The sequence below is a fragment of the Heterodontus francisci genome, chromosome 10, assembly GCF_036365525.1.
Source record: "Heterodontus francisci isolate sHetFra1 chromosome 10, sHetFra1.hap1, whole genome shotgun sequence".
In the NCBI taxonomy this organism is placed as follows: domain Eukaryota; kingdom Metazoa; phylum Chordata; class Chondrichthyes; order Heterodontiformes; family Heterodontidae; genus Heterodontus; species Heterodontus francisci.
In genome coordinates, this window is record NC_090380.1 from 122,765,733 (window position 1) to 122,908,720 (window position 142,988).

At 51.6% G+C, this 142,988-nt stretch overlaps 1 protein-coding gene across 2 annotated transcripts; it reads right to left on the reverse strand.

Annotated features, from left to right (window-relative positions):
* Positions 1–18,100: 18,100 nt before the first annotated feature.
* On the reverse strand, positions 18,101–66,585 carry pdxka (pyridoxal (pyridoxine, vitamin B6) kinase a). 2 transcript variants are annotated; one of them, XM_068040076.1, is made up of 11 exons: positions 65,878–66,585; positions 64,497–64,551; positions 60,817–60,921; positions 59,787–59,870; positions 55,814–55,860; positions 55,647–55,732; positions 54,727–54,772; positions 40,971–41,082; positions 32,832–32,968; positions 26,544–26,610; positions 18,102–19,223 (listed from the first exon to the last, which is right to left on the reverse strand). In XM_068040076.1, the coding sequence occupies exons 1-11, from the start codon at positions 65,968–65,970 to the stop codon at positions 19,111–19,113; spliced, it is 945 nt and encodes a 314-aa protein (XP_067896177.1). In that variant the 5' UTR covers positions 65,971–66,585; the 3' UTR covers positions 18,102–19,110. The 2 variants fall into 2 exon arrangements, with proteins under 2 accessions (XP_067896178.1, XP_067896177.1); XM_068040077.1 differs by lacking the exon at positions 26,544–26,610 and having other exon boundaries at positions 18,101–19,223.
* Positions 66,586–142,988: the final 76,403 nt, after the last annotated feature.

Below are 142,988 nucleotides of genomic sequence, written 5' to 3' on the forward strand. Positions count from 1 at the left end.
TCCTAAATACTTTTTTAAGTACCCATCCACCCCCCCCACCCCAACACACTTTGTGCCTCCACTGTTTTCAAGGCTCTGAATCTGCCATAAGCCTTTTTTTCCCTTATCCAATCCTCTATATCCCTTGACATCCAGGGTTCCCTGGACTTGTTGGTCCTACCCTTCACCTTTATGGGTACATGTTGGCCCTGAATCTCACTATTTCCTTTTTGAATGACTCCCACTGAACTGATGTAGACTTTCCTACAAGTAGCTGCTCCCAGTCCACTTTGGCCAGATCCTGTTTTATCATTTTGAAATCGGCCTCCCCCCAATTCAGCACCTTTATTTCCAGTCCCTCTTTGTCCTTTTCCATAACCATCTTAAATCTTACAGAGTTATGGTCACTATCCCCGAAATGTTCTCCCACTGACACTTCTACAACTTGTCCAGCTTCATTCCCTAGGATTAGGTCCAGTACTGCCCCTTCTCTTGTAGGACTTTCTCCCTGCTGGCTCAAAAAGCTCTCTTGAATGCACTATAAGAATTCTGCCCCCTTTAAGCCTTTTGCACTAAGATTATCCCAGTTGATATTGGGGAAGTTGAAATCCCCTACTATTATTACCCTATTATTTTTACACCTCTCTGCGATTTGCCTACATATCTGCTCCCCTATCTCTCCCTGACTGTTTGGTGGCCTGTAGTACACTCCCAGCAAAGTGATTGCCCCCCTTTTTGTTTTTAAGTTCTACCCATATGGCCTCATTTGGTGACCAACCCTAATTCAATTCAACCCTAATTCTTACCGGAGAGAAGCTGTGGGGAGAACGCCGGGAGCGGAGCCGATAAATCGACCCCGAGGATCGAGGCCCAGTCTCTTACCTTCCGGGAGCGGAGAGCAGTCGAACCTCTCCCAGCGCGCCGGAGTTTTGAAAAAAAAGGCAAACAGTGACATCAGAGGAGAGCTGCATGCTGATAGGTTGGTGAGGAGTAGCTGTTAGAATATCTTAAAAAAAAGGGGAAAGTTGTTTTTTTTGTTGGTAAAAAAACCTCTGGTGTTAAGGTGAGTACGACTAAAGTGGGTAGAACAAGGCCCCTAAGTATAATTAGTATTTTTTAATTAAGGGAGTAACTAATTAATCTAAGGGTAAGTCATGACAGGAGAGCTCAGCCCCATGATATGCCCCTCCTGCACTATGTGGGAAATCAGGGACGCTTCCAGTGTTCCTGACGACCATGTGTGCAGGAAGTGTATCCATCTGCAGCTACTGGCTACCCACATTACGGAGCTGGAGCTGCGGGTGGATTCACTGTGCAGCATCCGCAATGCTGAGGATGTCGTGGATAGCAGGTTTAGTGGGGTGGTCACACCGCAGGTAATGGCTGCACAGGCAGAAAAGAGATGGGTGACCACCAGGCGGAGTAGTAGACGCAGGCAGGTAGTGCAGGATGGTATGTTGCCTCCCTGGTGCTCGGGTCAAGGATGTCTCGGAGCGGCTGCAGGACATTCTGAAAGGGGAGGGTGAGCAGTCAGAGGTCGTGGTCCATATTGGTACTAACGACATAGGCAGGAAGAGAGATGAGGTTCTGCAAAGTGAATAGAGGGAGTTAGGCAGAAGGTTAAAAAGCAGGACCTCTAGGGTTGTAATCTCAGGATTACCTCCTGTGCCACGTGCTACTGAGGGTAGGAATAAGAGGATTAGGCAAATGAATGCAGGAAGTGTACCCAGTTGCAGCTCCTCACAGACCACATGGATCGGTTGGAGCGGCAACTGGATGCACTTAGGAGCATGCAGGTGGCGGAAAGTGTCATAGACAGGAGTTTTAGAGAAGTGGTTACACCCAAGGTGCAGGCAGATAGATGGGTGACCGCTAGAAGGGGCAGGCAGTCAGTGCAGGAATCCCCTGTGGCTATCCCCCTCTCTAACAAGTATACCGTTCTGGATACTGTTGGGGGGGAATGGCCTATCAGGGGAAAACAACAGCAGCCAGAGCAGTGGCACCACGGCTGGCACTGTTGTTCAGCAGGGAGGAACAAAGCGCAGAAGAGCAATAGTTATAGGGGACTCTATAGTCAGGGGCACAGATAGGCGCTTCTGTGGACATGAAAGAGACTCCAGGATGGTATGTTGCCTCCCTGGTGCCAGGGTCAAGGATGTCTCTGAACGGGCAGGGGGCATTCTGAAGGGGGAGGGTGAACAGCCAGAGGTTGTGGTACACATCGGTACCAACGACATAGGCAGGAAGAGTGATGAGGTCCTGCAGGGGGAGTTTAGAGAGTTAGGTAGAAAGTTAAAAGACAGGACCTCTAGGGTTGTAATCTCGGGATTACTCCCTGTGCCACGTGCCAGTGAGGCTAGAAATAGGAAGATAGTGCAGCTAAACACGTGGCTGAGCAGCTGGTGTAGAAGGGAGGGTTTCAGATATCTGGACCATTGGGATCTCTTCAGGGACAGATGGGACCTGTACAAGAAGGACGGGTTGCATCTAAACTGGAAGGGCACTAATATCCTGGCTGCGAGGTTTGCTAGCGTCACTCGGGAGGGTTTAAACTAGTGTGGCAGGGGGGTGGGAACCAGAGCAGTAGGACAGCAAGTGAAATAAATGAGGGGGAGCTAGTAAATAAGGCCAGTATGACTAAGAGGAAGAGCAGGCAGGGAGATGTTGCGGAGAACAGCGGGACTGGTGGTCTGAAGTGCAGTTGTTTCAATGCGAGAAGTATAACAGGTAAGGCAGAAGAACTTAGAGCTTGGATTAATACTTGGAAATATGATGTTGTTGCTATTACAGAGACTTGGTTGAGGGAAGGACAGGATTAGCAGCTAAATGTTCCAGGATTTAGAAGCTTCAGGCGGGATAGAGGGGGATGTAAAAGAGGTGGGGGAGTTGCATTACTAGTTAAGGAGAATATCACAGCTGTACTGCGGGAGGACACCTCGGAGGGGTCATGCAGCGAGGCAATATGGGTGGAGCTCAGGAATAGGAAGGGTGCAGTCACGATGTTGGGGGTTTACTACAGGCCTCCCAACAGCCAGCGGAAGGTAGAGGAGCAGATATGTAGACAGATTTTGGAAAGATGTAAAGGTAACAGGGTTGTAGTGGTGGGTGATTTTAACTTCCCCAATATTGACTGGGACTCACTTAGTGCTAGGGGCTTCGATGGGGCAGAATTTGTAAGGAGCATCCAGGAGGGCTTCTTGAAACAATATGTAGATAGTCAGGAATGGGGCCATACTGGACCTGGTATTGGGGAATGAGCCCGGCCAGGTGGTCGAAGTTTCAGTAGGGGAGCATTTCGGGAGCAGTGACCATAATTCCGTAAGTTTTAAGGTACTTGTGGATAAGGATAAGAGTAGTCCTCGGGTGAAGGTGCTAAATTGGGGGAAGGCTAATTATAACAATATTAGGCAGGAACAACTGCAACAACTACCGTGGAATCTCCCTGCTCAGCATAGTGGGGAAAGTCTTTGCTCGAGTCGCTCTGAACAGGCTCCAGAAGCTGGCCGAGCGCGTCTACCCTGAGGCACAGTGTGGCTTTCGTGCAGAGAGATCGACTATTGACATGCTGTTCTCCCTTCGTCAGATACAGGAGAAATGCCGTGAACAACAGATGCCCCTCTACATTGCTTTCATTGATCTCACCAAAGCCTTTGACCTCGTCAGCAGACGTGGTCTCGTCAGACTACTAGAAAAGATCGGATGTCCACCAAAGCTACTAAGTATCATCACCTCATTCCATGACAATATGAAAGGCACAATTCAACATGGTGGCTCCTCATCAGAGCCCTTTCCTATCCTGAGTGGTGTGAAACAGGGCTGTGTTCTCGCACCCACACTTTTTGGGATTTTCTTCTCCCTGCTGCTTTCACATGCGTTCAAATCCTCTGAAGAAGGAATTTTCCTCCACACAAGATCAGGGGGCAGGTTGTTCAACCTTGCCCGTCTAAGAGCGAAGTCCAAAGTACGGAAAGTCCTCATCAGAGAACTCCTCTTTGCTGACGATGCTGCTTTAACATCTCACACTGAAGAGTGCCTGCAGAGTCTCATCGACAGGTTTGCGTCTGCTTGCAATGAATTTGGCCTAACCATCAGCCTCAAGAAAACGAACATCATGGGGCAGGATGTCAGAAATGCTCCATCCATCAATATTGGCGACCACGCTCTGGAAGTGGTTCAAGAGTTCACCTACCTAGGCTCAACTATCACCACTAACCTGTCTCTAGATGCAGAAATCAACAAGCGCATGGGTAAGGCTTCCACTGCTATGTCCAGACTGGCCAAGAGAGTGTGGGAAAATGGCGCACTGACACGGAACACAAAAGTCCGAGTGTATCAGGCCTGTGTCCTCAGTACCTTGCTCTACGGCAGCGAGGCCTGGACAACGTATGCCAGCCAAGAGCGACGTCTCAATTCATTCCATCTTCGCTGCCTTCGGAGAATACTTGGCATCAGGTGGCAGGACTATATCTCCAACACAGAAGTCCTTGAAGCGGCCAACACCCCCAGCTTATACACACTACTGAGTCAGCGGCGCTTGAGATGGCTTGGCCATGTGAGCCGCATGGAAGATGGCAGGATCCCCAAAGACACATTGTACAGCGAGCTCGCCACTGGTATCAGACCCACCGGCCGTCCATGTCTCCGTTATAAAGACGTCTGCAAACGCGACATGAAATCGTGTGACATTGATCACAAGTCGTGGGAGTCAGTTGCCAGCATTCGCCAGAGCTGGCGGGCAGCCATAAAGACAGGGCTAAATTGTGGCGAGTCGAAGAGACTTAGTAGTTGGCAGGAAAAAAGACAGAGGCGCAAGGGGAGAGCCAACTGTGCAACAGCCCCAACAAACAAATTTCTCTGCAGCACCTGTGGAAGAGCCTGTCACTCCAGAATTGGCCTTTATAGCCACTCCAGGCGCTGCTTCACAAACCACTGACCACCTCCAGGCGCGTATCCATTGTCTCTCGAGATAAGGAGGCCCAAAAGAAAGAAAGAAAAAAGAAGGCAGGAACTGAAGAATTTAGATTGGGGGCGGCTGTTTGAGGGTAAATCAACATCTGACATGTGGGAGTTTTTCAAACGTCAGTTGATTAGACTCCAGGACCAGCATGTTCCTGTGAGGAAGAAAGACAAGTTTGGCAAGTTTCGGGAAGCTTGGATAACACGGGATATTGTGAGCCTAGTCAAAAAGAAAAAGGAAGCATTTGTAAGGGCTGGAAGGCTAGGAACAGATGAAGCACTTGAGGAATATAAAGACAATAGGAAGGAACTTAAACAAGGAGTTAGGAGGGCTAAAAGGATTCATGAAAAGTCATTGGCAAACAGGATTAAGGAAAATCCCAAGGCTTTTTATACATATATAAAGAGCAAGAGGGTAACTAGGGAAAGGGTTGGCCCATTCAAGGACAGAGAAGGGAATCTATGTGTGGAGCCAGAGGAAATGGGCGAGGTACGAAATGAGTACTTTGCATCAGTATTCACCAAGGAGAAGGACTTGGTGGATGATGAGCCTAGGGAAGGGAGTGTAGATAGTCTCAGTCATCTCATTATCAAAAAGGAGGAGGTGTTGGGTGTCTTGCAAAGCATTAAGGTAGATAAGTCCCCAGGGCCTGATGGGATCTACCCTAGAATGCTGAGGGAGGCAAGGGAAGAAATTGCTGGGGCCTTGACAGAAATCTTTGCATCCTCATTGGCTACAGGTGAGGTCCCAGAGGACTGGAGAATAGCCAATGTTGTTCCTTTGTTTAAGAAGGGTAGCAAGGATAATCCAGGAAATTATAGGCCGGTGAACCTTACGTCAGTGGTAGGGAAATTATTAGAGAGGATTCTTCGGGACTGGATTTACTCCCATTTGGAAACAAACGAACTTATTAGCGAGAGACAGCATGGTTTTGTGAAGGGGAGGTCGTGTCTTACTAATTTGATTGAGTTTTTTGAGGAAGTGACAAAGATGATTGATGAAGGAAGGGCAGTGGATGTTGTCTATATGGACTTCAGTAAAGCCTTTGACAAGGTCCCTCATGGCAGACTGATGCAAAAGGTGAAGTAACACGGGATCAGAGGTGAGCTGGCAAGATAGATACAGAACTGGCTCTGTCAAAGAAGACAGAGGGTAGCAGTAGAAGGGTGCTTTTCTGAATGGAGGGATGTGACTAGTGGTGTTCTGCAGGGATCAGTGCTGGGACCTTTGCTGTTTGTAGTATATATAAATGATTTGGAGGAAAATGTAGCTGGTCTGATTAGTAAGTTTGCGGACGACACAAAGGTTGGTGGAGTTGCGGATAGTGATGAGGATTGTCAGAGGATACAGCAGGATATAGATCGGTTGGAAACTTGGGTGGAGAAATGGCAGATGGAGTTTAATCTGGACAAATGTGAGGTAATGCATTTTGGAAGGTCTAATGCAGGTGGGAAACATACAGTAAATGGCAGAACCCTGAGGAGTATTGACAGGCAGAGAGATCTGGGCGTACAGGTCCACAGGTCACTGAAAGTGGCAACGCATGTGGATAAGGTAGTCAAGAAGGCATACGGCATGCTTGCCTTCATCGGTCGGGGCATAGAGTATAAAAATTGGCAAGTCATGCTGCAGCTGTACAGAACTTTAGTTAGGCCACACTTAGAATATTGCGTGCAATTCTGGTCGCCACACTACCAGAAGGACGTGGAGGCTTTGGAGAGGGTACAGAAGAGGTTTACCAGGATGTTGCCTGGTCTGGAGGGCATTAGCTATGAAGAGAAGTTGGATAAACTATGATTGTTTGCACTGGAACGACGGAGGTGGAGGGGCGACATGATAGAGATTGACAAAGTTATGAGCGGCATGGACAGAGTGGATAGTCAGAAGCTTTTTCCCAGGGTGGAAGAGTCAGTTACTAGGGGACATAGGTTTAAGGTGCGAGGGGCAAAGTTTAGAGGGGATGTGTGAGGCAAGTTCTTTACACAGAGGGTGGTGAGTGCCTGGAACTTGCTGCCGGGGGAGGTGGTGGAAGCAGATACGATAATGACGTTTAAGAGGCATCTTGACGAATACATGAATAGGATGGGAATAGAGGGATACGGTCCCCGGAAGTGCAGAAGGTTTTAGTTTAGGCAGGCATCAAGATAGGCTCAGGCTTGGAGGGCCGAATGGCCTGTTCCTGTGCTGTACTGTTCTTTGTTCTTTGAATGCGTGGCTGAGGAGCTGGTGTAGGCGGGAGGGCTGCAGCTACTTGGATCATTGGGTTCTCTTCTGGTGCAGAGGTGACCTATACAAGAAGGACGGGTTGTATCTAAACAGGAGGGGGACCAACATCCTTGCGGGGAGGTTTGCTAGCACTACTCGGAGGGGGGGTTTAAACTAGTCTTGCGGGGGGTGGGACCCAAAGTAGTAGTCTCTCCGATGAGATAGTTGAAGCAAATGTAAAGGTTAAAGCAAGCAAGTCCAGTAGGCAGGCCGGGCAGGGGCAGGACGGGGAGTGTGGAAGGTCTGGTAGGCTAAACTGCATTTACTTTAATGCAAGAAGCCTTACAGGTAAGGCAGATGAACTCAGAGCATGGATCGGTACATGGGATTGTGATATTATAGCTATTACAGAAACGTGGTTGAGGGATGGGCAGGACTGGCAGCTCAATGTTCCGGGGTACCGATCCTTCCGGCGTGACAGAGGTGGAGGTAAGAGAGGAGGGGGAGTTGCACTATTGATTAGGGAGGACATCACGGCAGTACTTAGAGAGGATATCCTGGGGGGGAATGTCCAGCGAGGCCATATGGGTAGAACGTAGAAATAAGAAAGGGGTGATCACTTTGATGGGATTATACTAAAGGCCCCGCAATAGTCAGAGGGAAGTGGAGGAGCATATAGGTAGGGAAATCACAGATAGGTGTAGGAATTATAGGGTTGTAATAGTAGGTGATTTTAACTTCCCTAATATTGACTGGGACTGCCTTAGTGCTAAGGGATCAGATGGGGAAGAATTTGTTAAGTGTGTCCAGGATAGTTTTCTGAAGCAGTATGTGGATGGCCCTACTAGAGAAGGGGCTACACTCGACCTCCTCTTTGGAAATGAGGATGGGCAGGTGGTTGATGTGTCAGTGGGGGAGCACTTTGGGACCAGTGACCATAACTATCAGCTTCAAGATAGTTCTGGAAAAGGATAGGACTGGTCCTCAGGTTGAAGTCCAAATTGGGGGAAGGCTAATTTCGATGGCATCAGACAGGAACTCTCAAAAGTCGAATGGGAGAGGCTGCTTACAGGTAAAGGGACGTCTGGCAAGTGGGAGGCTTTTAAAAGTGAGATAGGAAGAGTTCAGGGCCGGCATCTTCCTGTTAGATGGAAGGGCAAGGCTGGCAAGTTTAGGGAACCTTGGTTGACGAGGGATATTGAGGGTCTGGTCAGGACAAAGAAGGAGGCATTTGTCAGGTATAGGCAGCTAGGGTTGAGCGAGTACCTCGAGGAGTATAGGGGATGTAGGAGTACACTTAAGAAGGAAATTAGGAGGGTGAAAAGGGATCATGAGATTTCCTTGGCAGATAAAATAGAGGAGAATCCTAAAAGATTCTATAAGTATATTAAGAGTAAAAGGGTAGCTAGGGAGTAGGTCCCCTTAAGGATCAGTGTGGTAATCTATGTGTGGAGCTGCGGGAAATGGGCGAGGTCTTAAATGAATATTTCTCGTCCGTATTTACTGTGGAGAAGGTCATGGAAGTTAGTGAGTTCAAGGAAGGGAACAGCGATATCCTGGAGCATATCAACATTACAAAGGAGGTGGTGTTGGAGGTTTTGAAACACATTAAGGTGGATAAATCCCCAGGGCCTGAGCAGGTGTAACCTAGGATGCTATGGGAAGCAAGGGAGGAGATTGCTGGGGCCCTGGCAGAGATTTTTGTATCATTGTTAGCCACGGGTGAGGTACCGGAAGACTGGAGGATAGCTAATGTTGTGCCTTTATTTAAGAAGGGCAGCAGGGATAAACCAGGGAACTACAGGCCGGTGAGCCTTACATCAGTGGTGGGAAAGTTATTGGAAGGGATTCTGAGAGACAGGATTTATACGCATCTGGAAAGGCATGGTCTGATTAGGGATAGTCAGCATGGCTTTGTGTGTGGGAAATCATGTCTCACGAATTTGATTGAGTTTTTCGAGGAGGTGACCAAGAGGATTGACGAGGGCAGGGCGATGGACGTTGTCTACATGGACTTTAGCAAGGCCTTTGACAAGGTCCCGCATGGTAGGCTGGTCCAGAAGCTTCGAACAGATGGAATCCAGTGTGAGCTAGCAAATTGGATACAAAATTGGCTTGGTGATAGGAGGCAGAGGGTGGTAGTGGAGGGTTGTTTTTCAGATTGGAGGCCGGTGACCAGTGGTGTGCCGCAGGGATCGGTGCTGGGCCCTCTGTTGTTTGTCATATATATTAATGACTTGGATGTGAATGTAAGGGGCATGATTAGTAAGTTTGCAGATGACACCAAAATTGGGGGTATAGTGGACAGTGAAGAAGGTTGTCTAAGGTTACAACAGAATATAGATCAACTGGGAAAGTGGACAAGGGAGTGGCAAATGGAATTTAACAGACAATTGTGAAGTGATGCATTTTGGGAAGTTAAACCAGGGCAGGACATATACAGTGAATGGCAGGGCCCTGGGGAGTAGTGTTGGGCAGAGAGACGCTGGGGTGCAAGTCCATAGTTCCCTGAAAGTGGCAACACAGGTAGACAGGGTGGTGAAGAAGGCGTATGGCATGCTTGCCTTCATTGGCCGAGGCATTGAGTACAAGAGTTTGGACGTCATGTTACAGTTGTACATGACGTTGGTTAGGCCGCATTTGGAGTAGTGTGTGCAGTTCTGGTTGCCGCACTACAGGAAAGATGTGATTAAGCTAGAGAGGGTGCAGAAAAGATTCACAAGGATGTTGCTGGTTTGGAGGGCTTGAGTTATAAAGAGAGATTGGATAGGCTGGGTCTGTTTTCCCTGGAGCGAAGGAGGCTGAGCGGGGACATGATAGAGGTATATAACATCATGAGAGGCAAAGATAGGGTAGATAGCCAGAGTCTGTTTCCCATGGTAAGGGTGACTAAAACTAGAGGGCATAGATTTAAGGTGAGAGGGAGGTGGTTTAAAGGGGATCAAAGGGGTAAATTTTTCACACAAAGAATAGTGAGTATCTGGAACGAGCTGCCAGAGGAGGTGGTGGAGGCAGGAACAGTAGCAACATTTAAGAGGCATCTGGACAGGTACTTGAATGAGCAAGGCATAGAGGGATATGGAATTAATGCAGGCAGGTGGGATTAGTATAGAAAGGCATTATGGTCGTCATGGACGCGGTGGGCCAAAAGGTCTGTTTCTATGCTGTACGACTCTCTGACTCAATGAGGAGTGTAGGAGAGCATGCCAGGAGTAGCACCGGGCATACGTAAAAGTGAGATGCTAACCTGGTGAAGCTGCAAAACAGGACTACATATATGCTGAACAGCAGAAGCAGCATGTGATAGACCAAGCTAAGTGACCCCACAACCAACGGATCAGTTCAAAGCACTGAAGACCTGTCACATCCAATTGTGAATGGTGATGGACAATTAAACAACTAACTTTTGAAGGAGGCTCCACCAACTTCCCCATCCTCAATGATCTGTGCAAAAGAAGAGGCAGATGTATTAGCTTTGATGAGGAGGAATTTCCTCCGAGGGTGAAAGTTTCTTTGGAATTCTCTGCCGCAGAGGGCTGTGGAGGTTCAGTCATTGAGTATGTTCAAGACTGAGATTGATAGATTTCTACATATTAAAAACATCAAGGGATACAAGGATAGTGCAAGAAAATGGTGTTGAACTAGATCAGCCATGATCTCATTGAATGGCAGAGCGGGCTTGAAGGGCTGAATGGCCTCCAACAGCTCCTACCTCTTGTGTTCTTATGCCCATCTTCAGCCAGAATTGCTGCGTGGATGATCCATCTCAGCCTCCTGAGGCCCCCAGCTTCACAGATGTCAGTCTTCATCTAATTCGATTCACTCCACATGATATCAAGAAACGACTGAAGGCACTGGATACTGCAAAGGCTATGGGTCCTGACAATATTCCAGCAATAGTACTGAAGACCTGTGCTCCAGAAATTGCCGAGCCCCTAGCCAAGCTGTTCCAGTACAGCTACAACACTGGCATCTACCCTGCAATGTGGACATTTAAAAAAAAAAATTATTTCTGGGATGTGAGCATCACTGGCGAGGCCAGCATTTATTGCCCATCCCGAAAACTGCCCAGGTATGTCCTGTTCACAAAATTTATTTTTTATTTATTTATTTAGAGATATAGCACTGAAACAGGCCCTTCGGCCCACCGAGTCTGTGCCGACCATCAACCACCCATTTATACTAACCCTGCACTAATCCCATATTCCTACCACATCCCCACCTGTCCCTATAATCCTTTACCACCTACCTATACTAGGGGCAATTTATAATGGCCAATTTACCTATCAACCAGCAAGTCTTTGGCTGTGGGAGGAAAACGGAGCACCCGGCAGAACCCACGCAGACACAGGGAGAACTTGCAAACTCCGCACAAGCCGTGCCCAGAACTGAACCCGGGTCGCAGGAGCTGTGAGGCTGCGGTGCTAACCACTGCGCCACCCAAATTAATTAATTGAATTTAAATTCCACCAGCTACCCTGATGGGATTTGAACCCATGTCCTCAGGGCATTAATCTGGGCCTCTGGATTACTATTTCAGTGACATTACCACTGCGCCACCATCTCTCCAGCAGGACAAATCCAATCCGGCCAATTACCGCCCCATCTGTCTACTCTCGGTCAACAGCAAAGTGAAGGAAGCGGTACTTGCTGAGCAATAACCTGCTCAGTGACGCTCAGTTTGGAATCTGCCAGGGCTACTCAGCTCCTGATCTCATTACAGCCTTGGTTCAAACATGGACAAAAGAGCTGAACTCTTGAAGAGGTGAGGTGAGAGCAACTGCCCTTGACATCAAGGCAGCATTTGACCGAGTGTGGCATCAAAGAGCCCGAGCAAAACTGAGGTCAATGGGAAAACCCTCCACTGGCTGGAGTCATACCAAGCACAAAGGAAGATGGTTGTGGTTTTTGGAGGTCAATCATCTGAGCTCCAGGACATCACTGCAGGAGTTCCCCAGGGTAGTGTCCTAGGCCCAACCATCTTCAGCTGCTTCATCAATGACCTTCCTTCAATCATAAGGTCAGAAGTGGGGATGTTCGCTGATGATTGCACAATGTTCAGCACCATTAGTGACTCCTCAGATACTGAAGCAGTCTGTGTAGAAATGTAGCAAGATCTGGACAATATCCAGGCTTGGGCTGATAAGTGGAAAGTAACATTCGCGCCACACAAGGACCATCTCCAACAAGAGAGAATCTCACCATCTCCCCTTGATGTTCAATGGCATTACCATCGCTGATTCCCCTACTATCAACATTCTGGGGGTTACCATTGTCCAGAAACTGAACTGGACCAGCCACATAAATACTGTGGCAACAAGAGCAGGTCAGAGGCTGGAGATTCTGCGGTGAGTAACTCACCTCCTGACTCCCCAAAGCCTGTCCACCATCTACAAGGCACAAGTCAGGAGTGTGATGGAATACTCTCCACTTGCCTGGATGGGTGCAGCTCCAACAACACTCAAGAAGCTCAACACCATCCAGGACAAAGCAACCCACTTGATTGACACCCTATCCACCACCCATTCACTCCCGTTCACCACTGACGCACAGTGGCAGCAGTGTGTACCATCTACAAGATGCACTGCAGCAACTCACCAAGGCTCCTTTGACAGCACCTTCCAAATCTGAGATGTCCACCACCTAGAAGGACAAATGCATGGGAACACAACCACCGACAAGTTCCCCTCCAAGCCACACACCATCCTGACTTGGAACTATATCGCCGTTCCTTCACTGTCACTGGGTCAAAATCCTGGAACTCCCTTCCTAACAGCACTGTGGGTATACCTACCCCACATGGACTGCAGTGGTTCAAGAAGGCAGCTCACCACCACCTTCTCAAGGGTAATTACGGATGGGCAATAAAGGCTGGCCTGGCCAGCGACCCCCACATCCTGGGAAATAGTACATTTTTAAAAAAGACCCACTGCTGAATTAGAGAGAGTCAAAAAAAATGCAACAGATCCAACGTCTTATTAAATAAATGATTTATTTCCAGTCAGAAAGATAAATCTTTAAAATATTTATATGTAAATTAATTTTAAAAGATTGATTTTAGTTATTTATTTTGATATATTAATACTGCACAAACTGGACGGTACAGGAACAAATGTAGCACAGAGTTTGAATGTTAGAAGCAAGACTTGACAAAATCTACCAACAAACTAGAGAAACCTTCACAGATAGTGCAAACCCGACAGGTCAGAGGTCAGTCCTCGATCAGCCACAGGTCAGAGCTTCACGCACTGACCACTGGGACTTGTGATACCCCAGTCTCTGTCGGGTTGGTAGGGGGAGACCATGTCTTCACAGGCAGTGAGGGAGCAAAACCAGGAGGGAGATGAGTCCTCATTACCACAGTTGGATTCAAACGTCCTCACTGGGGAGACAGGAAATCGGAGCCTAGCGACAGAGCAGTGAGGGGGCAGGTCAGAGCAGATCACATGGCCAGGATCTAAGAAAGCGAGACACAGACACACAGACAGACAACTACAGACTAAGTCACCTGCCCAGGATGTATATTAAAGTACAGATGCGCACACACTCACATTCACAAGGTTTAATCACGGTTTTGTTTTGCCTCTCTAGTTTCCTGAACTATTCCCAGCCAGAGGTGACCCACAGGTTGGACCAGCCCTAACAATGCTGATAACAAGAGATAGGTTTGTACAGGTAATAGCTGAGATAGGAAGGCTGGGTTCATTAAGGTGTGTTTGGGTATGAGCAGTGGGTTTACACAGTTGAGAGTTCAGCTGTTGTACACTGTGCACACAATTATTAAGCATTGTAATCTGACTGAACAAAAATCACAAACAAATTTCAATTTTCCACGAGCGCACAGTGACCCAAGAAGAGACTGCCCAACATCCAATGAGCAGCGAGCATCTCCCATCACCTGGCGATGTCCAATGAGCAGCGACGAATATGTAGTTTGTCGTCGCTAAGAGTCGAGCTTGAAGCATAAAATGACAATATAGAACGAACCAGAAGTACCAGACAGCTGATGTCTCAGAAGGCAACATAACAGAAGCTTCAAACAAATCTAGTGCTCTGAGTTACAGTTAGAGTTCCATGGTAACTGATAATTCATCTGAAAAATTAGCATATCTAAAGCTCTTGTTTCTCCCCTTAGTAAAACAGGACACCGACTCTCACTGGGGTACGGGTTCCACACACACTGACTCTCACTGGGGTACGGGTTCCACACACACTGACTCTCACTGGGGTACGGGTTCCACACACACTGACTCTCACTGGGGTACGGGTTCCACACACACTGACTCTCACTGGGGTACGGGTTCCACACACACTGACTCTCACTGGGGTACGGGTTTCACACACACTGACTCTCCCTGGGGTACGGGTCCCACACACACTGACTCTCCCTGGGGTACGGGTCCCACACACACTGACTCTCACTGGGGTACGGGTTCCACACACACTGACTCTCACTGGGGTACGGGTCCCACACACACTGACTCTCACTGGGATACGGGTTCCACACACACTGACTCTCACTGGGGTACGGGTCCCACACACACTGACTCTCACTGGGGTACGGGTTCCACACACACTGACTCTCACTGGGGACGTGTCCCACTCACACTGACTCTCACTGGGGTACGGGTCCCACACACACTGACTCTCACTGGGGTACGGGTCCCACACACACTGACTCTCACTGGGGTACGGGTTCCACACACACTGACTCTCACTGGGGTACGGGTTCCACACACACCGACTCTCACTGGGGTAGGGGTTCCTCACACACCGACTCTCACTGGGGTACGGATCCCACACACACTGACTCTCACTGGGGTACGGGTTCCACACACACTGACTCTCCCTGGGGTACGGGTTCCACACACACTGACCCTCCCTGGGGTACGGGTCCCACACACACTGACTCTCACTGGGGTACGGGTCCCACACACACTGACTCTCACTGGGATACGGGTTCCACACACACTGACTCTCACTGGGGTACGGGTCCCACACACACTGACTCTCACTGGGGTACGGGTCCCACACACACTGACTCTCACTGGGGTACGGGTTCCACACACACTGACTCTCACTGGGGACGTGTCCCACTCACACTGACTCTCACTGGGGTACGGGTCCCACACACACTGACTCTCACTGGGGTACGGGTCCCACACACACTGACTCTCACTGGGGTACGGGTTCCACACACACTGACTCTCACTGGGGTACGGGTTCCACACACACCGACTCTCACTGGGGTAGGGGTTCCACACACACCGACTCTCACTGGGGTACGGGTTCCACACACACTGACTCTCACTGGGGTACGGGTTCCACACACACCGACTCTCACTGGGGTAGGGGTTCCACACACACTGACTCTCACTGGGGTACGGGTTCCACACACACTGACCCTCCCTGGGGTACGGGTCCCACACACACTGACTCTCACTGGGGTACGGGTCCCACACACACTGACTCTCACTGGGGTACGGGTCCCACACACACTGACCCTCCCTGGGGTACGGGTCCCACACACACTGACCCTCACTGGGGTACGGGTACCACACACACTGACCCTCACTGGGGTACGGGTTCTACACACACTGACTCTCACTGGGGTACGGGTACCACACACACTGACTCTCCCTGGGGTACGGGTCCCACACACACACTGACTCTCCCTGGGGTACGGGTCCCACACACACTGACTCTCCCTGGGGTACGGGTTCCACACACACTGACTCTCACTGGGGTACGGGTTCCACACACACTGACTCTCACTGGGGTACGGGTTCCACACACACTGACTCTCACTGGGGTACGGGTTCCACACACACTGACTCTCACTGGGGTACGGGTCCCACACACACTGACTCTCACTGGGGTACGGGTCTCACATACACTGACTCTCACTGGGGTACGGGTTCCACACACACTGACTCTCACTGGGGACGATCATAATTTATGAACCCAGAGTGTGATGTCAGGATAAGAGCAGAAAATGCTGGAAATACTGAGCAGGTCCGGCAGCATCTGTGAAGAGAGAAGCAGAGTTAATATTTCAGGCTGATGACCTTTCATCAGAACTGGGAAGGGTCACTGAGCTGAAACGTTAACTCTGCTTCTCTCTCCACAGATGCTGCCAGACCTGCTGAGTATTTCCAGCTTTTATAGTATATTGCTTTTGCTGGAATATTTGACTGTGAAGGCTATCTTAACTATAATTCATCTGTCCTCCCAGTGAGAACCAGGGATACTGATTGGGGGCAGGAACCCAAGCTGTCATTTCCTCTCCTTGAACCAGGGGTACTGAGGACAATTGTATTTCCTACTGTCCCCCTGCCCGAGACAAACTGACTGACCATAGACTGGGGATAGAGGCTGCAGGCTGTGGAACGTCTTTAATCATTGGTCCTGAAAGGACAAAGGCTGATCTTTCCCCTCTCACTGCATCAGGCGATTGGGATTTCGAGTTCCATCCAGGAAAAGGAGTTGGACACCAGAGGCATATGGACTCAGAAGTGGGGGCAAGTTTGGCAACTGTTGACACAGGGCAGAGCAGCACGGGGCAAAGTGTGAGTTACAGTCCCAGCTGTACCCTATTCCCCAAGTAAGGGCAGGAAAAGGAGCACAGACACTGGGTGGGTTCCACAGCTGCTCTGTCAGAGAAAGGAAGGGTCACCTTCTTTCTCCTGTTGTCACAGTGCCCAGACACTGAAGTCCCGGTGCTGGGGTCGGAGGACTGAGGGTCTTTGGAGGGGCTACAGGGGAGGGTGTGACATTTTTATCTGTTCGCAGGTTATCAGTTTCTGCCGTCTGGGAAGTGTGAAACACCAACTCAACTCACACTGGAGCCTTCCAGCCACAGAAACAGCCTCTGTCTGATCTACCCACTGTGCACTGGCTCTCTTGGTCTGATCAATGGTGACTCAGTGAGTAAAGAGCTCATAGTAAACTGAGCAGGCCCAGCCGCCTGCCCTCAAATATACAATCCAACCTGCTTGATGCACCAAGGCCACAGGAGAGGAAGTGAAAGGGGGGGGGGTTCAGGGAGAAACAAGAGGGAAGAGGGGGTGGAGGGGGTGGAGGGGGTGGAGGGGGAGGAGGGGGAGGAGGGGGTGGAGGGGGTGGAGGGGGTGGAGGGGGTGGAGGGGGTGGAGGGGGTGGAGGGGGTGGAGGGGGTGGAGGGGGTGGAGGGGGTGAGGGGGAGGAGGGGGTGAGGGGGAAGAGGGGAGGGGAAGGGGGGTGGGGAAGGAGGGGGTGGAGGGGGAGGAGGGGGAGGAGGGGGAGGAGGGGGAGGAGGGGGTGGAGGGGGTGGAGGGGGAGGAGGGGGTGGAGGGGGAGGAGGGGGTGGAGGGGGAGGAGGGGGTGGAGGGGGTGGAGGGGGTGGAGGGGGAGGAGGGGGAGGAGGGGGAGGAGGGGGTGGAGGGGGAGGAGGGGGAGGAGGGGGTGGAGGGGGTGGAGGGGGAGGAGGGGGTGGAGGGGGTGGAGGGGGTGGAGGGGGTGGAGGGGGTGGAGGGGGTGGAGGGGGTGGAGGGGGAGGAGGGGGAGGAGGGGGTGGAGGGGGTGGAGGGGGAGGAGGGGGAGGAGGGGGTGGAGGGGGAGGAGGGGGAGGAGGGGGAGGAGGGGGTGGAGGGGGAGAGGGGGTGGAGGGGGAGGAGGGGGAGGAGGGGGAGGAGGGGGAGGAGGGGGAGGAGGGGGAGGAGGGGGTGGAGGGGGTGGAGGGGGAGGAGGGGGAGGAGGGGGTGGAGGGGGAGGAGGGGGAGGAGGGGGTGGAGGGGGAGGAGGGGGAGGAGGGGGAGGAGGGGGTGAGGGGGAGGAGGGGGTGGAGGGGGAGGAGGGGGTGAGGGGGAGGAGGGGGTGAGGGGGAGGAGGGGGTGAGGGGGAGGAGGGGGTGGAGGGGGAGGAGGGGGTGAGGGGGAGGAGGGGGAGGAGGGGGAGGAGGGGGAGGAGGGGGAGGAGGGGGAGGAGGGGGTGAGGGGGTGAGGGGGAGGAGGGGGTGAGGGGGAGGAGGGGGTGAGGGGGAGGAGGGGGTGAGGGGAAGAGGGGAGGGGAAGAGGGGTGGTGGGAGGGGGGTGGGGAAGAGGGGGGAAGAGGAATGGGTATAAGTGGACCAGAGACCATTTAAGGAGATCTGAAGGTTAGCCTGTTTTACTCTCAAAGTTACCTCAACACAAGGATGAGGATCTTTGTGAAGTTTGCTGATACAATTAAAACCAAGCACTGGCAGCACCATCCGTGTGCAAACTACCACAAACAGCCAATCAGCAACTTTGAATCATTCAACATCAAAATGAACGGGAATTACTGGACAGGACGCGGGCTGGGATCAGAGGCTGGAGGTCAGAGATTCAACACCTCCTGTCACACAGATTGGCCATCAGTGAAGTGTGGATCAGCAGCACTGAACCAGGAAAACGCACAGCCCAGGATTCATTCACTGTGATTCATTGTAAAAATATTGATCATTCATTGTTAATTGTTATGCAAAATTTAGCACAGTTATGTGCCCATCAATTGCACATCTATCCAGCACATATGCCCAACAATCTACAGCTCTCCCACATCATCAGAACACAATGTCCTCACTCCTCCAGTGCAAAGGGAGTCTCTCTCTATACAAGCTGGCACGACAGACAAACATGGGCAGATGTTTGAGATGTGGGCAGGGCTGCGATTGCACAGCATGGCTGCAAGTACACAGCACCCGCGTAGCATTCCCGCAGGGAGGGTTTGCCCCAGCTGCTGACAGGGGGCAGAGGTGGGGGGATAGTGTAGGGCAACCTCTCCCTGCCTCAGACATTCACACTGAAGAGTTTCATCCCCATACAGCGGACACAGGGAACGCTCAGTCTGCCCTGTCACACACGCTGTGGGACAAATCTCTCCAGTAATGACATGTCTTACAGCAGTTGCCTTGGACCAGGAGTGCTTACCATGGCTACACAGGTGCGGTGCCGTGCAGCCAGGATGGGTTATATGGTGGTTGCGTGGATTATTATCTCAGGGTTCTCGATCTGCTGCTTGCTCTGCACCACTCGCAGCTCCAACTGTGCTGCACTTGGCTTCTTACCCGGTCCGGCCAAAGCTGCAGAGAGAAAGGAGGCACAGAGATTAGATACAGAGTAAATCTCCCTCTACACTGTCCCATCAAACACTCCCAGGACAGGTACAGCACAGGGTTTGATACAGAGTAAAGCGCCCTCTACACTGTCCCCATCAAACACTCCCAGGACAGGTACAGCACGGGGTTAGATACAGAGTAAATCTCCCTCTACACTGTCCCATCAAACACTCCCAGGGCAGGTACAGCACGGGGTTAGATACAGAGTAAAGCTCCCTCTACACTGTCCCCATCAAACACTCCCAGGACAGGTACAGCACGGGGTTAGATACAGAGTAAAGCTCCCTCTACACTGTCCCCATCAAACACTCCCAGGACAGGTACAGCACAGGGTTAGATACAGAGTAAAGCTCCCTCTACACTGTCCCCATCAAACACTCCCAGGACAGGTACAGCACGGGGTTAGATACAGAGTAAATCTCCCTCTACACTGTCCCATCAAACACTCTCAGGACAGGTACAGCACTGGGATTGGCTGCTCTCTGATTTGGGAGCCTGAGTGCATCAACGAGGTGCAGCTGACTGTGGCTGTGTGCACAGGTTGGAGGCTGCAGGCTGTGTGACTGCTGCAAGAGGGAGAGACTGAGACTGAAAAAAGGGTTTTTCCACATTTTCAACAAAGGAAGGAAGGCAGAGAACTGGAAGAACTGGAAGCTCTTTTGTGAGTTTGTTTTGTACTGAAAGTCTTTTTCATTGATTGTTGGGGGTGGGGAAAGAAGAGACCTGAAGACCTTGGGTGGGGCTGTATTGTTCAATAGGGAGCTCCTGTGTTTAACATCTTTGGATAGGGAGCTCCCTCCCCACCCCAACTATTAAGCCTGGGACAGCTGGAGCTGCCCAGGTGAAGAGACTTATTATCTGAACATCGAAGGAGGCGTGTGCCTGGGCAGCTTACAGCTGACCCAGGTGAAGACATCACCCCACCCTCCCAACTGGAAGACCAGCTACAAGACTTGTGCAATACTAACAAAGACTGATTCCTCTTGGCCTTCCTCTCCCTCAGCCTCTTCCCCTGTGCCTCATCCTTTAAATGTTACATTTTTGATTTATTGTATTTGCTCTTTTCTTTTTTTTTCTCTCAGCAAAGTGCCTGTAACTCTTCCACCCCATGACTTCTCAGTCCTCTCCGGTGGCGGGGCCCTCCTATGCTGCAGCAGCTGAGACAGCTGCTCCTGTGGCCCCGTCACCATTTAAAATCTTAACATCAAAGCATGGGGTGAAGAGTTACACCCATCCTAATATGACTATTGAGGCTTGTGTTAAGGCAATGGCCGTGGTTGTCGGCCCCTCGGCCATTGTCGCAGCCTCAAAGATGTATGGGAAGGCTGTGTTCTTCCTGAAGACCGAGCGGGCTGTGTCCCTCGCCCTAAGTACGGGGCTCACAGTGGGTGGGATTTTCCTGCCAGTGGACCCTCTGGGGGCCACTGCACATCGGGTAACCTTGTCGAACGTCCCACCCTTCATTCCTGATGAGCTCCTCCTCCCCCATCTACACCATCTGGGGGAGGTGAGGTCAGGGATCACCCCAGTCCCGCTTGGTCTTCGGGAGCACAGCCTCCGACATGTCTACTCCTTCCGCCGCCAGCTATTCATGCAGCTGGCGCGGGAGGAGGTCTTGGAGGGCCACTTCAGTATAGAGTTTCAGGGGACGGCCTACCGCGTCTTCTGGACCTCGGATGGAGCGCGGTGCCACGTCTGCAAGGGGGTGGGGCATGTTCGTAAGAACTGCCCCAACCTCCCGGCCGCCAGCTCCACCTCGGCGGCCCAGAGTGGTTCCACAGCACCTCCTCCCACTCCCCCCGCAGATCCAACAGACACCGCTCAGTCGGTTCCGGAGGCTGTGGTTTTCACAGCCTCCGGTGGGGAGGGGAGCGTCCGTCCGAGCGGAAGGAAGACGCGGGGAAAAAAGAAACATCATGAGGCGCGTCCCCTGGACACTTTGACTCAACCCGAGCCTGAGCTCAGCCCAAAGCCCATTCCCATGGAATCCACCTGTCCCAGGGCTGGGCTCAGGCCCAGGGTGACTAAAAAGGGAAAAAAGGGTGCGGAGGCGGAGGCCTCTGATGACATGGAGGTCTCTGAGTCTCCGCGCCCAAGTGCGAGAAAGAGGAGAAGGCACCCCTCCACAGAAATAACACAGGGCCCTGAGGTGCAGGGCCCATTTGTTGGAGGGGAGCTGCCTCCTGTTTCTGGTCCTCAGGTTCCCCCTACCGCCACCACCAAGGCTGCAAAGTCCGGGCAGGAGCACACTATTCCTCAGGACGGAGGGGAGGGGATGGCCCCGGTACGTGAGGCCCCTCCTGAAGGAGTAAGTGGGGCCCTGCTTGTGGTGGGGGAGCCTGGGGAAACCACCCATTCCGCCACTGCTACTGGGTCGGGTGCCCTGAATGAAGGGGAGGGCGAGGCCCCAGAGGGTCGGGCCTCCCAGCCGGAGTCCACCACCAACCAGGAGACACCCGACCCAGTTATAACTGAGAATGCTGCCCCATCTGCTGGGCCTGTGGGTGCTGGCGGAGCGGGAGATGGCCTCCTCTCGCCGCCTCCAGTCTCGGCTCCGGCTGGTTTCCCGGAGTCCGGAACTTCTGTCTCCCCTGGACCACTCATTGGCCTGGGGATGGAGGTGGAGGGGGGTCCTGAACCGCTGGTGCCTACAGGCTCCAGTTTCACAATAGAACCCAGAGAGGACTCCTCCGCCATCGATCCTGGGGGTGGGATCGTGACGGAGGCGGGACCAGCTGGCGTGGCCGGGACGTCCGCCCCACAGTGTGTGGTGGATGTGTCGGCCGCTGGCGGTGACGACCCGGAGGAGGATGGGGATTCGGTGCGGGGCACGGAGGATGATCTTGATTCCATCGCCAGTGAGGTGGTGGAGTCCCTCGTGCCTCCCACCGAATCTCCTCTCATCCCCACGGCGGAACTCCGGGATTTCCTCGCGGCTTGCAGAGGTTGCCGCAATAAAGTTCAGCTGGCCCTCGACCGTTGGTCGAATCTGGCGCTGATCATCCAGTCCGTCCGTGCCGCCCTTAAGATAGCGGGCAAGCGCGCGGACGTGAAACTGGTTGAGAGGCGCCGTTTTAATGTGTTCCTCAATGGGTTGCTGGGGGAGTGGAGGGCCAGGTGCACTTCCACTCCCTCCTCACAGTGCGGTGTTGGTGACGGGTTTTAAGTACCCTTGACATGAAGATAACCATAGCCAGCCTCAACATCAACGGCAGCAGAGGGGCTCACCGCAGATTTCACAATCTCTCAGTCCTTAGGGAAGGGAGATACGCGGTGAGCTTTCTGCAGGAAACCCACACCGTTCCGGGAGACGAAGCCACCTGGCTCCTGGAGTGGCAGGGTGGGGTCTACATGAGTCACCTCACCCCTATTTCTAGTGGGGTGGCTATCTTGTTGGCCCCGACTTTTCAGCCGGAGATCTTGGGGGTCAAGGAGCTAGTGCCGGGCCGCTTGCTCCACCTCGCCGTTCGCCTGGGTAGCGTGCCGCTCCACTTTGTGAACGTGTACGCGCCCAGGCCCGGCGCGTTGCAAGCGCGCTTCTTTGAAGAAGTGTCCGCTCTCTTGAGCTCCATCGATAGCGGCGAGTGCATCATCCTCGGGGGGGATTTTAACTGCACCCTCGAGGTGGGGGATCGCTCCGGTCCCCAGCGCGGCCAAGCGTCGGTGGAGAAGTTGAGGGGACTGATCAGCTCCCTTAACTTGGTGGACGTCTGGCGGAATCTCCATCCCGACTCCAGCGCCTTCACGTGGAGGTCTGGAGGAGGGGGGTCGCGAATCGACCGCCTCTACATTTCGCAGGCGTACGTCCCCCGCGTTTCGGCGGCCTCCATGCGGCTGGTGCCGTGCTCGGACCACCGCCTGGTGTGGGCGGAGTTCACTCCGCTCCGCATGCGGGCGGGGTCCGCGTACTGGCACTTTAACAACCGGCTGCTGGAGGACGTGCGATTTCGGGACTCGTTCTGTCGATTCTGGGCCGACTGGAGAAGGAAGCAGGGGGGCTTCCCCTCCTTGAGGCTATGGTGGGATGTGGGCAAGATTCACATCCGCGTCTTCTGTCAGGAGTACGCGAAGGGGTCGACCAAGAGGCGGGAAGCCGAGATCGGGCGCCTTGAGAGGGAGGTGCTCGACTTGGAGTCCCGCCTCGGTCATGCCGTCGTGGACCCGGCTCTGTGGCAGGCGTACAAAGAGAAGAAGGGCGCGCTGAGGAACCTGCAGCTCATAGGGTCCCGAGGCGCGTACGTGAGGTCGCGGATCCAGATCCTGGAAGATTTGGACCGCGCCTCTCCCTTCTTCTACTCGCTGGAAAAATGGCGGGGGGTCCGTAAGCAGCTCGTCGAGCTGCTGGCCGACGACGGATCCTCCATCACGGATCCGGAGGGAATGGGCCTCCTGGTCCGGACTTATTACAGTGCGTTGTTCTCTCCGGATCCGTCCAGCGAGGATGCGCGCAGAGTTTTGTGGGAGGACCTGCCGCAGGTCAGCTCGGAGGGCGCCGAAGGATTGGAGGCTCCGCTCACGTTGGCGGAGCTGACTGGCGCCCTCCACCAGCTCTCGAGGGGCAAATCCCCAGGGCTGGACAGGTTGACCGTAGAGTTCCTCAGGGCGTTCTGGGACGTCCTGGGAGACGATTACGCGCGGGTCATGGGGGAAAGCCTGGCGACCGGGGAGATGCCCCTGTTGTGGCGCAGGGCGGTCATCGTCCTGCTGCCGAAGAGGGGCGATCTCCGCCTGCTTAAAAACTGGCGTCCGGTCTCCCTCCTCAGCACGGATTATAAGATCTTTGCCCGGGCTATGTCTACCCGCCTGGGCTCCGTGCTGGCCCACATGATCCACCCTGACCAGTCCTACACGGTCCCGGGCCGGTCCATCCAGGACAACATCCACCTGGTCCGGGACCTGATCCATCTTTCCCAGAGGACTGGTCAGTCGGTCGCCTTTCTCTCCCTCGATCAGGAGAAGGCGTTCGACAGGGTGGATCACGATTACCTTTTCGAGACTCTGCGCGCTTTCGGACTCGGGCCGCATTTTGTGGCCCGGGTCCGACTTTTATATGCCGCCGCAGTGTGTCTAGTCAAAGTTAACGGGTCCTTGACGGCGCCCCTTCGATTTGGGAGAGGAGTGCGTCAGGGGTGCCCCATGTCCGGCCAATTGTATACCATCTGCGTGGAGCCCTTCCTGTGCCTGCTTCGCAGGAGGTTGACGGGATTGGCTCTGCGCGAGCCGGCCATGCGGGTCGTCCTCTCGGCTTACGCCGACGACGTGCTCCTCGCAATCACAGATCCCGTTGACTTGCGGAGGATGCGCGACTGCCAGCAGACCTTTTCTGCCGCGTCCTCCGCGAGGATCAATTGGGAGAAATGTTCCGGACTCCTGGTTGGTCAGTGGCGGGTGGACTCCCTGCCGGAGGAGATGACACCTTTTGCGTGGAGCACCACGCACCTCCTCTATCTGGGAGTCCACCTTAGCCCCGCTGAGGAAGCCTGGCCGGCAAACTGGCAGGAGTTGGAGGCGAAAGTCACCGCTCGGCTGGGGCGCTGGACAGGACTGCTCCGAGTGCTTTCCTACAGGGGCCGAGCGTTGGTCATAAACCAACTGGTGGCCTCCATGCTGTGGTACCGGTTGGTCACTTTGGCCCCGCCCCCTGTATTTGCCACCAAGATCCAGAAGAAACTCGTCGATTTCTTCTGGGGCAAGAGGAAACACTGGGTCTCTGCCGCGGTCCTGACTCTCCCGATCGAGGAGGGCGGTCAGTCGCTGGTGTGCGTCCGCACCCAGGCTGCGACTCTCCGCCTTCGGACCCTGCAGAGATACCTGTACGTCGAGCGTCCTCCCAGATGGTGTGCGCTGGCGACGTATTTTTTCCGCCAGTGTCACTGCCTTCAAGACGACACGCAGCTCCCGGTGGAGTCCGTTAGCCGCGCCTCTCTGAGGGAGTTGCCTGTCTTTTACCGGGATCTTTTCCGAGTCTGGAACATGGTCGCCTCCAGTCAGGGCGCTCCCCCGCCGGCGGAGGAGAGCGCCTCGGCTGTCCGGGCGGCCGACTCCGGGGACGGTCCGGCGGGCGGAGGAGTAGCCGAAACCCCCGGGACGTCCCTCACTGCGGGTGGCGAGGGGGCTCGGGAGTGCGGAGCGATCCCGGCCGAGCTGACACCCGCTCGGCCGGAACTGCTCATCGGACCCAGGCCCCGAAACCCTCCTCGGGAGCCGGTCCCGCACAACCCGAGCCGCCTCTCGGAAATGCCCTCTGTGCCATTCCAATCGGCGCGGAGGGGTTTCCTGTACGGGCTGCTCCTGCACACTCTCCACTTCCTTGCCCTCGTCAGCCGGCTGGACACGCCCTGGCGGTCCGCGTTGCCATCTGGCGGCGAGGGGAAACCCCGATGGAGGTCTCTCTACGCGGGAGTCTTCCCCCTTTACATCGGGGACCTGGGGTGGAGGGTGCTGCACAGAGCTGTCCCGTGCAATAGGCTTTTAAGTAGGTTCACGGACTCCCAGGCCACCTGTACTTTCTGCGGCCTGGACGAGTCCGTGTTCCACATTTATACGGAGTGTGCGAGGTTGCAGCCCCTATTTGAGGATCTGAAGGGGCTGCTCCTCAAATTCTGGCTGCACTTCAGTCCCACGCTCCTGATCTTTGGGCACCCGGTGCGGAGGGGCTTGGGCCGGGAGGAGGATCTCCTCGTCGGTCTGCTCCTGGGCCTGGCCAAGGTGGCAATTCACAGGTCCAGGTTGCGGGCCGTCGGGGGGTCCGTCCTCCCCGATTGCCTGCCCCTCTTCCGCGGTTACGTTCGCGCCCGGGTGTCCCTGGAAAAGGAGCATGCGGTGTCCGCCGGTACGCTTGAGGCCTTCCGCGACCGGTGGGCACCGCAGGGACTGGAGTGCATCATCGACGCCGAAAATGGCATTTTAATTTGAGTTTTTTTTGTTTATTTATCTGGTTTTAATAAAGTTATTTAAAAAATATGTGTGTATATATAAAGGAAAAAAAAAAAACGGGGTTAGATACAGAGTAAAGCTCCCTCTACACTGTCCTCATCAAACACTCCCAGGACAGGTATCCCCACCTGTGAAGAACAAGGCTGCAGGCGATTCTGCTCTGAAATTGTGAAAACAAGGGGTCTGCGGAACTGCTGAATGTAAATCCCAAGGAACTGGGAAAGGTCTGGGGTTGAATAGGCACACCCTCCTCCCGCCACGTGTCACGTCTCACCCCATCCTCCCCCGAGGGAAGCTCAATGTCTCCCCAATCAGTGTGCAGCATCAGTGGGGAAAGTCTCTGGTTACCTTTGGCATTTGAGATCGTCCGAGTCACTATGTGCTGAAGGGCAGACACCGTCTTCTCACAGGCAATCTGTGTGGGCAAAATCGTCAGAGTTAAGGTCAGGGGTTGCTGCAAGGGTCAGCGGCCGAGGCAGAAGACTTCAACATATAATGCCATCCTATCCAGTATTCCCTTGCTTAAATTCCATGAACTAAACTCCAGCTGTCGATAAGAACCTGTCTTATTTCCTTCTTGAAACTTAATCAGATTTCTTATTCTGCTGGTTAAGGGTACAGGGAGTCAGTGTGGGAAGAACCCGTACCCCAGTGAGAGTCAGAGTGTGTGGAACCCGTACCCCAGTGAGAGTCAGTGTGTGTGGAACCCGTATCCCAGTGAGAGTCAGTGTGAGTGGGACCCGTACCCCAGTGAGAGTCAGTGTGTGTGGGACCCGTACCCCAGTGAGAGTCAGTGTGTGTGGGACCCGTACCCCAGTGAGAGTCAGTGTGTGTGGGACCCGTACCCCAGTGAGAGTCAGTGTGTGTGGGACCCGTACCCCAGTGAGAGTCAGTGTGTGTGGGACCCGTACCCCAGTGAGAGTCAGTGTGAGTGGGACCCATACCCCAGTGAGAGTCAGTGTGAGTGGGACCCGTACCCCAGGGAGGCGGTGACGTAGTGGTATTGTCACTGGACTAGTAACCCAGAGACACCGGGTATTTCTCTGGGGGCATGGGATCAAATCCCACCACAGCAGAAGGTGGAATTTGAATTTGATTAATAAATCTGGAATTTAAAAAAAGCTAGTCTAATGATGGTCATCAAACCATTGTCGATTGTTGTAAAAACCCATCTGGTTCACTAATGTCCTTTAGGGAAGGAAATCTGCTGTCCTTACCTGGTCTGGCCTACATGTGACTCCAGAACCACAGCAATGTGGTTAACTCTTACATGCCCTCTGAAATGGCCTAGCAAGCCATTCAGTTGTATCTAGCCGCTACAAAGTCAATAAAATGGAATGAAACCGGATGGACCACCCGGCATCGATCTAGGCAGCGGAAATGACCACGGCAAACCCAGCCCTGTCGACCCTGCAAAGTCCTCCTTACTAACATCTGGGGGCTTGTGCCAAAGTTGGGAGAGCTGTCCCACAGACTAGTCAAGCAACAGCCTGACATAGTTATACTCACGGAATCATACCTTACAGACAATGTCCCAGACACTGCCATCACTATCCCCGGGTATGTCCTGTCCCACTAGCAGGACAGACCCAGCAGAGGTGGCGCACAGTGGTATACAGTAGAGAGGGAGTTGCCCTGGGCGTCCTCAACAAGGACTCTGGACCCCATGAAGTGTCATGGCATCAGGTCGAACAAGGGCAAGGAAACCTCCTGCTGATTACCACCTACCGCCCTCCCTCAGCTGATGAGTCAGTACTCCTCCATGTTGAACACCACTTGGAGGAAGCATTGAGGGTGGCAAGGGCACAGAATGTACTCTGGGTGGGGGACTTCAATGTCCATCACCAACAGTGGCTCAGTAGCACCACTACTGACCGAGCTGGACAAGTCCTAAAGGACATATCTGCTAGACTAGGTATGCGACAGGTGTCGAGGGAAATAACAAGAGGGGAAAACATATTTGACCTCGTCCTCACCAATCTGCCTGCTGCAGATGCTTCTGTCCATGATAGCATTGGTAGGAGTGAACACCGCACAGTCGTTGTGGAGACGGATTCCGGCTTCACATTGAGGATACCAACTTTCGTGTTGTGTGACACTATCACCGTGCTAAATGGGATAGATTTCGAACAGATCTAGCAATGCAAAACTGGGCATCCAGGAGGCGCTGTGGGCCATCAGCAGCAGCAAAATTGTACTCAACCACAATCTGTAACCTTATGGCCCAGCATATCCCCCACTCTACCATTACCATCAAGCCAGGAGACCAACCCTGGTTCAATGAAGAGTGCAGGAGGTCATGCCAGGAGCAGCACCAGGCATACCTCAAAATGAGGTGTCAACCTGGTGAAGCTACAACACAGAATGCCAAATTGTGTAAGCAGCATGCGATAGACAGAGCTAAGCAATCCCATAACCAACAGATCAGATCTAAGCTCTGCAGTCCTGCCACATTCAGCCGTGAATGGTGGTGGACAATTAAACAACTAACTGGAGGAGGTGGCTCCACAAATATCCCCATCCTCAATGATGGGGGAGCCCAGCACATCAGTGCGAAAGATAAGGCTAAAGCATTTGCAACAATTTTCAGCCAGCAGTGCCGAGTTGATGATCCATCTTGGCCTCCTCCTGAAGTCCCCAGCATCACAGATGCCAGACTTCAGCCAATTCGATTCACTCCACGTAATATCAAGAAACGACTGAAGGCACTGGATACTGCAATGTCTATGGGCCCTGACAATATTCCGGCAATAGTACTGAAGACCTGTGCTCCAGAACTTGCTGCGCCCCTAGCCAAGCTGTTCCAGTACAGCTGCAACACTGGCATCCACCCGGCAACGTGGAAAATTGCCCAGGTATGTCCTGTACACAAAAAGCAGGACAAGTCCAAACCAGCCAATTACCGCCCCATCAGCCTACTCTCAATCATCAGTAAAGCGATGGAAGGTGTCATCAACAGTGCCATCAAGCAGCACTTGCTTAGCAATAACCTGCTCAGCGGCGCTCAGTTTGGGTTCCGCCAAGTCCACTCAGCTCCTGACCTCATTACAGCCTTGGTTCAAACACGGACAAAAGAGATGAACTCCAGAGGTGAGGTGAGAGTGACTGCCCATGACATCAATGCTGCCCTGGCAGCATTTGACCGAGTATGGCATCAAGGAGCCCTCGCAAAACTGAGGTCAATGGGAATCAGGGGTAAACCCTCCACTGGCTGGAGTCATACCTAGCGCAAAGGAAGATGGTTGTGGTTGTTGGAGGTCAATCATCTGAGCTCCAGGACATCACTGCAGGAGTTCCTCAGGGTAGTGTCCTCGGCCCAACCATCTTCAGCTGCTTCATCAATGACCTTCCTTCAATCATAAGGTCAGAAGTGGGGATGTTCGCTGATGATTGCACAATGTTCAGCACCATTCGTGACTCCTCAGATACTGAAGCAGTCCATGTAGAAATGCAGCAAGACTTGGACAATATCCAGGCTTGGGTTGATAAGTGGCAAGTAATATTTGCGCCACACAAGTGCCAGGCAATGACCATCTCCAACAAGACAGAATCTAACCATCTCCCCTTGACATTCAACGGCATTACCATCGCTGAATCCCCCACTATCAACATCCTAGGGGCTACCATTGACCAGAAACTGAACTGGAGTAGCCATATAAATACCGTGGCTACAAGAGCAGGTCAGAGGCTAGGAATCCTGCAGCGAGTAACTCACCTCCTGACTCCCCAAAGCCTGTCCACCATCTACAAGGCTCAAGTCAGGAGTGTAATGGAATACCCTCCACTTGCCTGGATGGGTGCAGCTCCAACAACACTCAAGAAGCTCGACACCATCCAGGACAAAGCAGCCCGCTTGATTGGCACACTATCTACAAACATTCACTCCCTCCACCACCGACGCACAGTAGCAGCAGTTTGTACCATCTACAAGATGCACTGCAGCAATGCACCAAGGCTCCTTTTACAGCACCTTCCAAACCCGCAACCTCCACCAACTAGTAGGACAAGGGCAGTAAACGCATGGAAACACCACCACCTGCAAGTTCCCCTCCAAGTCCCACACCATGCTGACTTGGAACTATATCGCCGTTCCTTCACTGTCACTGGGTCAAAATCCTGGAACTCCCTTCCTAACAGCACTGTGGGTATACCTACCCCACATGGACTGCAGCGGTTCAGGAAGGCAGCTCACCACCACCTTCTCAAGGGCAATAAATGCTGGCCTGGCCAGCGATGCCCACATCCCATGAACGAATAAAAAAAAAAGGAAGAGTCTGTGTGTGTGGCCCCTGTACCCCAGGGAGAGTCAGTGTGTGTGGAACCCGTACCCCAGTGAGAGTCAGTGTGTGTGGGATCCGTACCCCAGTGAGAGTCAGTGTGTGTGGAACCTGTTTTCCAGTGAGAGTCAGTGTGTGTGGAACCTGTTTTCCAGTGAGAGTCAGTGTGTGTGGAACCCGTACCCCAGTGAGAGTCAGTGTGTGTGGAACCTGTTTTCCAGTGAGAGTCAGTGTGTGTGGAACCCGTACCCCAGTGAGAGTCAGTGTGTGTGGAACCTGTTTTCCAGTGAGAGTCAGTGTGTGTGGAACCCGTACCCCAGTGAGAGTCAGTGTGTGTGGGATCCGTACCCCAGTGAAAGTCAGTGTGTGTGGAACCCGTACCCCAGTGAGAGTCAGTGTGTGTGGAACCCGTACCCCAGTGAGAGTCAGTGTGTGTGGAACCCGTACCCCAGTGAGAGTCAGTGTGTGTGGAACCCGTACCCCAGTGAGAGTCAGTGTGTGTGGAACCCGTACCCCAGTGAGAGTCAGTGTGTGTGGAACCCGTACCCCAGTGAGAGTCAGTGTGTGTGGAACCCGTACCCCAGTGAGAGTCAGTGTGTGTGGAACCAATACCCCAGTGAGAGTCAGTGTGTGTGGAACCAATACCCCAGTGAGAGTCAGTGTGTGTGGAACCCGTACCCCAGTGAGAGTCAGTGTGTGTGGGACCCGTACCCCAGTGAGAGTCAGTGTGTGTGGGACCCGTACCCCAGTGAGAGTCAGTGTGTGTGGGACCCGTACCCCAGTGAGAGTCAGTGTGTGTGGAACCCGTATCCCAGTGAGAGTCAATGTGTGGGACACGTCCCCAGTGAGAGTCAGTGTGTGTGGAACCCGTACCCCAGTGAGAGTCAGTGTGTGTGGAACCCGTACCCCAGTGAGAGTCAGTGTGTGTGGAACCCGTACCCCAGTGAGAGTCAGTGTGTGTGGGACCCGTACCCCAGTGAGAGTCAGTGTGTGTGGGACCCGTACCCCAGTGAGAGTCAGTGTGTGTGGGACCCGTACCCCAGTGAGAGTCAGTGTGTGTGGGACCCGTACCCCAGTGAGAGTCAGTGTGTGTGGGACCCGTACCCCAGTGAGAGTCAGTGTGTGTGGGACATGTCCCCAGTGAGAGTCAGTGTGTGTGGGACCCGTACCCCAGTGAGAGTCAGTGTGTGTGGGAAATGAAGAATGATTTGTAGTTGTTTCATTGAATCTTGAAGAGCACAGGAAGTGGATTTTTGGTCTGTCATTCCTGTCCAATTATTTACGGACTCTCCATAACCCTAAAAAAACAGTCACAGGCATGATGGGCTGAATGGCCTCCTTCTGTGATCTAAGATTCTATGATTATATGTCCAATTGTGGTTTAAAATTTCTTTCAGGTAGTGCATTCCAGATCAGAACTACCCTGTGTGAGAAAAAATCTCTTGTTTCTCCTCCAGTTCCTTTTCCAATTTTTTCAATTCTCTGCCCTCTGGTTCCTGACCCACTTTCCAGAAGCAGCAGTTTCTCTCTACTCACTATCAAATCCCCTCAGAATTCTGAAGACCTCTATTCAGACTCTCCTCAACCTTCTCTGCTCAGGTCTGAAGTTCCTGCAACATTTCCCACTTATCTGCACAAAGTTGCATCTGCCTATTTCACCAGTCCGTCTACATCCTCCAGACCTCAGTTACTATCCTGCTCCATATTTACTGCATCGTCAAGTTTTGTATCATCCACAAACTTATAAATTATACTCCCAAAAGCCAAGCATTAGGGAAAGGTTGGCACAGTGGTTATGTTACTGGACTGGTAAACCAGAGGCCTGGATGAAGGATCCAGAGATACTTTAAATCCCACCATGGTAGCTGGGGAATTTAAGTTCCATGAAATGAGTCTGGAATAAAAAGTAATGGTGACCAAGAAAGTGATGGACTGTCAAACAAACCCATCTGGTTCACTAATGTCCTTTAGGGAAGGAAATCTGCTGTCCTTACCTGGTCTGGCCTACATGTGACTCCAGACCCACAGCAATGTGGTTAACTCTTAAATGCCCTCTGAAATGGCCACTCAGTTGGGGAAATTAGAGATGGGCAACAAATGCTGGCGTTACCAGTGGCACCTATATCCTGTGAACAAATAATATCCTGGACTTTAAAAAAAAATGTGTAGCAAAGAAAAGCAATGGTCCCAATACTGGTCCCTGAAGTTCCCACTGCATATTTCTCTCCAGTCAGTCAAACAGCCATACACCATGACTCTGTGCCTCCCATTACTGAGCCAATGACATATCCAAGTTAACCAATATCCCTTTAATGCCACAGACTCCTATTTCCCTGAGCTGATTCTTCCCGAAGCCTACCTTGAGGTTATTGGGATGCTGATGTGTCCAAGCCAGGAGCATAGCAGCGAACAAATCACCTGTCCCCACAAACACAGCATCCACCTTCGGAATCTCCATTCGGATTCGCTCCGTCACTTGTGAACCACCTGCCATCACTGATCACAACGATAAAAAACAGCAGTAATTACACAGCGGGTGAAAGTAAGGTTGTTGTATGGGAGAGCAGAGGGACTTGGGACAGGTTCACAGGACATTAAAGGCAGCACCTCAGGTTAGTAAAACTGTTTGTTAACAAAAGCTAATGAAATTCTAGGTTTTGTTTGAAGAAGTATTAAATATAAAAAGCAAGAGGTAATAATGACCCGAGAGAAATCTTTAATATGACCTCAGTAACTGTGCCATGTGGAGTTCTGGGGTTTACACTTCAGGAAGGAGTTGAGGATTCAAAGGCAGCACAGTGCAGATTCACTGGAATGCAGAAACACAAATACACAGAAAAACTTGAATGTTTTTTTTAAGAACATTGCAAGTTATGGAGTGATATGACTGAAGGATTAAAAATTATGAAAGGATGGGACAGAGCAGATAGAAGCAAAATATTCTCAGTTGTTAAGGGGTCAAAAACCAGGGCCCAGTGATCCAAGATTAAATGCAAGAGATTTAGGAACATAGGAGCAGGAGTAGGCCATTCAGCCCATCGAGCCTGCTCCGCCATTCAATTAGATCATGGCTGATTATCTCCCTCAACTCTACTTTCCCTCACTATCCCCATATCCCTTGATGTCATTAGTATCCAGAAATGTATCAGTTTCTGTCTTGAACATGCTCAATGATTGAGTTTCCACAGCTCTCTGGGGTAGAGAATTCCAAACATTCACCACCCTCTGGGTGAAGAAATTCCGCCTCATCTCAGTCTTAAATGGCCTACCCCTTATTCTGAGACTGTGTCCCCTGGTTCTAGACTCACCAGCCAGAGGAAACATCCTATCCACATCCACCCTGTCATGCCCTGTAAGAAGTTTGTAAGTTTCAATGAGATCACCTGTCATTCTTTGAAACTCTAGAGAATACAGGCCCAGTTTCTGCAATCTCTCCACATAAAACAATCCCACCATCCCAGGGATTAGTCTGGTGAACCTCCATTGCACTCCCTTTATGGCAAGTATATCATTCCTTAGATAAGGAGACTGAAACTGTACACAATACTCCAGCTGCAGTCTCACCAAGGCTCTATACAACTGCAGCAAGGCATCTTTACTCCTGTACTCATATCCCCTTGCAATGAAGGCCAACATACCATTTGCCTTCCTAATTGCTTGCTGCACCTGCATTCTAGCTTTCAGTGACTCGTGAACAAGGACACTCAGGTCCTTTTGGCCACCTACACTTCCCAACCTCCCACCATTAAGAAATATTCTGTCTTTCTGTTTTTTCTACCGAAGTGAATCACTTCACACTTATTCACATTATATTCCATCTGCCATGTTCTTGCCCATTCACTTAGCCTGTCCAAATTCCCTTGAAGCCTCCTTGCATCCTCCTCACAACTTACATTCCCACCTAGTTTTGTGTCATCAGCAAATTTGGAAACATTACAAATCATTTCTATAAATTGTGAACAGCTGTGACCCAGCACTGATCCTTGCGTTACCCACTAGTAACAGCCTGCAATCCTGAGAATGACCCATTTATTCCTACTCTCTGTTTTCTGTCTGTTAACCAATTCTCAATCCATATCAGTATATTTTCCCCAATTCCATGTGCTCTAATTTTGTTTACTAATCTCCTGTGTGGGACCTTATCAAAATCCAAATACACCACATCCACTGGTTCTCCTTTATCTGTGCTACAAGTAACATCCTCAAAAAACCCCAACAGGTTTGTCAAACATGATTTCCCTTTCATAAATCCATGTTGACTCTGCCCAATCATATCATTATTTTCCAAGTGTCTAGTTATCTCATCCTTTATAATAGATTCTAACATTTTCTCTACTACTGATATTTTCCCCCTCCCTCCTTTCTTAAATAGTTGTGTTACATTTGCTATTTCCAGTCTGCAGGAACCTTTCCAGAATCTGTAGAATTTTGAAAGATAACCACCAATGCATCCACTATCTCTATAGTCACCTCCTTCAATCCTCTGGGATGTAGCTCGTCTGGTCCAGGGGATTTATTAACCTTCAATCCAGTTAATTTTTTGAGTACTATCTCTTAATTAATACTAATTTCTTTCAGTTCCTTATTTTCACAATTCCCTTGGTTGCTAATATTTCTGGGAGATTTTCTGTATTCTCCTCCGTGACGACAGATACAAAGTAATTGTTTAGTTTCTCTGTCATTTCCGTATTCTCCATTATAAATTCTCCTGTCTCCGCCTGTAATGGACCCACATTTGTCCTTGCTAATCTTTTCCTTTTCGCATACCTAAAGACTAGAATAGAGTGTAGGAGAAATTCTTCACACTGACAGTTATGAGGCTGCGGAATTTATTTCAAGGGTTAGTGGTTGAGTCAGAAACTGTTAACACCGCAGAATAGATTGGATAGAAACTTACAGCCAGGAGGAGGCCATTCAGCCTGTCATGCTGTGCCGGCTCTTTGAAAGATCTGTCCAATTTAATTCCATACCCCTGCTTTTCCCCCATAACCCAGCAAATTAGTCTTCTTCAAATATATGTTCAATTATCTTTTGAAAATTCCTATGGAATTTGATTCAAGCAGCCTTTCAGGCAGTGCGTTCCAGATCTTAACAAACCCTGTGTGAAAAAAAATTCTCTTCATTTCTCTCTTGTTCTTTTGCCAATTATTTTAAATTTCTGCTCACTGACCCACGTTCCAGAGGAAGCAGTTTCTCCCTGCTTGCTCTATCAAAGCCCCTCATACTTGTGAACACCTCAATCAGATCGCCCCTTGATCTTCTCTGCTTCAATAAGAACAATCCCAGATTCTCCAATCTCTCCATGTAAGTGAACTCCCTGATACCTGGTACCATCCTGGTAAACCACGTCTGCACTCTCTCCAAGCCCTTAATATCCTTCCTAAAGCATAGTGCCCAGAACTGTACATAATACTCCAGCTGGTGTCTAAGCAGAGATTTGTGAAGGTTTAACATGACTTCCTTGTTTTTGTATTCAATGGGCAATTTACAAAGTCCAGTATCCCATACGCTGCTTAACCTCATCAATTTGCCCTGCAATTGAACCAATGAAAAGTTACGGCACAGAAAGAGGCCATTCAGTCCATCATGTCTACGCCGGATGAAAAATCTAGCCACCCAATCCAATCCCACCTTCCAGCACCTGGTCCATATCCTTGCAGGTTACAGCACTTCAGGTGCATGTCCAGGAACCGGTGTTGGCTGCTCCAAATTTCACGAAGCCTTTCAAGGTAGCAATTAATGCCAGTGACCTGGGGGTCGGTATAGTCCTGTTACATGATGATGAATCAGGCATAGAAAGGCCAGTGGGATACTTTTCCGAAAAGCTAAATCCACACCAAAAAATATATTCAACAGTGGAAAAAGAAACCCTAGGCTTATTACTAGCTCTTAACAATTCTGAAGTCCATGTCTGCCACGGCTACAGAGACACACTGGTATGTACTGATCATAAGCCCCTAGCCTTTGTGGAAAAATGAAAAAACAAAATGCCAGGCTATTCCGATGGAGTTTACTATTACAGCCCTATCACTTAAAGATTATCCACATTGCGGGCAAAAATAATGTTATTGCAGATGCTTTATCAAGAATCTAACTTTGTTTGAGTTATACGAATACAAAGATGATACAAAGCAAAATTGTATTAACAACAGGTAAAGAGTGAATGGGGATGAGTGTGAAAATGTGTTTTAAAATGTTTTCAATTTTTTTTTACACTTTGTAATGAAAAGCATTTAAAAATGACATTTCATTTCTCCAAGGGTGGAGATGATCCGAGATTGCTTCTATTTCTTTCGTTAAAATATGTATTAAGGACTTATATTTGAATTATGGATACTGATTAATCTGAAATCTTAAAGAGATTGCTAAACATTTTGGTTTTTTAAAAAAAAGTCACCAGAAGGTTCCTGATTTTGGCTAGTAAACAAGTCTTACTGGGAGGCACCCGTCTGTGGATGATCACCCAGCAGGAGTTGTTTGTGACTTGGGGAGATGTTTACCAAGAAGTGACAGGCCAAGATTTATAGAGGTCAGGACATTTGACATCCGGAAGGTTTTAGTTTCAGTTTGAACTGTTACAACTGACAGTTGCTTCTTGCCTGCCAGAAGAACAACAGCTCAGACTTCTCCCTCGAAAACAAATCCTGCATCTAGTGTGTCAGATTCAGACTTCCTCCTGGATTTGAAGAAACCCTGCATGTTTGAAGAAACCTCTGCATATCGAATGTATGGGAACTGAAACCTTGTTGCTGCACTCCTGCTGTAAGACCTATTTGGAGCCTGTGCAGCTGCATATTTTGGAAAGCCTACCCAAACTGATCTTCAACATTTCCTAGAATAGTTCTTTCTCGGCAGATAAAAGCAAAATACTGCAGATGCTGGTAATTTGAAATAAAAACAAAAAATGCTGGAAATACTCAGCAGATCTGGCAGAATCTGTGGAGAGAGAAGCAGAGTTAACGTTTCAAGTCTGTGACCTTTCATCAGAACACGGAGTTCGTTAACTCTGCTTCTCTCTCTCTCAACAGATTCTGCCAGATCTGCTGAGTATTTCCAGCATTTCTTGTTTTTATGCTCTAGGAAGATGCCAGTGACAGCCGCCTATAAGCCTTTGGGACACCAAACCAAAATAAAGGACATCTTTTCAGCCCAAGTGTTTTTTTTCCCCTTCTGTTTTTCCTTTGTAACAGCTATAAACAAAAATTACTTTTATTTTCCCGGTTAACCAGTGTGTATGTATATATATGTGCGTGTGTGAGGGCTAGGAAAATAGATATACAGAACTGAAACAGGCCCTTCGGCCCACCGAGTCTGTGCCGACCATCAACCACTCATTTATAATAATCCTACATCAATCCCATATTCCTACCACATCCCCACCATCCCTCAATTCCCCTACCACCTACCTATACTAGGGGCAATTTATAATGGCCAATTTACCTATCAACCTGCAAGTCTTTGGCTGTGGGAGGAAACCGGAGCACCCGGAGGAAACCCACACGGTCACAGGGAGAACTTGCAAACTCTGCACAGGCAGTACCCAGAATCGAACCCGGGTCGCTGGAGCTGTGAGGCTGCGGTGCTAACCACTGCACCACTGTGCCGCCCACAAATAAGGGGCTTTAATATTTCAATTTCTGTGTATGTTTCACTACATTATTGGTTAAGACTTGGTTTATAATAAACTGATAATTTTGTTGTTTATTAAAGAAACCAGGTTCGTGTATTTTATTCTGGGGACAAATAAAGTCCATCATTGACTGTAACAGCGCACTCCTCTCATCTCAGTTGTAACAGTAGAGATACAGTCAGTAACACAGGGCGCTGGGGGGAGAGGGGTTACTGAATGAGTCGCCTCCTTACTGGACACAAAAAGGGAAAGAATTCTGGGAACATTCCAGTTGAACAGCAGAAATGTATCCCAACTAACGTAGAAACACAGAAAATAGGAGTAGGCCATTCAGCCCTGCTCTGCCATTCATAAAAGATCATGGCTGATCGTCTAATTCAGTACCCTGTTCCTGCTTTCTCCCTATATCCCGTGATCCCTTTGGCATTAATATATCTATCTCCTTCTTGAATATATTTAATGACTTGGCCTCCACTGCCTTCTGCTGTAGAGAATTCCACAGGTTCACCACCCTCTGAGTGAAGAAATTTCTTCTCATCTCGGTTCTAAATGGCATTCCCCGTATCCTGAGACTGTGACCCCTGGACTCCCCAGCCATTGGGAACATCCTTCCTGCATCTAGCCTGTCTAGTCCTGTTAGCATTTTATAGGTTTCTATGAGATTTCCTCTCATTCTTCTAAACTCTAGTGAATATAGGCCTAGTCAACCCAATCTCTCCTCATACGTCAATCCTGCCATCCCAGGAATCAGCCTAGTAAATCATATTTGCACTCGCTCCACGACAAGAACATCCTTCCCTCAGATAAGGAGACCAAAACTGCACACAATACTCCAGATGTGGTCTCACCAAGGCCCTGTATAACTGCAGTAAGACATCCTTGCTCCTATAATTAAATCCTCTTGCAATGAAGGCCAACATACCATTCGCCTTCCTAACTGCTTGCTTTCAGCGACTGGTGTACAAGGACACCCAGGTCTCGTTGCACCTCCCCCTTTCCCAATCTATCGCCATTCAGATAATAATCTGCCTTTCTGTTTTTACAACCAAAGTGGATAACCTCCCATTTATCCACGTTATACTGCATCTGCCGTGCATTTATCCACTCACCCAACTTGTCCAAATTACATTGGAGCCTCTTTGCATCTTCCTCACAGCTCACATTCCACGCCCCCCACCTTTCTGTCATCTGCAAACTTGGAAATATTACATTTATTTCCCTCACCCAAGTCATTAATATATATTGTGAATAGCTGGGGCCCAAGCACTGATCCCTGCGGTACCCCACTAGCCACTGCCTGCCACCCGGAAAAAGACCCGTTTATTCCTACTCTCTGTTTCCTGTCTGTCAACCAATTCTCAATCCATGCCAGTATATTACCCCCAATCCCATGTGCTTTAATTTTGCACATTAACCTCTTATGTGGGACCTTATCAAAAGTCTTCTGAAAATCCAAATTCACCACATCCACTGGTTCTCCCTTAACTATTCTACTAGTTATATCCTCAGAAAACTCCAGTCGATTTGTTAAGCATGATTTCCCTTTTGTAAACCCATGCTGACTTTGTCCAATCCTGTTTATGCTTTCCAGGTGTTCTGCTATCACATCCTTTATAATAGACTCGAGCATTTTCCCCACTACTGATGTGAGGCTAACTGGTCTGTAGTTCCCTGTTTTTACTCTCCCTTCTTTTTTCAATAGTGGGGTTACATTTGTCATCCTCTAAACAAATATTAATATTTGCCTTTCACACCCAAAGAGCTTTACAGCTATTGACCCACTTTTTGAAGTGCAGTCACTGTTGTGATGTAGGAAATGCAGCAACCAATTTGTGCACAGCAAGCTCTCACCAAAAGCAATGTGATAATGATCAGTGCGGAGATGGTGGCGTTGTGGTCATGTCACTGGACTAGTAACCTAGAGACTCAGGCTAGTGCTCTGGGGACAAGGGTTCAAATACCAGCCTGGCACATTTCAAATAATCTAGGAATTAAAAGACTAGTCTAATGATGGCCATGAAACCATTGTCGAACGTTGTAATGTCCTTTAGGGAAGGAAATCTGCCGTCCTTACCTGGGCTGGCCTACATGTGACTCCAGACCTACAGCAATGTGGTTGACTCTTAAGTGCCCTTTGAAATGGCCTAGCAAACCACTCAGTTCAAGGGCAATTAGGGATGGGCAATAAATGCTGGCCTAGTCAGTGACGCCCACATCCCACGAACGAATAAAAAATGATTATCCGTGTTTTTGGGTGATGTTTATTGAGGATAAACATTGACCAAGACGAGAACTCGCTGCCATGCGATCTACTACATTCAGCTGTCAGTGTGGGGGCCTTGGTTTAACATCATGTCAGTCTAACAGTTTCTGATTGAGTGAGAGAACAGGTTCAAGTGGATATTCCTCCTCCTCCAACGTCCATTCGGAAAAACAGCATCACATCCAGTGTCAGTCTGGATTGTGGGCTCAACACCCTGGAGTGGGCCTTTATCCCACATCCAGTGTCAGTCTGGATTGTGGGCTCAACACCCTGGAGTGGGCCTTTATCCCACATCCAGTGTCAGTCTGGATTGTGGGCTCAACACCCTGGAGTGGGCCTTTATCCCACATCCAGTGTCAGTCTGGATTGTGGGCTCAACACCCTGGAGTGGGCCTTTATCCCACATCCAGTGTCAGTCTGGATTGTGGGCTCAACACCCTGGAGTGGGCCTTTATCCCACATCCACCTGACTCAGAGGGAAAATGCTACCCACTGAGTCACACCTGACAGCTGAGCCCATGAGAATACCTGCTGTGTCAACCACAATCACATTGTCAGAAACAAAGTTATTCTGTGAAACTCTGCTGAGCAGCAGCCTCACTCACCCTTCCTCTGGCTGCCGAGGGTCACCAGGTAGTTACAGCCTAAAGCAGAAGGAAGATCAGAGCTTGTGATCACCACAGTGTCAGGACCCATTGCATGGAGAATATCCATAACCTGCAAAAGACACAGGGACCCAGTTACTAACGTCAAATACTGACAGGGCCTTCACTCTGTATCTAATCCCGCTTTTTTTTTTTAAAAAGGTGGTCTTTATACCCCAGGCCCCTTTTATGCATTTTATGTCAAGAGGGCCCCCATTATATAAATTTTAAATAAATAACTTTATTAAAACCAGTTAAATAAAACAAAACTCAAATTAAAATGCCATTCTTGGAGTCGACAATGCACTCCAGTCCCTGCGGTGCCCACCGGTCGCAGAAGGCCTCAAGCGTACTGGCGGACACCGCATGCTCCTTCTCCAGGGACACCCGGGCGCAAACGTAACCGCGGAAGAGGGGCAGGCAATCAGGGAGGACGGACCCCCCGACGGCCCGCAACCTGGACCTGTGAATTGTCACCTTGGCCAGGCCCAGGAGCAGACCGACGAGGAGATCCTCCTCCCGGCCCAAGCCCCTCCGCACCGGGTGCCCAAAGATCAGGAGCGTGGGACTGAAGTGCAGCCAGAACTTGTGGAGCAGCCCCTTCAGATACTCAAAGAGGGGCTGCAACCTCGCATATTCCATATAAACATGGAACACTGACTCGTCCAGGCCGCAGAAATTACAGGCGGCCTGGGAGTCCGTGAACCTACTTAAAAGTCTATTGCACGGGATTGCCCTGTGCAACACCCTCAACCCCAGGTCCCCGCGTAAAGGGGGGGGGGGGGGGGGGGAGGGGGACTCCCGCATAGACAGATCTCCACTGGGGCTTCCCCTCGCTGCCAGATGGCAACACCAGATGATCGCCAGGGCATGTCCGGGCAGCGGACGAGAGTGAGGAAGTGGAGAGTGTGCAGAGCAGCCCGTACAGGAAACCGCTTTGCTCCATTTGGAATGGCACGGAGGGCATTTCCAAGAGGTGGCTCGGGTTGGGCGGAAGTGGCTCCCGAGCAGGGTTTCATGACGTGGGTCTGATGAGCTGTTCTGGCCAAGCTGACCCCCACTCAGCTGGGAGCCCTCCGCGCTCCCTAGCCCCCTCTTCACACACAGTGAGGGTTGTCCCGGGGGCTTTGGCCAGTTTGTCCCTGGATTCAGCAGTCCAGACAGCCGAGGCGCTCTCCTCTGCTGGCGGGTGAGCGCCCTGACTGGAGGCGACCATGTTCCAGACTCTGAATAGATCCCAGTAAAAAGACAGGAAACTCCCTCAGAGAGGCGCGGCTAATAGTCTCCGCCGGGAACTGCGTGCCGTCTTGAAGGCAGTGCCCCTGGCAGAAAAAATACATTGCCAGCGCACACTATCTGGGAGGACACCCGACGTACAGGTATCTCTGTAGGGTCTAAAGGCACAGAGTCGCAGCCTGGGTGCGGACACACACCAGCGACTGGCCGCCTTCCACGATTGGGAGACTCAGGACCGCAGCAGAGACCCAGTGTTTCCTCTTGCCCCAGAAGAAATTGACGAGCTTCTTCTGGATCTTGGTGGCAAATGCAGGGGTGAGGCCAAAGTGACCAATCGGTACCACAACATGGAGGCCAACAGTTGGTTTATGACCAGCGTTCGGCCCTGTAGGAAAGCACTCGGAGCAGTCCTGTCCAGCGTCCCAGCCGAGCGGTGACTTTCACCTCCAACTCCTGCCAGTTTGCCGGCCAGGCTTCCTCAGCAGGGCTAAGATGGACTCCCAGTTAGAGGAGGTGCGTGGTGCTCCACGCAAAAGGTGTCATCTCCTCCGGCAGGGAGTCCACCCGCCACTGACCCACCAGGAGTCCGGAACATTTCTCCCAATTAATCCTTGCGCAGGACGGGGCAGAAAAGGTCTGCTGGCAGTCGCGCATCCTCCACAAGTCAACGGGATCTGTGACCGCGAGGATCACGTCGTCGGCGTAAGCCGAGAGGACGACCCACATGGCCGGCTCGCACAGAGCCAATCCAGTCATCCTCCTGTGAAGCAGGCACAGGAAGGGCTCCACGCAGATCGTATACAATTGGCCCAACATGGGGCATCCCTGACGCACTCCTCTCCCAAAGTGAATGGGCGCCATCAAGGACCCGTTAACTTTGACTAGACACTCTGCGGCAGCGTATAAAAGTCATACCCGGTCCACAAAATGCAGCCCAAGTCTGAATGCACACAGAGTCCCGAAAAGGTATTCATGATCCACCTTGTCGAACGCCTTCTCCTGATCGAGGGAGAGAAAGGCGACCGACTGACCAGTCCTCTGGGAAAGATGGATCAGGTCCCGGACCAGGTGGATGTTGTCCTGGATGGACCGGCCCGGGACCGTGTAGGACTGGTCGGGGTGGATCATGTGGGCCAGCACGGAGCCCAGGCGGGTAGACATAGCCCGGGCAAAGATCTTATAATTCGTGCTGAGGAGGGAGACCGGACGCCAGTTCTTAAGCAGGCGGAGATCGCCCCTCTTCGGCAGCAGGATGACGATCACCCTGCGCCACAAGGGGGGCATCTCCCCAGTCGCCAGGCTTTCCCCTAGGACTCGCGCGTAATCGTCCCCCAGGGCATCCGAGGAACTCCACAGTCAGCCCATCCAGCCCCGGGGATTTACCCCTCGAGAGCTGGTGGAGGGCGCCGGTCAGCTCCGCCAACGTGAGCGAAGTCTGACAAGTTCTCCAACAAAATTCTACGCACGTCCTCGCTGGATGGATGCGGAGAGAACAATGCACTATAATAGGTACGGACCAGGAGGCCCATTCCTTCTGGATCTGTGATGGAAGATCTGTCGTCGGCCAGCAGCTCGACGAGATGTTTAGGGCCCCCCCGCCATTTTTCTAGCGAGCAGAAGGGTGAGGCGCGGTCCAAATCTTCTAGGATCTGAATTCACGACCTCATGCACGTGCCTTGGGACCCTATGAGCTGCAGGTCCCTCAGCGCGCCCTTCTTCTCTTTGTACGTCTGCCGCAGGGCCGGGTCCGCGACGGCATGACTGAGGTGGGACTCCAAGTTGTGCACCTCCCGCTCTAGGTGCCCGATCTCGGCTTCCCGCCTGTTGGTCGACCCCATCGCGCACTCCTGACATAAGACACGGATGTGAGTCTTGCCCACATCCCACCATAGCCTCAAGGAGGGGAAGCCCCCCTGCTTCCTTCTCCAGTCGGCCCAGAATCACCGGAACGAGTCCCGGAATCACTGCATGCAATTCTGGTCGCCACACTACCAGAAGGACGTGGAGGCTTTGGAGAGGGTACAGAAGAGGTTTACCAGGATGTTGCCTGGTCTGGAGGGCATTAGCTATGAGGAGAGGTTGGATAAACTCAGATTGTTTTCACTGGAACGACAGAGGTGGAGGGGTGACATGATAGAGGTTTACAAAGTTATAAGCGGCATGGACAGAGTGGATAGTCAGAAGCTTTTTCCCAGGGTGGAAGAGTCAGTTACTAGGGGACATAGGTTTAAGGTGCGAGGGGCAAAGTTTAGAGGGGATGTGCGAGGAAAGTTCTTTACACAGAGGGTGGTGAGTGCCTGGAACTTGCTGCCAGGGGAGGTGGTGGAAGCAGGTACGATAATGACATTTAAGAGGCATCTTGACAAATACATGAATAGGAAGGGAAGAGAGAGATACGGTCCCCGGAAGTGCAGTAGGTTTTAGTTTAGGAAGGCATCAAGATCGGCACAGGCTTGGAGGGCCGAATGGCCTGTTCCTGTGCTGTACTGTTCTTTGTTCTTTGTCCTTCAACAGCCGGTTGTTAAAGTGCCAGTACACGGACCCCACCCACACGCAGAGCAGAGTGAACTCCGCGCACACCGGGTGGTGGTCCAAGCATGGCACCAGCTGCATGGAGGCTGCCGAGACATGTACGCCTGCGAAATGTAGATTCGGGACCCTCCTCCTCTCGACCTCCATGTGAAGGCGCTGGAGTCGGGATGGAGATTCCGCCAGACGTTCACCAAGTTGAGGGAGCTGATCAGTTCCCTCAACTTCTCCACCAACGCTTGGCCGCGCTGGGTACAGTTAAAATCCCGCCCGAGGATGATGCACTCGCCGCTGTCGATAGAGCTCTAGAGAGTGGACACTTCGTCAAAGAAGCGCGCTTGCAATGCGCCGGGCCTGGGCGCATACACATTCACAAAGTGGGGCGGCACGCTACCCAGGTGAACGGCAAGGTGGAGCAAGCGGCCCGGCACAAGCTCCTTGACCCCCAAGATCTCCGGCTGAAAAGTCAGGGCCAACAAGATAGCCACCCCACTAGAAATAGGGGTGAGGTGACTCATGTAGACCCCACCCTGCCACTCCAGGAGCCAGGTGGCTTCGTCTCCCGGAACGGTGTGGGTTTCCTGCAGAAAGCTCACCGCGTATCTCCCTTCCCTAAGGACTGAGAGATTGTGAAATCTGCGGTGAGACCCTCTGCTGCCGTTGATGTTGAGGCTGGCTATGGTTATCTTCATGTCAAAGGTACTTAAAACCCGTCACCAACACCTCACTATGAGGAGGGACTGAAAATGCACCTGGCCCTCCACTCCCCAGCAACCCATTGAGGAACGCTTGAAACCGGCACCTCTCAACCAGTTTCACGCCCGCACCCTTCCCTGCTTTCTCGAGGGCGGCACGGACGGACTGGACGATCAGCGCCAGATTCGGCCAACGACCAGCTGAACTTTATTGCTGCTACCCCTGCATGCTGCAAGGAAGTCCGAGAGTTCCGCCATGGGGATGAGAGGAGACTCGGTGGGAGGCACGAGGGAGTCCACCACCTCACTGGCAATGGATTCAACGTCATCCTTTGTGCCCACATCGAGTCCCCATCCTTCTCCGGATCGTCACCACCAGCAGCCGACACACCCACCACACACTGTGGGGCAGATGCCCCGGCCGCACGCGCTGGTCCCACCTCAGTCACGATCCCACCCCCCCACCCCCCCGAATCGATAGCAGAGGAGTCCTCTCTGGGTTCTAGAATGGAACTGGAGCCTGGTTCAGGACCCCCCTCCCGACTCCGGAAATCCAGACGGAGCTGGGACCGGAAGCGGAGAGAGGGGGCCATCTCCCACCCCGCCGGCGCCCACAGACCCAGCAGCATTTTCAATTATAACTGGGTCGGGTACATCCTGGTCAGGAGTGGATTTTTGGCTGGGAGAGCCGACCCTTTGGGGCCTCGCCCTCCCCTCCACTCAGGGCACCCGACCCAGAGGCAGAATGGGAAGGTTTCTCCAGGAGTGTCCCCAGGCTCTCCCACCACAAGCAGGGTTCCACTTGCTCCTCCCGGAGGGGCCACATGTACAGGGGCCTCCCCCTCCCCTCCATCCTGAGGGGTAGGGAGCTCCTGCCCAGGCTTTACAGCCTTGATGGTGGTGGTGGCAGGGGGAACCTGGGGACCTGAAGCAGGAGATAGCGCCCCTCCAGCACATGGGCCCTGCACCTCATGGCCCAGTGTTACCTCCGTGGAGGGGTGCCTTCTCCTCTTTTGCCCACTAGGGTGTGGAGGCTCAGAGACCTCCATGTCATCAGAGGCCTCTGCTTCCATACCCTCCTTTTGCTTGGTTACCCTGGGCCTGAGCCCAGCCCTGGGGCAGGGGGGTTCCCCGGGATCGGGCCTTGGGCTAAGCTCAGGTTCAGGTTGGGCCACGAAAATCATGGTCTCCTGAACCGCCTGAGTGGTGTCTGTTGGAGGTGTAGGAGGAGTGGGACGAGGTGCAGTGGCGCCACCCTGGGCTGCCAAGGTAGAGTTGGCGGCCAGGAGGTTGGGGCAGTTCTCACCAACGTGCCCCACCGCCATGCAGGCACGGCACCGCGCTCCGTCCGAGGTCCAGAAGACGCAACAGGCAGCCCATTGGAACTCCACACTGAAGTGGCCCTCCAAGACCTCCTCCGGCGCCAGCTGCATAAATAGCTGGCGGCAGAAGGGGTAGAATGCCGGAGGCTGTGCTCCCGAAAACCGAGCTGGATTGGGGAGATCTCCGACCTCACCTCCCCCAGATGGTGCAGGTGGGGGAGGAAGAGCTCACTGGGAATGAAGGGCGGGACGTTTGACAACATTATCTGCTGTGCGGTGGCCCCCAGAGGGTCCACTAGCAGGAAGGACCACCCCCACAGTGAGCCCCTTACTCAAGGCCAGGGACACCGCCGCTCAGTCTTCAGGAAGAACACAGCCTTCCTGGACATCTTCGAGGCTGCAACAATGGCCGAGGGGCCAACAACCTCGGCCACTGCCTTCACGCAAGCCTCAATAGACATGTTGGACTGGGGATAATTCTTCACCCCATGGATTGAAGTGATCAGCTTGAATGGTGACGGGGCCACATGGGCAGCCACAGAGGCGGCAGACACATAGGTATTAGAGGGCCCTGCCACTGGCACAGATGGACTCGCCATGGGTCAAGAGCCAAACCCCACCCCAATGGTAGGCCTACAGATTTCAAATAAAGCAAGAAAATAAATAAATAAATATATAAGAAGTTAGGGGAGAGGCAGAGGGTATACTGAAGAGGAACAACGAGCCTGGGAGTGATGACTTGCTTCACCGTGGTGGTATGACAGACAACAGTTCAATCAAACAGTCCTTCACAAGCTCTTCTGGTCCTCCGGTTGGGGAGAGGTGTCTTCACCTGGGGCAGCCGAAAGCTGCCCAAACACTGTCTGTCTTCTGCTTTCTTCTTAGCCAGGCAGCTTCAGCTGACCCAGGGTGGGCAATTGGGGTGGTGGAACTGCACAGCTCCCTACAGAATTGTACAGTCCCCACCCCTTGTTCTTCTAGCCTCTCCCAACAGTCCAAATCAAATACAAGTCTGGTGCTCGACACCAACCTCGAAACACAGCCTTATGATTGAAAAGTCTTTTCCCCTCTGTAGCAATGGTTGTTCAAAATGTTGCAGCTCTCTCCTCAGCTCTCCCTCTCCAGCAGCATCTCCAGCAACTGACTGCAGCACTGTTAGCTGTTGCCCATTGCTGCAATCAGCACGCGGGCATCTAAATTAGGCAGCAGCTAACCCAGGGCTGTACCTGTTCTGTTTGATGGGACAGTGTAGAGGGAGCTTTCCTCTGTATCTAACCCCGTGCTGTACCTGTCCTGGGAGTGTTTGATGGGGACAGTGTAGAGAGAGCTTTCCTCTGTATCTAACCCCATACTGTACCTGTCCTGGGAGTGTTTGATGGGGACAGTGTAGAGGGAGCTTTCCTCTGTATCTAACCCCGTGCTGTACCTGTCCTGGGAGTGTTTGATGGGGACAGTGTAGAGGGAGCTTTACTCTGTATCTAACTCCGTGCTGTACCTGCCCTGGGAGTGTTTGATGGACAGTGTAGAGGGAGCTTTACTTATTGCACATAAGGCAGCTCATTAGCTCTTTACAAGAGTTACCCAGGATAACTGGGCTCAAGGACAATCCAGGGTAACAAGCGGCCAACTGGAGTGCTCTCAGTGTGCGTGGGACCCGTACCCCAGTCATTCACTTTTCTTTAGGAATAAGTAAAACCAGCCAGGTGTCTCTAGCCGATCACTCAGGACTTGTATTTATGTAGCATCTTTCACAACCTCAGCACCTCCCCAACAGCCGTACAGCCAATGAAGTACTTTTTGAAGTGTAGTCACTGTTATGTAGAAAACACAGCTGCCAATGTACTCACAGAAAGCTCCCATAAAGAGCAATGCAATAATAATCCAGATAATGTTTTCGTTGTTGTTTGAGACATCAATATTGGCCAGACACTGGGGAGAACGACCCATCTTTGAAACAGTATCATGGGATTTTTACAGCCACCTTTTTTTTGTTAATGTGCTTTCCTGGGATGTGGGCGTCGCTGGCCAGGCCAGCATTTATTGCCCATCCCTAATTGCCCTTGAGAAGGTGGTGGTGAGCTGCCTTCTTGAACCACTGCAGTCCATGTGGGGTAGGTACACCCACAGTGCTGTTGGGAAGGGAGTTCCAAGATTTTGACCCTGTGACAATGAAGGAACGGCGATATAGTTCCAAGTCAGGATGGTGTGTGACTTGGAGGGGAACTTGCAGGTGGTGGTGTTCCCATGCATTTGCTACCCTTGTCCTTCTAGGTGGTAGAGGTCGCGGGTTTGGAAGGTGCTGTCAAAGGAGCCTTGGTTAGTTAGGAACATAGGAGCAGGAGTAGGCCAATCAGCCCATCGAGCCTGCCCCACCATTCAATATGATCATGGCTGATCATCCACTTCAATGTCTTTTCCCACACGATCCTCATATTCCTTTATGTCATTTGTATTTAGAAATCTGTCAATCTCTGCTTTAAACACACTCAATGACTGAGCTTCCACAGCCCTCTGGGGTAGAGAATTCCAAAGATTCACAACCCTCTGAGTAAAGAAATTTCTCCTCATCTCTGTCCTAAGTGGCTTCCCCCTTATTTTGAAATTGTGTCTCCTGGTTCTAGACTCCCCAACCAGGGGAAACATCTTACCTACATTTACCTTGTCTATCCCTTGAAGTATTTTCTAGATTTCAATGAGATCACCTCTCATTCTTCGAAACTCTAGAGAACACAGGACCAGTTTTCCAAATCTCTCTTCATAGGACAGTCCCGCCATCCCGGGAACAAGTCTGGTGAACCTTCGTTGCACTCCCTCTATGGCAATAATATCCTTCCTAAGGTAAGGGGACCAAAACTGCACACAGTACTCCAGGTGCAGTCTAACCAAGGTTCTATACTATTCCTGTACTCAAACCCTCTTGCAATACCATACATACCATAGCACTTACCTTCCGGGAGAGGAGCGGACCTGCGGGAAGAACACGGAGCGAGGAGCTGATAAATAGAGTCTGAGGATCGCGGCCTAGAGCACTTACCTTCCGGGAGAGGAGCGGACCTGCGGGAAGAACACGGAGCGAGGAGCTGATAAATAGAGTCTGAGGATCGCGGCCTAGAGCACTTACCTTCCGGGAGAGGAGCGGACCTGCGGGAAGAACACGGAGCGAGGAGCTGATAAATAGAGTCTGAGGATCGCGGCCTAGAGCACTTACCTTCCGGGAGAGGAGCGGACCTGCGGGAAGAACACGGAGCGAGGAGCTGATAAATAGAGTCTGAGGATCGCGGCCTAGAGCAGCGGAGAGGAGTCCAAGCGCACCGGAGTTTGAAAACAAAGTGAGCAGTGACGTCACAGGAAAGCTGCAAGGTGATTGGTTGGTGAGTAACTGCTGTTAGAGAATAACTCTAAATAGCCGAGTTAGTACACCAGTGTTAGGGTGAGTGTGTAAATAGATTAATAATAAGGAACAAGTGAGTAACTTTTTGTTTTGAGTAAGGTTTATTTTAAATAGTGAACTGCAGTGATTTTTAGTAGGATTTATCAGTAGCTTCAAAAGTAAAGGCAAGGACTTTAGATTGTAGTGGGTTGTGTTTGGAGTAGAACAAGGCCCCTAGTGTATTTAGTATTTTTCAATTAAGGGAGTAACTAATTAATCTAAGGGTAAGTCATGACAGGAGAGCTCAGCCCCGTGATATGCTCCTCCTGCACCATGTGGGAAATCAGGGACGTTTCCAGTATCCCTGATGACCATGGGTGCAGGAAGTGTATCCAACTGCAGCTACTGACTACCCGCATTACCAAGCTGGAGCTGCGAGTGGATTCACTGTGGAGCATCCACGATGCTGAGGTTGTCGCGGATAGCACGTTTAGTGAGGTGGTCACACCGCAAGCAGAAGCAGCAAAGGCAGAGAGGGAATGGATACCAGGCAGAGTGGAGGAAGGCAGGTAGTGCAGGAGTCCCCTGTGGCCATCCCCCTCTCTAACAGATATACCACTTTGGATATTGTTGAGGGAGATGGCTCAGGGGAAAGCAGCAAGAGCCAAGTTCATGGTACCATGGGTGGCTCTGCTGCACAGGAGGGGATGAAGAAGAGTGGCAGGGCTATAGTGATAGGGGATTCAATCGTAAGGGGAACAGGCAGGCATTTCTGCGGCCGCAAAAGATACTCCAGGATGGTATGTTGCCTCCCTGGTGCTAGGGTCAAGGGTGTCTCTGAACGGCTGCAGGGCATTCTGACGAGAGAGGTCGAGCAGCCAGTTGTTGTGGTACATATCGGTACCAACGACATAGGTTAAAAAAAAAATGGGATGAGGTCCTACAAGCTGAACAAGGGAGTTAGGATGTAAATTAAAAAGTAGGACCTCAAAGGTAGTAATCTCAGGATTACTACCAGTGCCACATGCTAACAGAGAGCAGAAATAGCAGGATATATCAGATGAATACGTAGCTGGAGAAATGGTGTAGGGGTCAGGGATTCAGATTCCTGGGACATTCGGACCAGTTCCGGGGAATGTGGGACCAGTACAAGCTGGACAGGTTACATCTGGGCAGGACCTGGACCAATTTCCTCAGGTGTGGGGGGGGGGGGGGTGGGGGGAGGTGTTTGCTCGTGCTGGTGGGGAGGGTTTAAACTAGAATGGCAGGGGGATGGGAATCTGAGCAGGGAGACAGAGGAGGGGAATCTGAGCAGGGAGACAGAGGAGGGGAAAACAAGGATAGAAATGAAAGACAGAAAGATAAGAAGCAAAAGTGGAAGGCAGAGAAAACAAGGGCAAGAAACAAATGGGACCAGAGTGCAAAATAAAGCTAAGATGACTAAGAATGTTAAAAAGACAAGTCTAAAGGCATTGTGTATTAATGCACGGAGCATTTGCAATAAGGTAGATGAATTAACAGCGCAAATAGATATAAACGTTTATGATAGAGTTGCGATTACGGAGACATGGCTGCAGGGTGACCAGGGATGGGAACTGAACATCCAGGGGTATTCAATATTTAGGAAGGACAGGGGAGCGTTGTTAGTAAAAGAGGAAATCAATAGAATAGTGAGGAAGGATATTGGCTCGGAAAATCATGATGTGGAATCTGTATGGGTGGAGCGAAGAAACACCAAGGGGCAGAAAACGTTGGTGGGGCTGTCTATAGGCCTCCAAACAGTAGTGGAGATATAAGGGATGGCATTAAACAGGAAATTAGAGACACATGCAATAAGGGTACAACTGTAATCATGGCTGACTTTAATCTACATATAGATTGGTCAAACCAAATTAGCAATAATACTGTGGAGGAGGATTTACTGGAGTGTGTAGGTGACTGTTTTTTAGAGCAATACATTGAGGAACCAACTAGAGAACGGGCTATCCTAGACTGGGTACTGGACAATGAGAAAGGATTAATTAACAATCTTGTGTGGGGTCCATTGGGGAGGAGTGACCATAACATGATAGAATTCTTCATTAAGATGGAGATTGAAGTAGTTGAATCCAAAACTAGGGCCCTGAATCAAATAAAGGAAACTACGAAGGTATGAGGCGCGAGTTGGCTATGGTAGATTGAGGAACTTTACTAAAAGGGTTGATGGTGGATAGGCAATGGATAATATTTAAAGAATGTGTGCATGAATTACAACGATTATTCATTCCTGTCTGGCACAAAAATAAAACTGAAAAGGTGGCTCAAAAGAAATTAGGGATAGTATTAGATCCAAAGAGGAGGCATATAAAATTGCCAGAAAAAGCAGCAAGTCTGAGGATTGGGAGCAGTTTAGAATTCAGCAAAGGTGGACAAAGAGGTTGATTAAGTGGGAGAAATAGAGTATGAGAGTAAACGTGCGGGGAACATAAAAACTGACTGTAAAAGCTTCTATAAATATGTGAAGAGAAAAAGATTAGTGAAGATAAATGTAGGTCCCTTACAGTGAGAAACGGGGGAAATTATAATGGGGAACAAAGAAATGGCAGAACAATTAAACACATACATTGGTTCTGTCTTCACTAAGGAGGACACAAATAACCTCCCAGAAATGTTCGGGAACCAAGGGTCTAATGAGAGGGAAGAACTGAAGGAAATCAGTATTAGCAACAAAAAAAAGAGTGCTAGGGAAATTAATGGGGTTAAAGGCTGACAAATCCCCAGGGCCTGATAATCTACATCCCAGAGTACTAAAGGAAGTGACCCTGGAAGTAGTGGATACATTGGCGGTCATCTTCCAAAATTCTATAGACTCTGCAGCAGTTCCTACAGATTGGAGGGTGGCAAATGTAACCCCACTATTTCAAAAAGGAGGGAGAGAAAAAACAGGGAATTACAGACCAGTTAGCCTTACATCAGCGGTGGGGAAAATGCTAGAGTCTATTGTAAAGGATGTAATAGCAGAACACCTGGAAAGCATAAACGGGATTGGGCAAAGTCAGCATGGGTTTACGAAAGGGAAATCATGCTTAACAAATCTACTGGAGCTTTTTGAGGATGTAACTAGTAGAATAGATAAGGGAGAACCAGTGGATGTGGTGTATTTGGATTTTCAGAAGGCTTTTGATAAAGTCCCACATAAGAGGTTAGTGTGCAAAATTAAAGCACATGGGATTGGGGGTAATATACTGGCATGGATTGAGAATTGGTTGACAGACAGGAAACAGAGAGTAGAAATAAACGGGTCTTTATCTGGGTGGCAGGCAATGACTAGTGGGGTACCGCAGGGATCAGTGCTTGGGCCCCAGCTATTCACAATATATATTAATCAGTTGGGTGAGGGAACTAAATGTAACATTTCCAAGTTTGCAGATGACACAAAGCTGGGGGGGAATGTGAGCTGTGAGGAGGATGCAAAGAGGCTCCAATGTAATTTGGACAAGTTGAGTGAGTGGGTAAATGCATGTCAGATGCAGTATAATGTGTATAAATGTGAGGTTATCCACTTTGGTTGTAAAAACAGAAAGACAGATTATTATCTGAATGGTGATAGATTGGGAAAGGGGGAGGTGCAACGAGACCTGGGTGTCCTTGTACACCAGTCGCTGAAAGCAAGCATTCAGGTGCAGCAAGCAGTTAGGAAGGCGAATGGTATGTTGGCCTTCATTGCAAGAGGATTTGAGTACAGGAGCGAGGATGTCTTACTGCAGTTATACAGGGCCTTGGTGAGACCACATCTGGAGTATTGTGTGTAATTTTGGTCTCCTTATCTGAGGAAGGATGTTCTTGCCATGGAGGGAGTGCAAAGAAGATTTACTAGGCTGATTCCTAGGATGGCAGGATTGACATATGAGGAGAGATTGGGTCGACTAGGCCTGTATTCACTGGAGTTTAGAAGAATGAGAGGGGATTTCATAGAAACCTATAAAATTCTAACAGGACTAGACAGGCTAGATGCAGGAAGGATGTTTCCGATGGCTGGAGAGTCCAGAACCAGGGGTCACAGTCTCAGGATACAGGGAATGCTGTTTAGAACCGAGATGAGGAGAAATTTCTTTACTCAGAGGGTGGTGAACCTGTGGAATTCTCTACAGCAGAAGGCAGTGGAGGCTAAATCATTAAATATATTCAAGAAGGAGATAGATATATTTCTTAATGCCAAAGGGTTCAAGGGATATGGGGAGAAAGCAGGAACAGGGTACTGAATTAGACGATCAGCCATGATCTTTTTTGAATGGCGGAGTAGGCCTGAAGGGCTGAATGGCCTACTCCTATTTTCTATGTTTCTATGAGCCTTTGCTGCAGTGCATCTTGTAGATGGTACACACTGCTGCCACTGTGCACTGGCAGTGAAGGGAATTAATGTTTATGGATGGGGTGCCGATCAAGAGGGCTGCTGATACCTGAGGGGACAGACGACGCTTTGGTTTAATGTCTCATCTGATGGCACTTTCGATGCTACCATAGGGTTCATGAGTGACAGTCACAGAATTGAACCGTTTAACAGCTGTTACCACAAACTCTATTACCTCAATCGCCTCCTTTTCCGTATTCATCTTCCTTCCTGCAAGAATTCTGAAGAAAAATAAATCAACTGCGGTTAGTTTTCACTATAAACTTCACCTACAAACCCAGCAAATATCTTCAGATAGAAAGACCTGTCCACACAATGCAAACCCACACTGGAGATAGGCCAGTGCGAAAACCTCATTGTCCTCTCCCTCCCTTCTCTTCTTTGTATCTGTCACTCTCATTCTCTCTCTCAACACTTCTCTTTCTGTCCATTTCTTTCTCTCTCTCTCTCCCACTCACTCATTCTTCAGTTTCCATCTCAGTCCATCTCAGCTTTTACTCAATTTCCAATTGCTCCTTCCCTAACACTGCTCTGAGTAATGCATCTAAAAATGACTTACACATTCTTACCCTCCTTCATTAGCCAAAGATTTTATATCCAACAAGGTCACCTGTTCTGACCAATTGGTGATAAGGGAGATATTCCGGGGTTCTGTACATTCTGTTTTTTTAATCTTGCCCTAAATATTTCTGTATCTCATTTCTCAAACTGAACAGAGCTGTGGACAAGCAGTGATTGTGCACAACAGTTGCAGGCCCAAACAGCAAACATTTGAATCCCAGCCCTTCAATTGCTTGCCTGGTCTGGGGCAGTGTTGAGACTAGACACTAAACAAGAACAAAGATATTATTCAGTAAAATGACCTCACTGCACCTTTTAAAATCGAAGACCAGGCCTTCAGCTCAGTGCTGCCCCACTGCCGAGGGGTCTCTCCCACCTCCAGCAGACAAGACTGAGAGAAGCAACCTTCGAGAGAGTACACTGGTCCAATCTAGTCCCACACCGGACAGCATGCTCCTGTCCTGTAGGCCTCAGTCCCGTGTGGGGTGGTGGGGGAGGGGCAGCAATCTACAAATATCAAGCAATGACACTTACTCTGCCTCATACTGGTTTGGAGTGATGATGTCAGCAAGTGGGACCACTTTCTCTTTGTACACTGGAAGAAGATTTTCTGGAACATACTAGAAACAGAACAAGACATTCAGTAAAATAATAACCCCTGGACGCACTGACAGGCACGCACGCACTGACAGGCTACTCACCATGTATCCATCCCCATTCCTTTTATCACCCATCACCGGGTCACAAACTGCAAGAGAAATAATTGAACAATCAGCTTTTGTTTCAATTAAGAGATCCACCTCCTCCCGCCCAGTGACACCCCCTCCCGCCCAGTGACACCCCACACACCACCCACCCCCGCCAAGACCCTGCTCCCAGTCTCTGCCCCAACCTCCAGTATTATCCCCCCTCCCCCCAAGACTCTTACCCTTCGACCCCTTATTATATCTCCAAGAAGTTATGGTAAACCTTTATTAAACACTGGCTCAGCCCCAGCTGGAGTACTGTGTTCAATGCTGGTCACCACACTTTGGGAAGGATGTTAAGGCCTTGGAGAGAGTGCAGATAGATTGACCAGAATGGTTGCAGGGCTGAGGGACTGGAGCTAATTAGAGAGACGAGAGAAGCTGGGATTGTTCTCCTTAGAGCAGAGATGGTTTGATTTGATTGAGGTGTTCAAAATTAGGAAGACCTTTGATAGAATCGGGAGAAACTGTTTCTATTGGCAGAAGGCTGGGTAACCAGAGGATACAGATTTCAAATAATTTGCAAAAGAACCAGAGGGGGGAGAGGAGAAGATTTTTTTTTTTACACAGCGAGTTGTTGTGATCTGGAACGCGCTGTCTGAAAGGGCAGTGAAAGCAGATTCAGTGGTAACTTTCAAAACGGAATTGGAGAAATACTTGACAGGGAAAAATTTGCAGGACTATGAGGAAAGGGCAGGGCAGTGGGACTAATTGAATAGCTCTTTCAAAGAGCCAGCACAGGCACGATGGGCCAAACAGCCTCCTTCTGTGCTGCACTATTAAAATTCACAATTGAACTGTCCTCTCCCAGCCCCCACCACCCCTCCACACCCCGGGTATGTCCCAGACACCACCACCCCTCCACTCCCCGGGTATGTCCCAGACACCACCACCCCTCCACACCCCGGGTATGTCCCAGACACCACCACCCCTCCACTCCCCGGGTATGTCCAGTCCCACCGGCAGGACAGCCTCAGCAGAGGTGGCGGCACAGTGGTATACAGTAGGGAGGGAGTTGCCCTGGGAGTCCTCAACATCGACTCCAGACCCGTTGAAGTCTCATGGCATCAGGTCAAACATGGACAAGGAAATCTCCTGCTGATTACCACCTACTGCCCTCCCTCAGCTGATGAGTCAGTACTCCTCCATGTTGAACACCACTTGGAGGAAGCACTGAGGGTGGCAAGGGTGCAGAATGTACTCTGGGTGGGGGACTTCAAAGTCCATCACCAAGAGTGGCTCGGTAGCACCACTACTGACCGAGCTGGCTAAGTCCTAAAGGACATAACTGCTAGACTGGGCCTGTGGCAGATGGTCAGGGAACCAAGAGGGAAAAATATACTTGACCTCGTCCTCACCAACCTACATGTCGCAGATGCTTCTGTCCATGACAGTATTGCTAGGAGTAACCACCGCACAGTCATTGTGTAGACGAAATCCTGTCTTCACATTGAGGATACTGTCCATCGTGTTATGTGGCACTATCACTGTGCTAAATGGGATAGACTGGACATCCATGAGGCGCTGTGGGCCATCAGCAGCAGCAGAATTGTACTCAACCACAATCTGTAACTTCATGGCCCAGCATATCCCCCACTCTACCATCACCATCAAGCCAGGAGACCAACCCTGGTTCAATGAAGAGTGCAGGAGGGCATGCCAGGAGCAGCACCAGGCATACCACAAAATGAGTGGTCAAGCTGGTGAGACTACAACCCAGGACTACTTGCATGCCAAACAGCACAAGCAGCATGCGCTAGACAGAGCTAAGCGATCCCATAACCAATGGATCAGATCTAAGCTCTGCAGTCCTGCCACATCCAGTCGTGAATGGCGGTGGACAATTAAACAACTAACTGGAGGAGGTGGCTCCACAAATATCCCCATCCTCAATGATGGGGGAGCCCAGCACATCAGTGCGAAAGATAAGGCTGAAGCATTTGCAACAATCTTCAGCCAGAAGTGCCGAGTTGATGATCCATCTCGGCCTCCTCCTGAAGTCCCCAGCATCACAGATGCCAATTCGATTCACTCCGCGTGATATCAAGAAACGACTGAAGGCACTGGTTACTGCAAAGGCTATGGACCCTGACAATATTCCGGCAATCGTACTGAAGACCTGTGTTCCTGAACTTGCCGCACCCCTAGCCAAGCTGTTCCTGTACAGCTACAACACTGGCATCTATCCTGCAATGTGGAAAATTGCTCAGTTATGTCCTGTACACAAAAAGCAGGACAAGTCCAACCCGGCCAATTACCGTCCCATCAGCCTACTCTCAATCATCAGTAAAGTGATGGAAGGGGTCGCCGACAGTGCCATCAAGCGGCACTTGCTTAACAATAACCTGCTCAGTGATGCTCAGTTTGGGCTCTGCCAGGGCCACTCAGCTCCTGACCTCATTACAGCCTTGGTTCAAAAATGGACAAAAGAGATGAACTCAAGAGGTGAGGTGAGAGTGACTGCCCTTGACATCAAGGCAGCATTTGATCCGGGTATGGCATCAAGGAGCCCTAGCAAAACTGAAGTCAATGGGAATCAGGGGGAAAACTCTCCGCTGGTTGGAGTCATACCTAGCGCAAAGGAAGATGGTTGTGGTTGTTGGAGGTCAATCATCTGAGCTCCAGGACATCACTGCAGGAGTTCCTCAGGGTAGTGTCCTAGGCCCAACCATCTTCAGCTGCTTCATCAATGACCTTCCTTCAATCATAAGGTCAGAAGTGGGGATGTTCGCTGATGATTGCACAATGTTCAGCACCATTCGCGACTCCTCAAATACTGAAGCAGTCTGTGTAGAAATGCAGCAAGACCTGGACAATATCCAGGCTTGGGCTGATAAGTGGCAAGTAACATTCGCGCCACACAAGTGCCAGGCAATGACCATCTCCAACAAGAAAGAATCTAACCATCTCCCCTTGACATTCAACAGCATTACCATCGCTGAATCCCCCACTATCAACATCCTAGGGGCTACCATTGACCCGAAACTGAACTGGAGTAGCCATATAAATACCGTGGTTACAAGAGCAGGTCAGAGGCTCAGAATCCTGCGGTGAGTAACTCACCTCCTGACTCCCCAAAGCCTGTCCACCATCTACAAGGCACAAGTCAGGAGTGTGAAGGAATACTCTCCACTTGCCTGGATGGGTGCAGATCCAACAACACTCAAGAAGCTCGACACCATCCAGGACAAAGCAGCCCACTTGATTGGCACCCCATCTACAAACATACACTCCCTCCACCACCGACGCACAGTGGCAGCAGTGTGTACCATCTACAAGATGCACTGCAGGAACGCACCAAAGCTCCTTAGACAGCACCTTCCAAACCCGCAACCTCTACCAACTAGAAGGACAAGGGCAGCAAATGCATGGGAACACCACCACCTGCAAGTTCCCCTCCAAGTCACACACCATCCTGACTTGGAACTCTATCACCGTTCCTTCACTGTCGCTGGGTCAAAATCCTGGAACTCCCTTCCTAACAGCACTGTGGGTATACCTACCCCACATGGACTGCAGCGGTTCAAGAAGGCAGCTCACCACCATCTTCTCAAGGGAAATTAGGGATGGGCAGTAGATGCTGGCCTGGCCAGTGACGCCCACATCCCATAAACGAACAAAAAAAACCAATCCAAATGAGGCATTTCACAGCCTGGAATCCAACTCCCAACAGTGCAAACTATTAAACAGCCAGTAAACTGATCGTATTTCCTCTCAGATGGAAACAATTGAAAGCAGCAGCCAAGAGTTTAAAAGCAATTGGGGCCGATTGCAAGTCTGTTTATCCAATATCAGAAAGCAGGACAGTAAAGGTCGAGAGTTTCAATAATCTCCAACGAGTCTCCCATGATGAGACAAGTGCCTTACAGCAGTTCCCTACTCCATGTTACTGATCATCAGCCTCTCAGCATTTCAAGGAAAGACTTACCATAAACCAATTTAGGGTTCTGTCTCCTCAGCTCCTGAATAATTTCCATCACCTTATCCAGGAATGAAGTGTCTCTGGTGTAACCTTATAAATAGACAGAGTGCGTCACTCACTGTGTAAAGGAATCGGAGAGCTGGGGCACTCACAGCCCACTCCCCACTCACACGAACAGCCTATCACAGACTTGGACTGACCTCCATCTGGCCAGATAGGGACTGAGCACACCCTCCCAGGGTAGCTCTTCCAAATGCTGACAGACCTTCTTACATACACTGTCCCTTTCAAACACTCCTAGGACAGGTACGGCACGGGGTTAGACACAGAGTAAAGCTCCCTCTACACTGTCCCCATCAAACACTCCCAGGACAGGTACAGCATGGGGTTAGATACAGAGTAAAGCTCACTAAAAGAAAAAAAAAACGGGGGTTAGATACAGAGTAAAGCTCCCTCTACACTGTCCCCATCAAACACTCCCTGGACAGGTACAGCACGGGATTGGCTGGGCAGTTTATGGAGCACTTAAAAAAAAAAAAAATGGGGTTAGATACAGAGTAAAGCTCCCTCTACACTGTCCCCATCAAACACTCCCAGGACAGGTACAGCATGGGGTTAGATACAGAGTAAAGCTCCCTCTACACTGTCCCCATCAAACACTCCCAGGACAGGTACAGTACGGGGTTAGATACAGAGTAAAGCTCCCTCTACACTGTCCCCATCAAACACTCCCAGGACAGGTACAGTACGGGGGTTAGATACAGAGTAAAGCTCCCTCTACACTGTCCCCATCAAACACTCCCAGGACAGGTACAGTACGGGGGTTAGATACAGAGTAAAGCTCCCTAAGAAAAAAAAAAAAATGGGGTTAGATACAGAGTAAAGCTCCCTCTACACTGTCCTCATCAAACACTCCCAGGACAGGTACAACACGGGGGGGGGGGGGGGAAACGGGATTAGACACAGAGTAAAGCTCCCTCTACACTGTTGCAGCAACACTTATCCTCAGGATGTAATCTCTGTAATCAGCACCTACCTGTCAATACGTAATCATAGCGAGTCACATCGTTCAGTTTGAGCCCTTCATACAACGTCTGGAGTTCACCCGCTGTCATTGTTTGCCCCTTCCAGTGGTCATATCCTGAATCACAAACACAGGAGATAGTGAACCGGGGAGGGGGTGGTGGTGGGAAGAGGGGGAAGGAGGAGAGGCAGTGACCGGGAACGATGATGGGGGGAGGGCAGAGAGTGACTGGGAACAGGGGAGGAGGAGGAGAAACAGTGACTAGGCGGGGGGGGGGGGTGGGGGAAGGAGAGATGATAAACCCAGCAGTGGGTGGACAGGTTTGTTCCGACACCAAAGCAGCTGAAGGCTGCTGTTAATGAGAGTAAAATTCCACCCCGTGCTGTATGAGAGACTGGGTATAATTGTCTGATGTTTTACACACCACTATGTCCTGGTACTCACGTGTGGTCTCTCAGAAACATATACAAGATCCTCAGATGAGATCGGATACTAATTCTGAAGCTTCTTTACTGTCCAGCAGTTGCTGACACTGCTTGCACAGGGATACTGGGATAATGCAAACCACCACCCCTAACACCCCTAAAGGAATAACTTTTGGGTTTTAAGTGCGTTGAATGCTAATGTTAAATGGAGTTACAGATATTCTGACATTTCCTGTTGGAGCAGATCACTCTACACTACTTACTACAAGCTTGCCACAGATTTCGTTGACATACGAGATGGCCAGGGTGTGCACTACACAAATTTTTGGAGATACCTGGGCAGGTAGTTTCCTGAGACAGTGTCAATGTTAGGTCTGATGATGTTGTTTTTGGAGGGACAGGTAACCATGAGCTGACCCTGTAGTCAGAAACGAGTACCTTTGTTTCTTTACAGTTTTCTGTGTAACACAGAAGTCTGCATGAGACAGAGAGGAAACCGAACCTACACACCCCAATTTTACATTAATACCAGCACTCCCATGGTGTTGCTCATGGTGTGATTTTTGTTAAGTAAATACTGGCTAAATTATGAAGAGGTCAAATTAGCATCGAAAAGGAGGAAGTATTAGCTGTTTTAGCGGGCTTGAAAGTGAATAAATCCCCAGGCCCAGATGAGATGTATCCCAGGCTGTTATGTGAGGCAAGGGAGGAGATAGCAGGGGCTCTGACACAAATTTTCAAATCCTCTCTGGCCACAGTAAAGGTATTCAAGAAGGGAAGCAGCAATAAACCAGGTAATTACAGGCCGGTGAGTCGAACATCAATGGTAGGGAAATTACTGGAAAAAAGTCTGAGACAGGATTAATCTCCACTTGGAGAGGCAGGGATTAATCAGGGATAGTCAGCATGGCTTTGTCAGAGGGAGATCGTGTCTAACAAATTTGATTGAACTTTTCAAGGAGGTGACTAGATGTGTAGATGAGGGTAAAGCAGTTGATGTAGTCTACATGGACTTCAGTAAGGCTTTTGATAATCCCCTGCATGGGAGATTGGTTAAGAAAGTAAAGGCCCATGGGATCCAGGGTAATTTGGCAAATTGGATTAAAAATTGGCTTAGTGGCAGGAGGCAGAGGGTGACGGTCGAGGGTTGTTTCTGCAAGTGGAAGCCTGTGACCAGTGGTGTACCGCAGGGATCGGTGCTGGGACCCTTGCTGTTTGTAGAGTATATTAATGATTTAGACGTGAATATAAGAGGTATGATCAGTAAGTTCGCAGATGACACAAAAATTGGTGTCGTAGATAGTTAGGAGGAAAGCCTAAGATTACAGGATGATATAGATGGGCTGGTAAGATGGGCGGAGCAGTGGCAAATGGAATTTAATCCTGAGAAGTGTGAGGTGATGCATTTTGGGAGGACTAACAAAGCAATGGATTATACAATGGATGGTAGGACCCTAGAGAGTACAGGCGGTCAGAGGGACCTTGGGGTGCTTGTCCATAGATCACTGAAGGCAGCAGCACGGGTAGATAAGGTGGTTAGGAAGGCTTACGGGATACTTGCCTTTATTAGCCGAGGCACAGAATATAAGAGCAGGGAGGTTATGATGGAGCTGTATAAAACGCTAGTTAGGCCACAGCTGGAGTACTGTGTACAGTTCTGGTCACTACACTATAGGAAGGATGTGATTGAACTGGAGAGGGTGCACAGGAGATTCACCAGGATGTTGCCTGGACTGGAGTATTTCAGCTATGAAGAGAGACTGGATAGACTGGGGTTTGTTTTCCTTGGAGTGGAGAAGGCTGAGGGAGGACCTGATTGAGGTTTACAAAATTATAAGGGGCATTGATAGGATAGATAGGAAGAAAATGTTTCCCTTAGCGGAGGAGTCAGTAACCAGGGGGCATAGATTTAAGGTAAGGGGCAGGAGGTTTAGAGGGGATTTGAGGAGGAATTTTTTTCACCCAGAGGGTGGTCGGAATCTAGAATACACTGCCTGAAGAGGTGGTAGAGGCAGGAACACTTGCGATATTCAAGAAATATTTAGATGAGCACTTGAGATGCCATAGCATACAAGGCTACGGGCCAAGTGCGGGGAAATGGGATTAGTTAGGATTAGTTAGGTGCTTGATGGTCGGCATAGGTTTGTTGGGACGAACGGCCTGTTTCTGTGCTGTAAAACTATGTAAAACAAGATGTTTCAGAGATTGTAGCACGTGTAACAGGTACCTTTTCCGTCGGCAACATTCCACTTTTGCATCTTCAGCTCCGGTGCAAACAGTGAGACACACCCGGAGCGAGAGAGAGGGACGTCACCAGGCCCAGGGTCACCGAGAGTCTCAGTTGGTGATGGCAACACATGGTATGGGGTTGAGCAATTCCAGCCAGTCAGCAGCACAGTCCAATTGGAAAGCACTGGGTCCCCTATTCCACACTATTGCCCAATGACTCCTGCTGCAACAACCAGCCGTTGTCTGGACATGACAAGATTAGCTCATCTGTGAGGCTGCTCAGTTCCCTTCTCAAGCAGAATAGCCAGCTGGGTAAAGTACGACAAGGGGCTGACGCACCCTTACCCCAGTGAGAGTCAGTGTATGTGGGACCCGTACCCCAGTGAGAGTCAGTGGGTGTGGAACCCGTACCCCAGTGAGAGTCAGTGTGTGTGGAACCCGTACCACAGTGAGAGTCAGTGTGGGTGGGACCCGGACCCCAGTGAGAGTCAGTGTGGGTGGGACCCGTACCCTTACCCCAGTGAGAGTCAGTGTGTGTGGGACCCGTACCCTTACCCCAGTGAGAGTCAGTGTGTGTGGGACCCGTACCCCAGTGAGAGTCAGTGTGTGTGGGACCCATACCCCAGTGAGAGTCAGTGTGTGTGGAACCCGTACCCCAGTGAGAGTCAGTGTGTGTGGGACCCATACCCCAGTGAGAGTCAGTGTGTGTGGAACCCATACCCCAGGGAGGGTCAGTGTGTGTGGAACCCATACCCCAGGGAGGGTCAGTGTGTGTGGAACCCATACCCCAGGGAGGGTCAGTGTGTGTGGAACCCATACCCCAGGGAGGGTCAGTGTGTGTGGAACCCATACCCCAGGGAGGGTCAGTGTGGGGTGAAATCATCGCAGGTCATAATTTGGCCCATTATTTGGAAAAGAATTATCCAATTAGTCACAGTACCCCATCTTGGCTGTGATTTACTGACGAATCCTATGGATGAACAGCAGCAGTGACATTATTATGATTTTACTGTTTCGCTGGCAATGTTTGAATCTTACCCGTGTGATTGGAGAACTGAACAGAGTTCACTAAATCCACCTCAAATCCCAGCACCTGTTGGAGCACAAACAGTCAGTTAGAACAGCAGGTGGGGGGCGAGCACAGGGGGGGGGGCGAGCACAGGGGGGGGGGGGGAGCACAGGGGGGGGGGGGAGCACAGGGGGGGGGGGGAGCACAGGGGGGGGGGTGGGGGGGAGCACAGGGGGGGGGTGGGGGGGCGAGCACAGGGGGGGGGGGTGGGGGGCGAGCACAGGGGGGGGGGTGGGGGGCGAGCACGGGGGGGGGGGTGGGGGGCGAGCACGGGGGGGGGTGGGGGGCGAGCACGGGGGGGGGGTGGGGGGCGAGCACGGGGGGGGGGGGTGGGGGGCGAGCACGGGGGGGGGGTGGGGGGCGAGCACGGGGGGGGGTGGGGGGCGAGCACGGGGGGGGGGTGGGGGCGAGCACGGGGGGGGGTGGGGGCGAGCACGGGGGGGGGGTGGGGGCGAGCACGGGGGGGGGTGGGGGCGAGCACGGGGGGGGGGGTGGGGGCGAGCACGGGGGGGGGTGGGGGCGAGCACGGGGGGGGGGGTGGGGGCGAGCACGGGGGGGGTGGGGGCGAGCACGGGGGGGGGGGGTGGGGGCGAGCACGGGGGGGGGGGGGTGGGGGCGAGCACGGGAGGGGGGTGGGGGCGAGCACGGGGGGGGGGGGTGGGGGCGAGCACGGGGGGGGGGGTGGGGGCGAGCACGGGGGGGGGGGTGGGGGCGAGCACGGGGGGGGGTGGGGGCGAGCACGGAGGGGGGGTGGGGGCGAGCACGGGGGGGGGTGGGGGGCGAGCACGGGGGGGGGAAGTGGGGGCGAGCACGGGGGGGGGAAGTGGGGGCGAGCACGGGGGGGGGTGGGGGGCGAGCACGGGGGGGGGGTGGGGGGCGAGCACGGGGGGGGGGTGGGGGGCGAGCACGGGGGGGGGGTGGGGGGCGAGCACGGGGGGGGGGTGGGGGCGAGCACGGGGGGGGGGGGTGGGGGCGAGCACGGGGGGGGGGGGTGGGGGCGAGCACGGGGGGGGGGGTGGGGGCGAGCACGGGGGGGGGGTGGGGGCGAGCACGGGGGGGGGGGGTGGGGGCGAGCACGGGGGGGGGGGGTGGGGGCGAGCACGGGGGGGGGGTGGGGGCGAGCACGGGGGGGGGGGGTGGGGGGCGAGCACGGGGGGGGGGGTGGGGGGCGAGCACGGGGGGGGGGGGTGGGGGGCGAGCACGGGGGGGGGGGGGTGGGGGGCGAGCACGGGGGGGGGGGGTGGGGGGCGAGCACGGGGGGGGGGTGGGGGCGAGCACGGGGGGGGGGGGGGAGGTGGGGGAGGGGGGCAGTTTGGCGGTGATCCTGTCTCCCCCACAGCACAGACTCACCTGCAGCGGGAAAGCGGCCGATTTGTTTCCCACGAAGCCGCGGACGACGTGACTCTGGATGGACAGAACTCGGCACTCGGGATCCGGCAGCATCGTGGGGAGAGGCCGGGCTGATCACGGGGAGGACAGGGACACCCCGCCGAGGCCTGGGCTCTCGGGCTGGGCCGGGGACGGGGGCTGGGCCTGGGCTCTCGGGCTGAGCCGGGGGCTGGGCCTGGGCTCTCGGGCTGAGCCGGGGACGGGGGCTGGGCCTGGGCTCTCGGGCTGAGCCGGGGGCTGGGCCTGGGCTCTCGGGCTGAGCCGGGGACGGGGGCTGGGCCTGGGCTCTCGGGCTGAGCCGGGGGCTGGGCCTGGGCTCTCGGGCTGAGCCGGGGACGGGGGCTGGGCCTGGGCTCTCGGGCTGAGCCGGGGACGGGGGCTGGGCCTGGGCTCTCGGGCTGTGAATTCTGCTCCTCCCGGGCTGACAGCGCTAGGACCGGTTGCAGAGGCCGGACACCCAGTGCCGGTTCCGGCTGAGACTCAGGGGCGAGCGCGGGCCGGGGCCTCGGAGCTCGGTCCAATCTCAGCAAGTGTGGCCCCGCGGTCCCGGCACTCCAGGTAGCCGGACCCCGCTCTCCGGCCGCCCTCAGCCCGCGCCGCGGCTCAGGAGCGCTCCGGGCAGCTACCGGAAGCGGCGCGGGGTCCTGGGCGGCCAGTGATGCGCTGGGAAAGGCCCCTATCGGCGTCTGCGTCTCTAGGCAACCGCGTGTCCTAGCAACGGTGATGTCATCATGAGGCTGAGCGAGGTGCATTGCCACGCCCCCCGGCTGTTCTGCCCCGCCCCCGGCAGTTTGCCCCGCCCCCGGTAGCGTTGCCCCGCCCCCGGCTGCATTGCCCCGCCCATCGGCTTCACTGCGCCTCTTCCTGGCTGTTCTGCCACCCCCCCCCCCCTTCACCAGGATACTGGCATCACTATGGAAACCATCACCAAACCGCTCAATCCTTGCCAAAGGCCAGGTTACCACGGCGATGTCACCGTCAGCTCTACCCATCTTGCCAACAAGCAGAAATTTCCTCCAATTAAATATTGGGAAGACTGGAGCCATGGTTTTTGGTCCTTGCTTCAAAGTCTGTTGCCTAGATACCGACTCCATCCCTCTCTCTGAGTCTGAGATTAAACCAGAATAAAAGCAAAATACTGTGGATATTGGAAATCTGAAATAAAAACAAGAAATGCTGGAAATACTCAGCAGGTTTGGCAGCATCTGTGGAGAGAGAAGCAGAGTTAACGTTTCAGGTCAGTGACCTTTCTTCAGAACTGGCAAATATTAAAAATGTCAAAGGTTATAAGCAAGTGAGCCGGGGGTGGGGCAAGAGATAACAAAGGAGAAGGTGTAAATAGGACAAGGTCACAGAATAACTGACCAGAAGGTCATGGAGCAAAGGCAAACAATATGTTAATGGTGTGTTGAAAGACAAAGCATTAGTACAGATAGGGTGTTAACGGACTGAAGATTGAACAGCAGCAAGTACAAACATGAAAAAAAACAGTGGGTAAGCAAACTGAACAAACTAAGATGAAATAAAATAAACAAAAGAAAAAAAAATGTAAAAAAGAAAAAAAGTAAAAAAGAAAAGTAAAATGGGGGGCTGTCATGCTCTGAAATTACTGAACTCAATGTTCGGCAGGCTGTAGTGTGCCTAATCGGTAAATGAGATGCTGTTCCTTGAGCTTGCGTTGATGTTCACTGGAACACGGCAGCAATCCCAGGACAGAGATGTGAGCATGAGAGCAGGGGGGTGTGTTGAAATGGTAAGCAACCGGAAGCTCGGGGTCCTGCTTGCAGACTGAGCGGACGTGTTCCGCAAAACGGTCACCCAGTCTGTGTTTGGTCTCCCCAGTGTAGAGGAGACCACATTGTGAGCAGCGAATACAGTATACTACATTGAAAGAAGTACAAGTAAATCACTGCTTCACCTGAAAGGAGTGTTTGGGGCCTGGGATAGTGAGGAGAGAGGAGGTAAATGGGCAGGTATTACACCTCCTGCGATTGCAGGGGAAGGTACCCTGGGACGGGGACGAGGTGGTGGGGGTAATGGAGGAGTGGACCAGGGTGTCGCGGAGGGAACGATCCCTTCAGAATGCTGGCAGGGGAAGGGAGGGGAAGATGCGTTTGGTAGTGGCATCACGCTGGAGGTGGTGGAAATGGTGGAGGATGATCCTTTGGATATGGAGGCTGATGGGGTGGAAAGTGAGGACAAGGGGAACCCTGTCACGGTTCTGGGAGGGAGGGGAAAGGGTGAGGGTAGAGGTGCGGGAAATGGGCCGGACACGGTTGAGGGTCCTGTCAACCACAGTGGGGGGAAATCCTCGGTTGAGGAAAAAGGAAGACATATCGGAAGCGCTGTCATGGAAGGTAGCATCATCAGAGCAGATGTGTCGGAGACGGAGAAACTGGGAGAATGGAATGGAGTCCTTACAGGAGGTAGGGTGTGAAGAAGTGTAGTCGAGGTAGCTGTGGGAGTCGGTGGGCTTATAATGGATATTGGTAGACAGTCTATCCCCAGGGATGGAGACTCCATTCCATTCTCCCAGTTTCTCCGACGCATCTGCTCTGATTAGGCATGCTATAGCCTGCCGGACTGAACATGAAGTTCAATAATCTCAGAGCATGACGGGCCCCCCTTTTTATTTTCAGTTATTTTTTATTTTTTATTTTTATTTTATTTTAGTTTTTTTACTGCTTATCTCTCCTTGGCCTTTTTGCCAATTATCTTAAATCTGTGCTCTCTGGTTACCAATCCTCCTGTCAGTGAAGCAGTTTCTCCCTATCTACTCTATCAAAGCCATTCATAAGGCACAGTGGTGCAGTGGTTAGCACCGCAGCCTCACAGCTCCAGGGACCTGGGTTCAATTCTGGTGACTGCCAGTGTGGAGTTTGCAAGTTCTCCCTGTGACCGCGTGGGTTTCCTCCGGGTGCTCCGGTTTCCTCCCACAGCCAAAGACTTGCAGGTTGTTAGGTAACTTGGCCATTGTAAATTGCCCCTAGTGTAGCTAGGTGGTAGGAGAATGGTGGGGATATGGTAGGGAATGTGGAATTAATGTTAGATTAGTATAAATGGGTGGGTGTTGGTCGGCACAGCCCGGTGGGCCGAAGGACCTGTTCCAGTGCTGTATCTCTAAATAATAAAAAATAATTTTCAACACCTCTATCAAAACTCCTTTTAGCCTCTCTGCTTTAAGGAGAACAACCCCAGCTTCTCTAATCTCTCCAGGTAACTGAAGTCCCTCATCCCTGATGCCATTCTGATAAATTAGCCTCAATACTCTAGCTGGGGACTAAGCTGTGATTATAAAAGTTTACTATCATTTCTTTGCTTTTGTACTCTTGGGGAGGTGATGGCGTAGTGGTAATGTTGCTAGCCTAATAATCTAGAACCCAGGCTAATGCTCTGGGGACACAAACAAGAAATGCTGGAAATACTCAGCAGGTCTGGCAGCATCTGTGGAGAGAGAAGCAGAGTTAATTCAGTGCACATTGGATCTCCTCATTCTTCCTTCCAAAATGCATCACTTCAAATGTTTCAGCCTTAAATATCATCTGCCATGTGTCTGACCATTTCACTAGTCTGTTTATGTTCTTCCTAAGTATGTTATTGTCCTCCTGACTGTTAAATTATGCCCAATTCTGGGCCATGAACATATCAAAAAGAGCAGTGCTGCTAATACCAACCACTGGGAAACACGAATGTACATTTCCCTCCAGTCTGAAAAACAACCGTTTAACACAACACTCTGCTTTCTGTCTTTTAGCCAATTTTGTATCCTCACTGCTTCTGCCTCTCAAATTCCATGGGCTATTTTGTTGCTCACAAGTCGATTTAGTGGCAATCTGAGAAATGCTTTTGAAACTCCACATACACATCAACCAGACTGCCCTCATCAACTTCCACCGTAATTTCAAAAAAGAACTCGATCATGTTAGTCAGACAGGTTTTTCCTTCAACATATCCATGCTGACTTCCATGTATTAACCGATATATTATTAAATAACAAGTAATACTGTTGAGGATTATTGTCCCTAAAACTTTCCCCAGCACTGATGATAGACTGACTGGCATGCAGTTCCTGGGTTTATCTTGCTCCAGTGTTTTGAACAGGATGGTAACATTTATAATCCTCCAGTTATCTGGCATCACTCCCATATCTAAGGAGAACAGGAAGGTTGTGATCAGAGCCCCTGCAATGAAAGCGGTTATTAAGCTCAGTATCTGCAGATGCACCTTCAGGAACTGTGTCCCAGTGAGAGTCAGCACCTTCAGGAACTGTGTCCCAGTGAGAGTCAGCACCTTCAGGAACTGTATCCCAGTGAGAGTCAGCACCTTCAGGAACTGTATCCCAGTGAGTGTCAGCACCTTCAGGAACTGTATCCCAGTGAGTGTCAGCAACTTCAGGAACTGTATCCCAGTGAGTGTCAGCACCTTCAGGAACTGTATCCCAGTGAGAGTCAGCACCTTCAGGAACTGTATCCCAGTGAGTGTCAGCACCTTCAGGAACTGTATCCCAGTGAGTGTCAGCACCTTCAGGAACTGTATCCCAGTGAGTGTAAGCACCTTCAGGAACTGTATCCCAGTGAGAGTCAGCACCTTCAGGAACTGTATCCCAGTGAGTGTCAGCACCTTCAGGAACTGTATCCCAGTGAGAGTCAGCACCTTCAGGAACTGTATCCCAATGAGAGTCAGCACCTTCAGGAACTATATCCCAGTGGGTGTCAGCATCTTCAGGAACTGTATCCCAGTTAGAGTCAGCACCTTCAGGAACTGTATCCCAGTGAGAGTAAGCACCTTCAGGAACTGTATCCCAGTGAGAGTCAGCACCTTCAGGAACTGTATCCCAGTGAGTGTCAGCAACTTCAGGAACTGTATCCCAGTGAGTGACAGCACCTTCAGGAACTGTATCCCAGTGAGAGTCAGCACCTTCAGGAACTGTATCCCAGTGAGTGTCAGCACCTTCAGGAACTGTATCCTAGTGAGTGTCAGCCCCTTCAGGTACTGTATCCCATTAAGTGTCAGCACCTTCAGGAACTGTATCCCAGTGAGTGTCAGCCCCTTCAGGAACTGTATCCCAGTGAGTGTCAGCATCTTCAGGAACGGTATCCAAGTGAGTGTCAGCAGCTTCAGGATCTGCATCCCAGTGAGAGACCGCACCTTCAGGAACTGTCTCCCAGTGAGAGTCAGCAGCTTCAGGAACTGTCCCCCAGTGAGAGTCGGCACCTTCAAGAACTGTATCCCAGTGAGAGTCCGCACCTTCAGGAACTGTATCCCAGTGAGAGTCAGCACCTTCAGGAACTGTGTCCCAGTGAGAGTCAGCCCCTTGAGGAACTGTATCCCAGTGAGAGTCAGCACCTTCTGGAACTGTATCCCAGTGAGAGTCAGCCCCTTGAGGAACTGTATCCCAGTGAGTGTCAGCACCTTCGGGAACTGTATCCCAGTGAGAGTCAGCACCTTCTGGAACTGTATCCCAGTGAGTGTCAGCACCTTCAGCAACTGTATCCCAGTGAGAGTTGGCACGTTCAGGAACTGTATCCCAGTGAGAGGCCGCACCTTCAGGAACTGTATCCCAGTGAGAGTCCGCACCTTCAGGAACTGTATCCCATTGAGAGTCAGCACCTTCAGGAACTGTATCCCAGTGAGTGTCAGCACCTTCAGGAACTGTATCCCAGTGAGAGTCCGCACCTTCAGGAACTGTATCCCAGTGAGTGTCAGCACCTTCAGGAATGGTATCCCAGTGAGTGTCAGCACCTTCAGGAACTGTATCCCAGTGAGAGTCAGCACCTTCAGGAACTGTATCCCAGTGAGTGTCAGCACCTTCAGGAACTGTATCCCAGTGAGAATCAGCACCTTCAGGAACTGTATCCCGGTGAGTGTCAGCCCCTTCAGGAACTGTATCCCGGTTAGAGTCAGCCCCTTCAGGAACTGTATCCCAGTGAGTGTCAGCACCTTCAGGAACTGTATCCCAGTGAGAGACAGCAGCTTCAGGAACTGTATCCCATTGAGAGTCAGCACCTTCAGGAACTGTATCCCAGTGAGAGTCCGCACCTTCAGCAACTGTATCCCAGTGAGAGTCCGCACCTTCAGGAACTGTATCCCAGTGAGAGTCAGGCCATTCAGGAACTGTATCCCAGTGAGTGTCAGCACCTTCAGGAACTGTATCCCAGTGAGAGTCAGTACCTTCAGGAACTGTCCCCCAGTGAGAGTCAGCACCTTCAGGAACTGTATCCCAGTGAGCGTCAGCACCTTCAGGAACTGTATCCCAGTGAGAGTCAGCACCTTCAGGAACTGCATCCCAGTGAGAGTCAGTACCTTCAGGAACTGTATCCCAGTGAGAGTCAGTACCTTCAGGAACTGTCCCCCAGTGAGAGTCAGCACCTTCAGGAACTGTATCCCAGTGAGTGTCAGCACCTTCAGGAACTGTATCCCAGTGAGAATCAGCACCTTCAGGAACTGTATCCCAGTGAGTGTCAGCACCTTCAGGAACTGTATCCCAGTGAGTGTCAGCACCTTCAGGAACTGTATCCCAGTGAGAGTCAGCACCTTCAGGAACTGCATCCCAGTGAGAGTCAGTACCTTCAGGAACTGTATCCCAGTTAGAGTCAGTACCTTCAGGAACTGTCCCCCAGTGAGAGTCAGCACCTTCAGGAACTGTATCCCAGTGAGTGTCAGCACCTTCAGGAACTGTATCCCAGTGAGAATCAGCACCTTCAGGAACTGTATCCCGGTGAGTGTCAGCCCCTTCAGGAACTGTATCCCAGTGAGTGTCAGCACCTTCATGAACTGTATCCCAGTGAGAGTCAGGCCCTTCAGGAACTGTATCCCAGTGAGAGTCAGCACCTGCAGGAACTGTATGCCAGTGAGAGTCCACACCTTCAGGAACTGTATCCCAGTGAGAGTCAGCACCTTCAGGAACTGTATCCCAGTGAGAGTCCGCGCCTTCAGGAACTGTATCCCAGTGAGAGTCAGGCCATTCAGGAACTGTATCCCAGTGAGTGTCAGCACCTTAAGGAACTGTATCCCAGTGAGAGTCAGCACCTTCAGGAACTGTATCCCAGTGAGAGTCAGCACCTTCAGGAACTGTATCCCAGTGAGAGTCCGCAACTTCAGGAACTGTATCCCAGTGAGAGACAGCACCTTCAGGAACTGTATCCCAGTGAGAGTCAGCACCTTCAGGAACTGTATCCCAGTGAAAGTCTGCACCTTCAGGAACTGTATCCCAGTGAGAGTCAGGCCATTCAGGAACTGTATCCCAGTGAGAGTCAGCACCTTCAGGAACTGTATCCCAGTGAGAGTCAGCACCTTCAGGAACTGTATCCCAGTGAAAGTCCGCGCCTTCAGGAACTGTATCCCAGTGAGAGTCAGGCCATTCAGGAACTGTATCCCAGTGAGTGTCAGCACCTTAAGGAACTATATCCCAGTGAGAGTCAGCACCTTCAGGAACTGTATCCCAGTGAGAGTCAGCACCTTCAGGAACTGTATCCCAGTGAGAGTCCGCAACTTCAGGAACTGTATCCCAGTGAGAGACAGCACCTTCAGGAACTGTATCCCAGTGAGAGTCAGCACCTTCAGGAACTGTATCCCAGTGAAAGTCTGCACCTTCAGGAACTGTATCCCAGTGAGAGTCAGGCCATTCAGGAACTGTATCCCAGTGAGAGTCAGCACCTTCAGGAACTGTATCCCAGTGAGAGTCAGCACCTTCAGGAACTGTATCCCAGTGAGAGTCAGGCCCTTCAGGAACAGTATCCCAGTGAGTGTCAGCACCTTCAGGAACTGTATCCCAGTGAGAGTCCGCACCTTCAGGAATTGTATCCCAGTGAGAGTCAGCCCCTTGAGGAACTGTATCCCAGTGAGCGTCAGCACCTTCGGGAACTGTATCCCAGTGAGTGTCAGCACCTTCTGGAACTGTGTCCCAGTGAGAGTCAGCACCTGCAGGAACTGTATCCCAGTGAGAGTCAGCACCTTCAGCAACTGTATCCCAGTGAGAGTCGGCACGTTCAGGAACTGTATCCCCGTTGAGAGGCCGCACCTTCAGGAACTGTATCCCAGTGAGAGTCGGCACGTTCAGGAACTGTATCCCCGTTGAGAGGCCGCACCTTCAGGAACTGTATCCCAGTGAGAGTCAGCACCTTCAGCAACTGTATCCCAGTGAGAGTCGGCACGTTCAGGAACTGTATCCCCGTTGAGAGGCCGCACCTTCAGGAACTGTATCCCAGTGAGAGTCGGCACGTTCAGGAACTGTATCCCCGTTGAGAGGCCGCACCTTCAGGAACTGTATCCCATTGAGAGTCAGCACCTTCAGGAACTGTATCCCAGTGAGTGTCAGCACCTTCAGGAACTGTATCCCAGTGAGTGTCAGCACCTTCAGCAACTGTATCCCAGTGAGAGTCGGCACGTTCAGGAACTGTATCGCCGTTGAGAGGCCGCACCTTCAGGAACTGTATCCCAGTGAGAGTCAGCACCTTCAGGAACTGTATCCCATTGAGAGTCAGCACCTTCAGGAACTGTATCCCATTGAGAGTCAGCACCTTCAGGAACTGTATCCCATTGAGAGTCAGCACCTTCAGGAACTGTATCCCAGTGAGAGTCAGCACCTTCAGGAACTGTATCCCAGTGACAGTCAGCACCTTCAGGAACTGTATCCCAGTGAGAGTCAGCACCTTCAGGAACTGTATCCCAGTGAGTGTCAGCACCTTCAGGAACTGTATCCCAGTGAGTGTCAGCACCTTCAGCAACTGTATCCCAGTGAGAGTCGGCACGTTCAGGAACTGTATCGCCGTTGAGAGGCCGCACCTTCAGGAACTGTATCCCATTGAGAGTCAGCACCTTCAGGAACTGTATCCCATTGAGAGTCAGCACCTTCAGGAACTGTATGCCTGTGAGAGTCAGCACCTTCAGGAATTGTATCCCAGTGAGAGTCCGCACCTTCAGGAACTGTATCCCAGTGAGTGTCAGCACCTTCAGGAACTTTATCCCAGTGAGAGTCCACACCTTCAGGAACTGTATCCCAGTGAGTGTCAGCACCTTCAGGAACGGTATCCCAGTGAGTGTCAGCACCTTCAGGAACTGTATCCCAGTGAGAGTCAGCACCTTCAGGAACTGTATCCCAGTCAGTGTCAGCACCTTCAGGAACGGTATCCCAGTGAGTGTCAGCACCTTCAGGAACTGTATCCCAGTGAGTGTCAGCACCTTCAGGAACTGTATCCCAGTGAGAGTCAGCACCTTCAGGAACTGTATCCCGGTGAGAGTCCGCACCTTCAGGAACGGTATCCCAGTGAGAGTCAGGCCATTCAGGAACTGTATCCCAGTGAGTGTCAGCACCTTCAGGAACTGTATCCCAGTGAGAGTCAGCACCTTCAGGAACTGTATCCCAGTGAGAGTCAGCACCTTCAGGAACTTTATCCCAGTGAGAGTCAGGCCCTTCAGGAACAGTATCCCAGTGAGTGTCACCACCTGCAGGAACTGTATCCCAGTGAGAGTCAGTACCTTCAGGAACTGTATCCCAGTGAGAGTCAGCACCTTCAGGAACTGTATCCCAGTGAGAGTCAGCCCCTTCAGGAACTGTATCTCAGTGAGTGTCAGCACCTTCAGGAACTGTATCCCAGTGAGAGACAGCACCTTCAGAAACTGTATCCCAGTGAGAGACTGCACCTTCAGGAACTGTATCCCAGTGAGAGTCAGCACCTTCAGGAACTGTATCCCAGTGAGAGTCTGCACCTTGAAGAACTGTATCCCAGTGAGAGTCCGCACCTTCAGGAACTGTATCCCAGTGAGAGTCAGCACATTCAGGAACTGTATCCCAGTGAGAGTCCGCACCTTCAGGAACTGTATCCCAGTGAGAGTCAGCACATTCAGGAACTGTATCCCAGTGAGAGTCAGCACCTTCAGGAACTGTATCCCAGTGAGAGTCAGTACCTTCAGGAACTGTATCCCTGTGAGAGTCAGCACCTTCAGGAAATGTATCCCAGTGAGAGTCAGCACCTTCAGGAACTGTATCCCAGTGAGAGTCAGCACCTTCAGGAACTGTATCCCAGTGAGAGTCAGCACCTTCAGGAACTGTATCCCATTGAGAGTCAGCACCTTCAGCAACTGTGTCCTAGTGAGAGTCAGCACCTTCCGGAACTGTATCCCAGTGAGAGTCAGCACCTTCAGGAACTGTATCCCAGTGAGTGTCAGCACCTTCAGGAACTGTATCCCAGTGAGAATCAGCACCTTCAGGAACTGTATCCCGGTGAGTGTCAGCCCCTTCAGGAACTGTATCCCGGTTAGAGTCAGCCCCTTCAGGAACTGTATCCCAGTGAGTGTCAGCACCTTCAGGAACTGTATCCCAGTGAGAGACAGCAGCTTCAGGAACTGTATCCCATTGAGAGTCAGCACCTTCAGGAACTGTATCCCAGTGAGAGTCCGCACCTTCAGCAACTGTATCCCAGTGAGAGTCCGCACCTTCAGGAACTGTATCCCAGTGAGAGTCAGGCCATTCAGGAACTGTATCCCAGTGAGTGTCAGCACCTTCAGGAACTGTATCCCAGTGAGAGTCAGTACCTTCAGGAACTGTCCCCCAGTGAGAGTCAGCACCTTCAGGAACTGTATCCCAGTGAGCGTCAGCACCTTCAGGAACTGTATCCCAGTGAGAGTCAGCACCTTCAGGAACTGCATCCCAGTGAGAGTCAGTACCTTCAGGAACTGTATCCCAGTGAGAGTCAGTACCTTCAGGAACTGTCCCCCAGTGAGAGTCAGCACCTTCAGGAACTGTATCCCAGTGAGTGTCAGCACCTTCAGGAACTGTATCCCAGTGAGAATCAGCACCTTCAGGAACTGTATCCCAGTGAGTGTCAGCACCTTCAGGAACTGTATCCCAGTGAGTGTCAGCACCTTCAGGAACTGTATCCCAGTGAGAGTCAGCACCTTCAGGAACTGCATCCCAGTGAGAGTCAGTACCTTCAGGAACTGTATCCCAGTTAGAGTCAGTACCTTCAGGAACTGGCCCCAGTGAGAGTCAGCACCTTCAGGAACTGTATCCCAGTGAGTGTCAGCACCTTCAGGAACTGTATCCCAGTGAGAATCAGCACCTTCAGGAACTGTATCCCGGTGAGTGTCAGCCCCTTCAGGAACTGTATCCCAGTGAGTGTCAGCACCTTCATGAACTGTATCCCAGTGAGAGTCAGGCCCTTCAGGAACTGTATCCCAGTGAGAGTCAGCACCTGCAGGAACTGTATGCCAGTGAGAGTCCGCACCTTCAGGAACTGTATCCCAGTGAGAGTCAGCACCTTCAGGAACTGTATCCCAGTGAGAGTCCGCGCCTTCAGGAACTGTATCCCAGTGAGAGTCAGGCCATTCAGGAACTGTATCCCAGTGAGTGTCAGCACCTTAAGGAACTGTATCCCAGTGAGAGTCAGCACCTTCAGGAACTGTATCCCAGTGAGAGTCAGCACCTTCAGGAACTGTATCCCAGTGAGAGTCCGCAACTTCAGGAACTGTATCCCAGTGAGAGACAGCACCTTCAGGAACTGTATCCCAGTGAGAGTCAGCACCTTCAGGAACTGTATCCCAGTGAAAGTCTGCACCTTCAGGAACTGTATCCCAGTGAGAGTCAGGCCATTCAGGAACTGTATCCCAGTGAGAGTCAGCACCTTCAGGAACTGTATCCCAGTGAGAGTCAGCACCTTCAGGAACTGTATCCCAGTGAAAGTCCGCGCCTTCAGGAACTGTATCCCAGTGAGAGTCAGGCCATTCAGGAACTGTATCCCAGTGAGTGTCAGCACCTTAAGGAACTATATCCCAGTGAGAGTCAGCACCTTCAGGAACTGTATCCCAGTGAGAGTCAGCACCTTCAGGAACTGTATCCCAGTGAGAGTCCGCAACTTCAGGAACTGTATCCCAGTGAGAGACAGCACCTTCAGGAACTGTATCCCAGTGAGAGTCAGCACCTTCAGGAACTGTATCCCAGTGAAAGTCTGCACCTTCAGGAACTGTATCCCAGTGAGAGTCAGGCCATTCAGGAACTGTATCCCAGTGAGAGTCAGCACCTTCAGGAACTGTATCCCAGTGAGAGTCAGCACCTTCAGGAACTGTATCCCAGTGAGAGTCAGGCCCTTCAGGAACAGTATCCCAGTGAGTGTCAGCACCTTCAGGAACTGTATCCCAGTGAGAGTCCGCACCTTCAGGAATTGTATCCCAGTGAGAGTCAGCCCCTTGAGGAACTGTATCCCAGTGAGCGTCAGCACCTTCGGGAACTGTATCCCAGTGAGTGTCAGCACCTTCTGGAACTGTGTCCCAGTGAGAGTCAGCACCTGCAGGAACTGTATCCCAGTGAGAGTCAGCACCTTCAGCAACTGTATCCCAGTGAGAGTCGGCACGTTCAGGAACTGTATCCCCGTTGAGAGGCCGCACCTTCAGGAACTGTATCCCAGTGAGAGTCGGCACGTTCAGGAACTGTATCCCCGTTGAGAGGCCGCACCTTCAGGAACTGTATCCCAGTGAGAGTCAGCACCTTCAGCAACTGTATCCCAGTGAGAGTCGGCACGTTCAGGAACTGTATCCCCGTTGAGAGGCCGCACCTTCAGGAACTGTATCCCAGTGAGAGTCGGCACGTTCAGGAACTGTATCCCCGTTGAGAGGCCGCACCTTCAGGAACTGTATCCCATTGAGAGTCAGCACCTTCAGGAACTGTATCCCAGTGAGTGTCAGCACCTTCAGGAACTGTATCCCAGTGAGTGTCAGCACCTTCAGCAACTGTATCCCAGTGAGAGTCGGCACGTTCAGGAACTGTATCGCCGTTGAGAGGCCGCACCTTCAGGAACTGTATCCCAGTGAGAGTCAGCACCTTCAGGAACTGTATCCCATTGAGAGTCAGCACCTTCAGGAACTGTATCCCATTGAGAGTCAGCACCTTCAGGAACTGTATCCCATTGAGAGTCAGCACCTTCAGGAAAAGTATCCCAGTGAGAGTCAGCACCTTCAGGAACTGTATCCCAGTGACAGTCAGCACCTTCAGGAACTGTATCCCAGTGAGAGTCAGCACCTTCAGGAACTGTATCCCAGTGAGTGTCAGCACCTTCAGGAACTGTATCCCAGTGAGTGTCAGCACCTTCAGCAACTGTATCCCGGTGAGAGTCGGCACGTTCAGGAACTGTATCGCCGTTGAGAGGCCGCACCTTCAGGAACTGTATCCCATTGAGAGTCAGCACCTTCAGGAACTGTATCCCATTGAGAGTCAGCACCTTCAGGAACTGTATGCCTGTGAGAGTCAGCACCTTCAGGAATTGTATCCCAGTGAGAGTCCGCACCTTCAGGAACTGTATCCCAGTGAGTGTCAGCACCTTCAGGAACTTTATCCCAGTGAGAGTCCACACCTTCAGGAACTGTATCCCAGTGAGTGTCAGCACCTTCAGGAACGGTATCCCAGTGAGTGTCAGCACCTTCAGGAACTGTATCCCAGTGAGAGTCAGCACCTTCAGGAACTGTATCCCAGTCAGTGTCAGCACCTTCAGGAACGGTATCCCAGTGAGTGTCAGCACCTTCAGGAACTGTATCCCAGTGAGTGTCAGCACCTTCAGGAACTGTATCCCAGTGAGAGTCAGCACCTTCAGGAACTGTATCCCGGTGAGAGTCCGCACCTTCAGGAACGGTATCCCAGTGAGAGTCAGGCCATTCAGGAACTGTATCCCAGTGAGTGTCAGCACCTTCAGGAACTGTATCCCAGTGAGAGTCAGCACCTTCAGGAACTGTATCCCAGTGAGAGTCAGCACCTTCAGGAACTTTATCCCAGTGAGAGTCAGGCCCTTCAGGAACAGTATCCCAGTGAGTGTCACCACCTGCAGGAACTGTATCCCAGTGAGAGTCAGTACCTTCAGGAACTGTATCCCAGTGAGAGTCAGCACCTTCAGGAACTGTATCCCAGTGAGAGTCAGCCCCTTCAGGAACTGTATCTCAGTGAGTGTCAGCACCTTCAGGAACTGTATCCCAGTGAGAGACAGCACCTTCAGAAACTGTATCCCAGTGAGAGACTGCACCTTCAGGAACTGTATCCCAGTGAGAGTCAGCACCTTCAGGAACTGTATCCCAGTGAGAGTCTGCACCTTGAAGAACTGTATCCCAGTGAGAGTCCGCACCTTCAGGAACTGTATCCCAGTGAGAGTCAGCACATTCAGGAACTGTATCCCAGTGAGAGTCCGCACCTTCAGGAACTGTATCCCAGTGAGAGTCAGCACATTCAGGAACTGTATCCCAGTGAGAGTCCGCACCTTCAGGAACTGTATCCCAGTGAGAGTCAGCACATTCAGGAACTGTATCCCAGTGAGAGTCAGTACCTTCAGGAACTGTCCCCCAGTGAGAGTCAGCACCTTCAGGAACTGTATCCCAGTGAGTGTCAGCACCTTCAGGAACTGTATCCCAGTGAGAATCAGCACCTTCAGGAACTGTATCCCAGTGAGTGTCAGCACCTTCAGGAACTGTATCCCAGTGAGTGTCAGCACCTTCAGGAACTGTATCCCAGTGAGAGTCAGCACCTTCAGGAACTGCATCCCAGTGAGAGTCAGTACCTTCAGGAACTGTATCCCAGTTAGAGTCAGTACCTTCAGGAACTGGCCCCAGTGAGAGTCAGCACCTTCAGGAACTGTATCCCAGTGAGTGTCAGCACCTTCAGGAACTGTATCCCAGTGAGAATCAGCACCTTCAGGAACTGTATCCCGGTGAGTGTCAGCCCCTTCAGGAACTGTATCCCAGTGAGTGTCAGCACCTTCATGAACTGTATCCCAGTGAGAGTCAGGCCCTTCAGGAACTGTATCCCAGTGAGAGTCAGCACCTGCAGGAACTGTATGCCAGTGAGAGTCCGCACCTTCAGGAACTGTATCCCAGTGAGAGTCAGCACCTTCAGGAACTGTATCCCAGTGAGAGTCCGCGCCTTCAGGAACTGTATCCCAGTGAGAGTCAGGCCATTCAGGAACTGTATCCCAGTGAGTGTCAGCACCTTAAGGAACTGTATCCCAGTGAGAGTCAGCACCTTCAGGAACTGTATCCCAGTGAGAGTCAGCACCTTCAGGAACTGTATCCCAGTGAGAGTCCGCAACTTCAGGAACTGTATCCCAGTGAGAGACAGCACCTTCAGGAACTGTATCCCAGTGAGAGTCAGCACCTTCAGGAACTGTATCCCAGTGAAAGTCTGCACCTTCAGGAACTGTATCCCAGTGAGAGTCAGGCCATTCAGGAACTGTATCCCAGTGAGAGTCAGCACCTTCAGGAACTGTATCCCAGTGAGAGTCAGCACCTTCAGGAACTGTATCCCAGTGAGAGTCAGGCCCTTCAGGAACAGTATCCCAGTGAGTGTCAGCACCTTCAGGAACTGTATCCCAGTGAGAGTCCGCACCTTCAGGAATTGTATCCCAGTGAGAGTCAGCCCCTTGAGGAACTGTATCCCAGTGAGCGTCAGCACCTTCGGGAACTGTATCCCAGTGAGTGTCAGCACCTTCTGGAACTGTGTCCCAGTGAGAGTCAGCACCTGCAGGAACTGTATCCCAGTGAGAGTCAGCACCTTCAGCAACTGTATCCCAGTGAGAGTCGGCACGTTCAGGAACTGTATCCCCGTTGAGAGGCCGCACCTTCAGGAACTGTATCCCAGTGAGAGTCGGCACGTTCAGGAACTGTATCCCCGTTGAGAGGCCGCACCTTCAGGAACTGTATCCCAGTGAGAGTCAGCACCTTCAGCAACTGTATCCCAGTGAGAGTCGGCACGTTCAGGAACTGTATCCCCGTTGAGAGGCCGCACCTTCAGGAACTGTATCCCAGTGAGAGTCGGCACGTTCAGGAACTGTATCCCCGTTGAGAGGCCGCACCTTCAGGAACTGTATCCCATTGAGAGTCAGCACCTTCAGGAACTGTATCCCAGTGAGTGTCAGCACCTTCAGGAACTGTATCCCAGTGAGTGTCAGCACCTTCAGCAACTGTATCCCAGTGAGAGTCGGCACGTTCAGGAACTGTATCGCCGTTGAGAGGCCGCACCTTCAGGAACTGTATCCCAGTGAGAGTCAGCACCTTCAGGAACTGTATCCCATTGAGAGTCAGCACCTTCAGGAACTGTATCCCATTGAGAGTCAGCACCTTCAGGAACTGTATCCCATTGAGAGTCAGCACCTTCAGGAACTGTATCCCAGTGAGAGTCAGCACCTTCAGGAACTGTATCCCAGTGACAGTCAGCACCTTCAGGAACTGTATCCCAGTGAGAGTCAGCACCTTCAGGAACTGTATCCCAGTGAGTGTCAGCACCTTCAGGAACTGTATCCCAGTGAGTGTCAGCACCTTCAGCAACTGTATCCCAGTGAGAGTCGGCACGTTCAGGAACTGTATCGCCGTTGAGAGGCCGCACCTTCAGGAACTGTATCCCATTGAGAGTCAGCACCTTCAGGAACTGTATCCCATTGAGAGTCAGCACCTTCAGGAACTGTATGCCTGTGAGAGTCAGCACCTTCAGGAATTGTATCCCAGTGAGAGTCCGCACCTTCAGGAACTGTATCCCAGTGAGTGTCAGCACCTTCAGGAACTTTATCCCAGTGAGAGTCCACACCTTCAGGAACTGTATCCCAGTGAGTGTCAGCACCTTCAGGAACGGTATCCCAGTGAGTGTCAGCACCTTCAGGAACTGTATCCCAGTGAGAGTCAGCACCTTCAGGAACTGTATCCCAGTCAGTGTCAGCACCTTCAGGAACGGTATCCCAGTGAGTGTCAGCACCTTCAGGAACTGTATCCCAGTGAGTGTCAGCACCTTCAGGAACTGTATCCCAGTGAGAGTCAGCACCTTCAGGAACTGTATCCCGGTGAGAGTCCGCACCTTCAGGAACGGTATCCCAGTGAGAGTCAGGCCATTCAGGAACTGTATCCCAGTGAGTGTCAGCACCTTCAGGAACTGTATCCCAGTGAGAGTCAGCACCTTCAGGAACTGTATCCCAGTGAGAGTCAGCACCTTCAGGAACTTTATCCCAGTGAGAGTCAGGCCCTTCAGGAACAGTATCCCAGTGAGTGTCACCACCTGCAGGAACTGTATCCCAGTGAGAGTCAGTACCTTCAGGAACTGTATCCCAGTGAGAGTCAGCACCTTCAGGAACTGTATCCCAGTGAGAGTCAGCCCCTTCAGGAACTGTATCTCAGTGAGTGTCAGCACCTTCAGGAACTGTATCCCAGTGAGAGACAGCACCTTCAGAAACTGTATCCCAGTGAGAGACTGCACCTTCAGGAACTGTATCCCAGTGAGAGTCAGCACCTTCAGGAACTGTATCCCAGTGAGAGTCTGCACCTTGAAGAACTGTATCCCAGTGAGAGTCCGCACCTTCAGGAACTGTATCCCAGTGAGAGTCAGCACATTCAGGAACTGTATCCCAGTGAGAGTCCGCACCTTCAGGAACTGTATCCCAGTGAGAGTCAGCACATTCAGGAACTGTATCCCAGTGAGAGTCAGCACCTTCAGGAACTGTATCCCAGTGAGAGTCAGTACCTTCAGGAACTGTATCCCTGTGAGAGTCAGCACCTTCAGGAAATGTATCCCAGTGAGAGTCAGCACCTTCAGGAACTGTATCCCAGTGAGAGTCAGCACCTTCAGGAACTGTATCCCAGTGAGAGTCAGCACCTTCAGGAACTGTATCCCATTGAGAGTCAGCACCTTCAGCAACTGTGTCCTAGTGAGAGTCAGCACCTTCCGGAACTGTATCCCAGTGAGAGTCAGCACCTTCAGGAACTGTATCCCAGTGAGTGTCAGCACCTTCAGGAACTGTATCCCAGTGAGAATCAGCACCTTCAGGAACTGTATCCCGGTGAGTGTCAGCCCCTTCAGGAACTGTATCCCGGTTAGAGTCAGCCCCTTCAGGAACTGTATCCCAGTGAGTGTCAGCACCTTCAGGAACTGTATCCCAGTGAGAGACAGCAGCTTCAGGAACTGTATCCCATTGAGAGTCAGCACCTTCAGGAACTGTATCCCAGTGAGAGTCCGCACCTTCAGCAACTGTATCCCAGTGAGAGTCCGCACCTTCAGGAACTGTATCCCAGTGAGAGTCAGGCCATTCAGGAACTGTATCCCAGTGAGTGTCAGCACCTTCAGGAACTGTATCCCAGTGAGAGTCAGTACCTTCAGGAACTGTCCCCCAGTGAGAGTCAGCACCTTCAGGAACTGTATCCCAGTGAGCGTCAGCACCTTCAGGAACTGTATCCCAGTGAGAGTCAGCACCTTCAGGAACTGCATCCCAGTGAGAGTCAGTACCTTCAGGAACTGTATCCCAGTGAGAGTCAGTACCTTCAGGAACTGTCCCCCAGTGAGAGTCAGCACCTTCAGGAACTGTATCCCAGTGAGTGTCAGCACCTTCAGGAACTGTATCCCAGTGAGAATCAGCACCTTCAGGAACTGTATCCCAGTGAGTGTCAGCACCTTCAGGAACTGTATCCCAGTGAGTGTCAGCACCTTCAGGAACTGTATCCCAGTGAGAGTCAGCACCTTCAGGAACTGCATCCCAGTGAGAGTCAGTACCTTCAGGAACTGTATCCCAGTTAGAGTCAGTACCTTCAGGAACTGGCCCCAGTGAGAGTCAGCACCTTCAGGAACTGTATCCCAGTGAGTGTCAGCACCTTCAGGAACTGTATCCCAGTGAGAATCAGCACCTTCAGGAACTGTATCCCGGTGAGTGTCAGCCCCTTCAGGAACTGTATCCCAGTGAGTGTCAGCACCTTCATGAACTGTATCCCAGTGAGAGTCAGGCCCTTCAGGAACTGTATCCCAGTGAGAGTCAGCACCTGCAGGAACTGTATGCCAGTGAGAGTCCGCACCTTCAGGAACTGTATCCCAGTGAGAGTCAGCACCTTCAGGAACTGTATCCCAGTGAGAGTCCGCGCCTTCAGGAACTGTATCCCAGTGAGAGTCAGGCCATTCAGGAACTGTATCCCAGTGAGTGTCAGCACCTTAAGGAACTGTATCCCAGTGAGAGTCAGCACCTTCAGGAACTGTATCCCAGTGAGAGTCAGCACCTTCAGGAACTGTATCCCAGTGAGAGTCCGCAACTTCAGGAACTGTATCCCAGTGAGAGACAGCACCTTCAGGAACTGTATCCCAGTGAGAGTCAGCACCTTCAGGAACTGTATCCCAGTGAAAGTCTGCACCTTCAGGAACTGTATCCCAGTGAGAGTCAGGCCATTCAGGAACTGTATCCCAGTGAGAGTCAGCACCTTCAGGAACTGTATCCCAGTGAGAGTCAGCACCTTCAGGAACTGTATCCCAGTGAAAGTCCGCGCCTTCAGGAACTGTATCCCAGTGAGAGTCAGGCCATTCAGGAACTGTATCCCAGTGAGTGTCAGCACCTTAAGGAACTATATCCCAGTGAGAGTCAGCACCTTCAGGAACTGTATCCCAGTGAGAGTCAGCACCTTCAGGAACTGTATCCCAGTGAGAGTCCGCAACTTCAGGAACTGTATCCCAGTGAGAGACAGCACCTTCAGGAACTGTATCCCAGTGAGAGTCAGCACCTTCAGGAACTGTATCCCAGTGAAAGTCTGCACCTTCAGGAACTGTATCCCAGTGAGAGTCAGGCCATTCAGGAACTGTATCCCAGTGAGAGTCAGCACCTTCAGGAACTGTATCCCAGTGAGAGTCAGCACCTTCAGGAACTGTATCCCAGTGAGAGTCAGGCCCTTCAGGAACAGTATCCCAGTGAGTGTCAGCACCTTCAGGAACTGTATCCCAGTGAGAGTCCGCACCTTCAGGAATTGTATCCCAGTGAGAGTCAGCCCCTTGAGGAACTGTATCCCAGTGAGCGTCAGCACCTTCGGGAACTGTATCCCAGTGAGTGTCAGCACCTTCTGGAACTGTGTCCCAGTGAGAGTCAGCACCTGCAGGAACTGTATCCCAGTGAGAGTCAGCACCTTCAGCAACTGTATCCCAGTGAGAGTCGGCACGTTCAGGAACTGTATCCCCGTTGAGAGGCCGCACCTTCAGGAACTGTATCCCAGTGAGAGTCGGCACGTTCAGGAACTGTATCCCCGTTGAGAGGCCGCACCTTCAGGAACTGTATCCCAGTGAGAGTCAGCACCTTCAGCAACTGTATCCCAGTGAGAGTCGGCACGTTCAGGAACTGTATCCCCGTTGAGAGGCCGCACCTTCAGGAACTGTATCCCAGTGAGAGTCGGCACGTTCAGGAACTGTATCCCCGTTGAGAGGCCGCACCTTCAGGAACTGTATCCCATTGAGAGTCAGCACCTTCAGGAACTGTATCCCAGTGAGTGTCAGCACCTTCAGGAACTGTATCCCAGTGAGTGTCAGCACCTTCAGCAACTGTATCCCAGTGAGAGTCGGCACGTTCAGGAACTGTATCGCCGTTGAGAGGCCGCACCTTCAGGAACTGTATCCCAGTGAGAGTCAGCACCTTCAGGAACTGTATCCCATTGAGAGTCAGCACCTTCAGGAACTGTATCCCATTGAGAGTCAGCACCTTCAGGAACTGTATCCCATTGAGAGTCAGCACCTTCAGGAAAAGTATCCCAGTGAGAGTCAGCACCTTCAGGAACTGTATCCCAGTGACAGTCAGCACCTTCAGGAACTGTATCCCAGTGAGAGTCAGCACCTTCAGGAACTGTATCCCAGTGAGTGTCAGCACCTTCAGGAACTGTATCCCAGTGAGTGTCAGCACCTTCAGCAACTGTATCCCGGTGAGAGTCGGCACGTTCAGGAACTGTATCGCCGTTGAGAGGCCGCACCTTCAGGAACTGTATCCCATTGAGAGTCAGCACCTTCAGGAACTGTATCCCATTGAGAGTCAGCACCTTCAGGAACTGTATGCCTGTGAGAGTCAGCACCTTCAGGAATTGTATCCCAGTGAGAGTCCGCACCTTCAGGAACTGTATCCCAGTGAGTGTCAGCACCTTCAGGAACTTTATCCCAGTGAGAGTCCACACCTTCAGGAACTGTATCCCAGTGAGTGTCAGCACCTTCAGGAACGGTATCCCAGTGAGTGTCAGCACCTTCAGGAACTGTATCCCAGTGAGAGTCAGCACCTTCAGGAACTGTATCCCAGTCAGTGTCAGCACCTTCAGGAACGGTATCCCAGTGAGTGTCAGCACCTTCAGGAACTGTATCCCAGTGAGTGTCAGCACCTTCAGGAACTGTATCCCAGTGAGAGTCAGCACCTTCAGGAACTGTATCCCGGTGAGAGTCCGCACCTTCAGGAACGGTATCCCAGTGAGAGTCAGGCCATTCAGGAACTGTATCCCAGTGAGTGTCAGCACCTTCAGGAACTGTATCCCAGTGAGAGTCAGCACCTTCAGGAACTGTATCCCAGTGAGAGTCAGCACCTTCAGGAACTTTATCCCAGTGAGAGTCAGGCCCTTCAGGAACAGTATCCCAGTGAGTGTCACCACCTGCAGGAACTGTATCCCAGTGAGAGTCAGTACCTTCAGGAACTGTATCCCAGTGAGAGTCAGCACCTTCAGGAACTGTATCCCAGTGAGAGTCAGCCCCTTCAGGAACTGTATCTCAGTGAGTGTCAGCACCTTCAGGAACTGTATCCCAGTGAGAGACAGCACCTTCAGAAACTGTATCCCAGTGAGAGACTGCACCTTCAGGAACTGTATCCCAGTGAGAGTCAGCACCTTCAGGAACTGTATCCCAGTGAGAGTCTGCACCTTGAAGAACTGTATCCCAGTGAGAGTCCGCACCTTCAGGAACTGTATCCCAGTGAGAGTCAGCACATTCAGGAACTGTATCCCAGTGAGAGTCCGCACCTTCAGGAACTGTATCCCAGTGAGAGTCAGCACATTCAGGAACTGTATCCCAGTGAGAGTCCGCACCTTCAGGAACTGTATCCCAGTGAGAGTCAGCACATTCAGGAACTGTATCCCAGTGAGAGTCAGTACCTTCAGGAACTGTCCCCCAGTGAGAGTCAGCACCTTCAGGAACTGTATCCCAGTGAGTGTCAGCACCTTCAGGAACTGTATCCCAGTGAGAATCAGCACCTTCAGGAACTGTATCCCAGTGAGTGTCAGCACCTTCAGGAACTGTATCCCAGTGAGTGTCAGCACCTTCAGGAACTGTATCCCAGTGAGAGTCAGCACCTTCAGGAACTGCATCCCAGTGAGAGTCAGTACCTTCAGGAACTGTATCCCAGTTAGAGTCAGTACCTTCAGGAACTGGCCCCAGTGAGAGTCAGCACCTTCAGGAACTGTATCCCAGTGAGTGTCAGCACCTTCAGGAACTGTATCCCAGTGAGAATCAGCACCTTCAGGAACTGTATCCCGGTGAGTGTCAGCCCCTTCAGGAACTGTATCCCAGTGAGTGTCAGCACCTTCATGAACTGTATCCCAGTGAGAGTCAGGCCCTTCAGGAACTGTATCCCAGTGAGAGTCAGCACCTGCAGGAACTGTATGCCAGTGAGAGTCCGCACCTTCAGGAACTGTATCCCAGTGAGAGTCAGCACCTTCAGGAACTGTATCCCAGTGAGAGTCCGCGCCTTCAGGAACTGTATCCCAGTGAGAGTCAGGCCATTCAGGAACTGTATCCCAGTGAGTGTCAGCACCTTAAGGAACTGTATCCCAGTGAGAGTCAGCACCTTCAGGAACTGTATCCCAGTGAGAGTCAGCACCTTCAGGAACTGTATCCCAGTGAGAGTCCGCAACTTCAGGAACTGTATCCCAGTGAGAGACAGCACCTTCAGGAACTGTATCCCAGTGAGAGTCAGCACCTTCAGGAACTGTATCCCAGTGAAAGTCTGCACCTTCAGGAACTGTATCCCAGTGAGAGTCAGGCCATTCAGGAACTGTATCCCAGTGAGAGTCAGCACCTTCAGGAACTGTATCCCAGTGAGAGTCAGCACCTTCAGGAACTGTATCCCAGTGAAAGTCCGCGCCTTCAGGAACTGTATCCCAGTGAGAGTCAGGCCATTCAGGAACTGTATCCCAGTGAGTGTCAGCACCTTAAGGAACTATATCCCAGTGAGAGTCAGCACCTTCAGGAACTGTATCCCAGTGAGAGTCAGCACCTTCAGGAACTGTATCCCAGTGAGAGTCCGCAACTTCAGGAACTGTATCCCAGTGAGAGACAGCACCTTCAGGAACTGTATCCCAGTGAGAGTCAGCACCTTCAGGAACTGTATCCCAGTGAAAGTCTGCACCTTCAGGAACTGTATCCCAGTGAGAGTCAGGCCATTCAGGAACTGTATCCCAGTGAGAGTCAGCACCTTCAGGAACTGTATCCCAGTGAGAGTCAGCACCTTCAGGAACTGTATCCCAGTGAGAGTCAGGCCCTTCAGGAACAGTATCCCAGTGAGTGTCAGCACCTTCAGGAACTGTATCCCAGTGAGAGTCCGCACCTTCAGGAATTGTATCCCAGTGAGAGTCAGCCCCTTGAGGAACTGTATCCCAGTGAGCGTCAGCACCTTCGGGAACTGTATCCCAGTGAGTGTCAGCACCTTCTGGAACTGTGTCCCAGTGAGAGTCAGCACCTGCAGGAACTGTATCCCAGTGAGAGTCAGCACCTTCAGCAACTGTATCCCAGTGAGAGTCGGCACGTTCAGGAACTGTATCCCCGTTGAGAGGCCGCACCTTCAGGAACTGTATCCCAGTGAGAGTCGGCACGTTCAGGAACTGTATCCCCGTTGAGAGGCCGCACCTTCAGGAACTGTATCCCAGTGAGAGTCAGCACCTTCAGCAACTGTATCCCAGTGAGAGTCGGCACGTTCAGGAACTGTATCCCCGTTGAGAGGCCGCACCTTCAGGAACTGTATCCCAGTGAGAGTCGGCACGTTCAGGAACTGTATCCCCGTTGAGAGGCCGCACCTTCAGGAACTGTATCCCATTGAGAGTCAGCACCTTCAGGAACTGTATCCCAGTGAGTGTCAGCACCTTCAGGAACTGTATCCCAGTGAGTGTCAGCACCTTCAGCAACTGTATCCCAGTGAGAGTCGGCACGTTCAGGAACTGTATCGCCGTTGAGAGGCCGCACCTTCAGGAACTGTATCCCAGTGAGAGTCAGCACCTTCAGGAACTGTATCCCATTGAGAGTCAGCACCTTCAGGAACTGTATCCCATTGAGAGTCAGCACCTTCAGGAACTGTATCCCATTGAGAGTCAGCACCTTCAGGAAAAGTATCCCAGTGAGAGTCAGCACCTTCAGGAACTGTATCCCAGTGACAGTCAGCACCTTCAGGAACTGTATCCCAGTGAGAGTCAGCACCTTCAGGAACTGTATCCCAGTGAGTGTCAGCACCTTCAGGAACTGTATCCCAGTGAGTGTCAGCACCTTCAGCAACTGTATCCCGGTGAGAGTCGGCACGTTCAGGAACTGTATCGCCGTTGAGAGGCCGCACCTTCAGGAACTGTATCCCATTGAGAGTCAGCACCTTCAGGAACTGTATCCCATTGAGAGTCAGCACCTTCAGGAACTGTATGCCTGTGAGAGTCAGCACCTTCAGGAATTGTATCCCAGTGAGAGTCCGCACCTTCAGGAACTGTATCCCAGTGAGTGTCAGCACCTTCAGGAACTTTATCCCAGTGAGAGTCCACACCTTCAGGAACTGTATCCCAGTGAGTGTCAGCACCTTCAGGAACGGTATCCCAGTGAGTGTCAGCACCTTCAGGAACTGTATCCCAGTGAGAGTCAGCACCTTCAGGAACTGTATCCCAGTCAGTGTCAGCACCTTCAGGAACGGTATCCCAGTGAGTGTCAGCACCTTCAGGAACTGTATCCCAGTGAGTGTCAGCACCTTCAGGAACTGTATCCCAGTGAGAGTCAGCACCTTCAGGAACTGTATCCCGGTGAGAGTCCGCACCTTCAGGAACGGTATCCCAGTGAGAGTCAGGCCATTCAGGAACTGTATCCCAGTGAGTGTCAGCACCTTCAGGAACTGTATCCCAGTGAGAGTCAGCACCTTCAGGAACTGTATCCCAGTGAGAGTCAGCACCTTCAGGAACTTTATCCCAGTGAGAGTCAGGCCCTTCAGGAACAGTATCCCAGTGAGTGTCACCACCTGCAGGAACTGTATCCCAGTGAGAGTCAGTACCTTCAGGAACTGTATCCCAGTGAGAGTCAGCACCTTCAGGAACTGTATCCCAGTGAGAGTCAGCCCCTTCAGGAACTGTATCTCAGTGAGTGTCAGCACCTTCAGGAACTGTATCCCAGTGAGAGACAGCACCTTCAGAAACTGTATCCCAGTGAGAGACTGCACCTTCAGGAACTGTATCCCAGTGAGAGTCAGCACCTTCAGGAACTGTATCCCAGTGAGAGTCTGCACCTTGAAGAACTGTATCCCAGTGAGAGTCCGCACCTTCAGGAACTGTATCCCAGTGAGAGTCAGCACATTCAGGAACTGTATCCCAGTGAGAGTCCGCACCTTCAGGAACTGTATCCCAGTGAGAGTCAGCACATTCAGGAACTGTATCCCAGTGAGAGTCAGCACCTTCAGGAACTGTATCCCAGTGAGAGTCAGTACCTTCAGGAACTGTATCCCTGTGAGAGTCAGCACCTTCAGGAAATGTATCCCAGTGAGAGTCAGCACCTTCAGGAACTGTATCCCAGTGAGAGTCAGCACCTTCAGGAACTGTATCCCAGTGAGAGTCAGCACCTTCAGGAACTGTATCCCATTGAGAGTCAGCACCTTCAGCAACTGTGTCCTAGTGAGAGTCAGCACCTTCCGGAACTGTATCCCAGTGAGAGTCAGCCCCTTGAGGAACTGTATCCCAGTGAGTGTCAGCACCTTCGGGAACTGTATCCCAGTGAGTGTCAGCACCTTCTGGAACTGTATCCCAGTGAGAGTCAGCACCTTCTGGAACTGTATCCCAGTGAGTGACAGCACCTTCAGCAACTGTATCCCAGTGAGAGTCAGCACCTTCAGCAACTGTATCCCAGTGAGAGTCAGCACCTTCAGGAACTGTATCCCAGTGAGAGTCAGCACCTTCAGGAACTGTATCCCAGTGAGTGACAGCACCTTCAGCAACTGTATCCCAGTGAGAGTCGGCACGTTCAGGAACTGTATCCCAGTGAGAGTCAGCACCTTCAGGAACTGTATCCCAGTGAGAGTCCGCACCTTCAGGAACTGTATCACAGTGAGTGTCAGCACCTTCAGGAACTGTATCCCAGTGAGAGTCCGCACCTTCAGGAACTGTATCCCAATGAGTGTCAGCACCTTCAGGAACTGTATCCCAGTGAGAATCAGCACCTTCAGGAACTGTATCCCGGTGAGTGTCAGCACCTTCAGGAACTGTATCCCAGTGAGAATCAGCCCCTTCAGGAACTGTATCCCGGTTAGAGTCAGCCCCTTCAGGAACTGTATCCCAATGAGTGTCAGCACCTTCAGGAACTGTATCCCAGTGAGAATCAGCCCCTTCAGGAACTGTATCCCGGTTAGAGTCAGCCCCTTCAGGAACTGTATCCCTGTGAGTGTCAGCACCTTCAGGAACTGTATCCCATTGAGAGTCAGCCCCTTCAGGAACTGTACCCCAGTGAGAGTCAGCACCTTCAGGAACTGTGTCCCAGTGAGAGTGAGAACCATCCGGAACTGTATCCCAGTGAGAGTCAGCACCTTCGGGAAGGGTATCCCAGTGAGTGTCAGCACCTTCTGGAACTGTATCCCAGTGAGAGTCAGCACCTTCTGGAACTGTATCCCAGTGAGTGACAGCACCTTCGGGAAGGGTATCCCAGTGAGTGTCAGCACCTTCTGGAACTGTATCCCAGTGAGAGTCAGCACCTTCGGGAAGGGTATCCCAGTGAGTGTCAGCACCTTCTGGAACTGTATCCCAGTGAGAGTCAGCACCTTCTGGAACTGTATCCCAGTGAGTGACAGCACCTTCAGCAACTGTATCCCAGTGAGAGTCGGCACGTTCAGGAACTGTGTCCCAGTGAAAGTCTGCACCTTCAGGAACTGTATCCCAGTGAGAGTCAGCACCTTCAGGAACTGTATCCCAGTGAAAGTCTGCACCTTCAGGAACTGTATCCCAGTGAGAGTCAGGCCATTCAGGAACTGTATCCCAGTGAGAGTCAGCACCTTCAGGAACTGTATCCCAGTGAGAGTCAGCACCTTCAGGAACTGTATCCCAGTGAAAGTCCGCGCCTTCAGGAACTGTATCCCAGTGAGAGTCAGGCCATTCAGGAACTGTATCCCAGTGAGTGTCAGCACCTTAAGGAACTGTATCCCAGTGAGAGTCAGCACCTTCAGGAACTGTATCCCAGTGAGAGTCAGCACCTTCAGGAACTGTATCCCAGTGAGAGTCCGCAACTTCAGGAACTGTATCCCAGTGAGAGACAGCACCTTCAGGAACTGTATCCCAGTGAGAGTCAGCACCTTCAGGAACTGTATCCCAGTGAAAGTCTGCACCTTCAGGAACTGTATCCCAGTGAGAGTCAGGCCATTCAGGAACTGTATCCCAGTGAGAGTCAGCACCTTCAGGAACTGTATCCCAGTGAGAGTCAGCACCTTCAGGAACTGTATCCCAGTGAGAGTCAGGCCCTTCAGGAACAGTATCCCAGTGAGTGTCAGCACCTTCAGGAACTGTATCCCAGTGAGAGTCCGCACCTTCAGGAATTGTATCCCAGTGAGAGTCAGCCCCTTGAGGAACTGTATCCCAGTGAGCGTCAGCACCTTCGGGAACTGTATCCCAGTGAGTGTCAGCACCTTCTGGAACTGTGTCCCAGTGAGAGTCAGCACCTGCAGGAACTGTATCCCAGTGAGAGTCAGCACCTTCAGCAACTGTATCCCAGTGAGAGTCGGCACGTTCAGGAACTGTATCCCCGTTGAGAGGCCGCACCTTCAGGAACTGTATCCCAGTGAGAGTCGGCACGTTCAGGAACTGTATCCCCGTTGAGAGGCCGCACCTTCAGGAACTGTATCCCAGTGAGAGTCAGCACCTTCAGCAACTGTATCCCAGTGAGAGTCGGCACGTTCAGGAACTGTATCCCCGTTGAGAGGCCGCACCTTCAGGAACTGTATCCCAGTGAGAGTCGGCACGTTCAGGAACTGTATCCCCGTTGAGAGGCCGCACCTTCAGGAACTGTATCCCATTGAGAGTCAGCACCTTCAGGAACTGTATCCCAGTGAGTGTCAGCACCTTCAGGAACTGTATCCCAGTGAGTGTCAGCACCTTCAGCAACTGTATCCCAGTGAGAGTCGGCACGTTCAGGAACTGTATCGCCGTTGAGAGGCCGCACCTTCAGGAACTGTATCCCAGTGAGAGTCAGCACCTTCAGGAACTGTATCCCATTGAGAGTCAGCACCTTCAGGAACTGTATCCCATTGAGAGTCAGCACCTTCAGGAACTGTATCCCATTGAGAGTCAGCACCTTCAGGAACTGTATCCCAGTGAGAGTCAGCACCTTCAGGAACTGTATCCCAGTGACAGTCAGCACCTTCAGGAACTGTATCCCAGTGAGAGTCAGCACCTTCAGGAACTGTATCCCAGTGAGTGTCAGCACCTTCAGGAACTGTATCCCAGTGAGTGTCAGCACCTTCAGCAACTGTATCCCAGTGAGAGTCGGCACGTTCAGGAACTGTATCGCCGTTGAGAGGCCGCACCTTCAGGAACTGTATCCCATTGAGAGTCAGCACCTTCAGGAACTGTATCCCATTGAGAGTCAGCACCTTCAGGAACTGTATGCCTGTGAGAGTCAGCACCTTCAGGAATTGTATCCCAGTGAGAGTCCGCACCTTCAGGAACTGTATCCCAGTGAGTGTCAGCACCTTCAGGAACTTTATCCCAGTGAGAGTCCACACCTTCAGGAACTGTATCCCAGTGAGTGTCAGCACCTTCAGGAACGGTATCCCAGTGAGTGTCAGCACCTTCAGGAACTGTATCCCAGTGAGAGTCAGCACCTTCAGGAACTGTATCCCAGTCAGTGTCAGCACCTTCAGGAACGGTATCCCAGTGAGTGTCAGCACCTTCAGGAACTGTATCCCAGTGAGTGTCAGCACCTTCAGGAACTGTATCCCAGTGAGAGTCAGCACCTTCAGGAACTGTATCCCGGTGAGAGTCCGCACCTTCAGGAACGGTATCCCAGTGAGAGTCAGGCCATTCAGGAACTGTATCCCAGTGAGTGTCAGCACCTTCAGGAACTGTATCCCAGTGAGAGTCAGCACCTTCAGGAACTGTATCCCAGTGAGAGTCAGCACCTTCAGGAACTTTATCCCAGTGAGAGTCAGGCCCTTCAGGAACAGTATCCCAGTGAGTGTCACCACCTGCAGGAACTGTATCCCAGTGAGAGTCAGTACCTTCAGGAACTGTATCCCAGTGAGAGTCAGCACCTTCAGGAACTGTATCCCAGTGAGAGTCAGCCCCTTCAGGAACTGTATCTCAGTAAGTGTCAGCACCTTCAGGAACTGTATCCCAGTGAGAGACAGCACCTTCAGAAACTGTATCCCAGTGAGAGACTGCACCTTCAGGAACTGTATCCCAGTGAGAGTCAGCACCTTCAGGAACTGTATCCCAGTGAGAGTCTGCACCTTGAAGAACTGTATCCCAGTGAGAGTCCGCACCTTCAGGAACTGTATCCCAGTGAGAGTCAGCACATTCAGGAACTGTATCCCAGTGAGAGTCCGCACCTTCAGGAACTGTATCCCAGTGAGAGTCAGCACATTCAGGAACTGTATCCCAGTGAGAGTCAGCACCTTCAGGAACTGTATCCCAGTGAGAGTCAGTACCTTCAGGAACTGTATCCCTGTGAGAGTCAGCACCTTCAGGAAATGTATCCCAGTGAGAGTCAGCACCTTCAGGAACTGTATCCCAGTGAGAGTCAGCACCTTCAGGAACTGTATCCCAGTGAGAGTCAGCACCTTCAGGAACTGTATCCCATTGAGAGTCAGCACCTTCAGCAACTGTGTCCTAGTGAGAGTCAGCACCTTCCGGAACTGTATCCCAGTGAGAGTCAGCCCCTTGAGGAACTGTATCCCAGTGAGTGTCAGCACCTTCGGGAACTGTATCCCAGTGAGTGTCAGCACCTTCTGGAACTGTATCCCAGTGAGAGTCAGCACCTTCTGGAACTGTATCCCAGTGAGTGACAGCACCTTCAGCAACTGTATCCCAGTGAGAGTCGGCACGTTCAGGAACTGTATCCCAGTGAAAGTCTGCACCTTCAGGAACTGTATCCCAGTGAGAGTCAGCACCTTCAGGAACTGTATCCCAGTGAAAGTCTGCACCTTCAGGAACTGTATCCCAGTGAGAGTCAGGCCATTCAGGAACTGTATCCCAGTGAGAGTCAGCACCTTCAGGAACTGTATCCCAGTGAGAGTCAGCACCTTCAGGAACTGTATCCCAGTGAAAGTCCGCGCCTTCAGGAACTGTATCCCAGTGAGAGTCAGGCCATTCAGGAACTGTATCCCAGTGAGTGTCAGCACCTTAAGGAACTGTATCCCAGTGAGAGTCAGCACCTTCAGGAACTGTATCCCAGTGAGAGTCAGCACCTTCAGGAACTGTATCCCAGTGAGAGTCCGCAACTTCAGGAACTGTATCCCAGTGAGAGACAGCACCTTCAGGAACTGTATCCCAGTGAGAGTCAGCACCTTCAGGAACTGTATCCCAGTGAAAGTCTGCACCTTCAGGAACTGTATCCCAGTGAGAGTCAGGCCATTCAGGAACTGTATCCCAGTGAGAGTCAGCACCTTCAGGAACTGTATCCCAGTGAGAGTCAGCACCTTCAGGAACTGTATCCCAGTGAGAGTCAGGCCCTTCAGGAACAGTATCCCAGTGAGTGTCAGCACCTTCAGGAACTGTATCCCAGTGAGAGTCCGCACCTTCAGGAATTGTATCCCAGTGAGAGTCAGCCCCTTGAGGAACTGTATCCCAGTGAGCGTCAGCACCTTCGGGAACTGTATCCCAGTGAGTGTCAGCACCTTCTGGAACTGTGTCCCAGTGAGAGTCAGCACCTGCAGGAACTGTATCCCAGTGAGAGTCAGCACCTTCAGCAACTGTATCCCAGTGAGAGTCGGCACGTTCAGGAACTGTATCCCCGTTGAGAGGCCGCACCTTCAGGAACTGTATCCCAGTGAGAGTCGGCACGTTCAGGAACTGTATCCCCGTTGAGAGGCCGCACCTTCAGGAACTGTATCCCAGTGAGAGTCAGCACCTTCAGCAACTGTATCCCAGTGAGAGTCGGCACGTTCAGGAACTGTATCCCCGTTGAGAGGCCGCACCTTCAGGAACTGTATCCCAGTGAGAGTCGGCACGTTCAGGAACTGTATCCCCGTTGAGAGGCCGCACCTTCAGGAACTGTATCCCATTGAGAGTCAGCACCTTCAGGAACTGTATCCCAGTGAGTGTCAGCACCTTCAGGAACTGTATCCCAGTGAGTGTCAGCACCTTCAGCAACTGTATCCCAGTGAGAGTCGGCACGTTCAGGAACTGTATCGCCGTTGAGAGGCCGCACCTTCAGGAACTGTATCCCAGTGAGAGTCAGCACCTTCAGGAACTGTATCCCATTGAGAGTCAGCACCTTCAGGAACTGTATCCCATTGAGAGTCAGCACCTTCAGGAACTGTATCCCATTGAGAGTCAGCACCTTCAGGAACTGTATCCCAGTGAGAGTCAGCACCTTCAGGAACTGTATCCCAGTGACAGTCAGCACCTTCAGGAACTGTATCCCAGTGAGAGTCAGCACCTTCAGGAACTGTATCCCAGTGAGTGTCAGCACCTTCAGGAACTGTATCCCAGTGAGTGTCAGCACCTTCAGCAACTGTATCCCAGTGAGAGTCGGCACGTTCAGGAACTGTATCGCCGTTGAGAGGCCGCACCTTCAGGAACTGTATCCCATTGAGAGTCAGCACCTTCAGGAACTGTATCCCATTGAGAGTCAGCACCTTCAGGAACTGTATGCCTGTGAGAGTCAGCACCTTCAGGAATTGTATCCCAGTGAGAGTCCGCACCTTCAGGAACTGTATCCCAGTGAGTGTCAGCACCTTCAGGAACTTTATCCCAGTGAGAGTCCACACCTTCAGGAACTGTATCCCAGTGAGTGTCAGCACCTTCAGGAACGGTATCCCAGTGAGTGTCAGCACCTTCAGGAACTGTATCCCAGTGAGAGTCAGCACCTTCAGGAACTGTATCCCAGTCAGTGTCAGCACCTTCAGGAACGGTATCCCAGTGAGTGTCAGCACCTTCAGGAACTGTATCCCAGTGAGTGTCAGCACCTTCAGGAACTGTATCCCAGTGAGAGTCAGCACCTTCAGGAACTGTATCCCGGTGAGAGTCCGCACCTTCAGGAACGGTATCCCAGTGAGAGTCAGGCCATTCAGGAACTGTATCCCAGTGAGTGTCAGCACCTTCAGGAACTGTATCCCAGTGAGAGTCAGCACCTTCAGGAACTGTATCCCAGTGAGAGTCAGCACCTTCAGGAACTTTATCCCAGTGAGAGTCAGGCCCTTCAGGAACAGTATCCCAGTGAGTGTCACCACCTGCAGGAACTGTATCCCAGTGAGAGTCAGTACCTTCAGGAACTGTATCCCAGTGAGAGTCAGCACCTTCAGGAACTGTATCCCAGTGAGAGTCAGCCCCTTCAGGAACTGTATCTCAGTGAGTGTCAGCACCTTCAGGAACTGTATCCCAGTGAGAGACAGCACCTTCAGAAACTGTATCCCAGTGAGAGACTGCACCTTCAGGAACTGTATCCCAGTGAGAGTCAGCACCTTCAGGAACTGTATCCCAGTGAGAGTCTGCACCTTGAAGAACTGTATCCCAGTGAGAGTCCGCACCTTCAGGAACTGTATCCCAGTGAGAGTCAGCACATTCAGGAACTGTATCCCAGTGAGAGTCCGCACCTTCAGGAACTGTATCCCAGTGAGAGTCAGCACATTCAGGAACTGTATCCCAGTGAGAGTCAGCACCTTCAGGAACTGTATCCCAGTGAGAGTCAGTACCTTCAGGAACTGTATCCCTGTGAGAGTCAGCACCTTCAGGAAATGTATCCCAGTGAGAGTCAGCACCTTCAGGAACTGTATCCCAGTGAGAGTCAGCACCTTCAGGAACTGTATCCCAGTGAGAGTCAGCACCTTCAGGAACTGTATCCCATTGAGAGTCAGCACCTTCAGCAACTGTGTCCTAGTGAGAGTCAGCACCTTCCGGAACTGTATCCCAGTGAGAGTCAGCCCCTTGAGGAACTGTATCCCAGTGAGTGTCAGCACCTTCGGGAACTGTATCCCAGTGAGTGTCAGCACCTTCTGGAACTGTATCCCAGTGAGAGTCAGCACCTTCTGGAACTGTATCCCAGTGAGTGACAGCACCTTCAGCAACTGTATCCCAGTGAGAGTCAGCACCTTCAGGAACTGTATCCCAGTGACAGTCAGCACCTTCAGGAACTGTCCCCCAGTGAGAGTCAGCACCTTCAGGAACTGTATCCCAGTGAGAGTCAGCACCTTCAGGAACTGTATCCCAGTGAGAGTCAGCACCTTCAGGAACTGTATCCCAGTGAGAGTCCGCACCTTCAGGAACTGTATCACAGTGAGTGTCAGCACCTTCAGGAACTGTATCCCAGTGAGAGTCGGCACGTTCAGGAACTGTATCCCAGTGAGAGTCAGCACCTTCAGGAACTGTATCCCAGTCAGTGTCAGCACCTTCAGGAACGGTATCCCAGTGAGTGTCAGCACCTTCAGGAACTGTATCCCAGTGAGTGACAGCACCTTCAGGAACTGTATCCCAGTGAGAGTCGGCACGTTCAGGAACTGTATCCCAGTGAGAGTCAGCACCTTCTGGAACTGTATCCCAGTGAGTGACAGCACCTTCAGCAACTGTATCCCAGTGAGAGTCAGCACCTTCAGGAACTGTATCCCAGTGACAGTCAGCACCTTCAGGAACTGTCCCCCAGTGAGAGTCAGCACCTTCAGGAACTGTATCCCAGTGAGAGTCAGCACCTTCAGGAACTGTATCCCAGTGAGAGTCAGCACCTTCAGGAACTGTATCCCAGTGAGAGTCCGCACCTTCAGGAACTGTATCACAGTGAGTGTCAGCACCTTCAGGAACTGTATCCCAGTGAGAGTCGGCACGTTCAGGAACTGTATCCCAGTGAGAGTCAGCACCTTCAGGAACTGTATCCCAGTCAGTGTCAGCACCTTCAGGAACGGTATCCCAGTGAGTGTCAGCACCTTCAGGAACTGTATCCCAGTGAGTGACAGCACCTTCAGGAACTGTATCCCAGTGAGAGTCGGCACGTTCAGGAACTGTATCCCAGTGAGAGTCAGCACCTTCAGGAACTGTATCCCAGTGAGAGTCAACACCTTCAGGAACTGTATCCCAGTGAGAGTCAGCACCTTCAGGAACTGTATCCCAGTGAGAGTCAGCACCTTCAGGAACTGTATCCCAGTGAGAGTCCGCACCTTCAGGAACTGTATCACAGTGAGTGTCAGCACCTTCAGGAACTGTATCCCAGTGAGAGTCGGCACGTTCAGGAACTGTATCCCAGTGAGAGTCAGCACCTTCAGGAACTGTATCCCAGTCAGTGTCAGCACCTTCAGGAACGGTATCCCAGTGAGTGTCAGCACCTTCAGGAACTGTATCCCAGTGAGTGACAGCACCTTCAGGAACTGTATCCCAGTGAGAGTCGGCACGTTCAGGAACTGTATCGCCGTTGAGAGGCCGCACCTTCAGGAACTGTATCCCATTGAGAGTCAGCACCTTCAGGAACTGTATCCCATTGAGAGTCAGCACCTTCAGGAACTGTATGCCTGTGAGAGTCAGCACCTTCAGGAATTGTATCCCAGTGAGAGTCCGCACCTTCAGGAACTGTATCCCAGTGAGTGTCAGCACCTTCAGGAACTTTATCCCAGTGAGAGTCCACACCTTCAGGAACTGTATCCCAGTGAGTGTCAGCACCTTCAGGAACGGTATCCCAGTGAGTGTCAGCACCTTCAGGAACTGTATCCCAGTGAGAGTCAGCACCTTCAGGAACTGTATCCCAGTCAGTGTCAGCACCTTCAGGAACGGTATCCCAGTGAGTGTCAGCACCTTCAGGAACTGTATCCCAGTGAGTGTCAGCACCTTCAGGAACTGTATCCCAGTGAGAGTCAGCACCTTCAGGAACTGTATCCCGGTGAGAGTCCGCACCTTCAGGAACGGTATCCCAGTGAGAGTCAGGCCATTCAGGAACTGTATCCCAGTGAGTGTCAGCACCTTCAGGAACTGTATCCCAGTGAGAGTCAGCACCTTCAGGAACTGTATCCCAGTGAGAGTCAGCACCTTCAGGAACTTTATCCCAGTGAGAGTCAGGCCCTTCAGGAACAGTATCCCAGTGAGTGTCACCACCTGCAGGAACTGTATCCCAGTGAGAGTCAGTACCTTCAGGAACTGTATCCCAGTGAGAGTCAGCACCTTCAGGAACTGTATCCCAGTGAGAGTCAGCCCCTTCAGGAACTGTATCTCAGTGAGTGTCAGCGCCTTCAGGAACTGTATCCCAGTGAGAGACAGCACCTTCAGAAACTGTATCCCAGTGAGAGACTGCACCTTCAGGAACTGTATCCCAGTGAGAGTCAGCACCTTCAGGAACTGTATCCCAGTGAGAGTCTGCACCTTGAAGAACTGTATCCCAGTGAGAGTCCGCACCTTCAGGAACTGTATCCCAGTGAGAGTCAGCACATTCAGGAACTGTATCCCAGTGAGAGTCCGCACCTTCAGGAACTGTATCCCAGTGAGAGTCAGCACATTCAGGAACTGTATCCCAGTGAGAGTCAGCACCTTCAGGAACTGTATCCCAGTGAGAGTCAGTACCTTCAGGAACTGTATCCCTGTGAGAGTCAGCACCTTCAGGAAATGTATCCCAGTGAGAGTCAGCACCTTCAGGAACTGTATCCCAGTGAGAGTCAGCACCTTCAGGAACTGTATCCCAGTGAGAGTCAGCACCTTCAGGAACTGTATCCCATTGAGAGTCAGCACCTTCAGCAACTGTGTCCTAGTGAGAGTCAGCACCTTCCGGAACTGTATCCCAGTGAGAGTCAGCCCCTTGAGGAACTGTATCCCAGTGAGTGTCAGCACCTTCGGGAACTGTATCCCAGTGAGTGTCAGCACCTTCTGGAACTGTATCCCAGTGAGAGTCAGCACCTTCTGGAACTGTATCCCAGTGAGTGACAGCACCTTCAGCAACTGTATCCCAGTGAGAGTCAGCACCTTCAGGAACTGTATCCCAGTGACAGTCAGCACCTTCAGGAACTGTCCCCCAGTGAGAGTCAGCACCTTCAGGAACTGTATCCCAGTGAGAGTCAGCACCTTCAGGAACTGTATCCCAGTGAGAGTCAGCACCTTCAGGAACTGTATCCCAGTGAGAGTCCGCACCTTCAGGAACTGTATCACAGTGAGTGTCAGCACCTTCAGGAACTGTATCCCAGTGAGAGTCGGCACGTTCAGGAACTGTATCCCAGTGAGAGTCAGCACCTTCAGGAACTGTATCCCAGTCAGTGTCAGCACCTTCAGGAACGGTATCCCAGTGAGTGTCAGCACCTTCAGGAACTGTATCCCAGTGAGTGACAGCACCTTCAGGAACTGTATCCCAGTGAGAGTCGGCACGTTCAGGAACTGTATCGCAGTGAGAGTCAGCACCTTCTGGAACTGTATCCCAGTGAGTGACAGCACCTTCAGCAACTGTATCCCAGTGAGAGTCAGCACCTTCAGGAACTGTATCCCAGTGACAGTCAGCACCTTCAGGAACTGTCCCCCAGTGAGAGTCAGCACCTTCAGGAACTGTATCCCAGTGAGAGTCAGCACCTTCAGGAACTGTATCCCAGTGAGAGTCAGCACCTTCAGGAACTGTATCCCAGTGAGAGTCCGCACCTTCAGGAACTGTATCACAGTGAGTGTCAGCACCTTCAGGAACTGTATCCCAGTGAGAGTCGGCACGTTCAGGAACTGTATCCCAGTGAGAGTCAGCACCTTCAGGAACTGTATCCCAGTCAGTGTCAGCACCTTCAGGAACGGTATCCCAGTGAGTGTCAGCACCTTCAGGAACTGTATCCCAGTGAGTGACAGCACCTTCAGGAACTGTATCCCAGTGAGAGTCGGCACGTTCAGGAACTGTATCCCAGTGAGAGTCAACACCTTCAGGAACTGTATCCCAGTGAGAGTCAGCACCTTCAGGAACTGTATCCCAGTGAGAGTCAGCACCTTCAGGAACTGTATCCCAGTGAGAGTCCGCACCTTCAGGAACTGTATCACAGTGAGTGTCAGCACCTTCAGGAACTGTATCCCAGTGAGAGTCGGCACGTTCAGGAACTGTATCCCAGTGAGAGTCAGCACCTTCAGGAACTGTATCCCAGTCAGTGTCAGCACCTTCAGGAACGGTATCCCAGTGAGTGTCAGCACCTTCAGGAACTGTATCCCAGTGAGTGACAGCACCTTCAGGAACTGTATCCCAGTGAGAGTCGGCACGTTCAGGAACTGTATCCCAGTGAGAGTCGGCACCTTCAGGAACTGTATCCCAGTGAGAGTCGGCACGTTCAGGAACTGTATCCCAGTGAGAGTCGGCACCTTCAGGAACTGTATCCCAGTGAGAGTCGGCACGTTCAGGAACTGTATCCCAGTGAGAGTCAGCACCTTCAGGAACTGTATCCCAGTGAGAATCAGCACCTTCAGGAACTGTATCCCGGTGAGTGTCAGCACCTTCAGGAACGGTATCCCAGTGAGAGTCGGCACGTTCAGGAACTGTATCCCAGTGAGAGTCAGCACCTTCAGGAACTGTATCCCAGTGAGAATCAGCACCTTCAGGAACTGTATCCCAGTGAGAGTCAGCACCTTCAGGAACTGTATCCCAGTCAGTGTCAGCACCTTCAGGAACGGTATCCCAGTGAGTGTCAGCACCTTCAGGAACTGTATCCCAGTGAGTGACAGCACCTTCAGGAACTGTATCCCAGTGAGAGTCGGCACATTCAGGAACTGTATCCCAGTGAGAGTCAGCACCTTCTGGAACTGTATCCCAGTGAGTGACAGCACCTTCAGCAACTGTATCCCAGTGAGAGTCAGCACCTTCAGGAACTGTATCCCAGTGACAGTCAGCACCTTCAGGAACTGTCCCCCAGTGAGAGTCAGCACCTTCAGGAACTGTATCCCAGTGAGAGTCAGCACCTTCAGGAACTGTATCCCAGTGAGAGTCAGCACCTTCAGGAACTGTATCCCAGTGAGAGTCCGCACCTTCAGGAACTGTATCACAGTGAGTGTCAGCACCTTCAGGAACTGTATCCCAGTGAGAGTCGGCACGTTCAGGAACTGTATCCCAGTGAGAGTCAGCACCTTCAGGAACTGTATCCCAGTCAGTGTCAGCACCTTCAGGAACGGTATCCCAGTGAGTGTCAGCACCTTCAGGAACTGTATCCCAGTGAGTGACAGCACCTTCAGGAACTGTATCCCAGTGAGAGTCGGCACGTTCAGGAACTGTATCCCAGTGAGAGTCAACACCTTCAGGAACTGTATCCCAGTGAGAGTCAGCACCTTCAGGAACTGTATCCCAGTGAGAGTCAGCACCTTCAGGAACTGTATCCCAGTGAGAGTCCGCACCTTCAGGAACTGTATCACAGTGAGTGTCAGCACCTTCAGGAACTGTATCCCAGTGAGAGTCGGCACGTTCAGGAACTGTATCCCAGTGAGAGTCAGCACCTTCAGGAACTGTATCCCAGTCAGTGTCAGCACCTTCAGGAACGGTATCCCAGTGAGTGTCAGCACCTTCAGGAACTGTATCCCAGTGAGTGACAGCACCTTCAGGAACTGTATCCCAGTGAGAGTCGGCACGTTCAGGAACTGTATCCCAGTGAGAGTCGGCACCTTCAGGAACTGTATCCCAGTGAGAGTCGGCACGTTCAGGAACTGTATCCCAGTGAGAGTCGGCACCTTCAGGAACTGTATCCCAGTGAGAGTCGGCACGTTCAGGAACTGTATCCCAGTGAGAGTCAGCACCTTCAGGAACTGTATCCCAGTGAGAATCAGCACCTTCAGGAACTGTATCCCGGTGAGTGTCAGCCCCTTCAGGAACTGTATCCCGGTTAGAGTCAGCCCCTTCAGGAACTGTATCCCTGTGAGTGTCAGCACCTTCAGGAACTGTATCCCATTGAGAGTCAGCCCCTTCAGGAACTGTACCCCAGTGAGAGTCTGCACCTTCAGGAACTGTGTCCCAGTGAGAGTCAGCACCTTCAGGAACTGTGTCCCAGTGAGAGTGAGAACCATCCGGAACTGTATCCCAGTGAGAGTCAGCACCTTCGGGAAGGGTATCCCAGTGAGTGTCAGCACCTTCTGGAACTGTATCCCAGTGAGAGTCAGCACCTTCTGGAACTGTATCCCAGTGAGAGTCAGCACCTTCGGGAAGGGTATCCCAGTGAGTGTCAGCACCTTCTGGAACTGTATCCCAGTGAGAGTCAGCTCCTTCTGGAACTGTATCCCAGTGAGTGACAGCACCTTCAGCAACTGTATCCCAGTGAGAGTCGGCACGTTCAGGAACTGTATCCCAGTGAGAGTCAGCACCTTCAGGAACTGTATCCCAGTGAGAGTCCGCACCTTCAGGAACTGTATCACAGTGAGTGTCAGCACCTTCAGGAACTGTATCCCAGTGAGAGTCCGCACCTTCAGGAACTGTATCCCAGTGAGAATCAGCACCTTCAGGAACTGTATCGCGGTGAGTGTCAGCCCCTTCAGGAACTGTATCCCGGTTAGAGTCAGCCCCTTCAGGAACTGTATCCCAGTGAGAGTCCGCACCTTCAGCAACTGTATCCCAGTGAGAGTCCGCACCTTCAGGAACTGTATCCCAGTGAGACTCAGGCCATTCAGGAACTGTATCCCAGTGAGTGTCAGTACCTTCAGGAACTGTCCCCCAGTGAGAGTCAGCACCTTCAGGAACTGTATCCCAGTGAGTGTCAGCACCTTCAGGAACTGTATCCCAGTGAGAATCAGCACCTTCAGGAACTGTATCTCGGTGAGTGTCAGCCCCTTCAGGAACTGAATCCCGGTTAGAGTCAGCCCCTTCAGGAGCTGTATCCCGGTGAGTGTCAGCGCCTTCAGGAACTGAATCCCGGTTCGTGTCAGCCCCTTCAGGAACTGTACCCCAGTGAGAGTCAGCACCTTCAGGAACTGTATCCCAGTGAGAGTCCGCACCTTCAGGAACTGTATCCCAGTGAGAGTCAGGCCATTCAGGAACTGTATCCCAGTGAGTGTCAGCACCTTCAGGAACTGTATCCCAGTGAGAGTCAGCACCTTCAGGAACTGTATCCCAGTGAGAGTCAGGTCCTTCAGGAACAGTATCCCAGTGAGTGACAGCACCTTCAGGAACTGTATCCCAGTGAGAGTCAGTACCTTCAGGAACTGTATCCCAGTGACAGTCAGCACCTTCAGCAACTGTGTCCCAGTGAGAATCAGCACCTTCAGGAACTGTATCCCATTGAGAGTCAGCACCTTCAGGAACTGTTTCCCAGTGAGAGTCAGCACCTTCAGGAACTGTATCCCAGTGAGAGTCCGCACCTTCAGGAACTGTATCCCAGTGAGTGTCAGCACCTTCAGGAACTGTATCCCAGTGAGAGTCCGCACCTTCAGGAACTGTATCCAAGTGAGTGTCTGCACCTTCAGGAACGGTATCCCAGTGAGTGTCAGCACCTTCAGGAACTGTATCCCAGTGAGAGTCAGCACCTTCAGGAACTGTATCCCAGTCAGTGTCAGCACCTTCAGGAACGGTATCCCAGTGAGTGTCTGCACCTTCAGGAACTGTATCCCAGTGAGTGTCAGCACCTTCAGGAACTGTATCCCAGTGAGAGTCAGCACCTTCAGGAACTGTATCCCAGTGAGTGTCAGCACCTTCAGGAACTGTATCCCAGTGAGAGTCAGCACCTTCAGGAACTGTATCCCGGTGAGAGTCCGCACCTTCAGGAACGGTATCCCAGTGAGAGTCAGGCCATTCAGGAACTGTATCCCAGTGAGTGTCAGCACCTTCAGGAACTGTATCCCAGTGAGAGTCAGCACCTTCAGGAACTGTATCCCAGTGAGAGTCAGCACCTTCAGGAACTTTATCCCAGTGAGAGTCAGGCCCTTCAGGAACAGTATCCCAGTGAGTGTCACCACCTGCAGGAACTGTATCCCAGTGAGAGTCAGTACCTTCAGGAACTGTATCCCAGTGAGAGTCAGGCCCTTCAGGAACAGTATCCCAGTGAGTGTCACCACCTGCAGGAACTGTATCCCAGTGAGAGTCAGCACCTTCAGGAACTGTATCCCAGTGAGAGTCAGCCCCTTCAGGAACTGTATCCCAGTGAGAGTCAGCCCCTTCAGGAACTGTATCCCAGTGAGAGTCAGTACCTTCAGGAACTGTATCCCAGTGAGAGTCAGCACCTTCAGGAACTGTATCCCAGTGAGAGTCAGCCCCTTCAGGAACTGTATCCCAGTGAGAGTCAGCACCTTCAGGAACTGTATCTCAGTGAGTGTCAGCACCTTCAGGAACTGTATCCCAGTGAGAGTCAGCACCTTCAGGAACTGTATCCCAGTGAGAGTCTGCACCTTGAAGAACTGTATCCCAGTGAGAGTCCGCACCTTCAGGAACTGTATCCCAGTGAGAGTCAGCACATTCAGGAACTGTATCCCAGTGAGAGTCCGCACCTTCAGGAACTATATCCCAGTGAGAGTCAGCACATTCAGGAACTGTATCCCAGTGAGAGTCAGCACCTTCAGGAACTGTATCCCAGTGAGAGTCAGTACCTTCAGGAACTGTATCCCAGTGAGAGTCAGTACCTTCAGGAAATGTAACCCAGTGAGAGTCCGCACCTTCAGGAACTGTATCCCAGTGAGAGTCAGCACCTTCAGGAACTGTATCCCAGTGAGTGTCAGCACCTTCAGGAACTGTATCCCAGTGAGTGTCAGCACCTTCAGGAACTGTATCCCAGTGAGAGTCAGCACCTTCAGGAACTGTATCCCGGTGAGAGTCCGCACCTTCAGGAACGGTATCCCAGTGAGAGTCAGGCCATTCAGGAACTGTATCCCAGTGAGTGTCAGCACCTTCAGGAACTGTATCCCAGTGAGAGTCAGCACCTTCAGGAACTGTATCCCAGTGAGAGTCAGCACCTTCAGGAACTTTATCCCAGTGAGAGTCCGGCCCTTCAGGAACAGTATCCCAGTGAGTGTCACCACCTGCAGGAACTGTATCCCAGTGAGAGTCAGTACCTTCAGGAACTGTATCCCAGTGAGAGTCAGCACCTTCAGGAACTGTATCCCAGTGAGAGTCAGCCCCTTCAGGAACTGTATCTCAGTGAGTGTCAGCACCTTCAGGAACTGTATCCCAGTGAGAGACAGCACCTTCAGAAACTGTATCCCAGTGAGAGACTGCACCTTCAGGAACTGTATCCCAGTGAGAGTCAGCACCTTCAGGAACTGTATCCCAGTGAGAGTCTGCACCTTGAAGAACTGTATCCCAGTGAGAATCCGCACCTTCAGGAACTGTATCCCAGTGAGAGTCAGCACATTCAGGAACTGTATCCCAGTGAGAGTCCGCACCTTCAGGAACTGTATCCCAGTGAGAGTCAGCACATTCAGGAACTGTATCCCAGTGAGAGTCAGCACCTTCAGGAACTGTATCCCAGTGAGAGTCAGTACCTTCAGGAACTGTATCCCAGTGAGAGTCAGTACCTTCAGGAACTGTAACCCAGTGAGAGTCCGCACCTTCAGGAACTGTATCCCAGTGAGAGTCAGCACCTTCAGGAACTGTATCCCAGTGAGAGTCAGCAACTTCAGGAACTGTATCCCAGTGAGAGTCAGCACCTACAGGAACTGTATCCCAGTGAGAGTCAGCACCTTCAGGAACTGTATCCCAGTGAGAGTCAGCACCTTCAGGAACTGTATCCCATTGAGACTCAGCCCCTTCAGGAACTGTATCCCAGTGAGAGTCTGCACCTTCAGGAACTGTGTCCCAGTGAGAGTCAGCACCTTCAGGAACTGTGTCCCAGTGAGAGTCAGCACCTTCCGGAACTGTATCCCAGTGAGAGTCAGCCCCTTGAGGAACTGTATCCCAGTGAGTGTCAGCACCTTCGGGAACTGTATCCCAGTGAGTGTCAGCACCTTCTGGAACTGTATCCCAGTGAGAGTCAGCACCTTCTGGAACTGTATCCCAGTGAGTGACAGCACCTTCAGCAACTGTATCCCAGTGAGAGTCGGCACGTTCAGGAACTGTATCCCAGTGAGAGTCAGCACCTTCAGGAACTGTATCCCAGTGAGAGTCCGCACCTTCAGGAACTGTATCACAGTGAGTGTCAGCACCTTCAGGAACTGTATCCCAGTGAGAGTCCGCACCTTCAGGAACTGTATCCCAGTGAGTGTCAGCACCTTCAGGAACTGTATCCCAGTGAGAATCAGCACCTTCAGGAACTGTATCCCGGTGAGTGTCAGCCCCTTCAGGTACTGTATCCCGGTTAGAGTCAGCCCCTTCAGGAACTGTATCCCAGTGAGTGTCAGCACCTTCAGGAACTGTATCCCATTGAGAGTCAGCCCCTTCAGGAACTGTATCCCAGTGAGAGTCTGCACCTTCAGGAACTGTGTCCCAGTGAGAGTCAGCACCTTCAGGAACTGTGTCCCAGTGAGAGTCAGCACCATCCAGAACTGTATCCCAGTGAGAGTCAGCCCCTTGAGGAACTGTATCCCAGTGAGTGTCAGCACCTTCGGGAACTGTATCCCAGTGAGTGTCAGCACCTTCTGGAACTGTATCCCAGTGAGAGTCAGCACCTTCTGGAACTGTATCCCAGTGAGTGACAGCACCTTCAGCAACTGTATCCCAGTGAGAGTCGGCACGTTCAGGAACTGTATCCCAGTGAGAGTCAGCACCTTCAGGAACTGTATCCCAGTGAGAGTCCGCACCTTCAGGAACTGTATCACAGTGAGTGTCAGCACCTTCAGGAACTGTATCCCAGTGAGAGTCCGCACCTTCAGGAACTGTATCCCAGTGAGTGTCAGCACCTTCAGGAACTGTATCCCAGTGAGAATCAGCACCTTCAGGAACTGTATCCCGGTGAGTGTCAGCCCCTTCAGGAACTGTATCCCGGTTAGAGTCAGCCCCTTCAGGAACTGTATCCCAGTGAGAGTCCGCACCTTCAGCAACTGTATCCCAGTGAGAGTCCGCACCTTCAGGAACTGTATCCCAGTGAGAGTCAGGCCATTCAGGAACTGTATCCCAGTGAGTGTCAGCACCTTCAGGAACTGTATCCCAGTGAGAGTCAGTACCTTCAGGAACTGTCCCCCAGTGAGAGTCAGCACCTTCAGGAACTGTATCCCAGTGAGAATCAGCAACTTCAGGAACTGTATCTCGGTGAGTGTCAGCCCCTTCAGGAACTGAATCCCGGTTAGAGTCAGCCCCTTCAGGAGCTGTATCCCGGTGAGTGTCAGCGCCTTCAGGAACTGAATCCCGGTTCGAGTCAGCCCCTTCAGGAACTGTACCCCAGTGAGAGTCAGCACCTTCAGGAACTGTATCCCACTGAGAGTCCGCACCTTCAGGAACTGTATCCCAGTGAGAGTCAGGCCATTCAGGAACTGTATCCCAGTGAGTGTCAGCACCTTCAGGAACTGTATCCCAGTGAGAGTCAGCACCTTCAGGAACTGTATCCCAGTGAGAGTCAGCACCTTCAGGAACTGTATCCCAGTGAGAGTCAGGTCCTTCAGGACCAGTATCCCAGTGAGTGTCAGCACCTTCAGGAACTGTATCCCAGTGAGAGTCAGTACCTTCAGGAACTGTATCCCAGTGACAGTCAGCACCTTCAGCAACTGTGTCCCAGTGAGAATCAGCACCTTCAGGAACTGTATCCCATTGAGAGTCAGCACCTTCAGGAACTGTTTCCCAGTGAGAGTCAGCACCTTCAGGAACTGTATCCCAGTGAGAGTCCGCACCTTCAGGAACTGTATCCCAGTGAGTGTCAGCACCTTCAGGAACTGTATCCCAGTGAGAGTCCGCACCTTCAGGAACTGTATCCAAGTGAGTGTCTGCACCTTCAGGAACGGTATCCCAGTGAGTGTCAGCACCTTCAGGAACTGTATCCCAGTGAGAGTCAGCACCTTCAGGAACTGTTTCCCAGTCAGTGTCAGCACCTTCAGGAACGGTATCCCAGTGAGTGTCAGCACCTTCAGGAACTGTTTCCCAGTGAGAATCAGCAACTTCAGGAACTGTATCTCGGTGAGTGTCAGCCCCTTCAGGAACTGAATCCCGGTTAGAGTCAGCCCCTTCAGGAGCTGTATCCCGGTGAGTGTCAGCGCCTTCAGGAACTGAATCCCGGTTCGAGTCAGCCCCTTCAGGAACTGTACCCCAGTGAGAGTCAGCACCTTCAGGAACTGTATCCCAGTGATAGTCAGCACCTTCAGGAACTGTATCCCAGTGAGAGTCAGGCCATTCAGGAACTGTATCCCAGTGAGTGTCAGCACCTTCAGGAACTGTATCCCAGTGAGAGTCAGCACCTTCAGGAACTGTATCCCAGTGAGAGTCAGCACCTTCAGGAACTGTATCCCAGTGAGAGTCAGGTCCTTCAGGAACAGTATCCCAGTGAGTGTCAGCACCTTCAGGAACTGTATCCCAGTGAGAGTCAGTACCTTCAGGAACTGTATCCCAGTGACAGTCAGCACCTTCAGCAACTGTGTCCCAGTGAGAATCAGCACCTTCAGGAACTGTATCCCATTGAGAGTCAGCACCTTCAGGAACTGTTTCCCAGTGAGAGTCAGCACCTTCAGGAACTGTATCCCAGTGAGAGTCCGCACCTTCAGGAACTGTATCCCAGTGAGTGTCAGCACCTTCAGGAACTGTATCCCAGTGAGAGTCCGCACCTTCAGGAACTGTATCCAAGTGAGTGTCTGCACCTTCAGGAACGGTATCCCAGTGAGTGTCAGCACCTTCAGGAACTGTATCCCAGTGAGAGTCAGCACCTTCAGGAACTGTTTCCCAGTCAGTGTCAGCACCTTCAGGAACGGTATCCCAGTGAGTGTCAGCACCTTCAGGAACTGTATCCCAGTGAGTGTCAGCACCTTCAGGAACTGTATCCCAGTGAGAGTCAGCACCTTCAGGAACTGTATCCCGGTGAGACTCCGCACCTTCAGGAACGGTATCCCAGTGAGAGTCAGGCCATTCAGGAACTGTATCCCAGTGAGTGTCAGCACCTGCAGGAACTGTATCCCAGTGAGTGTCAGCACCTTCAGCAACTGTATCCCAGTGAGAGTCGGCACGTTCAGGAACTGTATCCCCGTTGAGAGGCCGCACCTTCAGGAACTGTATCCCAGTGAGAGTCCGCACCTTCAGGAACTGTATCCCATTGAGAGTCAGCACCTTCAGGAACTGTATCCCATTGAGAGTCAGCACCTTCAGGAACTGTATGCCTGTGAGAGTCAGCACCTTCAGGAACTGTATCCCAGTGAGAGTCCGCACCTTCAGGAACTGTATCCCAGTGAGTGTCAGCACCTTCAGGAACTGTATCCCAGTGAGAGTCCGCACCTTCAGGAACTGTATCCCAGTGAGTGTCAGCACCTTCAGGAACGGTATCCCAGTGAGTGTCAGCACCTTCAGGAACTGTATCTCAGTGAGATTCAGCACCTTCAGGAACTGTATCCCAGTGAGAGTCAGCACCTTCAGGAACAGTATCCCAGTGAGAGTCAGCACCTTCAGCAACTGTGTCCCAGTGAGAGTCAGCACCTTCAGGAACTGTATCTCAGTGAGAGTCAGCACCTTCAGGAACTGTATCCCAGTGAGAGTCAGCACCTTCAGGAACTGTATCCCAGTGAGAGTCAGCACCTTCAGGAACTGTATCCCAGTGAGAGTCAGCACCTTCAGGAACTGTATCCCAGTGAGAGTCAGCACTTTCAGGAACTGTATCCCAGTGAGAGTCAGCACCTTCAGCAACTGTGTCCCAGTGAGAGTCAGCACCTTCAGGAACTGTATCTCAGTGAGTGTCAGCACCTTCAGGAACTGTATCCCAGTGAGAGTCAGCACCTTCAGGAACTGTATCCCAGTGAGAGTCAGCACATTCAGCAACTGTGTCCCAGTGAGAGTCAGCACCTTCAGGAACTGTATCTCAGTGAGTGTCAGCACCTTCAGGAACTGTATCCCATTGAGAGTCAGCACCTTCAGGAACTGTATCCCATTGAGAGTCAGCACCTTCAGGAACTGTGTCCCAGTGAGAGTCAACACCTCCATGAACTGTATCCCAGTGAGAGTCAGCACCTCCAGGAACTGTATCCCAGTGAGAGTCAATACCTTCAGGAACTGTATCCCAGTGAGAGTCAGCACCTTCAGCAACTGTATCCCAGTGAGTGTCAGCACCTTCAGGAACTGTATCCCAGTGAGAGTCAGACCCTTCAGGAACTGTATCCCAGTGAGAGACAGCACCTTCAGGAACTGTATCCCAGTGAGAGTCAGGTCCTTCAGGAACAGTATCCCAGTGAGTGTCAGCACCTTCAGGAACTGTATCCCAGTGAGAGTCAGTACCTTCAGGAACTGTATCCCAGTGACAGTCAGCACCTTCAGCAACTGTGTCCCAGTGAGAATCAGCACCTTCAGGAACTGTATCCCATTGAGAGTCAGCACCTTCAGGAACTGTTTCCCAGTGAGAGTCAGCACCTTCAGGAACTGTATCCCAGTGAGTGTCAGCACCTTCAGGAACTGTATCCCAGTGAGAGTCCGCACCTTCAGGAACTGTATCCAAGTGAGTGTCTGCACCTTCAGGAACGGTATCCCAGTGAGTGTCAGCACCTTCAGGAACTGTATCCCAGTGAGAGTCAGCACCTTCAGGAACTGTATCCCAGTCAGTGTCAGCACCTTCAGGAACGGTATCCCAGTGAGTGTCAGCACCTTCAGGAACTGTATCCCAGTGAGTGTCAGCACCTTCAGGAACTGTATCCCAGTGAGAGTCAGCACCTTCAGGAACTGTATCCCGGTGAGACTCCGCACCTTCAGGAACGGTATCCCAGTGAGAGTCAGGCCATTCAGGAACTGTATCCCAGTGAGTGTCAGCACCTGCAGGAACTGTATCCCAGTGAGTGTCAGCACCTTCAGCAACTGTATCCCAGTGAGAGTCGGCACGTTCAGGAACTGTATCCCCGTTGAGAGGCCGCACCTTCAGGAACTGTATCCCAGTGAGAGTCCGCACCTTCAGGAACTGTATCCCATTGAGAGTCAGCACCTTCAGGAACTGTATCCCATTGAGAGTCAGCACCTTCAGGAACTGTATGCCTGTGAGAGTCAGCACCTTCAGGAACTGTATCCCAGTGAGAGTCCGCACCTTCAGGAACTGTATCCCAGTGAGTGTCAGCACCTTCAGGAACTGTATCCCAGTGAGAGTCCGCACCTTCAGGAACTGTATCCCAGTGAGTGTCAGCACCTTCAGGAACGGTATCCCAGTGAGTGTCAGCACCTTCAGGAACTGTATCTCAGTGAGATTCAGCACCTTCAGGAACTGTATCCCAGTGAGAGTCAGCACCTTCAGGAACAGTATCCCAGTGAGAGTCAGCACCTTCAGCAACTGTGTCCCAGTGAGAGTCAGCACCTTCAGGAACTGTATCTCAGTGAGAGTCAGCACCTTCAGGAACTGTATCCCAGTGAGAGTCAGCACCTTCAGGAACTGTATCCCAGTGAGAGTCAGCACCTTCAGGAACTGTATCCCAGTGAGAGTCAGCACCTTCAGGAACTGTATCCCAGTGAGAGTCAACACTTTCAGGAACTGTATCCCAGTGAGTGTCAGCACCTTCAGGAACTGTATCCCAGTGAGAGTCAGCACCTTCAGGAACTGTATCCCAGTGAGAGTCAGCACATTCAGCAACTGTGTCCCAGTGAGAGTCAGCACCTTCAGGAACTGTATCTCAGTGAGTGTCAGCACCTTCAGGAACTGTATCCCAGTGAGAGTCAGCACCTTCAGCAACTGTGTCCCAGTGAGAGTCAGCACCTTCAGGAACTGTATCCCAGTGAGAGTCAGCACCTTCAGGAACTGTGTCCCAGTGAGAGTCAGCACCTCCAGGAACTGTATCCCAGTGAGAGTCAATACCTTCAGGAACTGTATCCCAGTGAGAGTCAGCACCTTCAGCAACTGTATCCCAGTGAGTGTCAGCACCTTCAGGAACTGTATCCCAGTGAGAGTCAGACCCTTCAGGAACTGTATCCCAGTGAGAGACAGCACCTTCAGAAACTGTATCCCAGTGAGTGTCAGCACCTTCAGGAAGTGTATCCCAGTGAGAGTCAGCCTCTTCAGGAATTGTATCCCAGTGAGTGTCGGCACGTTCAGGAACTGTATCCCCGTTGAGAGGCCGCACCTTCAGGAACTGTATCCCAGTGAGAGTCGGCACGTTCAGGAACTGTATCCCCGTTGAGAGTCTGCACCTTCAGGAACTGTATCCCATTGAGAGTCAGCACCTTCAGCAACTGTGTCCCAGTGAGAGTCTGCACCTTCAGGAACTGTATCCCAGTGAGAGTCAGCACCTTCAGGAACTATATCCCAGTGAGACTCAGCACCTTCAGGAACTCACCCCAAGTGAGAGTCAGCACCTTCAGGAACTGTATCCCAGTGAGAGTCAGCACCTTCAGGAACTGTATCCCAGTGAGAGTCAGCACCTTCAGGAACTGTATCCCAGTGAGAGTCAGCACCTTTAGGAACTGTATCCCAGTGAGAGTCAACACCTTCAGGAACTGTATCCCAGTGAGAGTCAGCACCTTCAGGAACTGTATCCCAGTGAGACTCAGCACCTTCAGGAACTGACCCCCAGTGAGAGTCAGCACCTTCAGGAACTGTATCCCAGTGAGCGTCAACACCTTCAGGAACTGTATCCCAGTGAGAGTCAGCACCTTCAGCAACTGTGTCCCAGTGAGAGTCAGCACCTTCAGGAACTGTATCCCAGTGAGAGTCAGCACCTTCAGGAACTGTATCCCAGTGAGACTCAGCACCTTCAGGAACTGACCCCCAGTGAAAGTCAGCACCTTCAGGAACTGTATCCCAGTGAGAGTCAACACCTTCAGGAACTGTATCCCAGTGAGTGTCAGCACCTTCAGGAAGTGTATCCCAGTGAGAGTCAGCCTCTTCAGGAATTGTATCCCAGTGAGTGTCGGCACGTTCAGGAACTGTATCCCCGTTGAGAGGCCGCACCTTCAGGAACTGTATCCCAGTGAGAGTTGGCACGTTCAGGAACTGTATCCCCGTTGAGAGGCCGCACCTTCAGGAACTGTATCCCATTGAGAGTCAGCACCTTCAGCAACTGTGTCCCAGTGAGAGTCTGCACCTTCAGGAACTGTATCCCAGTGAGAGTCCGCACCTTCAGGAACTGTATCCCAGTGAGACTCAGCACCTTCAGGAACTGACCCCCAGTGAGAGTCAGCACCTTCAGGAACTGTATCCCAGTGAGAGTCAGCATCTTCAGGAACTGTATCCCAGTGAGAGTCAGCACCTTCAGGAACTGTATCCCAGTGAGAGTCAGCACCTTTAGGAACTGTATCCCAGTGAGAGTCAACACCTTCAGGAACTGTATCCCAGTGAGATTCAGCACCTTCAGGAACTGTATCCCAGTGAGACTCAGCACCTTCAGGAACTGACCCCCAGTGAGACTCAGCACCTTCAGGAACTGTATCCCAGTGAGCGTCAACACCTTCAGGAACTGTATCCCAGTGAGAGTCAGCACCTTCAGCAACTGTGTCCCAGTGAGAGTCAGCACCTTCAGGAACTGTATCCCAGTGAGAGTCAGCACCTTCAGGAACTGTATCCCAGTGAGACTCAGCACATTCAGGAACTGACCCCCAGTGAAAGTCAGCACCTTCAGGAACTGTATCCCAGTGAGAGTCAACACCTTCAGGAACTGTATCCCAGTGAGAGTCAGCACCTTCAGCAACTGTGTCCCAGTGAGAGTCAGCACCTTCAGGAACTGTATCTCAGTGAGAGTCATCACCTTCAGGAACTGTATCCCAGTGAGAGTAAGCACCTTCAGGAACTGTATCCCAGTGAGAGTCAGCACCTTCAGGAACTGTATCCCAGTGAGAGTCAGCACCTTCAGGAACTGTATCCCAGTGAGAGTCAGCACCTTCAGGAACTGTATCCCAGTGAGACTCAGCACCTTCAGGAACTGTATCCCAGTGAGAGTCAGCACCTTCAGGAACTGTATCCCAGTGAGAGTCAGCACCTTCAGGAACTGTATCCCAGTGAGAGTCAGCACCTTCAGGAACTGTATCCCAGTGAGAGTCAGCACCTTTAGGAACTGTATCCCAGTGAGAGTCAACACCTTCAGGAACTGTATCCCAGTGAGAGTCAGCACCTTCAGGAACTGTAACCCAGTGAGACTCAGCACCTTCAGGAACTGACCCCCAGTGAGAGTCAGCACCTTCAGGAACTGTATCCCAGTGAGCGTCAACACCTTCAGGAACTGTATCCCAGTGAGAGTCAGCACCTTCAGCAACTGTGTCCCAGTGAGAGTCAGCACCTTCAGGAACTGTATCCCAGTGAGAGTCAGCACCTTCAGGAACTGTATCCCAGTGAGAGTCAGCACCTTCAGGAACTGTCCCCCAGTGAGAGTCAGCACCTTCAGGAACTGTATCTCAGTGAGAGTCAGCACCTTCAGGAACTGTATCCCAGTGAGAGTCAGCACCTTCAGGAACTGTATCCCAGTGAGAGTCAACACCTTCAGGAACTGTATCCCAGTGAGAGTCAGTACCTTCAGGAACTGTGTCCCAGTGAGAGTCAGCACCTTCAGCAACTGTGTCCCAGTGAGAGTCAGCACCTTCAGGAACTGTATCTCAGTGAGAGTCAGTACCTTCAGGAACTGTATCCCAGTGAGAGTCAGCACCTTCAGGAACTGTATCCCAGTGAGAGTCAGCACCTTCAGCAACTGTGTCCCAGTGAGAGTCAGCACCTTCAGGAACTGTATCTCAGTGAGTGTCAACACCTCCAGGAACTGTATCCCAGTGAGAGTCAGCACCTCCAGGAACTGTATCCCAGTGAGAGTCAATACCTTCAGGAACTGTATCCCAGTGAGAGTCAGCACCTTCAGCAACTGTATCCCAGTGAGTGTCAGCACCTTCAGGAACTGTATCCCAGTGAGAGTCAGCCCCTTCAGGAACTGTATCCCAGTGAGAGTCAGCACCTTCAGGAACTGTATCCCAGTGAGTGTCAGCACCTTCAGGAAGTGTATCCCAGTGAGAGTCAGCCTCTTCAGGAATTGTATCCCAGTGAGTGTCGGCACGTTCAGGAACAGTATCCCCGTTGAGAGGCCGCACCTTCAGGAACTGTATCCCAGTGAGAGTCGGCACGTTCAGGAACTGTATCCCCGTTGAGAGGCCGCACCTTCAGGAACTGTATCCCATTGAGAGTCGGCACGTTCAGGAACTGTATCCCCGTTGAGAGGCCGGACCTTCAGGAACTGTATCCCATTGAGAGTCAGCACCTTCAGCAACTGTGTCCCAGTGAGAGTCTGCACCTTCAGGAACTGTATCCCAGTGAGAGTCAGCACCTTCAGGAACTGTATCCCAGTGAGAGTCGGCACGTTCAGGAACTGTATCCCCGTTGAGAGGCCGCACCTTCAGGAACTGTATCCCATTGAGAGTCAGCACCTTCAGCAACTGTGTCCCAGTGAGAGTCTGCACCTTCAGGAACTGTATCCCAGTGAGTGTCAGCACCTTCAGGAACTGTATCCCGGTGAGAGTCAGCACCTTCAGGAACTGTATCCCAGTGAGAGTCAGCACCTTCAGGAACTGTATCCCAGTGAGAGTCAGCACCTTCAGGAACTGTATCCCAGTGAGAGTCAGCACCTTCAGCAACTGTGTCCCAGTGAGAGTCTGCACCTTCAGGAACTGTATCCCAGTGAGAGTCAGCACCTTCAGGAACTGTATCCCAGTGAGACTCAGCACCTTCAGGAACTGACCCCCAGTGAGAGTCAGCACCTTCAGGAACTGTATCCCAGTGAGAGTCAGCACCTTCAGGAACTGTATCCCAGTGAGAGTCAGCACCTTCAGGAACTGTATCCCAGTGAGAGTCAGCACCTTCAGGAACTGTATCCCAGTGAGAGTCAACACCTTCAGGAACTGTATCCCAGTGAGAGTCAGCACCTTCAGGAACTGTATCCCAGTGAGACTCAGCACCTTCAGGAACTGACCCCCAGTGAGAGTCAGCACCTTCAGGAACTGTATCCCAGTGAGCGTCAACACCTTCAGGAACTGTATCCCAGTGAGAGTCAGCACCTTCAGCAACTGTGTCCCAGTGAGAGTCAGCACCTTCAGGAACTGTATCCCAGTGAGAGCCAGCACCTTCAGGAACTGTATCCCAGTGAGACTCAGCACCTTCAGGAACTGACCCCCAGTGAAAGTCAGCACCTTCAGGAACTGTATCCCAGTGAGAGTCAACACCTTCAGGAACTGTATCCCAGTGAGAGTCAGCACCTTCAGGAACTGTATCCCAGTGAGAGTCAACACCTTCAGGAACTGTATCTCAGTGAGAGTCAGCACCTTCAGGAACTGTATCCCAGTGACAGTCAGCACCTTCAGGAACTGTATCCCAGTGAGAGTCAACACTCTCAGGAACTGTATCTCAGTGAGAGTCAGCACCTTCAGGAACTGTATCCCAGTGAGAGTCAGCACCTTCAGGAACTGTATCCCAGTGAGAGTCAACACCTTCAGGAACTTTATCTCAGTGAGAGTCAGCACCTTCAGGAACTGTATCCCAGTGAGAGTAAGCACCTTCAGGAACTGTATCTCAGTGAGAGTCAGCACCTTCAGGAACTGTATCCCAGTGAGAGTTAGCACCTTCAGGAACTGTATCCCAGTGAGAGTCATCACCTTCAGGAACTGTATCCCAGTGAGAGTCAGCACCTTTAGGAACTGTATCCCAGTGAGAGTCAGCACCTTCAGGAACTGTATCCCAGTGAGAGTCAGCACCTTCAGGAACTGTATCCCAGTGAGAGTCAGCTCCTTCAGGAACTGTATCCCAGTGAGAGTCAGCACCTTTAGGAACTGTATCCCAGTGAGAGTCAACACCTTCAGGAACTGTATCCCAGTGAGAGTCAGCACCTTCAGGAACTGTATCCCAGTGAGACTCAGCACCTTCAGGAACTGACCCCCAGTGAGAGTCAGCACCTTCAGGAACTGTATCCCAGTGAGCGTCAACACCTTCAGGAACTGTATCCCAGTGAGAGTCAGCACCTTCAGCAACTGTGTCCCAGTGAGAGTCAGCACCTTCAGGAACTGTATCCCAGTGAGAGTCAGCACCTTCAGGAACTGTATCCCAGTGAGAGTCAGCACCTTCAGGAACTGTATCTCAGTGAGTGTCAGCACCTTCAGGAACTGTATCCCAGTGAGAGTCAGCAACTTCAGGAACTGTATCCCAGTGAGAGTCAACACCTTCAGGAACTGTATCCCAGTGAGAGTCAGCACCTTCAGCAACTGTGTCCCAGTGAGAGTCAGCACCTTCAGGAACTGTATCTCAGTGAGAGTCAGCACCTTCAGGAACTGTATCCCAGTGAGACTCAGCACCTTCAGGAACTGACCCCCAGTGAAAGTCAGCACCTTCAGGAACTGTATCCCAGTGAGAGTCAACACCTTCAGGAACTGTATCCCAGTGAGAGTCAGCCTCTTCAGGAATTGTATCCCAGTGAGTGTCGGCACGTTCAGGAACTGTATCCCCGTTGAGAGGCCGCACCTTCAGGAACTGTATCCCAGTGAGAGTCGGCACGTTCAGGAACTGTATCCCCGTTGAGAGGCCGCACCTTCAGGAACTGTATCCCATTGAGAGTCAGCACCTTCAGCAACTGTGTCCCAGTGAGAGTCTGCACCTTCAGGAACTGTATCCAAGTGAGAGTCAGCACCTTCAGGAACTGTATCCCAGTGAGACTTAGCACCTTCAGGAACTGACCCCCAGTGAGAGTCAGCACCTTCAGGAACTGTATCCCAGTGAGAGTCAGCACCTTCAGGAACTGTATCCCAGTGAGAGTCAGCACCTTCAGGAACTGTATCCCAGTGAGAGTCAGCACCTTTAGGAACTGTATCCCAGTGAGAGTCAACACCTTCAGGAACTGTATCCCAGTGAGAGTCAGCACCTTCAGGAACTGTATCCCAGTGAGACTCAGCACCTTCAGGAACTGACCCCCAGTGAGAGTCAGCACCTTCAGGAACTGTATCCCAGTGAGCGTCAACACCTTCAGGAACTGTATCCCAGTGAGAGTCAGCACCTTCAGCAACTGTGTCCCAGTGAGAGTCAGCACCTTCAGGAACTGTATCCCAGTGAGAGTCAGCACCTTCAGGAACTGTATCCCAGTGAGACTCAGCACCTTCAGGAACTGACCCCCAGTGAAAGTCAGCACCTTCAGGAACTGTATCCCAGTGAGAGTCAACACCTTCAGGAACTGTATCCCAGTGAGAGTCAGCACCTTCAGGAACTGTATCTCAGTGAGAGTCAGCACCTTCAGGAACTGTATCCCAGTGAGAGTAAGCACCTTCAGGAACTGTATCTCAGTGAGAGTCAGCACCTTCAGGAACTTTATCCCAGTGAGAGTCAGCACCTTCAGGAACTGTATCCCAGTGAGACTCAGCAACTTCAGGAACTGTATCCCAGTGAGAGTCAGCACCTTCAGGAACTGTATCCCAGTGAGAGTCAGTACCTTCAGGAACTGTATCCCAGTGAGAGTCAGCACCTTCAGGAACTGTATCCCAGTGAGAGTCAGCACCTTCAGGAACTGTATCCCAGTGAGAGTCAGCACCTTTCAGAACTGTATCCCAGTGAGAGTCAACACCTTCAGGAACTGTATCCCAGTGAGAGTCAGCACCTTCAGGAACTGTATCCCAGTGAGACTCAGCACCTTCAGGAACTGACCCCCAGTGAGAGTCAGCACCTTCAGGAACTGTATCCCAGTGAGAGTCAGCAACTTCAGGAACTGTATCCCAGTGAGAGTCAACACCTTCAGGAACTGTATCCCAGTGAGAGTCAGCACCTTCAGCAACTGTGTCCCAGTGAGAGTCAGCACCTTCAGGAACTGTATCTCAGTGAGAGTCAGCACCTTCAGGAACTGTATCCCAGTGAGAGTAAGCACCTTCAGGAACTGTATCTCAGTGAGAGTCAGCACCTTCAGGAACTGTATCCCAGTGAGAGTCAGCACCTTCAGGAACTGTATCCCAGTGAGAGTCATCACCTTCAGGAACTGTATCCCAGTGAAAGTCAGCACCTTCAGGAACTGTATCCCAGTGAGAGTCAGCACCTTCAGGAACTGTATCCCAGTGAGAGTCAGCACCTTCAGGAACTGTATCCCAGTGAGAGTCAGCTCCTTCAGGAACTGTATCCCAGTGAGAGTCAGCACCTTTAGGAACTGTATCCCAGTGAGAGTCAACACCTTCAGGAACTGTATCCCAGTGAGAGTCAGCACCTTCAGGAACTGTATCCCAGTGAGACTCAGCACCTTCAGGAACTGACCCCCAGTGAGAGTCAGCACCTTCAGGAACTGTATCCCAGTGAGCGTCAACACATTCAGGAACTGTATCCCAGTGAGAGTCAGCACCTTCAGCAACTGTGTCCCAGTGAGAGTCAGCACCTTCAGGAACTGTATCCCAGTGAGAGTCAGCACCTTCGGGAACTGTATCCCAGTGAGAGTCAGCACCTTCAGGAACTGTATCTCAGTGAGAGTCAGCACCTTCAGGAACTGTATCCCAGTGAGAGTCAGCACCTTCAGGAACTGTATCCCAGTGAGAGTCAACACCTTCAGGAACTGTATCCCAGTTAGAGTCAGCACCTTCAGCAACTGTGTCCCAGTGAGAGTCAGCACCTTCAGGAACTGTATCTCAGTGAGAGTCAGCACCTTCAGGAACTGTATCCCAGTGAGACTCAGCACCTTCAGGAACTGACCCCCAGTGAAAGTCAGCACCTTCAGGAACTGTATCCCAGTGAGAGTCAGCACCTTCAGGAACTGTATCCCAGTGACAGTCAGCACCTTCAGGAACTGTATCTCAGTGAGAGTCAGCACCTTCAGGAACTGTATCCCAGTGAGAGTCAGCACCTTCAGGAACTGTATCCCAGTGAGAGTCAACACCTTCAGGAACTGTATCCCAGTGAGAGTCAGCACCTTCAGCAACTGTGTCCCAGTGAGAGTCAGCACCTTCTGGAACTGTATCCCAGTGAGACTCAGCACCTTCAGGAACTGACCCCCAGTGAAAGTCAGCACCTTCAGGAACTGTATCCCAGTGAGAGTCAACACCTTCAGGAACTGTATCCCAGTGAGAGTCAGTCTCTTCAGGAACTGTATCCCAGTGAGAGTCGGCACGTTCAGGAACTGTATCCCCGTTGAGAGGCCGCACCTTCAGGAACTGTATCCCATTGAGAGTCAGCACCTTCAGCAACTGTGTCCCAGTGAGAGTCTGCACCTTCAGGAACTGTATCCCAGTGAGAGTCAGCACCTTCAGGAACTGTATCCCAGTGAGACTCAGCACCTTCAGGAACTGACTCCCAGTGAGAGTCAGCACCTTCAGGAACTGTATCCCAGTGAGAGTCAGCACCTTCAGGAACTGTATCCCAGTGAGAGTCAGCACCTTCAGGAACTGTATCCCAGTGAGAGTCAGCACCTTTAGGAACTGTATCCCAGTGAGAGTCAACACATTCAGGAACTGTATCCCAGTGAGAGTCAGCACCTTCAGGAACTGTATCCCAGTGAGACTCAGCACCTTCAGGAACTGACCCCCAGTGAGAGTCAGCACCTTCAGGAACTGTATCCCAGTGAGCGTCAACACCTTCAGGAACTGTATCCCAGTGAGAGTCAGCACCTTCAGCAACTGTGTCCCAGTGAGAGTCAGCACCTTCAGGAACTGTATCCCAGTGAGAGTCAGCACCTCCAGGAACTGTGTCCCAGTGAGACTCAGCACCTTCAGGAACTGACCCCCAGTGAAAGTCAGCACCTTCAGGAACTGTATCCCAGTGAGAGTCAACACCTTCAGGAACTGTATCCCAGTGAGAGTCAGCACCTTCAGCAACTGTGTCCCAGTGAGAGTCAGCACCTTCAGGAACTGTATCTCAGTGAGAGTCAGCACCTTCAGGAACTGTATCCCAGTGAGAGTAAGCACCTTCAGGAACTGTATCTCAGTGAGAGTCAGCACCTTCAGGAACTGTATCCCAGTGAGAGTCAGCACCTTCAGGAACTGTATCCCAGTGAGAGTCAGCACCTTCAGGAACTGTATCCCAGTGAGAGTCAGCACCTTCAGGAACTGTATCCCAGTGAGACTCAGCACCTTCAGGAACTGTATCCCAGTGAGAGTCAGCACCTTCAGGAACTGTATCCCAGTGAGAGTCAGCACCTTCAGGAACTGTATCCCAGTGAGAGTCAGCACCTCCAGGAACTGTATCCCAGTGAGAGTCAATACCTTCAGGAACTGTATCCCAGTGAGAGTCAGCACCTTCAGCAACTGTATCCCAGTGAGTGTCAGCACCTTCAGGAACTGTATCCCAGTGAGAGTCAGCCCCTTCAGGAACTGTATCCCAGTGATAGTCAGCACCTTCAGGAACTGTATCCCAGTGTGTGTCAGCACCTTCAGGAAGTGTATCCCAGTGAGAGTCAGCCTCTTCAGGAATTGTATCCCAGTGAGTGTCGGCACGTTCAGGAACTGTATCCCCGTTGAGAGGCCGCACCTTCAGGAACTGTATCCCAGTGAGAGTCGGCACGTTCAGGAACTGTATCCCCGTTGAGAGGCCGCACCTTCAGGAACTGTATCCCATTGAGAGTCAGCACCTTCAGCAACTGAGTCCCAGTGAGAGTCTGCACCTTCAGGAACTGTATCCCAGTGAGAGTCAGCACCTTCAGGAACTGTATCCCAGTGAGACTCAGCACCTTCAGGAACTGACCCCCAGTGAGAGTCAGCACCTTCAGGAACTGTATCCCAGTGAGAGTCAGCACCTTCAGGAACTGTATCCCAGTTAGAGTCAGCACCTTCAGGAACTGTATCCCAGTGAGAGTCAGCACCTTTAGGAACTGTATCCCAGTGAGAGTCAACACCTTCAGGAACTGTATCCCAGTGAGAGTCAGCACCTTCAGGAACTGTATCCCAGTGAGACTCAGCACCTTCAGGAACTGACCCCCAGTGAGAGTCAGCACCTTCAGGAACTGTATCCCAGTGAGCGTCAACACCTTCAGGAACTGTATCCCAGTGAGAGTCAGCACCTTCAGCAACTGTGTCCCAGTGAGAGTCAGCACCTTCAGGAACTGTATCCCAGTGAGAGTCAGCACCTTCAGGAACTGTATCCCAGTGAGACTCAGCACCTTCAGGAACAGACCCCCAGTGAAAGTCAGCACCTTCAGGAACTGTATCCCAGTGAGAGTCAACACCTTCAGGAACTGTTTCCCAGTGAGAGTCAGCACCTTCAGCAACTGTGTCCCAGTGAGAGTCAGCACCTTCTGGAACTGTACCTCAGTGAGAGTCAGCACGTTCAGGAACTGTATCCCCGTTGAGAGGCCGCACCTTCAGGAACTGTATCCCAGTGAGAGTCGGCACGTTCAGGAACTGTATCCCCGTTGAGAGGCCGCAACTTCAGGAACTGTATCCCATTGAGAGTCAGCACCTTCAGCAACTGAGTCCCAGTGAGAGTCTGCACCTTCAGGAACTGTATCCCAGTGAGAGTCAGCACCTTCAGGAACTGTATCCCAGTCAGACTCAGCACCTTCAGGAACTGACCCCCAGTGAGAGTCAGCACTTTCAGGAACTGTATCCCAGTGAGAGTCAGCACCTTCAGGAACTGTATCCCAGTGAGAGTCAGCACCTTCAGGAACTGTATCCCAGTGAGACTCAGCACCTTCAGGAACTGACCCCCAGTGAGAGTCAGCACCTTCAGGAACTGTATCCCAGTGAGCGTCAACATCTTCAGGAACTGTATCCCAGTGAGAGTCAGCACCTTCAGCAACTGTGTCCCAGTGAGAGTCAGCACGTTCAGGAACTGTATCCCAGTGAGAGTCAGCACCTTCAGGAACTGTATCCCAGTGAGAGTCAGCACCTTCAGGAACTGTATCCCAGTGAGAGTCAGCACCTTCAGGAACTGTAATCCCAGTGAGAGTCAGCACCTTCAGGAACTGTATCCCAGTGGGAGTCAGCACCTTCAGGTACTGTATCCCAGTGAGAGTCAGCACCTTCAGGAACTGTATCCCAGTGAGAGTCAGCACCTTCAGGAACTGTATCCCAGTGAGAGTCAGCACCTTCAGGAACTGTATCCCAGTGAGAGTCAGCACCTTCAGGAACTGTATCCCAGTGAGAGTCAGCACCTTTAGGAACTGTATCCCAGTGAGAGTCAACACCTTCAGGAACTGTATCCCAGTGAGAGTCAGCACCTTCAGGAACTGTATCCCAGTGAGACTCAGCACCTTCAGGAACTGACCCCCAGTGAGAGTCAGCACCTTCAGGAACTGTATCCCAGTGAGCGTCAACACCTTCAGGAACTGTATCCCAGTGAGAGTCAGCACCTTCAGCAACTGTGTCCCAGTGAGAGTCAGCACCTTCAGGAACTGTATCCCAGTGAGAGTCAGCACCTTCAGGAACTGTATCCCAGTGAGAGTCAGCACCTTCAGGAACTGTATCTCTGTGAGAGTCAGCACCTTCAGGAACTGTATCCCAGTGAGAGTCAGCACCTTCAGGAACTGTATCCCAGTGAGAGTCAGCACCTTCAGCAACTGTGTCCCAGTGAGAGTCAGCACCTTCAGGAACTGTATCTCAGTGAGAGTCAGCACCTTCAGGAACTGTATCCCAGTGAGAGTAAGCACCTTCAGGAACTGTATCTCAGTGAGAGTCAGCACCTTCAGGAACTGTATCCCAGTGAGAGTCAGCACCTTCAGGAACTGTATCCCAGTGAGAGTCAGCACCTTCAGGAACTGTATCCCAGTGAGAGTCAACACCTTCAGGAACTGTATCCCAGTGAGAGTCAGCACCTTCAGCAACTGTGTCCCAGTGAGAGTCAGCACCTTCAGGAACTGTATCCCAGTGAGAGTCAGCACCTTCAGGAACTGTATCCCAGTGAGAGTCAGCACCTTCAGGAACTGTATCCCAGTGAGACTCAGCACCTTCAGGAACTGACCCCCAGTGAGAGTCAGCACCTTCAGGAACTGTATCCCAGTGAGCGTCAACACCTTCAGGAACTGTATCCCAGTGAGAGTCAGCACCTTCAGCAACTGTGTCCCAGTGAGAGTCAGCACCTTCAGCAACTGTGTCCCAGTGAGAGTCAGCACCTTCAGGAACTGTATCTCAGTGAGAGTCAGCACCTTCAGGAACTGTATCCCAGTGAGAGTAAGCACCTTCAGGAACTGTATCTCAGTGAGAGTCAGCACCTTCAGGAACTGTATCCCAGTGAGAGTCAGCACCTTCAGGAACTGTATCCCAGTGAGAGTCAGCACCTTCAGGAACTGTATCCCAGTGAGAGTCAACACCTTCAGGAACTGTATCCCAGTGAGAGTCAGCACCTTCAGCAACTGTGTCCCAGTGAGAGTCAGCACCTTCAGGAACTGTATCTCAGTGAGAGTCAGCACCTTCAGGAACTGTATCCCAGTGAGAGTCAGCACCTTCAGGAACTGTATCCCAGTGAGACTCAGCACCTTCAGGAACTGACCCCCAGTGAGAGTCAGCACCTTCAGGAACTGTATCCCAGTGAGCGTCAACACCTTCAGGAACTGTATCCCAGTGAGAGTCAGCACCTTCAGCAACTGTGTCCCAGTGAGAGTCAGCACCTTCAGGAACTGTATCCCAGTGAGAGTCAGCACCTTCAGGAACTGTATCCCAGTGAGAGTCAGCACCTTCAGGAACTGTATCTCAGTGAGAGTCAGCACCTTCAGGAACTGTATCCCAGTGAGAGTCAGCACCTTCAGGAACTGTATCCCAGTGAGAGTCAACACCTTCAGAAACTGTATCCCACTGAGAGTCAGCACCTTCAGCAACTGTGTCCCAGTGAGAGTCAGCACCTTCAGGAACTGTATCTCAGTGAGAGTCAGCACCTTCAGGAACTGTATCCCAGTGAGAGTCAGCACCTTCAGCAACTGTGTCCCAGTGAGAGTCAGCACCTTCAGGAACTGTATCCCAGTGAGAGTCAGCACCTTCAGGAACTGTATCCCAGTGAGAGTCAGCACCTTCAGGAACTGTATCCCAGTAAGAGTCAGCACCTTCAGGAACTGTATCCCAGTGAGAGTCAGCACCTTCAGCAACTGTGTCCCAGTGAGAGTCAGCACCTTCAGGAACTGTATCTCAGTGAGAGTCAGCACCTTCAGGAACTGTATCCCAGTGAGAGTCAGCACCTTCAGGAACTGTATCCCAGTGAGAATCAGCACCTTCAGGAACTGTATCCCAGTGAGAGTCAGCACCTTCAGGAACTGTATCCCATTGAGAGTCAGCACCTTCAGGAACTGTATCCCAGTGAGAGTCAGCACCTTCAGCAACTGTATCCCATTGAGAGTCAGCACCTTCAGGAACTGTATCCCAGTGAGAATCAGCACCTTCAGGAACTGTATCCCATTGAGAGTCAGCACCTTCAGGAACTGTATCCCAGTGAGAGTCAGCACCTTCAGGAACTGTATCCCAGTGAGTGTCAGCACCTTCAGGAACTGTATCCCAGTGAGAGTCAGCACCTTCAGGAACTGTATCCCAGTGAGAGTCAGCACCTCCAGGAACTGTATCCCAGTGAGAGTCAGTACCTTCAGGAACTGTATCCCAGTGAGAGTCAGCACCTTCAGGAACTGTATCCCAGTGAGAGTCAGTACCTTCAGGAACTGTATCCCAGTGAGAGTCAGCACCTTCAGCAACTGTGTCCCAGTGAGAGTCAGCACCTTCAGCAACTGTATCTCAGTGAGAGTCAACACCTCCTGGAACTGTATCCCAGTGAGAGTCAGCACCTCCAGGAACTGTATCCCAGTGAGAGACAGCCCCTTCAGGAACTGTATCCCAGTGTCAGCACCTTCAGGAACTGTATCCCAGTGAGTGTCAGCACCTTCAGGAAGTGTATCCCAGTGAGTGTCGGCACGTTCAGGAACTGTATCCCCGTTGAGAGGCCGCACCTTCAGGAACTGTATCCCAGTGAGAGTCGGCACGTTCAGGAACTGTATCCCCGTTGAGAGGCCGCACCTTCAGGAACTGTATCCCATTGAGAGTCAGCACCTTCAGCAACTGTGTCCCAGTGAGAGTCTGCACCTTCAGGAACTGTATCCCAGTGAGAGTCAGCACCTTCAGGAACTGTATCCCAGTGAGACTCAGCACCTTCAGGAACTGACCCCCTTGTGAGAGTCAGCACCTTCAGGAACTGTATCCCAGTGAGAGTCAGCACCTTCAGGAACTGTATCCCAGTGAGAGTCAGCACCTTCAGGAACTGTATCTCAGTGAGAGTCAGCACCTTCAGGAACTGTATCCTAGTGAGAGTCAGCACCTTCAGGAACTGTATCCCAGTGAGAGTCAACACCTTCAGGAACTGTATCCCAGTGAGAGTCAGCACCTTCAGCAACTGTGTCCCAGTGAGAGTCAGCACCTTCAGGAACTGTATCTCAGTGAGAGTCAGCACCTTCAGGAACTGTATCCCAGTGAGAGTCAGCACCTTCAGCAACTGTGTGCCAGTGAGAGTCAGCACCTTCAGGAACTGTATCTCAGTGAGAGTCAGCACCTTCAGGAACTGTATCCCAGTGAGAGTCAGCACCTTCAGGAACTGTGTGCCAGTGAGAGTCAGCACCTTCAGGAACTGTATCTCAGTGAGAGTCAGCACCTTCAGGAACTGTATCCCAGTGAGAGTCAGCACCTTCAGGAACTGTATCCCAGTGAGAGTCAGCACCTTCAGCAACTGTGTCCCAGTGAGAGTCAGCAACTTCAGGAACTGTATCTCAGTGAGAGTCAGCACCTTCAGCAACTGTGTCCCAGTGAGAGTCAGCACCTTCAGGAAATGTATCTCAGTGAGTGTCAGCACCTTCAGGAACTGTATCCCAGTGAGAGTCAGCACCTTCAGGAACTGTATCCCAGTGAGAGTCAGCACCGTCAGGAACTGTATCCCAGTGAGAGTCAGCACCTTCAGCAACTGTGTCCCAGTGAGAGTCAGCACCTTCAGGAACTGTATCTCAGTGAGTGTCAGCACCTTCAGGAACTGTATCCCATTGAGAGTCAGCACCTTCAGGAACTGTATCCCAGTGAGAGTCAGCACCTTCAGCAACTGTGTCCCAGTGAGAGTCAGCACCTTCAGGAACTGTATCCCAGTGAGAGTCAGCACCTTCATGAACTGTATCCCAGTGAGAGTCAGCACCTCCAGGAACTGTATCCCAGTGAGAGTCAGTACCTTCAGGAACTGTATCCCAGTGAGAGTCAGCACCTTCAGGAACTGTATCCCAGTGAGAGTCAGTACCTTCAGCAACTGTATCCCAGTGAGAGTCAGCACCTTCAGGAACTGTATCCCAGTGAGAGTCAGCACCTTCAGCAACTGTGTCCCAGTGAGAGTCAGCACCTTCAGGAACTGTATCCCAGTGAGAGTCAGCACCTTCAGGAACTGTATCCCAGTGAGAGTCAGCACCTTCAGCAACTGTGTCCCAGTGAGAGTCAGCACCTTCAGGAACTGTATCCCAGTGAGAGTCAGCACCTTCAGCAACTGTGTCCCAGTGAGAGTCAGCACCTTCAGGAACTGTATCCCAGTGAGAGTCAGCACCTTCAGGAACTGTATCCCAGTGAGAGTCAGCACCTTCAGGAACTGTATCCCAGTGAGAGTCAGCACCTTCAGCAACTGTGTCCCAGTGAGTGTCAGCACCTTCAGGAACTGTATCCCAGTGAGACTCAGCACCTTCAGGAACTGACCCCCAGTGAGAGTCAGCACCTTCAGGAACTGTATCCCAGTGAGCGTCAACACCTTCAGGAACTGTATCCCAGTGAGAGTCAGCACCTTCAGCAACTGTGTCCCAGTGAGAGTCAGCACCTTCAGGAACTGTATCCCAGTGAGAGTCAGCACCTTCAGGAACTGTATCCCAGTGAGAGTCAGCACCTTCAGGAACTGTATCTCAGTGAGAGTCAGCACCTTCAGGAACTGTATCCCAGTGAGAGTCAGCACCTTCAGGAACTGTATCCCAGTGAGAGTCAACACCTTCAGGAACTGTATCCCAGTGAGAGTCAGCACCTTCAGCAACTGTGTCCCAGTGAGACTCAGCACCTTCAGGAACTGTATCTCAGTGAGAGTCAGCACCTTCAGGAACTGTATCCCAGTGAGAGTCAGCACCTTCAGCAACTGTGTCCCAGTGAGAGTCAGCACCTTCAGGAACTGTATCTCAGTGAGAGTCAGCACCTTCAGGAACTGTATCCCAGTGAGAGTCAGCACCTTCAGCAACTGTGTCCCAGTGAGAGTCAGCACCTTCAGGAACTGTATCTCAGTGAGAGTCAGCACCTTCAGGAACTGTATCCCAGTGAGAGTCAGCACCTTCAGGAACTGTATCCCAGTGAGAATCAGCACCTTCAGGAACTGTATCCCAGTGAGAGTCAGCACCTTCAGGAACTGTATCCCATTGAGAGTCAGCACCTTCAGGAACTGTATCCCATTGAGAGTCAGCACCTTCAGCAACTGTGTCCCAGTGAGAGTCAGCACCTTCAGGAACTGTATCCCAGTGAGAGTCAGCACCTTCAGGAACTGTATCCCAGTGAGAGTCAGCACCTTCAGGAACTGTATCCCAGTGAGAGTCAGCACCTTCAGGAACTGTGTCCCAGTGAGAGTCAGCACCTTCAGCAACTGTGTCCCAGTGAGAGTCAGCACCTTCAGGAACTGTATCCCAGTGAGAGTCAGCACCTTCAGGAACTGTGTCCCAGTGAGAGTCAGCACCTTCAGCAACTGTGTCCCAGTGAGAGTCAGTACCTTCAGGAACTGTATCTCAGTGAGAGTCAGTACCTTCAGGAACTGTATCTCAGTGAGAGTCAACACCTCCAGGAACTGTATCCCAGTGAGAGTCAGCACCTCCAGGAACTGTATCCCAGTGAGAGTCAGTACCTTCAGGAACTGTATCTCAGTGAGAGTCAACACCTCCAGGAACTGTATCCCAGTGAGAGTCAGCACCTCCAGGAACTGTGTCCCAGTGAGAGTCAGTCCCTTCAGGAACTGTATCTCAGTGAGAGTCAACACCTCCAGGAACTGTGTCCCAGTGAGAGTCAGCACCTTCAGGAAGTGTATCCCAGTGAGAGTCAGCACCTTCAGGAACTGTATCCCAGTGAGTGTCAGCACCTTCAGGAAGTGTATCCCAGTGAGAGACAGCCCCTTCAGGAACTGTATCCCAGTGAGTGTCGGCACGTTCAGGAACTGTATCCCCGTTGAGAGGCCGCACCTTCAGGAACTGTATCCCAGTGAGAGTCGGCACGTTCAGGAACTGTATCCCCGTTGAGAGGCCGCACCTTCAGGAACTGTATCCCATTGAGAGTCAGCACCTTCAGCAACTGTGTCCCAGTGAGAGTCTGCACCTTCAGGAACTGTATCGCAGTGAGAGTCAGCACCTTCAGGAACTGTATCCCAGTGAGACTCAGCACCTTCAGGAACTGTCCCCCTTGTGAGAGTCAGCACCTTCAGGAACTGTATCCCAGTGAGAGTCAGCACCTTCAGGAACTGTATCCCAGTGAGAGTCAGCACCTTCAGGAACTGTATCTCAGTGAGAGTCAGCACCTTCAGGAACTGTATCCCAGTGAGAGTCAGCACCTTCAGGAACTGTATCCCAGTGAGAGTCAACACCTTCAGGAACTGTATCCCAGTGAGAGTCAGCACCTTCAGCAACTGTGTCCCAGTGAGATTCAGCACCTTCAGGAACTGTATCTCAGTGAGAGTCAGCACCTTCAGGAACAGTATCCCAGTGAGAGTCAGCACCTTCAGCAACTGTGCCCCAGTGAGAGTCAGCACCTTCAGGAACTGTATCTCAGTGAGAGTCAGCACCTTCAGGAACTGTATCCCAGTGAGAGTCAGCACCTTCAGGAACTGTATCCCAGTGAGAGTCAGCACCTTCAGCAACTGTGTCCCAGTGAGAGTCAGCACCTTCAGGAACTGTATCTCAGTGAGAGTCAGCACCTTCAGGAACTGTATCCCAGTGAGAGTCAGCACCTTCAGGAACTGTATCCCAGTGAGAATCAGCACCTTCAGGAACTGTATCCCAGTGAGAGTCAGCAACTTCAGGAACTGTATCCCAGTGAGAGTCAGCACCTTCAGGAACTGTATCCCAGTGAGAGTCAGCACCTTCAGGAACTGTATCCCAGTGAGAGTCAGCACTTTCAGGAACTGTATCCCAGTGAGAGTCAGCACCTTCAGGAACTGTATCTCAGTGAGTGTCAGCACCTTCAGGAACTGTATCCCAGTGAGAGTCAGCACCTTCAGGAACTGTATCCCAGTGAGAGTCAACACCTTCAGGAACTGTATCCCAGTGAGAGTCAGCACCTTCAGCAACTGTGTCCCAGTGAGAGTCAGCACCTTCAGGAACTGTATCTCAGTGAGTGTCAGCACCTTCAGGAACTGTATCCCATTGAGAGTCAGCACCTTCAGGAACTGTATCCCAGTGAGAGTCAGCACCTTCAGCAACTGTGTCCCAGTGAGAGTCAGCACCTCAGGAACTGTATCCCAGTGAGAGTCAGCACCTTCATGAACAGTATCCCAGTGAGAGTCAGCACCTCCAGGAACTGTATCCCAGAGAGAGTCAGTACCTTCAGGAACTGTATCCCAGTGAGAGTCAGCACCTTCAGGAACTATATCCCAGTGAGAGTCAGTACCTTCAGGAACTGTATCCCAGTGAGAGTCAGCACCTTCAGGAACTGTATCCCAGTGAGAGTCAGCACCTTCAGGAACTGTATCTCAGTGAGAGTCAGTACCTTCAGGAACTGTATCCCAGTGAGAGTCAGCACCTTCAGGAACTGTATCTCAGTGAGAGTCAGTACCTTCAGGAACTGTATCCCAGTGAGAGTCAGCACCTTCAGCAACTGTGTCCCAGTGAGAGTCAGCACCTTCAGGAACTGTATCCCAGTGAGAGTCAGCACCTTCAGCAACTGTGTCCCAGTGAGAGTCAGCACCTTCAGGAACTGTATCTCAGTGAGAGTCAACACCTTCAGGAACTGTATCCCAGTGAGAGTCAGCACCTTCAGCAACTGTGTCCCAGTGAGAGTCAGCACCTTCAGGAACTGTATCTCAGTGAGTGTCAGCACCTTCAGGAACTGTATCCCATTGAGAGTCAGCACCTTCAGGAACTGTATCCCAGTGAGAGTCAGCACCTTCAGCAACTGTGTCCCAGTGAGAGTCAGCACCTTCAGGAACTGTATCCCAGTGAGAGTCAGCACCTTCATGAACAGTATCCCAGTGAGAGTCAGCACCTCCAGGAACTGTATCCCAGAGAGAGTCAGTACCTTCAGGAACTGTATCCCAGTGAGAGTCAGCACCTTCAGGAACTATATCCCAGTGAGAGTCAGTACCTTCAGGAACTGTATCCCAGTGAGAGTCAGCACCTTCAGGAACTGTATCCCAGTGAGAGTCAGCACCTTCAGGAACTGTATCTCAGTGAGAGTCAGTACCTTCAGGAACTGTATCCCAGTGAGAGTCAGCACCTTCAGGAACTGTATCTCAGTGAGAGTCAGTACCTTCAGGAACTGTATCCCAGTGAGAGTCAGCACCTTCAGCAACTGTGTCCCAGTGAGAGTCAGCACCTTCAGGAACTGTATCCCAGTGAGAGTCAGCACCTTCAGCAACTGTGTCCCAGTGAGAGTCAGCACCTTCAGGAACTGTATCTCAGTGAGAGTCAACACCTCCAGGAACTGTATCCCAGTGAGAGTCAGCACCTCCAGGAACTGTATCCCAGTGAGAGTCAATACCTTCAGGAACTGTATCCCAGTGAGAGTCAGCACCTTCAGCAACTGTATCCCAGTTAGTGTCAGCACCTTCAGGAACTGTATCCCAGTGAGAGTCAGCCCCTTCAGGAACTGTATCCCAGTGAGACTCAGCACCTTCAGGAACTGTCCCCCTTGTGAGAGTCAGCACCTTCAGGAACTGTATCCCAGTGAGAGTCAGCACCTTCAGGAACTGTATCCCAGTGAGAGTCAGCACCTTCAGGAACTGTATCTCAGTGAGAGTCAGCACCTTCAGGAACTGTATCCCAGTGAGAGTCAGCACCTTCAGGAACTGTATCCCAGTGAGAGTCAACACCTTCAGGAACTGTATCCCAGTGAGAGTCAGCACCTTCAGCAACTGTGTCCCAGTGAGATTCAGCACCTTCAGGAAATGTATCTCAGTGAGAGTCAGCACCTTCAGGAACAGTATCCCAGTGAGAGTCAGCACCTTCAGCAACTGTGTCCCAGTGAGAGTCAGCACCTTCAGGAACTGTATCTCAGTGAGAGTCAGCACCTTCAGGAACTGTATCCCAGTGAGAGTCAGCACCTTCAGGAACTGTATCCCAGTGAGAGTCAGCACCTTCAGCAACTGTGTCCCAGTGAGAGTCAGCACCTTCAGGAACTGTATCTCAGTGAGAGTCAGCACCTTCAGGAACTGTATCCCAGTGAGAGTCAGCACCTTCAGGAACTGTATCCCAGTGAGAATCAGCACCTTCAGGAACTGTATCCCAGTGAGAGTCAGCACCTTCAGGAACTGTATCCCAGTGAGAGTCAGCACCTTCAGGAACTGTATCCCAGTGAGAGTCAGCACCTTCAGGAACTGTATCCCAGTGAGTGTCAGCACTTTCAGGAACTGTATCCCAGTGAGAGTCAGCACCTTCAGGAACTGTATCTCAGTGAGTGTCAGCACCTTCAGGAACTGTATCCCAGTGAGAGTCAGCACCTTCAGGAACTGTATCCCAGTGAGAGTCAGCACCTTCAGGAACTGTATCCCAGTGAGAGTCAACACCTTCAGGAACTGTATCCCAGTGAGAGTCAGCACCTTCAGCAACTGTGTCCCAGTGAGAGTCAGCACCTTCAGGAACTGTATCTCAGTGAGTGTCAGCACCTTCAGGAACTGTATCCCATTGAGAGTCAGCACCTTCAGGAACTGTATCCCAGTGAGAGTCAGCACCTTCAGCAACTGTGTCCCAGTGAGAGTCAGCACCTTCAGGAACTGTATCCCAGTGAGAGTCAGCACCTTCATGAACAGTATCCCAGTGAGAGTCAGCACCTCCAGGAACTGTATCCCAGAGAGAGTCAGTACCTTCAGGAACTGTATCCCAGTGAGAGTCAGCACCTTCAGGAACTATATCCCAGTGAGAGTCAGTACCTTCAGGAACTGTATCCCAGTGAGAGTCAGCACCTTCAGGAACTGTATCCCAGTGAGAGTCAGCACCTTCAGGAACTGTATCTCAGTGAGAGTCAGTACCTTCAGGAACTGTATCCCAGTGAGAGTCAGCACCTTCAGGAACTGTATCTCAGTGAGAGTCAGTACCTTCAGGAACTGTATCCCAGTGAGAGTCAGCACCTTCAGGAACTGTATCCCAGTGAGAGTCAACACCTTCAGGAACTGTATCCCAGTGAGAGTCAGCACCTTCAGCAACTGTGTCCCAGTGAGAGTCAGCACCTTCAGGAACTGTATCCCAGTGAGAGTCAGCACCTTCAGCAACTGTGTCCCAGTGAGAGTCAGCACCTTCAGGAACTGTATCTCAGTGAGAGTCAACACCTTCAGGAACTGTATCCCAGTGAGAGTCAGCACCTTCAGCAACTGTGTCCCAGTGAGAGTCAGCACCTTCAGGAACTGTATCTCAGTGAGTGTCAGCACCTTCAGGAACTGTATCCCATTGAGAGTCAGCACCTTCAGGAACTGTATCTCAGTGAGAGTCAACACCTTCAGGAACTGTATCCCAGTGAGAGTCAGCACCTTCAGCAACTGTGTCCCAGTGAGAGTCAGCACCTTCAGGAACTGTATCTCAGTGAGTGTCAGCACCTTCAGGAACTGTATCCCATTGAGAGTCAGCACCTTCAGGAACTGTATCCCAGTGAGAGTCAGCACCTTCAGCAACTGTGTCCCAGTGAGAGTCAGCACCTTCAGGAACTGTATCCCAGTGAGAGTCAGCACCTTCATGAACAGTATCCCAGTGAGAGTCAGCACCTCCAGGAACTGTATCCCAGAGAGAGTCAGTACCTTCAGGAACTGTATCCCAGTGAGAGTCAGCACCTTCAGGAACTATATCCCAGTGAGAGTCAGTACCTTCAGGAACTGTATCCCAGTGAGAGTCAGCACCTTCAGGAACTGTATCCCAGTGAGAGTCAGCACCTTCAGGAACTGTATCTCAGTGAGAGTCAGTACCTTCAGGAACTGTATCCCAGTGAGAGTCAGCACCTTCAGGAACTGTATCTCAGTGAGAGTCAGTACCTTCAGGAACTGTATCCCAGTGAGAGTCAGCACCTTCAGCAACTGTGTCCCAGTGAGAGTCAGCACCTTCAGGAACTGTATCCCAGTGAGAGTCAGCACCTTCAGCAACTGTGTCCCAGTGAGAGTCAGCACCTTCAGGAACTGTATCTCAGTGAGAGTCAACACCTCCAGGAACTGTATCCCAGTGAGAGTCAGCACCTCCAGGAACTGTATCCCAGTGAGAGTCAATACCTTCAGGAACTGTATCCCAGTGAGAGTCAGCACCTTCAGCAACTGTATCCCAGTTAGTGTCAGCACCTTCAGGAACTGTATCCCAGTGAGAGTCAGCCCCTTCAGGAACTGTATCCCAGTGAGACTCAGCACCTTCAGGAACTGTCCCCCTTGTGAGAGTCAGCACCTTCAGGAACTGTATCCCAGTGAGAGTCAGCACCTTCAGGAACTGTATCCCAGTGAGAGTCAGCACCTTCAGGAACTGTATCTCAGTGAGAGTCAGCACCTTCAGGAACTGTATCCCAGTGAGAGTCAGCACCTTCAGGAACTGTATCCCAGTGAGAGTCAACACCTTCAGGAACTGTATCCCAGTGAGAGTCAGCACCTTCAGCAACTGTGTCCCAGTGAGATTCAGCACCTTCAGGAAATGTATCTCAGTGAGAGTCAGCACCTTCAGGAACAGTATCCCAGTGAGAGTCAGCACCTTCAGCAACTGTGTCCCAGTGAGAGTCAGCACCTTCAGGAACTGTATCTCAGTGAGAGTCAGCACCTTCAGGAACTGTATCCCAGTGAGAGTCAGCACCTTCAGGAACTGTATCCCAGTGAGAGTCAGCACCTTCAGCAACTGTGTCCCAGTGAGAGTCAGCACCTTCAGGAACTGTATCTCAGTGAGAGTCAGCACCTTCAGGAACTGTATCCCAGTGAGAGTCAGCACCTTCAGGAACTGTATCCCAGTGAGAATCAGCACCTTCAGGAACTGTATCCCAGTGAGAGTCAGCACCTTCAGGAACTGTATCCCAGTGAGAGTCAGCACCTTCAGGAACTGTATCCCAGTGAGAGTCAGCACCTTCAGGAACTGTATCCCAGTGAGTGTCAGCACTTTCAGGAACTGTATCCCAGTGAGAGTCAGCACCTTCAGGAACTGTATCTCAGTGAGTGTCAGCACCTTCAGGAACTGTATCCCAGTGAGAGTCAGCACCTTCAGGAACTGTATCCCAGTGAGAGTCAGCACCTTCAGGAACTGTATCCCAGTGAGAGTCAACACCTTCAGGAACTGTATCCCAGTGAGAGTCAGCACCTTCAGCAACTGTGTCCCAGTGAGAGTCAGCACCTTCAGGAACTGTATCTCAGTGAGTGTCAGCACCTTCAGGAACTGTATCCCATTGAGAGTCAGCACCTTCAGGAACTGTATCCCAGTGAGAGTCAGCACCTTCAGCAACTGTGTCCCAGTGAGAGTCAGCACCTTCAGGAACTGTATCCCAGTGAGAGTCAGCACCTTCATGAACAGTATCCCAGTGAGAGTCAGCACCTCCAGGAACTGTATCCCAGAGAGAGTCAGTACCTTCAGGAACTGTATCCCAGTGAGAGTCAGCACCTTCAGGAACTATATCCCAGTGAGAGTCAGTACCTTCAGGAACTGTATCCCAGTGAGAGTCAGCACCTTCAGGAACTGTATCCCAGTGAGAGTCAGCACCTTCAGGAACTGTATCTCAGTGAGAGTCAGTACCTTCAGGAACTGTATCCCAGTGAGAGTCAGCACCTTCAGGAACTGTATCTCAGTGAGAGTCAGTACCTTCAGGAACTGTATCCCAGTGAGAGTCAGCACCTTCAGGAACTGTATCCCAGTGAGAGTCAACACCTTCAGGAACTGTATCCCAGTGAGAGTCAGCACCTTCAGCAACTGTGTCCCAGTGAGAGTCAGCACCTTCAGGAACTGTATCCCAGTGAGAGTCAGCACCTTCAGCAACTGTGTCCCAGTGAGAGTCAGCACCTTCAGGAACTGTATCTCAGTGAGAGTCAACACCTTCAGGAACTGTATCCCAGTGAGAGTCAGCACCTTCAGCAACTGTGTCCCAGTGAGAGTCAGCACCTTCAGGAACTGTATCTCAGTGAGTGTCAGCACCTTCAGGAACTGTATCCCATTGAGAGTCAGCACCTTCAGGAACTGTATCCCAGTGAGAGTCAGCACCTTCAGCAACTGTGTCCCAGTGAGAGTCAGCACCTTCAGGAACTGTATCCCAGTGAGAGTCAGCACCTTCATGAACAGTATCCCAGTGAGAGTCAGCACCTCCAGGAACTGTATCCCAGAGAGAGTCAGTACCTTCAGGAACTGTATCCCAGTGAGAGTCAGCACCTTCATGAACAGTATCCCAGTGAGAGTCAGCACCTCCAGGAACTGTATCCCAGAGAGAGTCAGTACCTTCAGGAACTGTATCCCAGTGAGAGTCAGCACCTTCAGGAACTATATCCCAGTGAGAGTCAGTACCTTCAGGAACTGTATCCCAGTGAGAGTCAGCACCTTCAGGAACTGTATCCCAGTGAGAGTCAGCACCTTCAGGAACTGTATCTCAGTGAGAGTCAGTCCCTTCAGGAACTGTATCCCAGTGAGAGTCAGCACCTTCAGGAACTGTATCTCAGTGAGAGTCAGTACCTTCAGGAACTGTATCCCAGTGAGAGTCAGCACCTTCAGCAACTGTGTCCCAGTGAGAGTCAGCACCTTCAGGAACTGTATCTCAGTGAGAGTCAACACCTCCAGGAACTGTATCCCAGTGAGAGTCAGCACCTCCAGGAACTGTATCCCAGTGAGAGTCAATACCTTCAGGAACTGTATCCCAGTGAGAGTCAGCACCTTCAGCAACTGTATCCCAGTTAGTGTCAGCACCTTCAGGAACTGTATCCCAGTGAGAGTCAGCCCCTTCAGGAACTGTATCCCAGTGAGACTCAGCACCTTCAGGAACTGTCCCCCTTGTGAGAGTCAGCACCTTCAGGAACTGTATCTCAGTGAGTGTCAGCACCTTCAGGAACTGTATCCCATTGAGAGTCAGCACCTTCAGGAACTGTATCCCAGTGAGAGTCAGCACCTTCAGCAACTGTGTCCCAGTGAGAGTCAGCACCTTCAGGAACTGTATCCCAGTGAGAGTCAGCACCTTCATGAACAGTATCCCAGTGAGAGTCAGCACCTCCATGAACTGTATCCCAGAGAGAGTCAGTACCTTCAGGAACTGTATCCCAGTGAGAGTCAGCACCTTCAGGAACTATATCCCAGTGAGAGTCAGTACCTTCAGGAACTGTATCCCAGTGAGAGTCAGCACCTTCAGGAACTGTATCCCAGTGAGAGTCAGCACCTTCAGGAACTGTATCTCAGTGAGAGTCAGTACCTTCAGGAACTGTATCCCAGTGAGAGTCAGCACCTTCAGGAACTGTATCTCAGTGAGAGTCAGTACCTTCAGGAACTGTATCCCAGTGAGAGTCAGCACCTTCAGCAACTGTGTCCCAGTGAGAGTCAGCACCTTCAGGAACTGTATCCCAGTGAGAGTCAGCACCTTCAGCAACTGTGTCCCAGTGAGAGTCAGCACCTTCAGGAACTGTATCCCAGTGAGAGTCAGCACCTTCAGGAACTATATCCCAGTGAGAGTCAGTACCTTCAGGAACTGTATCCCAGTGAGAGTCAGCACCTTCAGGAACTGTATCCCAGTGAGAGTCAGCACCTTCAGGAACTGTATCTCAGTGAGAGTCAGTACCTTCAGGAACTGTATCCCAGTGAGAGTCAGCACCTTCAGGAACTGTATCTCAGTGAGAGTCAGTACCTTCAGGAACTGTATCCCAGTGAGAGTCAGCACCTTCAGCAACTGTGTCCCAGTGAGAGTCAGCACCTTCAGGAACTGTATCTCAGTGAGAGTCAACACCTCCAGGAACTGTATCCCAGTGAGAGTCAGCACCTCCAGGAACTGTATCCCAGTGAGAGTCAATACCTTCAGGAACTGTATCCCAGTGAGAGTCAGCACCTTCAGCAACTGTATCCCAGTTAGTGTCAGCACCTTCAGGAACTGTATCCCAGTGAGATTCAGCCCCTTCAGGAACTGTATCCCAGTGAGACTCAGCACCTTCAGGAACTGTCCCCCTTGTGAGAGTCAGCACCTTCAGGAACTGTATCTCAGTGAGTGTCAGCACCTTCAGGAACTGTATCCCATTGAGAGTCAGCACCTTCAGGAACTGTATCCCAGTGAGAGTCAGCACCTTCAGCAACTGTGTCCCAGTGAGAGTCAGCACCTTCAGGAACTGTATCCCAGTGAGAGTCAGCACCTTCATGAACAGTATCCCAGTGAGAGTCAGCACCTCCAGGAACTGTATCCCAGAGAGAGTCAGTACCTTCAGGAACTGTATCCCAGTGAGAGTCAGCACCTTCAGGAACTATATCCCAGTGAGAGTCAGTACCTTCAGGAACTGTATCCCAGTGAGAGTCAGCACCTTCAGGAACTGTATCCCAGTGAGAGTCAGCACCTTCAGGAACTGTATCTCAGTGAGAGTCAGTACCTTCAGGAACTGTATCCCAGTGAGAGTCAGCACCTTCAGGAACTGTATCTCAGTGAGAGTCAGTACCTTCAGGAACTGTATCCCAGTGAGAGTCAGCACCTTCAGCAATTGTGTCCCAGTGAGAGTCAGCACCTTCAGGAACTGTATCCCAGTGAGAGTCAGCACCTTCAGCAACTGTGTCCCAGTGAGAGTCAGCACCTTCAGGAACTGTATCTCAGTGAGAGTCAACACCTTCAGGAACTGTATCCCAGTGAGAGTCAGCACCTTCAGCAACTGTGTCCCAGTGAGAGTCAGCACCTTCAGGAACTGTATCTCAGTGAGTGTCAGCACCTTCAGGAACTGTATCCCATTGAGAGTCAGCACCTTCAGGAACTGTATCCCAGTGAGAGTCAGCACCTTCAGCAACTGTGTCCCAGTGAGAGTCAGCACCTTCAGGAACTGTATCCCAGTGAGAGTCAGCACCTTCATGAACAGTATCCCAGTGAGAGTCAGCACCTCCAGGAACTGTATCCCAGAGAGAGTCAGTACCTTCAGGAACTGTATCCCAGTGAGAGTCAGCACCTTCAGGAACTGTATCCCAGTGAGAGTCAGCACCTTCAGCAACTGTGTCCCAGTGAGAGTCAGCACCTTCAGGAACTGTATCTCAGTGAGAGTCAACACCTTCAGGAACTGTATCCCAGTGAGAGTCAGCACCTTCAGCAACTGTGTCCCAGTGAGAGTCAGCACCTTCAGGAACTGTATCTCAGTGAGTGTCAGCACCTTCAGGAACTGTATCCCATTGAGAGTCAGCACCTTCAGGAACTGTATCCCAGTGAGAGTCAGCACCTTCAGCAACTGTGTCCCAGTGAGAGTCAGCACCTTCAGGAACTGTATCCCAGTGAGAGTCAGCACCTTCATGAACAGTATCCCAGTGAGAGTCAGCACCTCCAGGAACTGTATCCCAGAGAGAGTCAGTACCTTCAGGAACTGTATCCCAGTGAGAGTCAGCACCTTCAGGAACTATATCCCAGTGAGAGTCAGTACCTTCAGGAACTGTATCCCAGTGAGAGTCAGCACCTTCAGGAACTGTATCCCAGTGGGAGTCAGCACCTTCAGGAACTGTATCCCAGAGAGAGTCAGTACCTTCAGGAACTGTATCCCAGTGAGAGTCAGCACCTTCAGGAACTATATCCCAGTGAGAGTCAGTACCTTCAGGAACTGTATCCCAGTGAGAGTCAGCACCTTCAGGAACTGTATCCCAGTGAGAGTCAGCAGCTTCAGGAACTGTATCTCAGTGAGAGTCAGTACCTTCAGGAACTGTATCCCAGTGAGAGTCAGCACCTTCAGGAACTGTATCTCAGTGAGAGTCAGTACCTTCAGGAACTGTATCCCAGTGAGAGTCAGCACCTTCAGCAACTGTGTCCCAGT

Bases quoted from the DNA above. Each gene is read 5' to 3' on its own strand.
- pdxka (XM_068040076.1), bottom strand. From the start codon at position 65,970: ATGCTGCCGGATCCCGAGTGCCGAGTTCTGTCCATCCAGAGTCACGTC. The intron at 59,871-60,816 runs GTAGGTGCTGAT...TCTATTTATAAG, and splicing joins CTATGATTACGTATTGACAG to GTTACACCAGAGACACTTCA. The intron at 32,969-40,970 runs GTGAGTGAGGCT...CGTTGTGATCAG, and splicing joins CCTCGGCAGCCAGAGGAAGG to TGATGGCAGGTGGTTCACAA.